Raw genomic sequence first — 144,179 nt, forward strand, 5'->3', positions numbered from 1 at the left:
GGTCTGTCGAGGGCGTCCTGAACCTGGTCGCCGTTTAAATGACACCTCCTCACAGTAAAATCAGAACGGCCTAGTTGACGAGCTACTTACTCGCCGAGCTGACCACCCAGCTTCCATCATCCCGATGATTCTTCCCCTATCGAACTCTGACAACTGCTCATATGGTCTTCGACGGCGGCGTAACGGCATGTCTACCTCAACATTTCCTTTGCAAACGATTAAATACACTCCAGCAAGCTCTGCTTACCTGTTTTATACTCCAAGGAGAACGAAGTTCAACGCCCTCTAGTGGCATTACGCAATGCGCAATCACGCTGCATTTCTAATCATTTGCATATCTGCTCGACATGTACCTTCAGGCCAACTTTCGTTTTGATCCCACAATTATTTCTTGGTGCGCAAATTTTTATGGCAATGAGTGTATATCTTCTTTCAACAATTCTAGAAATATTTTTTATTCATTGTCAATTTACATAAATTTCAAAATAATTTTTTTCCACCAGGTCTGAAATTATTTTCTTTCAAAGATTCTAAAATTATTTCGCCCCCTCTCATATCCGAAGCCTGGGACACAAAAAAATTACCATCATTTTTTTTCATTCTACAAATTCACTATAGAAGGGTCCGTGAAAAGTGTAGCTTCGGCGGCTCGCTAAAGATTCCTGCCAAAGGGCCCCAGATCGAGGATATGGGGACCATGGGTCTATATGCGGGTACGTATATCCATGCCAAGATTTCACAGAAAATCCAAATTCAACCTTAAAGAATGATTCTCCGCATAGGGCACACTTGTAACACAAAGCTGAGTCATTTGATGATTGAGTGTCAACTCTAGATCCGGTCTTACGAGGCTGTTTTCTCATCTCAGGTCAGTAACATGATATATGGCCAACATCCGGAGAAGGATTTTTCTTTAAATATCTCTCGGAATGATACTAAACGCACCACTTCGATTGACAAGACTTATGGGAATGGAATCCATCGACTCTTGACACTGTCTCAGATGCTATTGTAGTTAGAGATATAAATGACCGTCCCACTTTCGATGAATCGTATTTCTAATATAAAAATGCCCCGAAATAGCCTTTTTGTATAGGCGCCAGGGTCTAGATCATCTTCCACTAACTTCTGATGAACATTTTTTCTTTCTTTGTGGCATAAATCTCTATATTTTGACTCAATGAATACTGGTCTTTCATCACTGGTGGGAAATGGCTGATAGAAAATAACGATATTCATAGCAACTTTTGCCACTTTTTCACTTTTGATGATCAAATTCGTGGATAAAAGTGAAAGTGTTAGAATGTTCCAATAAAATACTAGACATATCAAGTATAGTTTATAAATCTACTTTAGTTTTATTGAAAATTCTGAGAAATATTTGAGCTTTTCGATTTCTACTCTATTATATGCAGTCCAGTGTCCAGTCCACTTGAAACAATTTTGAACTTTGAACTGGAAAATCAACCGTTTAATGTAACGTGAAAATAAAAAAAAAATTACCCACATTCTGAAGGGTGTCTAGGCCCTATGTATACAGATAATTAGAAAATTTTAGATGTACATTTAGTACTTAAAAAATAAAATAAAAATGGTGTTCCAAGTTAGGCGCGATTACCCTAAATGGGACAGTGTGGATTTTGTGTATGTTGTTTCATGTTCAAGTGTCTTACTTTAAACTTGGCACCGTATAAATTTTTTCAGAAAAACGTCCTAAGGCATTACCAGACTATATATACAAATAGTTCAGAAATCATTTTATTCATCAAAAATCACGTCATGATACAGAAAATAAAAGTGCTTCACAGAAATTACATAACTCAGTTAATATTGCACAACACTACAATTATATTCGAAAGACACAAAGCGTAGTATGAAACAGAACAATAAACAGTGCAATGAAATGAATATGTACGATACAAGCGACATGATTTTGAACGGCAACGGGAATCGAGGAACTTCATTGTCTGGCAAAAAACTGCTCAAAGCAATCGCTGTGTCATGACAAGATACAGAGAGATGACATTGTTTATTGATAGCAACAAAAATCAAAAAACTTCATGGTCTGTCAGAAGCGGCGCACAAAGACATCGTAAGATAACTTTAAAATATCTCATACCAGAGGATCGTAAAATAGCTCTGAGTCCGATGAGGGGTTGTTATCAGCTTGTCAAAGAACTGAAACATTCATACTTTGGCACCGTTTCGACTGAATGTCTTTGTTTGTAATGACGTATCTAATAAGGCGCTTAATTCTTTCGATTCTGGAGTGTCTTCTCAGTAACTGTAGCTTCCAGGTGGTGTAATTCTGTGGCGTAGTAGAGCCAAAATGAAAGTCCTTGGTATACTCGCATGCTGTGGCATAGTGAAAGACGGTTCCCTCCCCTCCATATTTACACATGCTTGAAAACCTACACTTGTGAAAACGATGAGGGTAGGAGGGGGCCACGCTCTGAAAAAAAAAAAATAGCCTCTCTTGACCAGCCGTAACTAGAGCCTTTAACTTGTGGAAGTACTTCATAAATCTTACGACCTGTTTTCCTGTCATTTGACCACCGTCAAATTGGCCAGTTCGCGAATTCATTGTCAATTTACATAAATTGCAAAATAATTTTTTTCCACCAGGTCTGAAATTATTTTCTTTCAAAGATTCTAAAATTATTTCTCCCCCCTCTCATATCCGAAGCCTGGGACACACAAAAAATTACCATCATTTTCTTTTCATTCCATAAATGCATTGCCATTTCTGTAACAGATCATTTCACAATTTCTTTATCGCCTAAGACTTCGGAGAAGGGTAGAGAAATCTATTTCTGGTCCTTCTACCGCTGTTTTAGTCGGTCGTTTCTGTGGTTCCTATCTCCCCGTTAAAAAATCTTGCCACAGAGAGCAACAGCCCTACAACTGTACAATTTTCAGTCACAAAACGTTACTCATAGTTTGAAACACAGATGTTTAATGGCAGCGCTATAACAAACATTACACAGAAACAAATTTCACGTTAGGTTCGTACACATACACACACAGCTTTCAGCTTAGCCCAGGCCTTCCTAAACCACCTGCTTAAATGTCTTCATTAAGGCAGAGCGGTGGGCCATGATCTGGTTAGGAGGAGGAGGTAAGAGGGCAGAAGGTGCCCTTTTTAGACCAAAATTCTGTGTCCAGTTCACACTGTTTTAATAATAGGAGTGTAATAGTCGTTATGACCCAGGTACGTGTATAGCGCTTCTTTTCTTTCCTATAGTGAAGGCATGTGTAAGGTAAAAAAAAAGTCCCTTTTTTCAGTTCATGGAACTGATCACATTCACAGTTCCTCTACCGGAAGACTTTAACAAGAGAGTCTATGGAAAATACCATAAATTATAAAAAGCAATCGCGCAATTCGTGATACTAATTAGGCAGTTCCACATTCTAACTCCTCACAATTTCTGAGTGAAAGAAACAGATTTTAGCTCAAAGGGAAAAAAATCCTGTTTTATAACAATTGAAAAACAAATAACATCTTATCACGACTTAAAATTTGTTTGAAACCTGTCATATAGGAAAGAAAAACGAAGTTTTAGCCGTTTCTGTACGTTCCGTTTGCTCAAAGGAATCATATGGTCATCGCACTTACAACCGGGATATTTTTTCGGATATAGTGAACAATCGGTTATTGTTATTCAACAAACCGGTTATTGAGAAACTTCTTTTATTAAACCAAACAACGAGAGTTACAAACGGGAAGTAGAGTTCGCCAAATAATATACAGAAAATGATTCGCGCGTTTCAACGAACAGATAAAAATTTATTGGTATTTTCCGAGAAGTGACAAACATGATATTACGGATAATTACATTGTCACTATTACTAACACCATTCGTAAATTATAGAAAACGAGTAAAATCTCGCAACGGGAAACACATAAAATAAACACGCAGAATTGTTTTTCACATCGCCGGATATATTACAACAGCGACAAAGTTAACGCTAAAACATGTCGCGCTTCTCGTCCCGGGAGGAATAAACACGCCAATGTAGAAATTCACGATTCTTCCAAAAAACTTCCACACACAAGATGACAGCCATGTTAATATTTCATTCCCTCTTCGGTTTAATTCCTCGAAAAACAACAGGCGACCATATTCCTATATACACCCCAACCGTTTCTCCTCCGAAACTAAAGTAAAGCAGACATGCAGACAGCAATATCCACAATTCATCAGGGTAAACCTATTTTATAGTTGTCACGGGTATATAAACACCCTGTTGTATACATGTCTCTACTGGAATTGAATACGTCCAACATTATGTTTCCGTAAAGATTAATTTTTTTCATACCGGGACGTAAACCATACTAGACGTTTAGTGTCTCGTGATACTGGACGACACTGACCTTAACTATCGCTTTCCATAATAAAAATGTCTTCTACTAGAAATTTATACAGCATTTCTTAGAAGAATATCCTACAGATTTTATAGAAAATATACAGTGAAAATATTTTCTAACTTGATCCATGGTATAAAAAATATATACACTTAAATTCTCTTTTACAGTTACTGCGGTTCATGTTTTCGACGTTTAATATCATATAACGGGCTTAAATTCTGGCAAATACGGTATATGTTGTAGAAAGAACAAAAAAGAGCAGTGTTTTGATCATCTGCGCTGTCATATTCGTTGGGAAAATGCTTTTGGCGGAAATTAGCGCGTTATTTCTAGGAACATAAAATTCACGAAAAATGCTCTGCGATACGGCTATTTTTTTTCCTCCCAGAAGTTGCACACGTCACATCAATTATGCTAATCTCTTCGAGGAAAAATACTCGGCATTCAATGCATTAATTTCGGCGGAAAAATAAATAAGCTCTTTCCCAAGAATATTTTCCAAGAATGCGCTACTATATTTACATGGAGTGTGACGCACGTGAAATACGTCAAACGATTACGTTATTTATGGATACATTTGCTTGCTTTTAATGAGCATATAAAAAACAATATTTTTAATAGCGGATAAGAATTACATGTTAATTACATGTTGTTTCAGGGACAACGTGTGTTACATCAAGGGTGCTCTATCTTTAGGACAATGCGGGCCACTTCATTGGTTTGAAAACACGTCGCGGGCCACTTTACGTGAGCTGGAGTTGCGCCGTGCTGAGCTTAAGTGGAACTGTGCTGCGGTGTTCTGCAAATATGCTACGGGTCGCATAAGTGATCTGCAACTTTGCCGCAGGCCAATTAAATGCTCTGCAAATATACTGCGGTCCACTCAAGTAATCTAAGAATGCACTGCTGGTGATCTGGGTAGATCAAATTTTGTGGAACTGTGCAGCAGTGATTTTCGAATATGCTGTGGGTCATTTAAGTGATCTATAACTGTGCCACGGGGATTTTAAAATATGCTGTGGGTCACTTAAGTGATCTGGAACTATGCCTTGAACCACCTGTGCCGCGAGCCACTTAAGTGCTGTGTAAATATACCGCGGGTCACTCAAGTGATCTAAGAATGCACCGTGGATCACGTAAATGATGTGGAAATGTATAGTGGGCCACTTGCTCTAGGAATGTGCCGCGGTGATCTGCAATTATGCTGCGGATCACTTGAGTGATGTGGATATGTGCTAGGTGCAAGTTGAGTGATTTGTAATCGGGCCGGGTCACTTAAACAATCTGGAGACATGCCATGGGCAAGGCCACTCAAGTGGTATGGAAATACACCATGGGTCACGTAAGTGAACTGCAAATGTGACGCTCAGCTCAGTTAAAAAAAAAAATTAGGTTTGAGGTAGCTGGGTCACATCAGATTACTTGGAGGGCCACATTTGGACCACGGATCATTGGTAGAGCATTAATGTAGAAAAGGGCCAATGGGACCTCGAGTCGAACAGGGACAATAATAATTGAATACTTTTATTTATTGTGAAATTATTTCTTTTATCAATTATCAACCTTCATTTGTTTGAAAATAATTTTTCCCCATAATTTTGAAAATGTTTTTGATTAATTACTGATTAAATTAATTAATTAATTTTATCTGAAATCATTCTATAAATGATTATTTATTTATTTCAGTAGCTCTGAAATTATTTTTCTTCTCACTATGTCTTGAAATAATTATGCAATTATTCTGTTATTGATTGTGAAATAATTTCTATCAAAAATTACGAAATTATTTTTTTTATTGAGTTATAAGTTATTTTTTTTTCATTAATATTTCTGAATTTTCACCAATTCCGAAATTATTTCTATCATTAATTCTGGAAAATTTCGTTTTTCAATGTTTCAACCACTTACACAAAATGATCGGTGGGCCACAACAAAAAGCTCCGTGGGCTATATGTGGCCCAGGAACATGCGTTGAAGATACCTGGTGTACGAAGGGTTTACGGAAACTTTGCCCTGGACATTTCGCCCCTGATATTTCACCCCGGATATTATGCCTGCACTCTGATTATATGACCTTATGAGTGATTAAGTGAGTGACCGTAGCGGTGATCAAATGAGTTGTACATTTCGACTGCACTAACCGTATGAGTTACCAAGTAAGCGACTGTTTAGTGACCAAATGCATGACCGTATGAGTTACCAAGTAAGCGACTGTTTAGTGACCAAATGCATGACCGTATGAGCGACCAAGTGCGTAACCGTAGGAGTGATGAAGTTAGTGACTAAGCGATTTGAACATTCATCCCGGAATATTTAAAACCCAACATTTCTCTCCTTGTATTATAAATATTATGTGAGCATTGCCACTCACTTGGTCATTCACATATTGATTCACTCAACCATACAGTCACTCCCACTCACATACTCATACTATCACTCCCACTCACATACTCATACTATCACTCCCACTCACATACTCATACTATCACTCCCACTCACACTATCACTCCCACTCACATACTCATACTATCACTCACTCAATCAATCGCACAATTCACATGTTCACTCATACAGTCACTCCTACGGTCACTCACGTAATCACTTGGCCAGTCCCACAGCCAATCACTCATACGGTCAGGGCAGGCGAAGTGTCAGGTGCGAAATTTCCGTTCACGAAAATTCCGTCCCTTGGGCGAAATATCGGAGGCGAAATTTCCGGATCCCGTACAAAGCGCATATACGGTTAAGTGGTACTGGTATTTGGAGATTTGTCCAGCCCCGCTGCAGACATCGACGCAGTAACATTTAATTAGAGCTAATAATTTCACCAAGGATCATATTCAAAATGTAGTCATAATATTCGAACTTTATTCCTGAATGATTCTGAAATGCACTCAATACAGATCACATTCTTGAATGGTATTGGGAATCTCCGCGTGCCTTCACGGAAGAAGAGTAAATGTGAATGACGGAGAAAGTACCCCCCCCCCTCCCTCCCAGTTGTATACCGTGTGTGTATGAGGATAGGGTACATGTGCATATTCACTGTGCGAGATGCGGTTCCTTTCTCGGATCCGAAGTGAAGATCTCGAAGGGGAAATTTATCCTAATCGCAAAAGATGAGAAATGATTCCACCTTCGGACAAGTAGCGTATAAATCAAATACTTGTATTAAGGGGAGTTTTAGCAATAGATCATGTGTAATGACAGTTTTCATTTGTAAAATGGATTACTTTCTTGACAGTTCCGGTTATCCATACTCCATCCATTTTTTTTTCTTTTTCTCTGAGAGAAGGATTTTTTTTCCCCCTTTCATTTTCTCAATATCAATTTTTTTCCCCCATTTTATTTTCTTGAAACTTCAAAGAGAAAGAGAGAGAAACGAGGTCGTGATTTTCTGGGGTCATTTCATACATTTTCATTTACTTTTTTAATGATATTAATGGTATTTTGAAATATATTTATGATAAGTCTCTTCTTGGGATAAATCTCCTCGTAAAGGTTTATTAATTGCATGTTATGTGTGTGTTCGATGCTGTCATTTTAATGATGATTATTGTAATTACAGAGTAAAACTGCGGTGGGAAATTTTATTTGAAATTTTTGTCTTTAACCCTCAGAATGCTCCCATTACCCACAGATGATGAGCTTAGTAGCCTGCTCAATTATCCTGTGATGATCTGGTTTTTTTTTCTTTTTGACATGAAGTTCTTAAAATGACGTATAGATGGCGTATGCTCATATTCAAATTTCTTTTTTAATAAATCATTTCCCTATTTTGGGGCCGTTCAAGTATTACGTAAGCAAATTTTTTGCCATTTTTGAACCCTCCCCCTCCTTGTCAACAAAAGTCAGCAAAACGCTGACCCCTCACCCCCCCCCCCGTCAGCAAAATTTCGTCATCAGCTCTGCCCCTCTGAATCCTAACTCATATTTTCATAAAGGGTGGTTGATGACGTAAGCATTATCCAAACCCCCCTCCCCCCTTTGTTATCAAAAGTCAGCAAATCGGAACCCCCCCCCCCCATCGATGATTACGTAATACTTGAACGGCCCCTTTCTAACAGATTTGCTTGTAGTGTACTGCATGGATATGCGTTGCTGAGTAGCCGTAGAGTGACTGCATACCATCACGCAAAATTTTGTTGGTAATTTTGGGTTCGAACACAGAGTCTCTGCTTGTGTCACACTTTTTTTCAATTGTGTTATACAGTGGAACCTGTAAGTAACGTCAAGAGACTGAAATAATATTATATTTGAGACAGATTTCCGTTTTATGAAGGTGCACATAAAGGGTATATTTTTTGATTTCGTCGAAGACAAGTTTCGTCTCACACTGTCTCATCGTCTTAGATAGGTTTCATTGTATTTGCAACGTATGAGTATGAGTGCCATCTATCTTCCACAACGTTTCCCTAACACCAGCGCTTAGCATCGTCACACGAGGTGTCGCAACTTGATGCTAAATTCTGTGGTGTTTGGTCAGATCATACCTCCAAAAAATGCATTTTTGATCTAAAAGCAAGTCTTGCTAATTATAACGAATTAGATGTGAGATAAATGCACAAATATGTGCGTACAGCTAAACAATATGCTGATGTATGATATTTTCATTTGTACTTGTGTGTATGCTTTATTTTTGATTTTTTAATGACAATGAAAATGCTTATATCTCAAAACTGTGATTTTGGAGTTATCATGTTCTGACCAAACAACACAGAATTCGAAGATTTGTTTTTCTTCTTGAATCTCCCCTCCGAGGTCTTTCCGAGGCCATCAACGAAATCAGTGAAACAACAATTCGGATTACTCGCCGGTTCTTGTCCGAGTACCTCAAGATGCCTCTCACAGGACATTAATAAAAAGTTTGTGTCAATACAATCAATTACAAGAATCAGCTTTCAACAGTCTGGGGAAGAATAAGCACATGTGTTATTATTGGTGTGTTACCTGTTGAGACGTCATGAAATTCCAGCTAAAAAATCAAATATTTAAATTAGCCACGACACCTCCGTATGATGCCACCCGCACTGTTGGGGAAACGTTGCGTGAAATGAGCTCACACCAAAGACGGAATTTAGCCCCGAATACTTCTGATACACAAATGCAATTTTTTTAAAATAAATTCTTATTCCTTAGTAATTGAAGATTATGGAACAAAATATGATCACTCTTTCACTATTGAGAAACGAAATTAGTTCATAGTTCTTGTTTAAAACTCGTTGAGCATTTCTTCACGCTATAATCTGTTAATCTGTTTTGTGAGCTATAGTGGCTCAATTATTATTATTATCAGGCTGGATAGCTATGTTTAAAGTCTTTAACGCCTGTTCAACTGCTTTTATATTTTAGTTGGGTTCTAAATCTGGGTTCGTCGAACACGAGGTTGTTAAGAACCTAACTATATAGCTTACAACGACTCTAAAGATTCAAAATTTGAACTTCTCATCATGCAAAGTGTGATTATGAGCAAAATGAGCAAATGATCACACCTGAGGTCCCATTTTTCCGAGTGGCGTGGTAGTAAGATGCTCGTACCACCATGAAGGTTACTGTTCCGGGTTCGTAGGCCAGGGAGTATATAGATAAGATATTTTCCCTAATGAACTCTTGAGGTGACCGCCAATAGACAACGCCTTCATTTCCAACTCATCTCACTAATGGCAGTAAATTGCAATATGGCCTTATATTGGTGTTTGGTGAAGTATCACCTGAGGTCAAAGATGGTGGATGCATCTGCTCTTTTGTATAGGCACCTTGCATTAGTTTTTTTTATCAAGATTGGTCAAGGTGTATCACAAAATACTGTTTGGATAACAAAATTCTTTCGAACCTATAAAGCCACTTTAAGAACGGCTAATATCCATGTACATTACTTGCATGCGAAAATGAGTCGCATCCAAAACATCAACGGATAAAATTAAATTAACATTAAATTAATAAAACATTAATTTAGCGATTAAGTCCGGGACTACACTATGTAATTTTGATAAAAGATCTGCTATCAAACTCTTATAGTGTAATCTCGGTCTTTGTGGTTCTGAAAATGAATGGAAATTACTAAAAAAAACAAACTTGTCTATTGGAAAATTTTTTTTGAAGAGAAAAGAAAAAAGAATTTTTTGCGTATATCTGAGAGCACACATTTCAGAGCGACCTTTTCGGTTAATTTTATACCATAATAATAATATCATTGGCTAAAAAAACATTAATTCTAAGATTATTTATAACGCCCAGAAAAGAGCTATTAGTTTTTATACCCTTCAAGAAGCGTCTTTTGTGTGAGATTAACAAAATCTATTGTAGCGTTGATCCTTTTTGCATTTTTAATGGCTCTACGTGATATAAGTTATACCCTCTACTGTGTCAAACTACGATTAATATAATTAAATGGAAGGTGTGGCGAAGGATTAAGACTATCTCAATTATGCAATGAGAAAATACCCCCCCCCCTCTGTTCCAAGTGATCTTTGAAGATCGGCAACGTTATAATTGGATATGTGATGGATAGATAAATTATAGCAGAATAATCCCCCTATTAATCAATTATGTAGAAAATTAGTATCACTGAGGGGGGGGGGGATAATTGCTAACAAGGGCCCATTGGAAGTTCAACAGATGCTAAAACCTCTGTAATGAAGACGATTTTCTCTTCTCGTTTTAATAGAGACGCACAAAAAAAAGTAGAGGAACGAAATTTCGTAATAAATAATCACCAAGTTCACCAAGTTACTCGATAACTACGCATTTTCCTCAGTTAATTTCCAGATAATGCGAACAGTAATTCGGTTATTACGATTATTGTGTGCTTTAGCTCATTACATTATCTTTAATAAGGATTCGGCCGTTAGATTGCACGGATTCGATTCAAGAAGCAATTAAATACCCATCAGAAAAGCAGTATCGCTAATCATGAATGATAGGATTTTCAATGCGGCGTTTCCAAGGAGGTAACGTCGATTACGATTTTCATTTTTATCCTCTCACAACCGACCGATCGACGCTGGAAATGTAAGTTTAATAAAGAATGATATCGATAAACACATTAATAACGTATTAAATTAATTAATAATATATTAAAGCATAATTAATATCGACTTAAAACACTTGCAAAAGGAACGCTTTCTGTGATGAACCGTATCAGTTCGGTAGAAGCTGAGCGATAGATTAGGCGTTAAATTTTTAATTTGATATTTATTTTATTAATCAGCGTGGTATAGTTCATTAAAAATCCGGATTCACTATATTCCTTTGACGTAATTTATTTACCTACATTTGTACTTGTTGATAACATTTTTCAGGTGCTTTTTTGCTGAAAATTTCAATAATGTGGGAGACGTTTCGTAAATGCTCTTGTAATATAAGCCGATCCTCAAAAATTACATACATTTTAATAAAATTTTTTTTAGATATAAAAGTAGAATGAAAAATAAACAAAATTATTTTGCTCGTCTCATTTTGTTTTCACCAGACACTTAACGAGACGGCAATAGCTAATGTTTCTATCGTGTCAATGGCTACCGTGTGGGCAAGAAGGTATGGCTGGTATGGCTTTGCGTTTAAACACAAGTTATGTTTAAAATTTTAGTTCTATACTTCTTTCCTATAGAAACTTCAGGTACAACATTTCTTCTCTTCCATCCAACGTTGGTTATTTCCTGGTCAAATTTGTTGAAAAAAAACAAACAAACTTTAGAGTGAGGGATGCGTCTAATGAAAACTTTTACCAAATGAATTGCCTTAGGAAGAGAAGTGAGAAAATATTTTACTGTTTACCAGCGCCGAATATAGCAAATGTTAACATCGGGGGCAATCTCCAATGCAATCAAGTAGTATCTAAGGAACTAAAACTTAGCATTAGTTTTAAAAATATTTAATTTTCCTTTCTACCTAGTATAATGCAGAATAATTATGCATTTCATCTATATGAATTTGTTACTACCTCAATTATTGTTACTTTTATATATATATATATATATATATATATATATATATATTTGTGTATACGTTATGTACTATATACTATATGTATACTTTTTGTATATATTAAAAATCATATTTGTGTCCTTATTTAGACATTTTCAGTCAAATATATGTTTTACATTAAAAAAAAAATAAATACGTATCGTATTTTTTTTCCTGTAACATTTGTATTATTTTGTCTTTGTAATTGTATCCTGGTTTGAGGTAAACATTACATGTTTTTAAGTGCAAGACCCAATGTTGTAACTTGGAACATTTTAGTCCTTTCTAAATCCATATTTAACGGTTATAGTAAAACAAAAAGTTAATTTAAATATCACACGATGTTTCATACAGTATACAGATACCAAAAATGAATTTAGCGAAATTTTACGGTAAAACTGACCAGGAAAGAAAAGTATGAGAAATAATGTTCCAAGGTATAACGGAGTATCCCTTGTACTTAGAGAATGAACATACCTTTTTTTTCATGACACGTGTAACATGCATGCTACGTGCATTCACCAACACGGATATAAAATGAAATACATAAACTCATTCATCCACCAAATATTCAATTAACGGAACAGTCATTGTAACGCAACCATTTATAAGAATAAATGCCATCATCTCTTCCCCCCCCCCTTTTGTTGAACGTTATATTTCGAATAAGACCACCTCGTTTATGATCCCAAAGTAATGATTTTTCAATTTCCAGTTAAGGATGATTCGACTTGTGAACCGATACTTGGAACACGGGAGAGTGACCGTACTTAGAAATAAATAAATTAATCGGAAAAGAAATAAACAACAGAATATTTCTGAAAACCTTTATAACTTCAATAAAATAGAAGAAAAATATATCCTGACTTCAAGCGATATTAAATTTTCGAGGTTATTATTTCCTCGAAGAAATCTTCTAAAAGCCAACAGCAAGTATCACCATTTCTCCAACTACGTAACACATTCCTCGTATCTTAATAAATACTTAATTCGAGAGAGAGAAGGTGTGTAAATGTTTCGGCGATTTCGGAATTCCTGTTGTAAATAGGCGTTGCTCTTAAATATCCTCTCTTTCCTTCTCATAACCATCTCCAGTGTATCTAGAATAGATATGGAATTTCATGCAAATTGCGAAAAACATCAATACTCCGCGTTTAATATCATCTAGGCGGAAACTAATTTTAAATGCAAAAATTTCTGCTGCTTTCGGGGGAAAAATTTTTAGCTTCGAATTTCTAATGGAGTTGTAGCTTTAGCTTCTCTATCTTTCTAAGAATTTAGATTAAAATGGCGCAGTTTTTTTTTTTAATATGTATATCTAAATTGAAACGAAAATACCGAACGTTTTCTTTAAAAGTTTCATCAAGGGGGGGAAAAAAAGTAGAATATGTTATCTCAGTGAATAAATGAGGTTTTTTTTTTTCATTCTTTTCGTTATGGATTCAAGTCGTTTAAATATCTTATGCATATATTAATAGATTCAGCCCATATGAAAGAGAAAGATAATTTTTTTATGTTTTTTCTTGCATTTTTTTCAAGTCTGTTTCGTAATTTAAATTGAATTTGTGTACTTTAAAGGGAAATTTGTACCAAGTGAAAAGCAATGTGAGATCACGTAGACTAATTAAAAAAAAAAAAATTCAAATTATTGGATTACAATGAATACTGTTTACAATTATTGCAAGTGTCAATTCAGTCATTATTATGCATAAGGATAATGGATAATTCCCGTGTCTTTATAGAAATATTTACTATACAGAGTGAGATTCAGAATGCATGATGAAAATTTTGAAGAGTCATAGAACACACCTGAAAAAAGCAATTTTCATCATTAAGTGCATGATCGTAACAAAGCGGTGAAGCACTAAACCACACATGCACCTCGTCCATATACTTCTAATCAATTGTTACATATTGGAAAGTGCGTGTTGTGAACCTAATGTAAAGTTTGTTTCTGTGTAATGCTTGTTATGTTCAGTGCTGCCATCTAATTTTTCCAAACTATGAGTGAAGTCGAAGTTTTTCCAACTATGATTCAAGATTTTGTCGTTGTAGGCCTGTTGCTTTCCGAGTAGAGACTTTTAATGTTTCAATGGAGCGATTAGCTCACATTCGCGCTTCGAAGTTGAACAGTGAACCACTACTACTAAACCCCGTCCATATTCCTTTGCGGAACTTGTAACGAATTGGTACATGTAGTGAAACCTGACGTGAAGTTTGTTTCTTTGTAATGTGCTGCTGTAGTGCTGCCATAAGCTTTTATAACTATAAGTGAAATGTAATGATTAAATAATTTATCGTTATAGGCCTGTTGGCGAGACTTTTTAATGGGAAGATCGGATAGAATTTGTGCCTCGAAGTTGGGAACCACAGGAAACCAACTACAGCCGACCACCACTGTGGCGTTCGAACCTGGATCCTCGCCATGCGAGTCCGTCACTATGACCACTCGATCAACACAGTAAAACCACAGTGAACCACTGGAAGACGCAGTTGTTGAACGTAAATAGCTCTGATTTTGGTACTTATTGCCATTTCTCTCGTGAATAACAGAAGGGATGGAAATCTGGATATGTATTTCATTTATAGTGTCTCTGACGAGAATGCTCTGGAAGCTCAAAGACTGTGCCGGGAGTGTTTTCCGACAAGACATGTGCCAGATCAAAAGACCTTTGATCGATTCTCCCGATGTCTGCCCTCACACTCGTTGCTGAAAATGGGGCTCGTTTCTCAGAGGCGAAATCGGTGAAATCGCCAAAAAGATTTCCAATCTGGCACGCGTCTTGTCAGAAATCACTCCCGCTACAGTCTTTAGGGCTTTCGGAGCATTCGCGTCCACAGCACCACTAGAAATGTGCTAACGCTATACGTGTCCGCTTTTCCAGATTCACGAAACGAGATCAATACTGCAATCCACCATAGAAATGACAAGCACCAAAATCAGTGTTTTAGGCGATTGATGACAGCGCCGTCTAGCGGTTACTCGCTTCCGTTATGACTGACAAAAATTACTTGTTTATACGTGTTCTATCACTCCTTGACTACTTTACGATCAAGGACGTAATATTGCGTGCAAACGCAGTGTTATAATTTTAAACAAGTTCTCTCTGTTTTCTTTTCTCTCTTCCAATGATCGTGAAGCTTTGTTGTGACTAGATATTTTTCCCTCATCGTTTTTTCTATGCCCTAATAGTGATTTTATCCCACATGTGATGTATCTTTCTATTATGTACATATAAGAGTGAAAGAGAGCAGTTAGAGTGAAGGTGAGAGAGAAATCTACTCATCTATTATGTTTCACTCTCTCTAAATTTTTCATTTTCCTTTTCTCTTCTTACTTTTTTTTCCTTCTCCTTCTTTTCCTTTTCCTAACGTAAAGTAGTGTTAGGACAAGGTAACCATATTTATCGCCTATTCGTCAAATAGAGATCATCTGAATTTATTACCAATCGCTTGTAAGCGAAGGTTTTACAGTTTTGCGCATGAGTATTGAATCACTCTGTATAGCTGTGATTCTCAACTTTTTCTATCTCACTTTGCCCACTTTGGACCATTAATTACTACTCGTGGCACTCCGTCTCATCCGTGGCCCCTCACCCTCATCCAGGATTGAGATCATTTCTAATTATTGAATTTAGTCGGAACTAAATTTATAACAAACAAAATAGGCATTATAAATAACATGAAGTTTCGGACCTGGGCCAGGCACGGTTCCAGAGGAGGGAGGGACATCATTCTTTTCCCAAGTGAGGGATTATATGGGGGAAAAATAATATATATATTTTTAAAGACAATCCATTGAACCTACCTAATGAATCGTATCTCCCAACAAGTCGCCATATGGCCATGCCCACCCTGGGCGGTTCAGTGAGTTTCGTTCTTGTGAGAGTTCTATGCATGGTCCTCTCACCATCATGGGATCCCAGGGAAAAGTGAGGTTCTGGGGGCCTCATAGTCAGCTGGAAGTTTGTATACTCAACTTATATTCAAATTTATTCATTTTCACACATGCAGGGAAATTTAAAATTAATCATGGGAAACATTTACTCTCTCCAGGGGCTATGATGCCTTTACTGATGATGGAAAAGATGCATAATAAGTATAGAATAAAGTAAAGAAGAACGAAATGAACACAGAAGCATTAAAAAGACACACTCACACAACACAAACAAGACAAAATTCATGAATGCCAAATAAAAAACTATTATAAAAGAAAGAAGAAACACACACACACACGCACAACACAAAACACCAAAGAGGAAAAGTTGTTACTCGTAATGCACGACGAGAATTTGTATAAAATAAACAAGACATTGAACAAAAAAGTGCATGGAAAAAAAATGAAACTCGCACATATACATACATAAACAGTTTTTGAATTGAAAAAGATATTATACATAATTAAAATGACAAAGGTATAGTGGATAAATATTCTTTTGCTCCTCCTAAAGGTTAAAATAAGAGTCTACATAGTCTATTGATATGAATAATTTGAATATTAATTTTTTAAATGCCACATATATGGGTATATTCTGTATTTCTAATGGTAATGCATTATACAGGGTGCACAGCAAATAGGGGGTATGGCATTTTACTGGTGAATCGTTGATTCTAGTGGTATACTCTGCCAGTTAGAAAAAGTTTTCAGATAACGTGTAGTGCTCAGATATGTCATTCATATTTCAAGGAGTTGTATAGTTGTTAAAATAAAAAAATAAAAAACTTTTTATAAAGTTTCCGTGTACTCCAAAATCCAATTAGAAAGGTTCCACTGAGAAACTTCCACGCATCTAAGTGCAATATTGACTGAGATATTCTCTCTATATCTCTCTCTCGAATACGAAAAACGGAGAAAATTTGGGGGAAAAAAAACATTGGATACACATAGGTAAATTGGTTTTTCCGCATATAGAGAGCTGTTTTTTTTCCCAACTTTTCTCCATTTTTCGAATTCGAATAGCTCGGTGAATATTGCACTTAGAAACGTGGACGTTTTTCGCTGGCATCAAGAGAGACAGGGCAACCACTTTATAACTGGGTTTTTGGACACACTCGGACTCTATGAAAAGTTAATTTCTTTATTTTAATAACTATGCAACTCCTTGAAACATACACTCATGTCCGTAAATTAAGGATAATTCAGAATCACACGGAAATCGAAATCTAAAGTAAAAATTTCACCTGTAGAATTATCACACACATCTGCAAGAATGATATGCAAATTTCAAGAAGCCACCAGATGATGCCGATAGTACGTCACAATGACGAGATTGTAAGAAGGGGGTATATAAGGAATGGTGGCAAAGAAGTAAAATTGTTCACAAGAGTTCTGTAAGGCGCTCAGTGCCATAAGCGAATAGTTATGACACAGAGGACGCATGTGGATGATTTTTTACGTGGTAGAATTATCGGCCGCGCCTGGAATGTGGGCGTACTCAGATGGAAGTATCCGAGGAACTTGGAATTGCTCAAAGTGTCATCTCTAGGCTTTGGCAACGATTCCAAGATAACGGAAATGTCAGTAGACGTTACAGTACAGGTCGCCCCCGAGTTACAACGCCGAATGAAGACCGGTATTTGGCAGTAACTGCCAAAAGAAGCAGACGGAACACAGCATCCGACCTGTCTCGTCAGCTATCTGCAGCCACGGGTACCACTGCCTTGAAGGCAAACCGTGTACAGACGTTTGGGAGATATTGGTCTATATGCTCGCAGGCCTGTCAGATGTGTTCCGCTCATGGCAACTCACTGTCGGCAGCGATTAGCCTGGAGTAGAGAACATGCAATGTAGACATCGTTACAGTGGGCTTATGTGATGTTTTCCGACGGGTCCAGGTTTAGCTTGCAGTCTGATTCACGTCGGACTTTCATATGGAGAAGCCAGGTACCCGTTACCACCAAGACAACATCATCTTCCCCAAGATCAGATCGATAATTTGATACTCAGCATGCCTAGACGTTGTACGGACTGCATTTCATCACATGGGAGACATAAAATGTATTAACCATCATACCAACCATGTAATAGAAAGTTTTTGTAAAGGAGATATTTTTTACAATTGCTCCAGGGATCAAAAATCGTAGTTTTTATGAATGGTATTATACATACACCATCGTTTTTGTTCTTTATCTTTTGTTTAATAAATGGGCTTTATGAATAAGTAACGTTTGTTTTGTTTCTGAACCTTTATTTGCCGGAGCTGGCATTATCCTTAATTTATGGACATGAGTGTAAATGGCATATTTGAGTACTACACGTTATCTTAAAACTTTTTCCAACGGGCATTATACCACTAGGATCTACGGTTTGCCAGTAAAATGCCATAACAACCTGTTTAAAATGCGCCCTTTATACTTTCGGCGCTAGATAATAAAAACGTTAACAAAAAATCTCTTTTCTGAAAGTAGAAATACGGAAACTTATATGAGATTGATTACCAACCAGTCGGGATGATTTGGGGATGACATCAAAGTGCCTGGATATATTTAAAAGTCTCAAGGATGCCAAAATAAAATTTGATATTTTCTGGTGTAAATATTAGGTCTAGTTTCCTCAACATATACAGACTCCGGTCATATCACCCCATAGGGGAATTACTACAATTTAGAAAATGTCATAGTTGTTGTCTCTAGAGAAAGTCGTATTTCTTTCAACTCGGGTCTATCGCTAATGGGCAAAATACTATAGTTTTATTCCCTTTCAAAGGAAAGTGAGTTGCGCCGGAAGTGTATGTGTACAGAGTTGGGTGTGAAGTTAGAGCTGCCATCTATATTTCAAATTGTGAGCGAAGTCTATGATTGAATGATTGTACTATTGCGAGAGTTTTTAAAGGAGAGGTCGGCTCGAATCCGTTCTTTGATGTTGGAAATCACAGAATACCAACTTCAGCCGACCAATACAGTATTTTGAGCCAGGGGAACAACCAGACCACATCGCCCATTGCCCTTATGAACTTGGGTATAACCCTGGAACACTTTTTATTCGTTAAATGCGATAGTTCCGGAATGGAGCAGTGATAATATGCTCGTCTTCAACCATGAACGGTGCACATCATGGTGCACGGGTTCGAATCAGTTCAAGAACATCAGAAACAAGTTCTTTACCTACCCACATGGCAATTATATGACCGGATCACCAAATCCGAGGAGAAAGGGCGGAAACTGTTTTTCTTGGCCGAAAAATTAGTGAAAAAGATTTTTTCCTCTCTACGAGGTTCACGAAATCTGAGATGAAAGAGATAAAAAAATTTCATTGATCAAGGTCCAACAATCAGGTTCTTGATCCTGATGAAATAAAATCTTGATAGTTAGAATACATTTCAGTTGAACGATATTTGACTGCTATAAGAATAATTTTAGTAGTCATTAGATCCGATATTTTGTTTTTCGAATTCTTTGCAAACCTCTAAAATTATTATTCAGAAAGTATAAAATGAGAACTAAATAGACCAAATGATTCGGCAAAAATTTCGTACCCAGAAAGTCATTAACCATTTGGCTGACTTGCCCTTGTCAGACACGTGCATTGTAACGGAGTTGGCGAACGGTAAAGTATTCCTGTTGGAGTAGAAAGCAGATCCTGTTGTTAATTTTGTGTCACGGCGGAGAAAGTTTAAGAACCTCCCTGGTCAATGTTCGTCGTACAATGTTCCATTGAAATAGAGCTCGTTATCAAAATGATTTTCGCTTTAATCTCAGAAAATTACATATGGTTAAAAATCATTGATGTTTATACAGAGAAATCCCTCATGGTTTGAAATCAGAACTACATCAAACATCCTTACCCTAACCAGAACATGGCCTGTCGCTCTGTCTTAAGGAAGAGATATGAGCAGGTGGTCAAAGAACTGGACCGTGCTGGAAAAAAAAAAACTGGATCAAACCCGGATAGCGCAGACAGAGAATTTTTTATCCCACTCATAAACCAAAGAAAACCATTTTCCATTAAGCAGTTTCCTTAACTCTCTCGCCCCCAGAAACTACAATAATTTAAAACGTGATAAATTTAAATTCTAGGAAAAATCCATAACCAACTAACTATGTAAATAACCAATAACAAGAAATTTCTGTAATTTAAATGCAAAATAATTCGATTCGGAAACAATTTTATAACTATGATGAAATTGGTATTGTCTTGTGATTAGATTGATTGAGGAAACGATGTTTTAAAGCTATGCTATTCACTCTGCTCTATACGTGTTTGCCACCAACATAGATATTCTATGCAGTTTAGGCAGATCACACTGATTGATCCCTTAGGCACAACAGAAGTATATGTACTGTGTTGTAATTACCGTTTATTGTGTGTGTTAATAAATTTCATTTCCAGTTTATAAAAAATGGATGTAAGTATCGAAGAGTCAGAGAATAATGAAAAAATTCATTGAGCTTTATTCAAACAACAAATTTCATTGTGTAATTTCTCTTCTTTTTTTTTAAAAAACGAAAAGGATAAAATGTCAGGCACTAGAACATCATAACCTCATGTCTTGCTGTTGATTGGATAAGTTCATCTGGGAACACTGTATACAATTGACGACACCCCCTCCGGTCAAACAGTTCTCTGTTAGGAGTGGTTGCATCTCTATCGCGTTCAGTTCCTTGTTTGAGTCCTGAGGAGCATTGTGGAGCAGCACCACGCCGGGTTTTGATGGAAGCGGTATCGAATCCGAGTACTGCTGTAGGTGGTGACACAGCGGTGGAGCCTTTTCTTGCTGCTGCTGTTGCTGCTGCTGGAGCTGTAGCTTCGCCGGAGATGGAGGCGGTGCCCGAAGCAGCATCTGTTTCATTTGTGATGTGGTACTTGATATGATTTGTGCGTCACCCTGCGCCTGTAATTGACGCAAAAGTTAGAGATCATGAATAGAAATAAAAAATTCCATGCTCACACGCACACACAGGCATACTATCATGTCGCGTTTTGAAATTTCGTAGCTTTTTTTTTAAATTTTCAAGATGGAAAATTGTAAATAACATTTTGCAAGCATGCGATTCTGTGCCTTTGTGACTTTTTACAACAGAGGGTCTTCAACCTTTCAGACACGGTGGGCCAAATTTAAACTTCAAACGGAGCCCGCGGGGCTACCAACTCATGTAATTTAGTGGAATTTTGATGGAAGGAGTCGATCGTGGCCCGAGTTATTAACAGGGACAAAAATAATTGAAGACATTTGTTTTTTCTGAAACTATTTCCTTTATTAATCACCGATTTTCATTAGTTCTGAAAATAATTTTAACACTAATTCTGAACATTTTTATAGATTGATCACTGATTAAATTAATCTTAATTAATATAAATCTAAAATCACTTTAAATGATTCTGTAATTATTTATTTTGTAATTCTGAAATTAGTTTCCTTCCCAATATATATTGCTTGTTTCAAATATTATGCAATTATTTTTTATTGATTGTGTGAAATAATTTCTATCACAAAATACGAATTATTTTACATTTTTCTAATGCAAAAAATATTTTATTAAATTAAAATTTCAAATAAAATACCTTTGTTAATATAATCATTTTATTTAAATTGTAATGCTATTTGAAGAACACAAAATTCATTTTTAAGAAACTCATTGGGGCGAGGTAGCCCAGGTCGATAAGATACTCGCCTAAAGTACCAAAGGATGGTCAGAGGTGTCGCAAGTTCGACACCCCGTTCGTCCTTGGCAGAAAACTTTCCTGACGCAGGGGTACAACCGAAACAGAGACATGACCGCAGAATTGACCGCAGAACAGAGAAAAAATTGCTGCCGCAGGGAGTCCCCCATCGAGGGGTTAGCGCACCAACCTCTCGATGTTGGCAAAACAGGCCTTCCGTCGGCAATAAATTGTAGGTCCCGGTCTAAAAAAAAATTAGCCCTCGCGTGCAGAAAATGAGATGATCAACAAACACATTGCGACCCCCCCCTCCAAGCCATATATATGATAAACCCTTGGCCCGCGGACCAAATGTGGTCCTCGAGGTTATCTGATGTGGCCTGCCCCCCAAACCTAATTTTGTGATAATGAACAAAGCGGCACATTTACAGATCGCTTAAATGACCCATGGCACAATTCAAGAGCACTTAAGCGATCCGGGCACATTTCTAGATCACTAAAATGACTCTGGAGGGGGGGGGGGAGAATGTTAGTTCAGGTGCCCACAAACTATCGAAAGGCTTTTCCCGTTTTCGGCGCACCGAGTAAGATGCCATTAAGATTATTTTATCTTTTCATATAGGGTGGTTGATGACGTTAACATCGTCCAAACACCCTCCCCACTTGTCATCGAAAGTCAGCAAGTCGGAAACACCCTCCCCCCGGATGCTGACATAATACTTGAATGACCCCAAAATATCTTACAGCAAAGCTTTCTGGCAGTCTGCGTTTTTTTAGACGCAGCCACCAAAACTTGCAACCAAATCTGAGATCTGTTCAACTGAAAATTTACTTTTTTCCCAAGCACAATACAGGCAACGGTGCATTTCCACCGCTTTCTGTGTTTTCCACTCAGGCTAACCATTTTCCAAACAGGTTAACAAACACGAATGGGGCACCCTATATAAACTAACGTGATTGAATCCTGCATGGCGCAAAACGAGTTACTCATACCAATGGAATCAACTATGGATACTTTGATATGTATACATAATTAAATACAATCTCACCGGTATTTTTCTCTCGTCCTCGTCGTCTTTGTCATCGTCTTTGTATTTGTCCCACTGATGATATATTCCAGCAAAGATGAGGATATTCAGCAGCAACAAAGCGCATCCGACAACTATAGTGACGCTCAACGCCGTCGAAAACGTGCTGTTACTTTGGCGTTTCGAATGCCCGTGCGAAACTGTAGCCGTTGCATTCGCTGTCCTCATTCGCGAACCGTTGGCTGTGCTGCTACTATGGACACCGCTCGGTTGAAACTGTGACACGATTTGAGTCTTTGTAGGGTTTCCACTTTCTGTCGAACGTAGTCCGTGGTCAGACAGCTGCTCAATGACGTCGGTCGATGGCGCTGTCGACTGGTACCTCCTGTGAGGGGTATCGTACCTCAGGACACTGTGACGGGCCTCAACGAGTCGCGTGTCTTGTTTTTTTCCACCAGACAGTCCAGAAGATCGGAATTGAGGAAACAAATGGATCCAGAAAGACAGTCTATGAGCGTGATAATGATCGCGAACTTTTGGTTTCATACCTGTGATTGAAGAAACAACAGAAAAAAATGTGTTATTCACCTTGAAACATAAGTAAAACGTAAATTATAGTAGGTGGACAAAGCAGGAGAGAACACAAAGCAACGCAATGCACCGTCTGTGCAAAAAGTTTTTGGGCCATATTTTTGACTTTACTACCAGACGTTTCGCTTCCTATCTGACATAGATATCAGAGCGTTCTCGAAAATTACACATAGCTGTGGATCCAGTCACAAATTTTTCTTTAACGCAAACGGACGAAAAAAAATTGTGCTGTAATCACAGTCACAACGAACTGATAGATAGATAGAACCGCTCACAGCCCCGGACTGATGCGAAGCACCTTACTTCCGTTACTTTAAAATAGGCAGAGTTGCGATGCAAATCAAACCCTAATCATTGAAAAAAAAAATCAATAGTATATGACATGATATCACCTTTGTCTTGAGCACAATTTGCACCCATGTCTTGTCTCTTTTATACTTGGAGAGATTCAAACTGATATCATCTTCTTGTCTTGGCACAATCTTCGTGTTCCTGAGTCAATAGTCAGCATTGAATACGGGCGTTGACTGTTTGTTTGTTGATCCTCTAATAATCTCACCGAAACGAAGCTGGAGGGGGGGGGGGCAGCATCTTATTTATTTTTTCTTTCAAACCGAACGCATCTGCGGTCTACCGCCATGGACAATTCACTACCTCCTCCTCCTACTAATAACCAGATCATGTCCCACCGCTCTGTCTCAATGAAGAGATATAAACAGGTGGTCGAAGAAGACCTGTGTCATGTCGGGAGCTGCGTGTGTATGTGTTGTGAACATAGTGTGAATTTTGTGTCCGTGGAATGATTGTGATAGTGCTGCCATCTATATTTCGAACCACGAATGAAGTGCAATGATTGAATACTCGTATCGTCGGAGGCCTGCGAAATAAGCGCAATACCCTATGCTAGTAATAATAGTATGGCAAAACTGAAAAATACCTTCACTCAGCTGAGCTACAAACCATGCATGCATCATATAATGCACATTTATGAAATTCTACATGTGCAATAATTAATAGATCAAGTTAATACCTATACAGGGTGACTCAAAAAGACTCACCCGATTTCAAAATAATGTATTTTTAAAAATTAAAAACACAGAATGATAAGTCATACGTGAATATAAAGCAGAAATATCAACATTTTATGAATAACATTAGTGACAGTAGTTTTTTGTTTATGAAATTTATTTGGTAAATAAGTGAAATGGAGTCTACTTAGCAGTTCTGCGTTCTTTCGTTGTCAATTGTCAGGCAGTGGTTACTGTTCCGAGTGCTTGTGATATAGAGATATAAATTGTAAGATAATTTGCGTGATAATTTGGATTTGGTAATACTACGCCAGTTGGCGCACAAGAGGGTGTCGTTTGACGACATAGGATGAGACCTTCAAGAAGAAGAAAAAACGCCGAGAGAGAGTGACAGAGTGAAGAGCGACGGAAGAAGACCCTCCTGGCGGTGGTGAGTTATTATTAATAATATCCCTTCTCTCTCCCCAACTTGCCACCTCGCGTTAATCAAATAAATATGGAAATTTTAAAGTTTGAATTGAAGAATGGAGGTGGAATAAACAGGATTAATAGAGCCTGGAGTTAAGAGTATTTATTTGAATTGTAATGTCTAAATTTAATTGATACACCGGCCTTAGTATCACTTGTGAGCTTACTATTTGGCATGCATTTAGGAAACAAATGTCTAGTGACGAGATAAAATGAGTAAAATACTGATTTCTCACATGCAAGCTATGTGAAGTAGTTATGTGGAGTAGTTTGAAATTTCATAACAAAACAGTTCTGTCGACTAAATATTGAAAAATAATTTGATTTCATTAGCCATTGATTACATCCCTCGGGGTCGCCTCACTGTGTATAATCTGTATTATACACGGGCAGACCAAGGTACATCAAGAGAGGGGCACCTCTCTTGAACCAGGCGTCGCTGGTTATCGATTCGAGGCAGCCGTGTCTAGCCAGTTAGTACAGACAGGATTTGCAGCGTCCGGTTTATTATTTTCCCTACTCCTCCAGGAACTGGCAGGAGGGATGCATCAATCTGATTGTCATCGATACGAAAATTAAAACAGCGGCGAACAGGCGTTCCGAAAGCAATTTTCGGGACAGCACGTTCATTAGAAAAAAATAGGGAATAATCACGGAAACCCGGGACATATGGTAATATAAAGTAGGGAGGTCACCGATAAAATTCTTTTGAAAACAAAAGTGGGGGGTGGGGGTGGGGGCCTCGTGCTTCTAAAAGTCTGGGAACCAAGAGGACGTGTTACTCTAGAAATTATTCACGTGCACAGTAGGGTCCAAAGTGAGTAGTCAGAATTTCTGGATCCGGTGTATGCAGTAGTTTCTTACAGAAACAGTTAAGGAACCTTTTTTATACAGACGGTGCATACAGGGAATAATGTCAAAAATTTTGAAAATGTATCCATACTTGATACAACAAACGGAATTCCTTGAACAGCATTATTCCTAATTCTCATTCACGAACCTGAAATTAGAGATCTTTGAAGTACCCACGTTAATTAAGATAGAAAACACTCCTTCGCCATCTTAATTAGTACTGTAAATAAACGATGGCGACAAAAGGAACTTAATAGCATCCTTATGTCAATTAAAATTGGTTCTTAATCAAAAAAGATTGCGAAAGCTTTCTCTTGTTCAATATAAATCTCTCTCTTTCTCTCTCTCTCGGGTAATAACGATGGTTTATTCCATTGCAAAAATTAAAAGAATACAGGGATTGCCGGAGCAAATATATAACTTTCTTTTCTAATATGGAGGTCTTATAATCATGCAATTAATTAAATCGCAAGAGTAAATAAAGATCACCACTCATTAAATAGATGGAATTGAAGCGCATTAAAAACATAAAAGATATTTTTCAACAAGAACCGTGAAAGAATACAGTTTCAAAACGTTGTGAATTCAAAATTTTGCAGTGTCTTTGAAATCCCCTTTCGATACAATCACATGACTTTTCGACACATTTCGATGTTGTTCGTGTTTCGTGCAGAATGAAAATGACTGAGAAGTTCAAGCTCCCTGTGAAATAGGGTCCATTTTTTTCTGCTTCCTGACTGCAAGGAATGCGATATTGACAGGGAGAAATCGCCATATGTGTGCCCGCGTGCTCCTAGTAAAGCGCGCTAGACTTTAAGGGGAAAAAAGTCTTCGCACCTGTCTAATCAGTGAAGTCCTTTTTTTTAACGTTATGGCAACCTTGTCAGGGATGGGGCTACCATCTCTATATCTAAACTCTCGTGGTTATTTTCAGAATTCTCTCTTACTATCAAGAATTTCTGCTGCTGCTTCACCAAACATCAACTCTAGCCATATTGCTTTATACTGCAGCTAATGAGATGGGTTGGGAATGAAGTTGCCATCTATCGGTTATCGCCTCCAGTCCATTAGGGAAAATATTCTATTTATATTTTTCCCCGGGTTCGAACCTGGGACTGTGATGACAACCTACACGGTGGTAGATAAACATCTTACCACCACGCCCTAGGATTTTCTACTGATTGTTATGAATATTATTTTTCGTGAAAACTAATACAGTAAAACCTCGATACCTCAAAAATATCACTGAGCATGTCGACTTAAGCGGGTGTAAAGCTAGTGAGGTTTCATTTGATCTCTCCCTCCCAATTTTTAAACATCATTTATGCCATGTACATGTACTTATACATAGTTGAACAACTCCATTCCTCATCAATAAATTAATAGAAAAAAATTATCGCAATTTCCTACGAAAAGTTTCCAAATAATCCCGAATTATGGTAAAAAAAAGCATAAACATATTGAAATATCTGTTATTTGCGAATGAGCAGTGCAATTGACGAAAGTTAGGAAAACTTTCATTTTCTCAACTTAGAAACTCAGCTTATTATAAACCGTCTCTCGCTCAAAACATTTCCGATATCATCCGCGCTTATATATCTGTGCCTTCCGTAGTCCACAGGTCGAGTTTCCAGCTGTGCTCCAAAAAATCAAAAGTAATCCCTATACCCCAAAGGCATGAGGGAGTATTTTCGACAAACAAACGACAAAAAACAATGAAACGAAGAATTGTTGAAATATGCGAGAGAAATGTCGTGAAAATTTAATAACTGGCCAATCTGGGAAGTTTCGAAAAAATAGTTGGATAGCAGCACATCACGAAGCGTAGTGGACTTAAATGGGATTTAGGTTCCTTGTGTCGAGATAAAGAGGTTTTTCCCTCATTGAATTTAGTGTTATGATATGAGAATAATGATTGTCGAGTTATCCTAGTAGTCGAGTTATCGAAGATTCTACTGTATTAGAGTCAAGATAAATCGCCAATCGTGCCAATCAACAATCACGCCAAACATGTTGATTGGCAACAATCAACACCAGATTCAGATTAAACAATCTGATTACAGACTTCTTTTTCTCCTTAAGATGCAGTGCGCTAGAGTCCGTGTGTTTGAATCGCCTGATTCAGTGTTTGAGGTTCGTAAATGGGTGGGTGTGTTTTTGAGAAACGGCTGTTCGTCATCATGCGATTGACATGATGATTCGCAAGTTTTCCTGTGTGTGGATCTTTTTATTTCATCGGCACTTGATTTTTACTAGCCATACACAGCCGATACCTGTATAAACGACCGGTTATAACGACAGTGACAACTTGGCGTGACCATGGATGAGGACGCACGATTACTGGCGACCCAATGCCGACACTGATATGTGAAAGCTGTGCGACATGACCACACGGATGACTGTGATTAGCCAATTCACTATAATTCGTAATTTCGTACACAAACGTTATCGACGATACACGATTAATGGATAATTACTAGATTCTTATATGATGGACGGCTTATACACCATTATTTTTTTTATCATGTTTATACTTTTGATCGTCTGGTGGCGTATTCATTCAAAACCAATTGGCCGGATGTTGTAATATGATTTCAGACTGACGATTGCTGATGTTTTTGTGATGATTATATCATCGTAATCATCGTATTATATCGATTTATTTTTTGCCGTTTTCGTATGAGGCGGCTATCTGTGTTCTTTTGTCATTTTAGCAAAATTTCTGGATCCACCCATTTTTCGGGAACGCTTCGATATCTCTCCGAGATGTGAAGTGCGATGGCTCTTCGATATTCAAACCGGTCCCCTTTTCGGACTAATGTTCAGTGTATCACGTGAAATAAACTGGTTAATTATTTTTTCAACCGAGCTGACTAACTCATTGAAGTCTTTCCTCGGACCCCCGGTTGAGAACTATCGCAACAGAGGCAATTTAATACTATTTTACCTTCGACGATGTGTCTGTGTCGGAATAGATTATTTCGGAACCTTACTGAGCATTTAAATGCAAGTTCTGTTCAAATGCCACCATCCATCTAATAAAGAAGAAACTGGTAATGAATGAATATTCTTATGAGTGTAATTTAAAGGTTGTTAGGCGTGGTACTCGCTGTCTTGACATCAGCGCGCATACGCGCCTCGAAGTTTGAAACCACAGAAAAACAACTTCAGCCGATTACCACTGCGCTGCTGTGGGGATGGAACTCCGAACCTCACGATGCGAGTGAATCAAAATGCTCACATTGACCATCTCTGACCTTGTATGACCTTCATTACAAAAAGAGAGGGTTCATTCTTCAGCAGGAAGCAATAGGGAAAAAAGAAAATAAGCATCCTCCACACAGGGTTGCTGCTAGATTTATTTTCGTGATTAAGGTCATACAAGGTCAGAGGCCATCTTTCCGTGGTCACACTATAGTTAACTTTATATTTCATAAACCCCGCATCACTATTCCAGGTCTCAAGGTTGCCTCATATTCATTAACTTATTAAGCGGCATTGACGAGATATCTCGCATACTTAAAGGCCCCTTATTTTAGCATTGACAAGCTGGTATTTTTTAATGTTAATTTCCCAATGAAACTTTTGTTTATGCTCCCTTACTTTGCACCTGTTAAAAATCAGAAGAAAGACTGCTTCATTAAAAAGATATACGGAATTTTATAGGGGATTTGAAGATTTCTTCTATGCCGCTTAAAGGGTTAGGTGTATCCCTCGTACATTTAACAGCGAAATTGCTTTACCTATGATAAGATATTTTTGATGTATCGTCTCGTACTGTGGCCATGTTATCTTCTCATACCTTCCTCTCGTCCCATCATTGGTCAATTCTGTCCCAGTTACGGGTGAATTCGGATCCCTGGAACATAATAACTTTAATTCACATTGATCGACATATTTAGTTTCTTAAAAAAGTGAGAAATAGTTATAAAATTCTGCGAAAAGCACAAGTAACATGAATAAAAGAAATATTAATAGTATAGAATGTGCTATGAAAAGGTTTTTAAATATTACACATATATAAACTGAAACGCATTCACAAAGGGGGAAAAAAAAGATCCATAACATGTTAGAAAATGTTCAAATATTTTCATCATGCAACATCAAAACATGATCAACAATGTTCAACAAAAGTAGATATGCCATCAATCATTCTTTTATTCAGAATCTAATCGCTCATACGAGCGCACTTGGCAAAAAGAAATTCTGTCTCTCACCCATTTTTTGCGAAGTTGACCCAATTCATCATGACCGCCTCGGATAACGTAGCTTCGGCTCTACTGTAATTGTGCCAGAAATGCGACAAGTTGCCGACTAGTGGAGCACCGAACACGTAGTGTAAATCTTCACCGTGAATGCAACCCTGGCGTTGAGGAAACTCACTGTTCTCTGTTTGATAGCCAAACACATAGAAATATGTCTTGTGAAGTCCCTTGGAGTGGTAATTGGCAGCTTTTATCGCTGGTGCGACTGTGGATGCGTCACCGATTGCATCTAGGGTCCCTTCTAGAACGTTCATTGCGTGTTGTAGAGGCCTAGTCCAATCGGTATATTCATTCAATATCGTCAGAAATATTTCCTGAAGATGGCTGTTGAAAATGTTCTTCACTAATTTCGTCAATATGTCGTCCCTCCGTTTACTGTCTATACCGTAACGCTCTTCGTTTGCGGATATTTGGAAGTAGGACTCGACTTTGGTTACACCAAATATGAGTTCGAACCTGTCACCGGAACGCTCTTGGGCGAGTTTTTTCAATAATATTTCGGGTTCGTCATCGATAACGATCCCATCCACAGTAGGTCCGAACCCAGTCGTGAAAGGTGGGATATCCAACTGGACTTTTAGTATATCATTCACTGATCTCTGTCTCATACACTCTAAGAAAGCTGAGGATTCAGTTCCTGGGCATCCAAGAGTATGACCGAGTTGTTCCGCGTATAGTTGTGCTTGGCGGGAAACTGCCCATGAACTTAGAGCTGATCCGCTTTGCATGATGGCACGATGGAACAGACCTGCGAAAAACAATAACGGGATTATTAAAGCAAGTGAGATAGTAAATAGTTGATAAAGTTTTCGCGGCCATCATTTGATGAAAATTGTTTTCTCGGGTTCGAAGACCGTCGTCCGTTTGAGTTAGTTCTCAACGTTTCTCCAACACTAGTGGTAAACAATAGTGTATGTCAAACCACTCATGTAAGTAAATACAATCCGAGACTCCGGAAAACTGGACTTTTATCCAGTTTATCGATTCTCCTGATGATGCCAACCATTGTGTTGGGGAAACGTTGAGAACTAACTAAAACGGACGACGCTCTTCGAACCCGGAAAAACAATTTTCATCAAGTGAGATAGTAATTGACAATATTGAATCCCAACATAAGGTATACATCTCACCTTTTGCCATCGGTGATAACACCAAAAAGTTCACGCAAGCAGCGCCATGTCCGTGACCAAATATTGTGACGTTGTTGGAATCGCCACCGAATTCTGCTATGTTTTCCTGAACCCAGTGCAAAGCTGCGAACTGATCCATCAGGCCGTAATTACCTCTCGCCGAACCTTCGGCAGCTGGTAGAAACCCTATAGCAAAACACATTCTACTTTGTTACATTAATTAACATCGATATGAATAATATGGGGATAAAACTTACACGGGAAATAATGTCGATAGCTTAAAATCATGACCAACCTAGAGCACCGAGACGATAATTGAATGTGACCACAATAACGTTGCCGAAACTAGCGAGGACACTGCCATCGTAAGGATTTCCAGCATTCCATTCAAAAGATTCGCCGTGAATATATACCATGACAGGAACTTTAGGAGAATCTCTTCCACCTTAAAAGAATATTAGAAAATTACGTGTGGGGTAAACATTTTTACTTATTTTTTACGCAAATAAAAACATCTAATACACACACAAACACATTTCTGGAAACATACACACGAAAATACATGCACACGTAAGGGGAACTCAGAAGCCAATCAGTGTAAATAAATAAACATTAAAAACGAGGTAAAAGGATCTTTTTTATTTCGTTGCCAATACATGTGACACTATTTGCTGTTGCAATGTAAAGATAGCAACTTTAATGCTTTGGAAACTGAAAGAACTTTAACAATATGAAGGGGCACTTGCAAGACGAAAGTCATTTTCAGAAAACTGAGCTGCACTGATTGGCATCTGAGCCATTCGTATACAGTTGAATCCCATTTTAACGAATACCGTTATTGCGAAAATCTCGTTTGAACGAACGCTTTGCTAATTATCCAGATAAATTTACATACGAACAATGCAGAAACATAGAATTCCTTTATAGCTAAATGTCGTTATAACGAAGTGATTTCTCCGGTCTCTTGGAGTTCGTTATAACGAAGTGATTTCTCCGGTCTCTTGGAGTTCGCTATAACGGGATTCGACTGTAATACGAACAAACACTTTGTGACTTAAAGGGACTGTAAAGTCCTTCCAGAGGGTATAAAGGAATTAGTTATTTGAAAATAATTTTTGTGATTCGAAATGTGCTGTTAGCACTAAATACCTTATCATGACTATTTTTTTGTTGTTTTCTTCGATAAATTAAAAAAACATTACAGAATTTCACTCACAGAACGGCGCTGTATTATATAAAATTCGATACAACTCATGAAAAGCGACATAAACAGTGAACATTTAATGTTTATTACGATTTTCTTATCCTAAAACTACCAAATTACGACATGAGCATCTTTTTTATAGTTCGGGCTATATTCCAACTATGCAACTTGTGCATAGCAACTAGCTTCAAACAAGAATGCCATAACGCGAAACAACTAATTTCTGGATCCCGGAAAATAAGGTTTGTAAATGGCGTTGTTTTGTTGCACCATATATACTATTTATGTGCGTTGTGTGGAGGTTTTATGATACAGTGCCATCTGTGAATGAACATTTGAACAGTTATTTAAAATTTATGGGGGGGGGGGGGAGAACTTTACACCACGGTAAATATTTTCGTGCAAAATGCACTTTTTTATGCCAATTGATTTATTTTTCATTGTTTTTTAAAATGTGTCGTGTACGTGTTGCTTACCCTGTGTACGTAGTACGATTTTTTATTACCTACTCATTTTAAGACAATACTACGCGGTAACTATATAACATCGTAAAACGCGGGTAATTATTTAGATTTTCAGAACGAAACATTTACCTTTCCGTTTAAAACCAGCCACGAATAATTCTCTCACAGCAATTACCGTATTTCTTGACTATATATGCGTAGTTGTTGAAAAAAAAAAACAACGAAAACCATCGGGAAAAACTTCGTTCAACGCAAACGAACCTCTCGGGATAAAATTTAACATACATTTATATTTCGTTTTCTTGTAGTATTTTAAAAGCACGTATTTATTTAGAAAATACTTGCTAAATGCTTAGAACCGATTCTGAATATTTGAAATGTACAATATAATTAGTTCATATTTGAATTTCCTATCATAATGTTCATGTTTTTTTTTTTTTTGGAAATAAAAATTAACGTAGGCATCTTAAAGCCTGCAATACTACGTTTTTCTTTTTTTCAAACCGTAAGTGCAGCGTAGGATTAGGCGAAAGCTACTGCATTGAATAGAAATCATCATGCAAATAATGAAGTGAGGATGTTTGAGAAGAAACAATGCCGATATATACTGTGATAAAACTTTTTACAGATTTACCATAAGGGAAAAAATTAACGTAGAAAGTATAATTCGAACGGTTATAATGCAATTATATTGCAACAAGGGCAACGAGTATCCGAATGAAACAAAAAATTCTATGGCTGGTTGGAAAATTAATACACTCTTTCGAAAAATATCAGGGAAAAGAGGGAAAATTCAGCTGTGAAAAAATATCATTACCGAAAATAATGATTAAGAGAAAATATTACGGTCTTTTCTCGAATAAAAAATTCCAATTAGTAAAATTTGTACTTCACCCCGTAATATTTGAGGGAAAAATCATAGAGATATCGATAAATGAAAGTTTCGATATTTGCTGATTTTCACACGCGAAATTTCTGAAAAAATTTGGAACTAAAAAAAAATAATAAAAACCTTCATTCTCAAAATCGAGAATTTCAATCATTGATATCTCGATGAATTTTTATACAAATGAAACGATTAAACACTTTTCCAGAACATTAACGCGAGCCGAAAAATTTTAGTAACGTAAACTGAGAAAACTGGAACCGCTTTCAAGAGGTAAGTTCAACTTAGCACCTACGTTGGAGAAGTTGATGGAACTGTTTGAAAATATGACAGCAGGTACTTTGAACCATTCTATTTTTAAGGCTAGTATGTATTTCAACCCTATTTTCTTCAGTGTTCCTTTTCAAGATTAATTACATTTTTTAGTGAGACGTTGGTTCCACGTGTTCCCTCAAGTCCAACCTGATGCTGATTTGCGCTTTAAAATACATTCATAAAACGACGATTCATAAATGAAAGGAGTTCAAACGAAGGAAAAAAATTTAAACAATAGTCGAAATATTTTATTAGTTTGGTATAAAAAGCTAATTTGAATTTTAGTATGCAGAAAATTCACAATGTTAATTAATAACTTTGTAATGTAGAAAACTCACAACGTAAAAATACCCCTATTAATTAGAATACCATTAATATTATCGGACATTTTATGATGCAAATGAGAAGGTAAATGCTTTATTTACGAAAAATGATAGGGTATGAGACTAATGTAAATGCATTGGGTTCTTCATAGACATTTCATTCTTCTCGGATATCCCATCTGACTTTCCGGAAAAATGAAAACTCATTAAGGTTAATGAAATTTTCTTCTCGAAACATACAATTGAAACCTCATCTCTTCTGACAACAAGACTTGTTGGACTGTGAATAGACCGACGATTCTTCTAGACTGAACACACGTTTCCAACTTCCAAATGGGGATATCGAAAAAAAAAAACTCCCGTAATTTCATCAAAACATGTATTCTATAGAACAACAAAACATTAGCCTTAATTAAATAACGGTAAGCCAGAGTCAGATTCATACACTCCGAGAGAAATTTCTGTTCTACAAAAATCTATTTCGCTGCGCATTATTAACTTCAAAAGATGATGAAATGCGGTTGTGACGCCGTGTCCATATCCTTAACGAGATTCGCATAAATCTGATGCAATAACAATTTTTTTTTGCCTATACATCCGTGTTTGAAAGTTCCAAGTGGAATGATAAAATGTAATTCGAAATATGTTGATCTTTATGCTTTCATTTCACGGTGGTTTTTTTTTATATTATTATTGTGGCTGAAACTGCGTTAAAAGGCTTAAAAATGTCATCTCGTGGTAAGTTATCACTGTATCTTGCATGATTCCTCTTCCGCTCACACAGAGTGAAAGCTTTTCCCTGGAGGTAGAACAGCTGAATGCCAACGTACCGTATTTCTGTAGGTGTTTGTTTCCAGTCATGATTCTAGAACTTTCCGAGTAAAGAGGAAAGGGAGAGAGAAAACTAACACTGCATGAATGAAACATTATTATGCGTTTTTCGCTTGGCGAATCACAAAGGTACGATGCCGGAAATGTCGCATCCATGATTGTTTGTCGACCGAAAACGCTATTATATTACATTGTACCATTGTATGCATAGTTATGCAATGCTACTATGTTTGCTTTTCCCTCTTGGAGATCGGGGGAAATCGTTCTCTGGAGCTCCGGGATGAAAGATGAATAAATGATAATTAACTAATTACACTAGACGTAAACTAACTAGTTCAAATCCACAAAACATCTGGGGTTTTCAAAATTCATCGCGAAACGGGAATGTATGTGTATGTGTTGCTTTGTGAATAATATCTAATTTACATACGCCATGTACGTTTTCAACGGGTTGCGTTAACTTTTCCCTCCCGACTGTTCGATAAAGAGAAAGATATTAAGTTATACACGATGAAAAGAGCAGAATATGTTATGAAATGCTTATACATTTTAATTAGGTTTTGAAATTTCATATTTTCATACGATGTTCTTGAGAAATCACATCCGCATAAAACTCATTTGAATTTTATGAAGTTTTTCTTTGAAGTTTTCAAAAAGATGAAAATTTGTCGAACTGAACTCATTTCTACGGAACATCATATCTTCATAGAAAGTTATAGCTATTAATTTGTGAATCTAATTAATCAACTGTACAAGGTGGAGACAAAAATATTTGGGTTAAGTGAAATAAAAGTAACGAAAGCTCCCGTGGATAAAATATACACAATAGGTACCATATTGTACCTGTGCGAAACGCTACCATTGTTTCAAGAACAACTGACAGCACATTTTATGTCAGCTTCCTCAGAGCGAGAGGTTTGGACTGTAAATGTAGGGCGGATGTTCAAATATCTGTCATGAACTTCAGAGAGGAGATCGGTTGTTTGCTGCGACACATCTGGGTGGGGGAAGTTCGACATGCACCGATTCGTTAGCAGTTCCTCATGGAATGTTTACGAGGTGCATGTGCGGTTCAACAGACTTCAACATGATACTTACATGACATAAATTCGAGCATTCAAAATATGGAAGCCAGATGGCTGCACCAGCAAGAACATGAATGCAACTCTGACCTCTGACAACATGAATATTAGCACAACGCATTCTCTCTCACACACATCACGATATCACGTTCCAGCATTTACTAATTCATTAGAAATTTCGCAAAGGAATGTGGATGAGATGCGTGTACGGTTAAGCCATAAATCTTATCCGTCCCGACTGAAATCATAAGGAGTTACTGAACCTGCCATTGCGACCGCAGTCCCGGTCTTCACTCAAACAAAAATTGAAGTCCAGTGTCGTCTGGCACTGTAAATTAAGATACAATATTCTAAATGTGCGAGATTGTAAATTATGATTATATAAACACGCATCTTCGCGTGTTAAAAATAAGTAAATGTAAACATTAGGCTCTTTCTAAAACCAATACTCTGAATAGATAGATATTGCCTTTCCAAAAATTTCTGATATAAATTGCTTGATTTTTTTTTTTTTGCGTGTAAATAGCTCTATCATATTCGGTTTACACATATCTGTTGTAAAGGCAGCTTGTCTTTGTATGTTCCAGTATGGATATTGATAAAGGTAATATTCAGGTTTTGCATTTCGTGTCTGAGAGAACACGCAATAATTATCTCTCTTATGGTATCATCCTTGATAATGAGGTATGGCACCATATGATCTGTCAACATTTGGTTTATAAAGAAATCCCCTTTCGTTGTTTTAACTGATACAAAGGGGTAAATACTCATGTTTTTCTCCATTTGTTTGATTCCTGCCATCGCCCTTGCCCCCCAGAGCTTCATCACATCAAAAATTTTGTTGTTATTTGTGATGTTGCGTCATCTCTAGTAGCTAATTTGGCTCATGCATTCACTTCCTCGTTTTCGTATATTACAACCTGAGTCTTCACCCAGTGGAATTGTGCTCTATTTGACACAACCATCAGCAAAATATTTGTTTTTTGTTCATTCATTATTGCTAATGATTCTAATGTCATCAATGATGATATTGAATCACTGTATATATGTATATATCAAATATCTTTATATCTTGACTCTTATTCAATAGTATTTCAATTGCTGTCATTTCTGCGATATACAAAGTTGCGTCATCATTTAATTTTATTATTTCTCTGTAAAGTATTTCATTGTTCTTGTAAATGATGTGTATGCATATTCTACTTTATTATTTATTTTTGATCCGTCTGTGTATGTTATATATTGATACTGATGAAGATCGTCTGTGCCCCAAGTTATGGTTTTAATTTCCCAAGAGGTTTATGTATTTCCCAAGGGGTTATGCCAGAGATTTTGTACCTTATATAAACTATTGTATTATGTTCTGATACAATGGTATTGCTTTTATTATATAATTGATAAGTGAATTACCTCATTTCTGATTTCAAACCAAGTGAGAAGCACCCCGTCAGAACTTGTAGTGCTTCGTCTGACACTGAGTCATAATAACGTGCTATCATTAAAAGTGGTAAGTATCTGTATTAATTTAGATCTGACGTGCAACCAGTCCCAGAACCCCACTTCCGAAGCATGCAGTATGAATGTCTCAATAGTTTTGAGGTATATTTCTTTTACGACTTCGAGCTTTAAGCCCCTGCTTTAATGATTCTGCGCAATTTATGTGTGAGAAGTCGAATACTTTTTCATACATTTCACTGAAATGTTGTTTAAAGCTAAATCTGTGATATATAGTGTAATTCTCACATAATTGATGACATGTTTGTATTTAATTTCTATGTTTCCCATGTGTAAAGTAAATGGGCTAGAATATCTGTCATCTTGCTTACAAATCTGATAATTCCACTTATTCTCGTTAAACGGTTAAATAGTACTTGGTATAGTCTTCGTTACCATTTAGTTTGAAAACACCTTGTATAACCAGAACCAAATTGTTCTACACGCATTTAGTTTACCGACACATATTTTATCATGTAGGTCTACATGGCAATAACATCGTATTACCATTTATATGATATCTATCATTCCTTCATATAAGGTCTCCAAAATTGGTTATTAGAACTTATATGGGAATCCGATGAACACTTTCCCTTCTCTTGCTTCTCTTTTATATGGTCCCAGAGCTTGAACTTGCTTAATGTTTACCGTCAAAGACAGAGAGAGAGAGACTCACAGACTTGCTTGCTTGCCTCGAACACAAAAGGAAGACGTCTCTGGTAAACAAAGGCCACCAAAACTATCATTGGAGGGTCTTCCTTTACCAACTACTACTACATACAACATTAATAACTCGCCACCGTCCGCCGTTTTCTCCTGTCCCTTCCTCGCACTACCGAACCATCTCCGGGATGATCTCAATGACGTCTGTAACTGCCTTTGTGACAGCAACATACATCAGTTTTCTAGAGGGAGGAAAACTTTGGCAATTATTCCGACAGACCTATTCATATGAGATATCCTTGTGCGAGTTCTATTTTCCGGGGGTTTCTAGCAGTGCTTATAGCACATCGACGTTGACGTTCGTAAAGAGAGAGAGAGGAGATGTGAAGGAGCCTTAATATTTCATTTAGAGGGGCAATGAGGAGAAACGAATGAGGAATGAGGAATGTGTGTGTGTGTGCATACATAAACATTTATCCATCTCGTTGAAGAGAGGAGAATGTCGATGATTGTATTGATTGGATTGCACGAGCAAACAAAGGGACAAGGGAGGAAAAAAAATTGATGCAGAGATAGAGAGCGGTGACGTCGAAATGTCGTCATGCCTTATGCATTATACTCATCGAATCTTTATCGTCTGAACAAAAAGTTCAGGGAATCAAATACATTTGAATACCGTTACAAGGAACTATAAGGGACTGAAGAAATCACTTCATTATAACGAAATTTCATTGTAAAGGAATTTCCGATTTTACGAATTTTAACATTCGTTAAAAAATTTCGTTGTAGAGGAATTTCACTCTGGAAAAAAAAAATTACTTATTTACGTTCTAGATTGGTGTTTCCCAGTGAGGGAGATATCACACCCTGGGGACGATGGGATGGATCAGGGGGAATGCATGGAAGCTATAGGTATTATATATTATCCTTTGGGCTGGCTTTATTTGGAGGAGAGGCGATGGGAGAAAAAAATGTCTGAAGAAATGGGGTGATGGATCAAAGATGGTTGAGAAACCGTTCTTGATAATAAAGAATGAAGTTAAACGTCAAAAATTACTCAAATCAACCCAAATCAATTAGGCATCGGATTTATTTTAATAAGTCAGGAGAGACACGGCAGCAACTTTCTAATTGGAAGTTAAAGGGCAGAGGGGCCGTTTAAAAATATTTAAATGTTGTAACTTTTTTATTAATTTTTTTTTTAATTTGAATGACATTTAAGATGATGGGTGACATCACTTGAAGCATTTTTTCTAATTGAAAAAATGTCTCTATAACCAACAGTTAAGAGTATATTAGAGTTATAATTTTAATCTGAAACCACTTTGAATGATTCTTTGATTATTTATTTCAGTAATTCTGGAATTATTTTCCTTCTCAATATATCTTGTAATTATTTCTTTCAATAATTATGCAATTACTCATTTTTGATTGCGAAATAACATATCAGAAGTTAAGAAAATATTTCTCTCATTGATTTACAAGTTAATTTTTTCATTAATTCTAAAGTTATTTCTTCCAAAAATTCTATATTTATTTCTCTTAGTAATTCTGTATTTTCAAAAATTCTGGAATTATTTCTTTCATTAATACTATGAAGAATTTTTTTCAAATGTTTTGAACTATGTTCTGAACTATATATTCACAACTAAAAAGATTCATACATTATAACAAAATATACCGGAATGCTGAAAGATATTCACAATTAAATTTGAATTGACAAAAAATGTAATGAAAATTTCTTACAAAAAAGTAATTTAAATTAATTTAGGAAATAATTTCAAAACCAATTAAAATTGGGGTCTAATGAAAAAAACTGTCCAGAACTGATGAGAAAATTCAGAATCGATGAATCAAAAATGAGAAAAATAATCCCAGCACAAATGGGGATTCAGAATAAATGAAAGAAATAATTCCAGAACTGATGAAAATTCAGAACAAACAGAATAAATGCATCCATAATTGATGAATATTCTGTGCAATAGATATATACAATACTATTTGTATTTGTATATAAAAATTCAGAATTCCAGCTTTGACGAAAATTCAGAATAAACATAATGAATTAAGAAAATACTTCTAGAACTGATGAAAACTGTGTATAAATGATAGAAATAATTATCAATATTGTGAAAATTCTCAATGAATGAAGAAAAAAATATTTCCAGACCTGATGAAAATTCAGAATAAACCGAATAAATTAAAGAAATACACTCACAATTGATGACAACTCAGAATTCAAGAAAATTCAGAATTTACGAAAGAAATTATGATTACCGTGAGTGCGGGGCCCAAAAAAACCAGGATCATCTCGGTTGCTCAAACAAGAGCGCGGCTCTGCGAGCATGAAATCACTTGAGCCCATGCCTCAGTTAAAACTTTATCCGATGGATCTTCGAACATTATTAATGATTTTTTGATAAGACTATCATACATTAAAAATCGACGGATAATCAACAGATTGCAATAGGTAAAAAAAAAAAAAAAGGTACCAAACCGAATTAAAAAAAAAAATACAATAAATTACATTAACACCTGAATGAAAAAAAAAAATGAAAATAAAAGAAAAACAACCGAACAACAGAAATCTCGATACCTTAAACACAAGAAGACGAGAAAACACGAAAAAAATCGATCTTTTTACTACTGAGAATTTTCCGTGACAAAAAGACATTTTCTCGTATCTCGGAAGCGAATTAGAGAATCCTTTTTTCTTCTTCTTTTCCCAGGGAATTTAACTCTTGATTCTCGAGCTTATGTCGTAACTGGAGAAACCACTTCTTTCGAGAGTAGCAAAAAGAAAATTTAAAGCTTCTTTTTTTTACTAGAAAAATATTTCCTAGATGAACGTTGGGGGTAGGCAAACTGTGAGCTTAAAGTCAATACCAAGAAAATGGAGAAGAGGGAATAAGGTTCTTTTTGATAAATAGGGGATAGGGTCACTTTTTTTTTTCTATTTAAAGGATACTTTTTCATAAATTTTTTCTATTCATTGTCCTGGAGAAATGTATATAAAGATCCCTTATCAATTTCTTTTTTCGCTTCCATTTTTCTTATACGAGTACGAGAGGAATGTTTTTTCCTCTTTAAAAGTGCTCCAGGCTTGGTTTTTGATTCCCTATACCTAGAAAAATGGGAATCACATATTTTTCCTGGACTAGATGGATCAGTGGTTATAAGATGATTCGTTGTTCTTGAGGTTATTCTCTGGAGAAATACGTATCACGTATCACACACACACACACACACGTTTGTGAGTGCGTGTGGAAGTTTGATCTGATAGGGAATACAGTGATAGAATTTAATACTTGTTTGGCTATAAAAGCTGTATTAGGAAATCGAATTCTTACTTGAGGAGATAGGATTGATAAGTTAGAACATACTTAAACGGACATCAACGGTTCCAGCATATAATATCTGATTATGTGGGAATTTCAGTCGCCATTGATATAGTTTGTAAGATGACTTATATGGTTTGCAATGTTTTCATCACAAAATACGATATCAAATTGTTCCTTTAGTGCCATCTGTGTAATCACCCTTTTGAAGCAGAGAACATTTCAGTTTCCAAAATCTTTGATGATTTCTTGTGCTTCTTATATAATGATGGTACCTGTGCTGTGTTGATTAACGCATTTTTAAAAATTGAAAAACTCGTGAAACACAATTGAAATTGAAAATATAAAAACACATGAAATTTTGCAGTTTAAATAGGTCGGTTGAAAACTACTTAAATGATTGTAGAAATATCGAGGTGCCTTGTTCGACAATTATTTAGTCTGCAGAATCGATGAATAGGATCCACACAAATTAAAAATATTTATTCTTATGTATTCTATATAGGTTTTGATTGAAAACCTATTGTTAAACTCATAGTTATATGCTTATGTTTTTTCACACTGCGGTGCATATATGCGACTTCTATTCGGAGAAATACAGTACATATGTCACCAAACTTCTTTCCACGTTAGAATACTAGGTATCCGGTTGGCATAAAAATCGGATAAAAATGGATGACAGAATTAAACGAATCAACCCATAAGATAGCCAGAATGCGCTTGGTTTTCATGTAGAAAAAAAGTCTGAGAATCGGTATTCAGACTTTCATACAACTTTTCACGAAGTGAAAATATGTATGTCATCCGTAAACAACGACATTAGTGGATCGTTTAAAACAGGACATTTCGCAAAAGATACTAAGCAGTAAAAACTGGAAAATTTTTGAAACCACCACTTTAGAGAAAATCTGTGCATTCAGAGGTAAGTCTAAATCAATGTTGACTGTTTTCATTGAAAAATTGGCCAGCTTCCAAAGGTTAACAAGGAAGTCAGCTCAAAGTTGCAAAACTACATATAACCTATTTTAGCCAGTGACTGTTCAAAACATGTTCACTATTCCCCGAAATCACTCGCTTTCTCTTCTTCTAGGAGGAAATTACTTTGATTTCCATTATATTCAAAAACATCAAATAATTTGGACTTTCATTCAATACGTAATCAGTATTTTAATGAGCAAAAAAATATAAAGACGAAAAATCCTATGATTTAATTTGAATGATATGCGTATCCGTCCAATTTGATTCATCACTGCATATTTTAATACGTAAAACATTTCACGCCAGGTAGCTGTATGCATAGATGTTGGTTTATGAATGATTTATGGTACCAATCTCATTATAATCGCGTATGCTTCGTGCAAAGAATCTCAATAACGTGTAAACATTCAATTATCGCGAAATAACTACAGCCGGTTCTAATCTCCTGGCCATCATCTTACAAAAGCTATTCTACGATTAGTGCGTGAATATTGCCATAATTATCACACAGATAGGCTCCGCCACATTTTCTCTTCACGGATGAAATGCCACAGACGTTTTAAACTAGATTCATCCTTAATGATGTGGCTCTAAATAGTTGAAATTACCCTAGATACGCACAGAAAAGGAACGAGCTCTTAAAACATTGAAGGATATATTCATATTTAAGATTAAGTTTCCTTCTCGTGTGTTCTTCGCTACTCATGTTTGCGGTCACGGGTACAATTTCGATCGTGGAACTTGTCAATACTTTTCTGCAAACTTCGGTTTGACTTGGAGATTTCGGTGTTCGTAGCTGGTTTAGTGGTATTAGGATTCAATATGGACTTCAAGTATAAATATTGAGATGTGTCAAGTATACAACATTGAGTATAATTTTAAATCATGGTATTACTAATAACGAAATGTTATTCACGGTGGACAAGAGACTGAAAGCTTTCGTGATATTCCAAGTAACTGGATGAAATATTTCAAAGATGAGAATATCTTATATCGGTGATCCATGATTAGAATTACAGTTCCGAGGAATTTTCTTTCCTATACATTCCTACACCATTTCTTTTGTAGCATACACTATTACATAATAGTTATGATATTTAAGTCATGTAATTCGATCAGAAAATTGATTTCAAACTCATTTGATATACAGGATGTCTTCTTTTAGACAAATGCTAATAGAAACACAAGGCCACAACCGGCAAAATGCCCAACGAGGTGGCTGAGAAAAAGATGTCCGTAACATGTATGGATGTCATATATTACTAAAATACAGCAATATTATATATATATATATATATATACGGGGTGATTATAAAAAAACTATCCCGACATATGGGCCCCTAACTATCATACCATTCACAGAAACTGAATGAAATTTTGGCATAAGGTATTTTGAGGTATGCGCTCAAGAATGATATGGAAATCAACAGTGTCACTCTAACAGTTACGGTTACAGTGAGAAAATTTCGAAAATATCAAATGGCAACACCAAGTTTTTTGTATTGGAATGCGATCTCCATACTGAAAAACACTAAATAGCGTTGGAATGGCACCTGTAGCACGAAAATCCCCGGAGCTAGGCAAGGAAAAAGTAAAAAGGACTTTGCCGTGCACCAGAGCATTAATGTTCGTTTCTTCGGCTGAGATCCCAGCCTGATTAGTCCTCCACAAGGTCATGTGGAAAATTTGTGAAACACAATAAAATGCTTTATTTTATGCTGCTTCTCTGTCCTTATTGGTTGTCCTTACTTTTAGCCTATCTACCGCCGGTGATTTTCGTGCTACAGGTGCCATTCCAACGCTATTTAGTGTTTTTCAGTATGGAGATCGCATTCCAATACAAAAAATTTGGTGTTGCCATTTGATATTTTTGAAATTTTCTCACTGTAACCGTAACTGTTAGAGTGACACTGTTGTTCTCCATATCATTCTTGAGCGCATACATCAAAATACCTTATGCCAAAATTTCATTCAGTTTCTGTGAATGGTATGATAGTTAGGGGCCCATATGTCGGGATAGTTTTTTTATAATCGCCCTGTATATAATATGTATATATATAAAATATTATACAATATGCTCATAAAATGTATTTATGGTTGTTTTATTCTGAGCAAGTGTGGTGTGTGTGCAGATACTGGTGTCCCCTTGTAAAAACTGTTGATTGACGGCGAATTAATAAATCATGGTCCATCCTATCCATACCGTTGAAAATTTTGAATACTCCGATTATATCTCTCCGACACCTGCGTTCATTCTTAATCTAAAACCTACAATTCCAATCAAGTATAATATGGGGCCGTATAAAGAAATTATATTAATTATTCAATAAAACATCAAAATTCCACCGTATGAAATAGCATTGGGCATTTTGGGGTTTCTTTTGAGCTGGAGAGAATTAATTACATTAGCAAAAATTATTTGTCCCCGAATAATTTTTGTATGACGTTCATTTCTCGTTAGAAATGTTTCTTACATCTTAATAAGTGGTCAGTTTTGATAAAAAAGACTTTGGTAAAAATACCTCTGTCAATTTTGATCGTGAGAGAATGGATTTGCACGAAAATGTTTCTATTGGATATGGTTTATTAAATCGAAGGATCTTATGAAATTTTAAATAATAAAATTTGCATTTCAGAAAAAAATCACCAAAGAAAAATACGAAAACCCCTGTTTTTGTTGGTGATTTTGTCTGAGTATTATTGGGCAAAGTTATACCTACTCTTCAAAAATTTGCATTTGCAACGTTTTTCGAGTTGGATTAATTATTAATTTGGAGTTTCCCTTAAGACTGATGGTTTAGGAATTAGGCATTGAATAACGGTGGACATTGTAAGTGAATGACTACCTTCGTTGAGATGAACGCGCGCGCGCAATCTACATGAAGGATACAAAGTATATGATATCTAGGGTTCGGATTTTCATGACATTTCACATTTTTTTATGTTTCGGGCATTTTCAAGCTATCGGCCTATTAAAAAATTTAAGTATTTACTATTATATAATTTACTATAGTTATCGGCCTAATTTAAGCATTATTGAGCGATTGGTCATATTTTGGGAATTTTCAAGGGATAGGTAATTATTCGGGTCATAGAATAATAAATATCATCGAAAAATTTAATATGTAAGAATTTTATTTCAGACATAACTTATATGCACTTAAACAATATATTCTTGTCTTTTCTTTCTTTTTTTGAAAAAAAATATTACATCCCACTATTTATTTTGTTCTCGGAGGAATCTCTTGCCACGTTTTTGAAGACACTCTGAATGACACGCCAAGCACGTGTAAAAAATCTTATTCATTCGGACTCTCGAACTCTTTGCGTTCAATGCATTTTCATCATGCCTAAACACAGGGATTTTTGTCAGGAAGGGCACGCGGACCTGGGTTCGAATTCCACCGGTGGCGTAATGGTGATTGGCTGAAGTTGGTTTTCCGTCGTTTTCCTGTTTAGCCGCAAATGTGAGTCGATCTTACTATTAAAAAGTATTGCAACAGACCATAAATCCAGAGCCGCAACACAAAACCTAAAATTGATGCTGTCGCCCAGGGCAAGTACCCATTTTGGCATCCCCAATTCGTAATTTCAGAAGAATGACAAGCAAACTTGACACTTTCTGACCTAGTGCTAGGGGCATCAGACGCCCCTTGCTTCTCCTAGGTGCAGCCTCACCTACAACTTTACAAATATTCAACCACTGCACTTACTCACAATTCGAAATACACACGGCAGCAGTAGATATGCAGGCAGACGATTTGGTGTATTAAGTATCTGTTAGGTACAAACATACACTCACATTTTCAACACAACTCCTTTACCTCCGAAAGGGATACTTGTAAATATTGTAAAAATAAATAAAAATCCTTCAATGACTGTAAACTAGAGTTGTGTTCAGTTTAAAAGAAAAAGGACCGACGGTACTCCTCCACTGTATCCTATTTTTTTTAATATGGTAAATGTTCCAGCACAGAACTGGTTTTTTATGAGCAGCAACATTGCAATTCCGCTTGAGAAACTATTAACAAGATTGCAGAAACTAGGCGTCTGCTGTATATGACAAGACTTTTTCAAATATTGCTCCATCAGGTAATTTTTTCCGAATTTTCAAAAAGCTTTGCGAAGTGGTTTCTTCAAATATTTCAAATATTAGTGTGATTCGTACTAAGAAAATTGTTAGTGGGCATAAGGGTGATTTTCATTTGAATTTGGTCAGAGAATTTTAATTAAAAATTTGAATTCATGAATTGATTTTGTTAATTTTGAACTTTATTAGATGACAAGTAATAACTGAAAAGAGCTGGAATAATGGGACAGTTATAAAGTCATATTTTAAAATTTTAAGATCACATTTCTATGTTTTTTAGGTCATAAATGCTTGTATATTTTCAAGATTTTTAGGTCACAAAAATCAGAGCCCTAATAATAAACAATAATAGATCTAATTTCGAACGTTTAGTGAAACCATAAGAAACCGAGATATTAATCTTTGTGATTGGGAAATTACTCATCATTTTCCACCAGGTGATTGTAAAAGCGGTACAAGAAATTCAAATAGAAAAACATCACGTTATTTTAGTCAAAGAATGTTCAAAAATCGTGTTTTACAAGCTAATGTTAATTTTTTTTACTTCTGGGAGAAATATACAAGATAATTATTATTAAAAATATCTCATGCAAGAATCTTTTTTATCAAGATGCTCCCGACAAGACGGTAGTTTTCTGTGACCAAGAAATGAAAAATACTTTTACATGACTCGCGTCGACAATGTGTGTGTAGATGTTAAAAATATTAATTTTTTTTATTACAACATTCGATTCTTAAAATGGTAATTTTTGGGTACAGAGAAATACATTAATTTCACGCAATATCATCTAATTGCAATATCAGCAATTGCACGTGAATATCATCTAACCATATTGGTGTGCGTGTTCATAAAATTTTACCAAGTGGGTGTGTGTGATCCTTTATAAACTAGAACTTCCAATATATATATATATATAGAAAATGAAAAAAAATATTCTCAGAACAAAAAGGAAATGTGTGAAAGTATTTCACAAAATCTATACACAGCAAGAGAACTATAAAACCTTGAACACATTTACAATCAGTGGAATTCCACGAAATCTAAATATTAATTAATTAATTTTTTGAGAAAATAAGTAATGTTCACAAAGTAAAGTTTCTAATATTAAGACATTTGCCAGTGAAATAATCAGTAATATACTTCTAATCTGCTTCAAGTAAAACACAATATACGCAAAATATCGAATACAAATTTATAACATTTTAAACTTAAAACAAGAAAATGATGCATAAAAAAGGATGCGAATATCCACAAAAATATTATAAATGTTCCAAAAATATTTCATCATTACGTTCATAAGTAATTTATACTGAACAGAAGATATTTCTACGCATTTTCCGGAACTATAATCCAAAATAAACTCATACGTTGTTGTTTAACTTTTACGTTTTTCGCATATTCAGATGTTCGAGATACATGGGTAAGTAATAGCATCCAGTAAACAAATATCCATTACATTTTTTTTTTATTTTGAATATTACAATGATGTTAGCTTTTCCTTTTGTTTCGTTCAACTTTTGATGGAAAGGCTTAGCGTTGTTTAAAGAACGAAGACTCACTCACTGGATACAGCTTGTGGAACGGGGTTTACTTCGGTAAACACAAGATGATCGATAGGAGGTCGTGTGTGATGGTAAGAGAAATCTTTTTTTTCTCTTGCATTTATTATTTTTTCTTTCATACATTTCACAATGAAATGCGAAATGCTACTCCTTAATCGATGCGACTTTTGGAATGGGTTCAAGTTTCTGAAATTTCTCTTGAGCGAAACTTTTGAAACTTCTATTTTACTTAAGAAAAAAAATGTATATATATATATATATATATATATATGGAAAAAAGTTGACTTAGGGTTTTCTGATTTTTTTTGTTTGTCGGATATATATTTTTTATATATTTCTTGCTTTCGTCTACATTAGCGAATGCCTGGCTTATGTTTGGATATGAAGACCGGAAACTTCTTTGCCAGAGATTTTTCTTCTCTCTTCTAAGTTTAGAATAAAGAAATGGGTTTAACCTTCAAGTATTCTTAAAAGATCTTCTTTAAGTAAATATTTTTCTTAAATATAAATGCGTTTGGATTCGTTTCCTACTTGGAGTTTGGAGTTCTTTTTTCGCGATGATATACTATTTTTATGGCATTTTTTGATGACATAAGTGTCACTGACACGCACACTATAAAGCACTTTTTATATGCAAGTTTTTGTTTTCCGTAACTGTATTTCCATACTGGGGGGAAAAACGTATACAGTATTATATTTTTTTTTACGCGAAATGTGGGAAAATGTTCTTATTCGGGATGGAAAAGTGGTACGTGTGATACATAAAGTACTGGGCTTCAAGCTATGATATAGTAAGACATAGTAAGAAATCGATTGAAATAGTAATACAGTGGGACCAGCTTATAACAAACACGGATACTATGAATTTTCACACAGAAGTTTCACAGAAAGAAATTTCCCCATGTCACGTGAATTTCGTATTAGTTATTTATGTCATTTTGATTGCTTCGAATTAAGCAAAGTATGCCTTTGAAATTTAATTTTCGAATGGTTTTTCAAATAAGAATTTTCTTGGATTTCTTTGTAATCTTATCTAAATCTTCGTATTAGTGCAAATTGGTTACTGTTATTTCAACTTTCTCATTTTAACGCAAATTTGTGTGTGTGTGTGTGTTAAACGTCTACAATTATATTTAAGAATAAAAACGATTGAGTGTGACTAATATTTTCGTTGATATATTTTAATGACGTAAGACTTCAGGATCTTTTTTAAAATGATTGTTATAATCTATTTTTTTTCAATATAATACTCTATTTTCCATTTTTTTTCGATTATTATTCTCGCGAAACTGTTATTGAAAAATGCGTACCGTACATTTAAATAATGTTTAATGTGCTTATATATGTGTCATTGTCATAAACAGTTTTCTACGTATTGATTAATTTAGTGTGTTTGTGCGAATACAGTCCAGATTGATTCAAAGATTCATTTTGAATTATCGTTGACACTTTCCTAAGAATTTAGAATTCTATGTGATGTCTACTAATTAATTATGATAGGTTAATAATTAATCTTTGTTGCGTACACAGGGTGCACAGGAAAGCCTGTCTTCATTCTGTAATAACTCGCGAACCGGTGATCCCAGAAACATACTTTCGATTAGAAAAAAATTATCCACATAATGTGTAGACCGGAGATACGTCATTCATATTGCAAAGGATTGTACAGTTATTGGAATAAAGAAAAAGTAACCTTTTATTTGGTCACCTTGTCCTGAAAATCTCAATTAAAAAGTTGTTGCCTTGTCTCGTCTGAGTCCAAAAAAATATTTTCATGTGCAATATTCGTTGATATATTTGAATTCAAAAATCGCTGGAAGTGAGGGGAAGGAACAGCATATATGAAGCATAGAATGAGTTTTTGCGTTAGGTTATGCGGATCCTTTCCTGATTTTCAATGATTTTGAATTAAAATATCTCAGCGACCATTCATCTTGGAAACATGGATTTTCTTGGGGCCCAGAGAGACAGGGCAACAAATTTCGAATTTGGTTTTTGAGGAGAGGGTGCCAGTACAAGAAGTTGTTCCCGAGTGGCATGGGGGTAAGATGCTCGTCTACCATCGTGAAGGTTGTTGTCAGGGTCCCGGGTTCGAACCCAAGGGAGGATATAGATAAGATGTTTTCCCTAGCGAACTCGAGGCGACCACCGATAGACAGCGCCTTCACTTCCAACCCATCTCACTAATGGCAGTAAATTGCAATATAGCGATATGGCCGGAGTTGGTGTTTGGTGAAGTAGTACAAGAAGTTAATTTTTTTATATTTTCATAACTGTGTGTGTGTGTGCAAACCTTGCAATGCCAATGATGTATCTGAGGTGTACACACTATTTGGATATATCTTTTAATTGAGTATGCTTCTTGGATCAATAGTTCACGAGTTACTTCAGGATGAAGAGAATTTCCTATGTACCCTATATATTCGTATACGTATAGGCCACATTCGAAATAAGTCCCAAATCTAAACTGATACCTCGTGCTCATTCAAAGCATCCGTAATACGCTGAGCACAAATATGTGCAATATATATGTACTCGCATATCGGATTTTAGTGTGTAATGTTCTGAGCGTGACAGAAAATCATCAATACCGCGGTAGTGATTGCTCTGCCACGTTCATCATCCTCCTCAGAGTGTGATGAATGCTATGCGAATCAATATTGCGGCTGTCGCAATATATATGTGTGTATATATATATATCTGTGTGTAGGAATGGACGGACCACATAATAAATGTCAGAGTTGCTCGAGGATATACATCACCTCCAGAGTGTCCGACCATCATTTACCCTCGTGTCCGAACTCTCGAAGTTTGGGAATTTCGGACAGCCCAATATAGTCCACGGAGACGAGACTGAAGCAATCTGTTGTCCTCTGGAGACTGATTTGAGTGCTCGTAATACCCGATAATTCGTAAGCACTGAGACAAAAATTATTGCAACACACACAATCAAATTGGATGCATATAATATATTTGATAGAAAAAATAGAGAAAGCATCTCTTTTCGTCTGAATAATTTAACCTTTTCACACCTGAGCTAAAACTGACATTTACAAAAAATATTCTTTTTGATTAATTTGTGTTTATTGTATGTCAAAATGTCCTTAAATTTTTTTCTCTCAAATCATTGAGTGATTAATTAATTATAGAGGGTTAGTGCATGATCTGATTTCCCGTGCTTTCCTATGGAAAAAAATTTCCTTCCTTTAAAGGAACTTTCAAAAATTTTCTACTCTCACTTTGGTCACTCAATTTTTTCCTCAAATACTATGGATAGCTTTATACAATTTAATATAAGTCTTTAGGATTTTAATTGTTGGTTCTTTTTTTTTCTCGAATTTTAACTTTAACAATTCAAACAACATCCAACTTTTTCAAAAAGTTTATTTGAATGCGTGGGTTCCCCATTAACTTACAAAAAACTTAGTTTTTAGAAAAGAGCATTTTAGTGGAAAACATTACCATATATATAATGCTTGCCAGCAGTTTATATTAAACTATTTAAAAAAATTTCGAGTAAGGGGGTAGAACAAAAATTGAACCTAGTTACACTCAGAAAATTTCATAGTATTTGAAAATTGAAAAAATCGAAAATGTGCTTTTTGGAAAATTTGCTTGCGTCAACCCCCGTTAATTGCTTTGGGTCGATATCTTTACTTGGACTATCTGAGTTAAGATAGTGTATAGTAGTTGATCTTAAATCTTTAGTTGATCAACTTTCGATCTTAACTTGAAAAAAGAATAATTAAGAACCATTTAAGACCGTTAAGATGGGGTACAGATACAGTCGGCCCCGCTCAGTTGGATAACGGATAAGCTGATACTCCGTTTTAATGGATAAAATCCTCCGGCACCAAAATTTTCCCCTTACAATGTTAAAGTTCCCCGCTTAATCGATCTTCAAACGTCAACTGTTAATACATATCAACTACTATACGCATAATGTTTTCATTGAATTAAACATTTGGAATTAATGGAAAATATGTTACTAAGTTAAGATAAAAAAATTGAAAGTAGTTACTGGTCAAAATATTCAAGATGTCTTCAATACGCACATTCAATAATTTTACTTCCCTTCTTCGTTGAGAGGGAGCTAATTTTCCATATGAAAAGTAAAAATCTTAGGTGTTGTAATCATTGTAAGTAATCCTTTATATCTTGACGGTACTTTAAAGTAAGAGGTTAGATAATTCGTTTTGAACTAACTAATTGGTTCAAAAACATTGTTTTTATTTTTTCTGTCTATAATTAGAATTTGAAAGACCTACTAAATAATTTACATTATAACTAATTATTATTATTCTTGTATTTATACTTTTTTTTTACATTTATTATAACTTTCTTCTTTTTCTACTTATCACAATGTCGGATATATAGGGTTAATTATAATTTTCATTTCACTTTTGATGCATGATTCATTCGAGAAGATATATTAATATTAATCATTCATGAGTTTTCGGTATAAAAACTACTAACGTTGTAAAATAGCAATTGAATTGTTCCCGCATAATCAGATACCCCGTTTGATCGGGTATTGTGTGCTGGAATTGCTGACATCCGATTAAGCGAGGCCGACTATATCTCTACTTCTGGATCGAAGGGGTTACATGTGAATCAGAAAACACTAATAAAATTTGTTAAAAAGTTATTTTTTACGTTTATTTTGTACTTAATTACTCATTAAAGAATAATCATTAAGAGAATTACGAAACTTCGATTTTGGAAATTTGTGATAATTCATACATAAAAAAATTATATTTACATGATGATGGTATGTGTATTCGTGAACTGAAAGAGAATAAAACTCATATTAGTCGAATTCAGTCAAGTTATTGTTAATGAATATCGATAAATACATGAGGATATGAATTACATGGCATAAAGAATGTTGTTATGCATATACTTGATTTATTACCTCAACTATAACTTGTTAAAACGCTTCTCGTTATTACACCTAATCACAAATAAAGGCGATGATATCACGAAGAATACACGCTAATGCATGAGAAAATAAATAATAATGATAACAAATACTAATTTTCTGTCATATCATTTCGTGAGTCTAATCATGCTCTTTTAATTAGACACTCAATTTGTAAAACAACCTTGTTATAACGGGCGGAACAACGAGAATCACTCCCGTTATGCGTTTAACGCGAGGACCATAATATAATAAAAATTCAAAAAATTGTTTTCGCTTTCACAAATAATTATAAATTTCTCACCTTATTCAACAGTTTTAGGTATTGAAGGAATGTGACAGATAATGAGGAGCACATATTTTCAAAACAAAACATTATGGCCGAGATTTTTTTAAATCTCGTCTCAGAATAATTTAATAACCTTTTAGAGTGGAAAAACACATAAGAATATTTTTGATGGAGGAGAAAACATTTTTACAAAAACACAGAAGGATTTGAAAAAATATATATATATTTTATTTCATTTGTTTTTCCATCACATTTTTGTGGACAGTATTTTGTTAATGCAATTCCTATTTTTTCTATTAAAATATTTTATTTTTAAACTCAATTTTTTTTTCATTTCGTTTTCTTCGCTTCGTCTTAAACTAATGAAATCAGAAATGTAGATTTTTTTTCCCATCCTTCTCCGTAAAAATAAATACACTTGTGAAACAAGTAATTCATTATCTTATTTAATCAAAGTAAATTTATTTACCTTTTTTTTCGTTGAAATAATATATTTCTATTTCATATTATTCTTAGTTTGTATTTTTTTTTAATATTTATGAAAGAAAGGCTGATATTTTAAGTTTAATATAAATAAAATGTTTCTAGTCGAATTACTGAATTAATGTTCAGAAAGATTTATATTTACTTCACTAATTTGATAGATTTCAATGCGGGACTATGAGAATAGCACTCGTAATGCGATTTCCGTATCTCGGCATTAAAAGACTTTTTAATGCATATGAGTTATTGATATTTGATTATGCATTTCCGAATGAGATATCCCCTGATGTGTATAATTGGATTATACAATGAGTAGGATTGTAATATAAAGTTGAAAATTTAAAATTTTAATGTGTTTATTAAATTAATTTATTACATTTAATTTTGAAGTGAACATTGAATAAATTTAGCTTATAGTTTCTTTAATGTGCGTTGATAATTACTGAATTGCATTTATCCTGCTGAATATGAATATTTATTTCATTGGTTATTTATTTCTTTTTTTGACGATATCGTCACGTTTTTATGATGGATTATATTTAGATTAGTAGAATTAGTAGAATAACTTTAGTAAAATAATTATGTGGTTGAATCTGAATTCAGTCCAGTATCCGTTGAGCTGGATGTGATTAAATATATATTTCATTAAATTTATTTCATTATTTCATTTTTTAATAACCGAGAAGCTACGACATCTTGATTTTTTTCCAAATTATGACTGTCACCTTTTATCAGCCACCTCGTTGGGCATTTTGCCTGTTGTGGCGTTGTATTTGTATTTGTATTTGTGAGTGGTTTATGTGAGCCTTTAACGAATTAAAAACGTTCACAAACTTTTACTAGCTTTATATATATAGTGAAGCATTCAATCAAATATTTGATGAACAATTCATTATTTGTACATTACTCAATCTATTATGAGAGTTGCATATTTTTCATTCCTGCTTGAACTTTATGACTTTTCATTGATTTATGTTCGCATTAGCTGAACCTATATTTCATGTTTGATATTTATATATTTTACAGTTCGTCAACCTTTAAAAGGATTCGACCACATACGGGGAAAAGAATCAAACGGTGGATTAATATGGCCAAGAGATAGCACAAAATTAAGAGTAAACTCAATGCTGGGTGCATAGGAAAGTCCTTTTATCCTGGAATAACTCACGAAACGTTCCCACAGAAGCATACTTCCGATTGGAAGAAGTACTCAAATAACGTGTGGATCTCAAATGCGTCATTCGTATTTCATGAGGTTGTATAGTTATTGAAATGAAAAATAAAATACTGCCCTGTCTCTCTTGAAAAACATTCCATGTTTATAAGTGCAATATTCCCTTATATATTTCGATCCGAAAATCACTGAAAATAAAAGAAAGATCCCATAAATAAACGGACAAACTGATTTTACGCTTCATATGTTGTTCTTCTTTCTGCATGTAAGAAAGCCAACGTTACGAGACTGGGGATAGTTTCTATGTTTTTCGCGCTTTTCCCTCTAATTTTCATTTAATTCTTATGGCACAACATTATATTTTATGTGCAATCGATTCCCGTTTTAACGAACACTTTATAGCGAAAAAAAGTCGTTTTAACGAAAACGTTTCTAATCTCCCAGATACATAGGAACGATGTGAAAATCTGGAATTCTTTCATTTCGTTAATACGAATTGATTTCTTTGATCTCTTTGAGTTCGTTATAACGGGACTCGACAATTTCATAATGTCCTCCTCATGCCAGAAGCATAAAAGTGTGAATTTCCAAATGTGAGAAATGGCGTCTGAATGTCTCTACCCATGTTACTCTGTGAGTGACATTTCCTTAATATGCTTCGTAACATGCATTTCAATAGGAGTTAAACATTCGCGTTTCTGACAAAACTTGGATAGCAAAATAAAGGATCCAACCAGCTGATAAACCCAAAAAAAGTGAAAATTTGCACATTCATGCTTCTGGCATGAGGTTATTACATTGTTTTCCCTGCAACAACCCTCTATATTCTTCCCTATCTCCTTTGATTTTTTCTTCTCTTTCCAGCATTTCTAAGTAATTTTTTTTTATATTGATAGCGAAATGGTATTATTATTGAATTTGTTTCATTGCAACAATCAGTATGGGGCATTGGTGTCTACTTAGTGGATTTTCATTTTCATTTTTAAACTTTATATTAATAATTAGATATTTATATTAATAATAAATTGAACTTTGAGAAAAAATTTCATAGATTTAAAGGATAATTTTTTTCCATCGCAAATATTTGATAAAATTTGTGAAAATCTTCTCAATTGAAATCGGGTGTTTTACGTATAAATAGAAATAAATTGGATTCGCTTTCGAAAAAGAAAAGTGTGGTGTGCGTTTCACGTACGGAAAAAAACTAATAAACTATTGAATGAAGAGAACATGTTAATAAGTTTCCACACACATATTTATCGAACTCAACAACTTCATTTGGGAATTATGCATAATTGCCGGTACAAGTGATGAATGTTCATTAAACTTACAGAGATTAATGGCGATTATGCATAACTACGGTTTATCACATTTACTGTAATATTGCTTTATACTCAATTAGAGAAGTACCATAGATGTGTAAAAGATGAAACATAGAAAAGTGTAGGCCTATGGAATTTATGATAGTTCCTGACATACAAATTTTATTTAGGCCCAAAATTTTTGCTAGAAATTTTATAGTTGCAGAGTCGCGCAGTAATCTACGAGCTGAAGCTGGTTTTTCTGGTTCCCAACTTCGAGGCGTGTATGCGAGCCGATATCCCCGTTAAAACCCTCGCACAAAGAGCAACAGGATATAAATATTCGATCATTACTACTCACTAACTTCACTTCCGAAATATAGATGGCAGCACTGAAACATCAGACACAACACTAGATATGCAGCGAGACTTAGGTATACACACTTACATTTCCGACACAACTCACACGATAATTTTAAATTGCCACAGACCTGAGTTGTGCTCAGTTTGAAAGAAAGAAAGTAATTCACGAGCAAAATTTTCTTGAATGGAAATAATTTTGACTAAGGTAATCTCTAGAGAAACATACGGGGATAACTAAACCTAGTTAGTTACAGTTCGGTGCTACCATTACCCAAACATGCAGCTCAGGGGAACAGATATTCTCTGGATATTATGCCGAAGTGAATTCGGAAAGAAAAGTAATCTGGTCTCCACCAGGACACGAATCCAGACCCTCTACACCAGGCAAGCATGCTTCCATCTACACCACTGGAGACACGAACCTGCGGTCCTTATTTCACGCACTGTGGCGTGTGGCGTTGAAGTAGAGGCATTAGTAGCCTCTCTCACCTTCAGTAAATGGGCCCCAGATGATAGAGAGAGGTAAACGGCGTTTTTCTCAGCCCAATAATATGGTGCAGAGAACTGATTATGTTGGTTACTGGACACGGCGCGTTCTCTGTTAACCTCCGAAGGTTCAGGTCCATCCCCAATGATCGTTGCAGCTGCGGTGAACTAGGCACAAAACTCCACTACGCCACATCATATCGTCACACCAAAGAGTTCCATCTAAGAGCTCCCTCGGAAGCCATGGAAGCAACATGGATGGCCAATGCCCTAAAAAGACCGGAGTCGACAAGACAACTGATCAAGCTTGCCAGATTTCTACAAGAAAACCCGGACAAGGCTAAGATGATCGGACCGGACTTGGATGAGGAGAGGTCCACCACCACCATCGCTGTGGAGCCAAGACGCTCGGCCAGGCTGGCAGGAAGACATCAGCGATACGCCGAAGACAGACTCGTCAGACTAGGTCTGACTATAAACTTGTTCCCTGACCAAGCTGAACCCAAGCAAGTCGTGTGCTGAAGGCCTTCGGTGAACGTTCATTGTACAGTCGTCTTCTCTCCCCTTCTTTTATTTATCTGTCATCATGTTTGTATATATTGTAATTAATCTACTATTTTCCTTTGTCTGTTCGTTTTTTTTTCTTTTGTAAGCTATTTTTTTAATGTATGTATTCTATGTACATGGAAAATAAAGTTCCCCGACACCACCCAGCCCCTTAACTGGGACAAGGGCTGATATTGACGAATGGTGACAGAGCCTGGGCGGTGTACGGTTTAAAAGTAAAAAAGTAAAAAGCCCAATAATATATCAAGGAAACATATTTTCTGGATATTACGCCGAGGAAAGAAAAGTCATCGGGTAGGAGGTTAGATGACTTTCCTTTCAGAGTTCTCCCTCTGCATAATATAAAGAAAATATCTGTTTCTTTAATATAAATATTATGCTGGGTAAAAAAGAAGCCCTATATACCGAGCTCAGGGCTCTCCGGATTCGTCAGTAACACACCAACCCCACTGATAAACTTGAAGTTAAAATGAAATACCCACAGCAATACTCAGCCTTAAAGCCGTAATAAATCACGCGTATATATATTTTTAAATCCTAAAAGAGGGGAAAAAAATCAACAAAATAAAAAACTAAGTAAAAATTAAATGGAGAAGATCGAATGTTTCTGCGATGGTATATAGAGATATCACATATAAGAGTTCAATTCCTTTCTCAGAAATCTCTGCGACCGTAAAATATTTTCGTACACTTGTTTCGTGACGTCCATCGCTGAGAGGAGAGAAATAGAGGAAATACTCGATCTGAAATGAAAGTTGTTTTTCTTTCTATGACTTCCTAATATAAAAACAGAAGAAAGCAATATTATTCCAACACACGAAAAAAAAAGATAAGGATAAAGCTGTAAAAAACAAAATATCATAGATATTGAAAATAGACTTCACGGGAATCTGGAGGAAAAATCTCTGCTATTTCTATCTATAAATATTTTTTTCCCCCAATCGGACGAGGACTATATGTACTCGAAAAACACAGGAACATAAATCTTTTGCTCTTGTCATTTGACTTGATATACTACGTGATAAGATAAAAATGATTTTTTAAACGCGGAGCCCAACAAAGTATGTTCAATATTTGAATTTTTATCTGACATACGCTTCATATTCGTCGCGAACGCAAACTAACAAAAAAAAAAAGTAATATCTGGCTGTTATCCAGTTCTTTTTTCTTTATCCCTGATCTCGCGTGTCCACTTTTAGATTTATTCTAAGCATATACATCTGTTTCATATGTTTACTTACGTAAATACTATAGGACTAAAAAAATTTCATATAAAATATTGATAAAAATTTCTCAGTATCTTGAGAAGAGCGAGAGGCACAAAGCAAACAGATATGAATGTTTGCTTCGGGGAAAAAAAAACTCTACTAGAATTTAGAACTCAATTGAGGAAAAACAAAGTGAATTTCCAGTACAAATGTTTGTGTACTTTTTTTTGAATAAGTCAAAGTTTTGTTTTTGATTGTACCGAACATAATATTATATATTGTTATACGCAAAAAACAAACATTGTTAAATCATCTTGTATGAAATATTTCGTTTGTTAAATATGTAATAAATTTTATATTTCAGTGTTCTTCAACATTTGTACAGCTGTAAACCGGTTTAAAAATTTCACAAACTGACAGAGAAATTATTTGTAGATCGGCAGAAAATAAATAGTAAAGATAAATATTTTGCGGGCCGATGGAACAAAAACCAAAATAAATAGGATATATAATTTGCAGACTGGCAAAAAATTAAAAGAATAGAAGAAATAATTTGCTGACCGGAAAAAATAAACAGGAGAGAATTCAAGGACTTAATTTGAGTACCAGCAAAAAATAAATAAACCAGCAACCAAAAACAACAGAAAAATACAGCTGGCACCCCCCTCCCTCAATTCGCGGGTTTACATTCCGGACTGGTTGTGAATACGGGAAATCCGCAAATAACCGAAACCATAGGTTTTTGTATATCTCGTTTATTGAACATCATAAGGACAGAGTGACGCAGAATGTAGAAGGGAATGTAAAAGGGTGCAACGATTTTGTTGGTGACATGTTTTGAAAGAACATTGCGATTTTTGATTGCCGTTTCTCCTCTTTATATCACCAAGTATGTAGGAGTTTGTTGACAAAGCTTCCTCTACCAATTTTTGTACATGTGTAAAGCGTACCATAGAGGGATCTATGTCATGAAAATAATCTGATGCTGATTTGAACTTACGAATCCCTTCCGCTATGTTACTCATGGTGAACTTGTCCTCTACTTCTTTATCTTGATCTTCTTCATCTGGTACCGCTTCAGTTTCAGGAGCAGTCAGCTGCATTAATCCGTCCTCAGTCAATGCCTCTGAATTGCTATAAATTAATTAGCTGTTCGACTTCTACATCCATATCATTGAACCATACTCTACCCACCTGTTTTGCTAACGTGACAATGTATTTTATAATCTCTTCAGTTGACTCTGTACAAATGTTTGTGTCCAAAGGTTAATCCAACCCGAGCTGACTGTTTCCCTCGTAAGAGCTGCCATGGCTCTAGTGATGACAGTAATGGCATTTGCGAGTCATCCTAAACATGCACAACTCAAATTTTGTAAGCAAAACACATGAATGACGATTTGTGTGTGTTGCCAAAATTTGTTTTCCAATAAAGGAAAAAAAACCCCCCGCAAATACGGGGGGGGGGCGACTGTAAATAAATAAAACTAAAATAATAGAAGAAATAATTTGTGGAACTCGGCAAAAAATGAATGAGAGAAATAGTTTGGTATTATTATCACTGTATTATTATTACACTACTAAAAGAAATTAGGGGGTATGCATTTATTGAGTAACCATATCAAATTTATTTGCTTATATTTATTAAAATTTAGCTAATGATCACCAGTTTTGATTAAATTCTTTGTGGATACCTAACAACACTTTTGTCAATATTTTATCATATAAAATGTTTAAAAATAACAAATAAATAAAAACTACATTTCCCCTAATTTTTTCGAGCAGTGCATTATACGCTACCATCAGATACGGTGATAACTTCAAAATTGGTAGCTAGTTTATGTTTAAAAATTAGGTATAATAATTGGGGAAATAATTTTTTATAATGTTTTTCTATGCCAAGAGATTTGTAAGTTTTTCCTATAATTTCTAATTTTCTATTTCCAATAGATACATAAAATAAAGTAAAAATTTACTGAAATTATTCATAGTTGAATTTCAAAATGTATTTATATAACAGAATTTGTGGTCACATAACTTTTTTTTTTAAAAAGAACTTGAGTATACCATCGTAAATTTGGTCAACATTGATCGTTTTTATAGGATTCACTGCGAGAATGAAAGAAATAAAATAACAATAGATTCACAAAAACAAAAAAAAGAAATCATTAAATAACCAGTTTCATTGTACATTTCGTAATATATTTCACTTTAAATTTTTTGCAAGAATGGTAAATAATTAACAATTTATGAGAATACTTTAAGAGAAAAACATTTACCTAAATGTGTGTGTGCATAAAAATTTATGAGAAAATAAAATTATCCACACATAAATACAATTTTATCGACATATTCATGATAAACCTTGAACATCGAATATAAAATCACTGGAAACAGATTTTGAAGTGATTTTTCCTCAAATTCAGACGGGAAGAAGATTCTTCTTTTAAAACACTCTACAATATATATATTCTAAAAATATACTCTGTATATACATACGCTAACACGACATTAGTTACGATTATTACCAAGGAAGGTATTCGCTAACGAAAATTCTAAACAAACATTTTTATTCGGTGTTCGACGGTTTGAAATCACAAACTTATCTACTCTATCAACATTATCAAACATCACTTACACCAAAAAAAGAATAACACGCAACATTTATATGTGAACATAAAGTAAACATTTGATTAGATTATCGGTAAACATGAACAGTAATTTTGTATCCAAATATTTAACTACACAAACATGTTTCAAAAATGTTTCTACTGATAGTGAAGATATATGATTCACGGCATGAAAAAACATTTTCATTGTAAATGTATTATTCATTGTAAATATATTATTCATTGAAAAAAGCTTTTTTTATAACTACGATATTGTAGAGAAGAAAAATAATGTCTTTACATGATCACCGAATATTAATATCCAAATAGAAAAAAAAATTCAACCAAAAAATTCGATAATACATCAAACATTAACAAAGATCGGGAAAGAAAAATAATGAGAACGGAAATTTCAAAATATTTTCATTTGCCGTTGTAAATATTTTCTCGATATTCGGTAGAGTTATTATCATTATTATTATTTTTTTCTTTTATTATTAATTAATTTTTGCTCCCTCGAACCACATCATCAAACAATGAGATGATTGATCTCATAAGATAATATTACAAAAATTATTGCTTTTTTTTCTTCTATTTTCAATGTAAAGCAAGATGATTTATTTGAAGTCAAATTTTTCGAGTTAATATATTTTTCCTCTTTTGTATGTCTGGAAATATATATGTGTATGTAATTTTCTAATTTTCTTCTTTTTTTCCCCCCCGACGTCTTTCAAAGATTACTTTAATTTATGAAATATCTAGAGTTAGTTCATTATTGAGTACATATATTGTGAAGAGAAGGGAAGAAAAATAATGAAAAATACTAAAAAAAGAAGTCCCCATGACATCACTTGTCAAACCTAGTAATTAAAATATTTGACCTGTCACGATCCTGTAAAATATTCTATTCGTAGAAAAAAAGTATATTTTCAGATAAAAAACTTTCATTAGCAAATTTTTTGGAATATTTTTTTTTTTCAATATGTTCAGTATTGAGTTGATTTCATTGAACAAAAAAAAAATATATATATAATGTACCGAATGTTAATTTTTTTTCGGTTAATCATCATTAGAGAATGATTATTTATTAATAAGGCGATAATTAGTGTAATTCTTCTTCCCTGTTTTGTGACGTTTAGTGAGGATTAACTTTTTTTTTTTTTGTGAAGAATCGGGGATTTGATTGTGTACTGGGTTTAAGTGTATTTTGGAATTCTTGATGCGCACTTTCTGTTGCGTTTCCTGCGAAGACAAGAAATTTTTGTGTTATGTAAACATGTGTAGTTTAGGTTTTTCTTATTTGTGCATAAGTGAGTGAAGTGTTCATGACATCGCTTTAATCTTAATATAGTCGAATCCTGTTTTAACGAATACAGTTATAGCGAAAATCTCGTTTTAACGAACAGTTTTCTAATCCTCCAAATAAGTTTACATATGAACAATGCAAAAACCTGGAATTCCCTTATAACGAAGTGATTTCTTCGGTCTCGTGGAGTTGAAACGGGATTCGACTGTACTGTCAGATCGTGATGAGTCGAATGTGCAGCGGCCGACTGTATAAACCTCGAGTTATCGTTAGTTCGACTTATCGGAAATTCCGATTTCTGAGTGGGGAAAATATTTTTTTTTTCAAAATAATACCGCGATTTACGAATACGCATTAGTAAAGCATGTCAAACTACTGGACATGAAGTAATTATAAAAGATAAATTATTCTTCTTTAGTCGTACATAATTAATGAATGAGAATATTCAGAAATTAAGCAGACGTACATACTGTATTGTGGAAACCGATGCATACCTGAAACGAATTATAAATAAAAAGTTTATACAAGATTTTCTGTGTATACAATTTCTGTCAAAAAGAAAATGCAGTGATTCCTGATTGTCTATTTCTTCTTTCCCTTTCTTTTCTGAGAAATTCATTCACTTTTTGCAAGCAGACAAATGAATCCGTTTAATTAATCTGCTAAATCCTATTCCTAAATGCTAAATCCTATTCCTAAATGCTAAATCCTATTCCTAAATGCTAAATTCTATTCCTAAATGCTAAATCCTATTCCTAAATACTAAATCCTATTGGTAAATGTTAAATCCTATCCCTAATTCTGTGCTAAATTCTATTACTAAATGCTAAATCCTATTGCTATAAATGCAAAATTCTATTGCTATAAATGCAAAATTCTATTGCTATAAATGCAAAATTCTATTGCTATAAATGCAAAATTCTATTGCTATAAATGCAAAATTCTATTGCTATAAATGCAAAATTCTATTGCTATAAATGCAAAATTCTATTGCTAATGCTAAATCCTATTGCTATAAATGCTGAATCCTATTTCTAATTCTATGATAAATTTTGCTAATTCTATTGCTAAATGCTATTTTTTAAACTTCTGACATTTCTGAATATTTCGACTTAAAGGAAGAAAACTTCGATTTATTAAAAGGGAAAATTATAAACTAAAATACGGAAAAGTTCTAGAGCCGAGTGAAGACTTCGACTTCGAGATATTCGAGTTATCGGAGTTCGACTTTTCGCGAATTGACTGTAGTTTCAAAAAGGAATGTGTATACCATAATAATTTGAAATAATTTGACAACCGGAATTTCTAGTGTGCAAATTTTTATCTCAGCGTTTGATCATCCGCGTTTAGATTTCAATTATACTAAATATATCACCGTCTAATTGAGCTTGGAAAGTCATAAAAAAGACCCTATAATTTTTTCCAAAAACTGAATTATAATTACTTGTCAGTACGTTGTAAAAATTTCATTATAGCTGTAAACAGAGCTATGATTCTTGAATTGAAAGTTTTTAAAAAGTGTAAAAAAAAAAACCCGACAGTGTTCAATATTCAAACTTGATTAACATTGACAGTGGCACTGAATACCGACGTTAGACCAAGATCACGTTTTCATTTGGAAACTAGTATATCGCGTCAGTAATTTGATCCTTTAACGGCCCCATGACGGAGCTTTATTATGCCATTTTAAAATTTTATACAAAACACATAATCTTATAAATCATCACGTAATCGCATATAATTAAGTAAAAATATGAAATATCGAAATAAGAAATGATAATAATAACTTGAGTATCATATGCAATCAGATATAAACAAATCACATAATCATCATTCTAACAAATAATCGGAATTTGTAATCACATCGTAATCTTCTGTTCATGATATTATAGCTAATTATTGCGTGAATAAACAATGAATTATTGATTGGATAAACATTTCAGTTATCCAAAGGTAATTTTTCTTAAAGTTTTTGGTAGATGAGTTATTCTGCAGTACCAAATTATAGCGAAAGTCCTGCCAGATTAAAAAATTTTGGAAACTGCTTTATCTGCATTACAACGTCTATTTGATCATTTCTTCCGTGAACGAATAGAACTTCAGCCGTGAAATTGATTTTGATAATTTTCTTTGTTATGCATGGAATTCCTCGTAAATAAAGTGGTTTAGCCGACCAACCAACAATTAAGATTCTCTTTCACTATCACTGCTCACCTCCATGGCTGTATGGATTTTAACATTTTCCTCTAATTGGAATAAGTTTTTTAGTACGATTTGTTCAGCCGTTCCGAAATGACTTTATACTGTAGTTATAGTAAAATAAGCTCTGACAGAAATAAGCTTATTACTGTCAAATAAGCTGGACCGTAGTCATTAAAATCATCATATATCTCATGTGCATAGTGAGAAAGCCTAAAAATAAGGAGAATAAATAAAAAATGTGACTTTTTGTGTCCTGTCTTTATTAGAGATATCTTTGACGAGTGTTTACGAGGAGCGTGTAGAAGGACTAGAATAATTTTCTGTTCAATTTTGAGAAAAATAGGAGAAAAATGTTTTATTGGAAATTTTTTTTGACGCGATACAGCGGAAACTTTCCGATTTCCACCTCGCTATAACCCAATATTTTTTCCATTTTTTAATATTAAGTCTTTGACAATTATTCCTTATAGTGTGATTCTCAAAATGAGCCGTACCCGTTATATGTAACTTATACTGTACTTAAAACGCGGCGTACGGTTTTTAGTCATTATTTTGAGTAGTTCAGAAAATATCAATTATTCATAATCATTTACTTAAGAACCAAAAATATTTGATATAATGCGTCATAAATCATTCTAATGTATTCCCGCAGTAATTTTGTTTGCACGCCATTGCAAATTGCAACTGAAGCACTTTGCAACTGAAAACATGACTTTATTTTTTGACTTACGTTTCATTAATTTCTGGATACTCATGCACTTTTATACAAAGGATTTTAATTCAACGAATAAAGGGGATCACTCCAAAGATGTAGACACTTTCAGCCACTTCGCAGCTGTGAATGAATAGTATTGCGAATACGTATTATACTCGCGGATATCAACTTCATCAACATAAATGTAGTAGAATTGCGTATCCTTCTATGAGAGCTTCAACGTGACACATATTGAACAATGCTAGATATTCACATATTCACATTACATATTCACATATGTAATATCTCGAGAACTAAACAGACTTCAGCTTCATCACCCAAATCTATTGGCGCTACATTTCGAAGCTCAAATACATTCATCTTCCAATGGATATTATAAGAACAGTGCAAAACTCTACCATCTAATGTTCTTTTTCTGTTCAGGCCTGGTAGAAATCAGTTTCCACATGCCCGTCTCCTGCAACTTTTGGGTCAACCACATACTATAAATTTTGATTTGGTCACTAAGTGCATGGAAAACATTTTCCCGTTACCCATTCTGCAAATACCGTAGCGACAGCAAGAATGGTAGTAAAAAAAAAAATCAATCTATGCGAATTTCTTATATTTATGCTCGCCATTGTACCGCAAAAATTCGATTGTTAAAGAAAGAAATTTTTAGAACCACACCGAAGCGACCATCAATGTAAAACTGATTTTTTATCTTTCCAAATGCTTTTTTATCGACCTTTTTTACCCGTTTCTGGTCTTCGCCTTAAAAAAAAAAATACAGAAACGTAAGGGGAAAAAATATTGGGAAAAAAAGGAAAGTATAAGACGAGAAAAGTCTAAGGGTGAAAAAAAAAAGGAACACAAAATCAAATCTATGTAACCTTGTTTGTGCCGTGGCCTATTCCCAAATTTTGTGATGGTTTGTTCCTTTGGGAGGTGGTCCTACTGTCACGTCCTTCCGTTTTCTAAAGTTTGGAGAGAAAATCTTGTTTCTTACTTTTTTTTCTTCTCTGAACTGAGAAACGGTGAAGAGTCAGACCTAAGGGAAATGAGTTTTTTTTATCTTGGCTATTTTTTTTATATTCAGAAAGTGAATGATATTACTCAGAGTAGACATTGATCTTTGAAACAAACATGGCGGCCCTACTCGATTTCACCTGAAAAGAAAGAGGGGAAAAACCCCCCTCTCTTTTACCACGATCCTTACCGATCTCTGGAAGAATACAAATAAGAATTTATGTTTCGGCGAAAGCATATTTCGATTTCATGAACGTTTTCTGGAACAGGAAACTTTATTTTTTAGGTTAAAAATTGATCCGCTTAACTTATAACAATACACTTGAAAACTGTCGGAAATATTTATAAAGTTTTAATAACTAAGTGGAATTATTTCTAGTGATACAAAATCTATTCATTTAGTCAGTGAAAAAATTAATATCGATAATATACTCACAACTCATAGAGATTCACTTAATATTATTCCGTCTTTCAAATGCTTCGACTCGAGGACACCAGTTTGGATTAGTGAGGGATAATTCTAGGTTGTTGTAGGGCAGGGAATTTGTTTTGGTATGGTTGTAAATGCATGGAAGATTATCTTCTGATGTCGTGAATTGTCCCACGATAGACATTTTCAAGCGAAAATATGATAAGATGGACGGGAGTAATCGAGAAGCTATCCATATTTAAAGAGTGACAACCATATTTCTATGGGCAGATATTTTAATTGTTTAGTTACTTTTTCTGGCTTCTCATTTTCGGGTAGCTGTATTCAAGACTACGACAACCATACTTTCAAGGGCTTTTATAATATTTTATAATACTATTTATTTTTATATTTTTTTATTTTCACTTTTTTCTAGCCACTTTGAATAGGCAATTCGCCTGCTGTGGTTTATAATTTTATATTTGTATATTTACATGAATGGAAACAACAATAAAAAAATTTTTGTTATATCTTGGGATTTACGTAAAGCTCTTCTGACAGCGTAGACCGTAAAATACTTCTGGACGAAATTTATTAAGCTGGTATTAAAAAACAAATTATGGGTCTAAAAGTTATATAACAAATAGAAAACAGGAAATTAAAATTAAAAAGAAAACTGGATTTTTTGAGGAAATTGTAAGCTGTGTTCCACAGGGATCGGAACTTGGAACTATTTCTTCTTTATGTAAATGACATACAGCATTTACAAATGAATGGAAATATTATAAGTTATGTAGATGACACTGTGCTTTTTATTTTTGATAATGGCCATCTCTAAACCTCAAATATGAAGCCGAAAATGTAGGACTATAATTTTATAATGTTTAAAACACAAATAATTGACTCTTAACCTGAATAAAAATAAATTCACGCATTTTCAATAATACAATAACAGAAACACAGAACTGATAACTCTGCAATATCCTTCGTGATATTGCCACATAATCATTGTAACTGCACCGAAATAACAAATAAATCTCGGAATCCTTTTATCAACAAATACCTCAAATGCAAGTTTCAAACTGTGACAATAAGTATTAAACTGAAATGGATCAACAACAGGATTTATTACTTGAAAAATATCATAATTCCCCTGAATTTCTTCGTACGATTTATTTTACATGGATTTTACCAATCATAAAATATCGGTATAAGCCATTATGATTCAAATATAAATCTAACAAGAAGTACTTTGAAAAAGGTAGTGAATAATATATCTGAAAGAAAACGAAAGAATCGGAAGACTGTGGTTACAGATTTCACATTAATGAACTTTATATTTATAAATTTTTATTTTTTATTCAGAAAAATCCCCAGCAGTTCTAAATTAAATGTCAACGGAGACAAACAAGGCGACATGGATTCGGATGAGACATACTTAAACAAAACAAAACCGTAATTCAAAAACATTTTATACAAATAGCACCTAAGGAATATAATAGATTGAACGAAATAAAATCAGAAAAATCTTACATAAATAAACAAATAAACTACTTATAAACAGAATCAACGCAATCGAATGAAGTTTGTAATTACTTAATTTTTTGTTATTACACATTTTCATTTTTTTTCTGCTCTTTGCGAATGTAATGAGGATTGAATGTTATCAATGATTTGCTTCGTCAACCCCAATACCCAGAGTGATTACAGTTAAAGTTCCCGTACTCTCATTAGTTTTCCTTAAAAACTGATTATTCGTCGAATACAGCCAAATTTTTACGATGCCTTAATGCGACCATGGGAGAGAGATTCATAATGGGAAAAAAAGAGAAAATTTTTCAATTTTCGACAACCAGGTGAAAAAGTGGAGCTTTTTTTGTATTGCATTTTACATTTTCTCATGGTTCATATAGCTTATATACCAAGTTTCAGTGGAATACGTTTTCTAGAACGGGTGCTCCATTGTCTCATTGAGATATCATAATAATCAGGCTGTATTCGGAAAAGCAGTTTTTGGGAAAAACTACTCAGAGTACGGGAACTTTAATCACCCTGTGTATAAATGTGAATATGCCCTGGACGAATTGTATAATCCCTTGGGCTGTGTTACTAATTGGTAATATGTACTTGTACTTTCTGTTTGTATTTTATGTGTGCATTTTGTTTTGTTCGTATTGAATATGTTGCATTTTGTTTTGTTCGTATTGAATATGTTGCATTTTATGTGGATATAAATAAATTTCAATTCAATATGTATATATTGCTAGTGAATAATAGATATTCTCTCATAGGTACCGGGTATTAAGCTCCAATTACAATCTGGCTTTACTATTACTTGTATTCTTTCCCCCAATGTTAGAGGCTATAGAAATACTTCTTATAGGCCAGACAATTTATAGTAGAAAGAACCATCAAATGGCCGTGGGATTAGAAGTGAAATGAACAATAAATACCATATAATCCAATTCCAGCTAACCAAGTATTGGTTAATCCAGGTTAATTGGTGGTTCCCCCCCCCATATATGTCTGTGTTTGATTCTTTTCGTTCTTAATTAATTTGGTGGTATTAAGAATGTTTTTTGTGAACATTCAGTTTTTTTTTCATTCGTCTTTTCCATTTTCCCCTTCACAGATATTTTATTTTTTCTCATTCATTACCGAAAAAAAGTTTGTTACTCAAACATTATATTTTTTTCTGAATAAACTTACCGTCATTGCTGAAAATGGTTTTTATTTTTTTAAAATAAAAAACAAAAATATTTAGATAGATAGATAATTTTATTTATTCAACATTTTGGACTGGACTAACTAACTACTTGGAGCTACTTAACATTTTAGGACTGAACTAGCTTGTGAGCCTCAAAATATAATAATTTTTATGTATATGTGTTATTACAGTAAATGTTATAAATTGGTTCTTGTGCATACTTAACAATCTTCTTTGTAAGTTCTAGTAATTTTTTGCTTTTATACCGGCGAATATGCATAGTACCCAAGCGTCGTTGGTAAATTTAATAACTACCTAAACGTTTGAACTACCCGAAAAGTTTGTTGAATGACCTTTATACAGATCAGATTTTGACGTGTTACGAAATGTCCACACATTGAACATACAAAAAGAACCAAAAACCCTCCAGAAAATAACTTTTAATATTTTTTATTTTCATGTATCACTGATTATGTTACGCGTAAAAGTATTGAAGAAAAATAATTATCTTAAGCAATCTGGTCATTCATTCATGCTAACCCTGTAGTTGAACTTAACCACTTAATTTCTTTTCATAAGGTGTAAGGGGGTTATATATGGTCATGCTATAAGCTTCTCAGCAATGCTGAGGCCTGTATTATAAGTTTTGAAAAACAGATAATGTTTAAAAGATACTTTGAAAAGTTTTCAAATGAAAAAGAAATTATGATACACGGTACATGCCGATGGAAAATATGAAAAAATAGGTTTTTCGAATAGCCTAAAATAGTCTATTGGGAAAATTGATAATATTCCCAACAGATGAAGTCCTGAACGTACGTACCTCAACAAATAAACAGCTATTTTCATGAGAGCTTATTTATTTAAAAAGTTTATTCAACTAAGCAAACTTGTAATTGAAAATTAAATGCAAAAAAAAAATGCACTTCGTCCAGAAAATAAGTTCCGTAAGCTTTTAACTAAATTAAAATAGTGAATCCAAAATTGAAAAGTTTTCAAGTTAATTAAGTGACACACTTTGGACAGATAAATCCATTTTCTTTCTTCTTAGTGGATAGAAACTGAGGGAGGAGGGCGTTGCCCAAGAGACCGTGCTCTAGGTCACGTGAAATTTCTCACGAAGAAATTTTATAACCACGCATGCGCAGTAAATTTAGAATACCTGGATCTAAAACTAACCTGCCAAATATTAATGAAATATATGAGATAGAATTTTATATAGATTGGTGAACTGTGGCGTGAAACTACGCATAACACAAACAAAATAAGATTAGGTCATGTGTCCAAAGCAAATAGCTACACAGCATAAGTGCTCCAAATTTTGAATTCCTATCGAAATGGAAAAGGTATAGGAAATTGACCGTATTACCAACATGGACATATTTACCATCACACAGACACATTATTAAATATTAATTTCAAATAAATTAAATAAATTCCCGAGTGAAGAAAATTTATGAATCTATGCTTTGCTTGTTTCAAGCAGATTTTGAAGAATTACACTATGCCGCCACATTATGCTCCTCTGAATACTTGATTCATGTACAGGATGTTCTGTTAATGGGCCGATAAACTCAGAGGGTTTTTAGTAGACATCAAGAGGAACAAAAATTGCAATGGAACATGGTGTCACAAACCACGTTGAGAGGGTGCAAATTGCGAAAAACGCATGCAGATTTCGTCAGGTGCGGACAACACCTCATCGGATATTGCCGTTGATACATCCGCTGTGTTAACCGCCCATTGCCATCTGTTTGAGCGTAAATCAGATGCATATCAGCGTATTCCTCGTTCGTGTAGTCAGCCATCACGATACTCATTGAAACAGACAATTAACTGCGACACGCGTTTACTACCGCAATAGCGCTAATTTACGTCGCCCGCAGTGCGTGATCTCACCCCAGCGCATGCGTTTCACGACGCTGCTTACGTCATATATGGTGAGCAAACCCACAAACGCATTCAGCCATCAACTACTACTTAACCAAACACCAACTCTGGCCATATATATTGCAATTTACTGCCATTAGTGAGATGGGCTCGAAGCGAAGGCGCTGTCTATCGGTGGTCGCCCCGAGTTCGTTAGGGAAAATATCTTATCAATATCCTCCCTTGGGTTCGAACCCGGGACCCTGACAACAACCTTCACGATGGTAGACGAGCATCTTACCACCATGCCACTCGGACACTCAGCCATCAACTGACATTTCGTCTTCTCTGGACTCGGAGCTTGCATGCGTTTTTCGCGATTTGCGCCCTCTCAGCGTGGTTTGCGATACCATTCTCCATTGCAAGTTTTGTTCCTCTTGATGCCTACTAAAAACCCCTCTGAGAGGTTGTCGGTCTATTAACAGAACACCCTGTATTGTGCACTAAGCTCAAAACTTCAAGACGAAATTCAGCAGGGGGAAAAGGTTATAAGTTACTGAGAAACTGAGAAATGTGGATTCAAAAACTGATGTTCTCCGTCAGACGGATTGTCAATCTCCGTGAATAAGATTAAGATTTTCAACATATTTCAACGTTTTGATATGCGGAACGTAACGTTCACTGTCTTTGGATTCAAATTGAATTTTATGTCACGTTACACGATACAAACTCAGCATTCCAGCAGCGAAAGATATAACGTTGGCTTTGCTAGCCCGATTCCATGATGTAATTTAATGTGATAAATTCCTGCTCACGGAATGAATCGAACAACGCATTTTCGTGTATTTTAATGCCTTTGATGAGAGAGAGAGAGAGATACAGCAGCAACGTTGTTTGTTGGCTGATCAATTTAACTTTGCTTCCCAACAAAATAAAGCCTGTCAACTCTCGTTCGCCACAGTGAAATTACGGATAATAGACAGGCCATCGCAGGATTTCTAGTTCACAGAATAATTCCGTTTTATCGTGGACATGTCAACTTCTTGCTCTCGCTAGTTAATGAAATCTGTTGTTTAATACCGGCTTTGATCGATTAAAAGCTGTCATGAACGCATTCAAACCTTTTCTGAGCTTTGTGAAATCGGTTATCGAAGGGGGGGGGGGAATAGCTTATTTGAATAAGCTTTACAATGACACAACGTGTCTGAGTATTTTTGTGAAGCGATTGTTATTCATGAGAATTGAATTGATTGATGACGGCCGTCTTTTCCACGAGCCTCTCTCAACATTAACCATAGAAACGTGATTAAGAAAAAAAAAGGACTGCCGTGAATTCTGAAAAAAACCGTGATTGTCTTTGGGTGTTCAAGTATTCTATTCTCAAATTAATGAGGCGTTTATGATCACTTTTTTAAGAGAATTTTTCTCAAATTCTACGCAGCGAAATTTCTACGTTTATACTAGTGCTGAGAGCGCGCTCTCTCTATCGTCACATACAGTCGAATCCCGTTTCAACTAATATCGTTATAGCGAAAGTGTCGTTTTCAGAATACTTTTCTAATCCCCGCCGAGATAAGTTTACATAGGAACAATTACAAATATTGCAAAAACCTGAAATTCCTTTGTAATGAAACTTCGTTATAACGAAGTGATTTCTCCGGTCTCTTGGAGTTTGTTATAACGGGATTCGACTGTACTCGAAAAATATTGCAGAAATCACTACTTCGACGATATTGAACACTGTCAGATTTTACTTCAGATTCTAACCGGATACGTGAAAAATTATTCAAACAAAGTAAATAAATAAATAACAACAAAAAAATCACAAAATTTTACTTTATTGACAAGTCTCGAGGTCTATCGGAAAATATTTCACAAGTGTCGCGATTTCTTGCAATGCAACATTTCTTTTAATAGTTTTTCTCAGTGTGAAGTGGGCAGTGTTATGGTGCTCTTATGGTGGTGGAGCGTTTCTTCTAAAAATAACAGTACAGGTAATCATATACAACTATTTTCATGTCTCTTATCCATCGACCATTTTCATTAAAACAGTCGAATCCTGTTATAACGAACTCCGAGAGACCAAAGAAATTAATTCGATACAACGATGTTTCGTTACAAAGGAATTCCAGGTTTTCGCAATGTTCCTATGCAAACTTATCGGGGGGGGGGGGATTAGAAAATTGTTTGTTAAAATGAGATTTTCGCTGTAACGGCATTCGACTGTACTATTCGACTGTACTACTAAACCACACATGTACCTCGTCCATATCCCTCGGTGGAAGCAATTTGTAGCGAATTTGTACACGTTGGAATGTGCGTATATGTGTTGCGAACCTAATGCGAAGTTTGTTTCTGTGTAATGCTTGTTTTGTGTATTGCTGCCATCTGCCAGACCTTTTTCACTGAGGTTTTTTCAGTAAATCTCAGCGAGATTCAGTGCGATGCATCTGTTGGATGCTGTTGTTTGATTATTTCCGTCGCAGTGGAGGCTTTGTGTGTATATTGAATATTCTGTAAAAGGAAAGGGGAAACAAAACTGCCCAGCACTGTGGACGGAGGCTTTGTTTCTTCGATTCCCGTCACAGTGGAGGCACTGTATATATATTTTGTATACATTGTGTATTAAATCATTCTCAAATATCTCCTACCCCAACATGCCAACTTCTTCTTTCTTGCCGACAATCCTTTTCCACTCTTCTTTCGAAATCCCAGGCTGCGGTCTCCGGCCCTTATGTGCCACTGAGCGCACGTGCAATTTTTCTCCCTAGTCATTGGGTTCAGTCACCCATTTTTGTCAAATGGCTTGTATGTTGCATTGAGTTGATGGCTGTCTTCATGGGGAGAACGACGCTAGTGATTCGATACTTGCGAGCACGGGGCAAGGGGATCCATCACTATAAATCTTTGCTAACTTTTCCTATGCAATTCTGCCTCTTTTGAGGTAACAGATGTAAGGTGCTTTGCATCAGTCCGGGGTTGTGAGCGGTTCTATCTATCTATCTATTAGATGATGTTTCGCAAGAACAAGACGCTTACGGGGATACAGCGGTTTTTTCCCCCGAGAAATTAAGATGCAATTATATAGAGTCGAATTCCGTTTTAACGAATACCGTTATAGCGAAAATCCCGTTTTAACGAACACTTATTTAATCCTCCAGATAAGTTCACATAGGAACAACGGAAAAACCTAGAATTCCTTTACAACGAAATTTCATTATAACGAAGTGATTTCTCCGGTCTCTTTGAGTTCGTTATAACGGGATTCGACTGTATTTTAAATAGTATCATTCCACCATTATTACCCTCTATATTGCACCACCACCATGTGAGAATGTATTCTGTTAAAACAGTTCCTTTTTCACAAACGAACGTAAATTTGTAGTGTTAGCACATTTTTAATTGAAACAATAAATCAATGTGATTAATTAAAGTGAATTTAGTTACAGCGACCCATTGAGGGGGAAATTACGGTTTGCCTTTATTTTACTGTTTTGTAAACAGATAAAATATTGCCCCCTGAATTCGTATTGCTGTTACGTTTCGAATTTTCAATTTTGATTTTCACCATTTCGTACAATTTTGTAAATTTCTGAACACGTAAAATTTCAGCAGCTCCCGAAATATGACACCGACAGGGAATCTCAACTCTTTTTTTTAAAAAAAAGTTTTGCACTTATAATGGCCGTATTTTTACAGTAATCACATTAAAAGATGTAATTTCTAAAATACTGAAGAAAATAGAGAAAAGAAATCGGTATAATGGGTTTTTTTTTGCCCACGTATATTCAAATATATACGAGGTCACAGAGGGTAAAATAATTTATAATCGAGCATTCAAAGGAGATTTCCCAGCGATAGTTTGATGCGGATTTTTTAAGGAATCGTTGATTCCGTTCCAGAAAATTCTCAATTATGACAGTTACTAAATAGTTGAGGAAGAAATAACGAAAAATCTTTTTTTTTAAATATATACAAATAGAAATACAGAGTTAACGAGAAATACGTTCTCCACTTCAGAGAGCTCTGGGGGTTCGTTCTACTTTGTACAACAGATAATTCAAATGATGCGCTCTTTTATCATTTTTTAAATTAAAAAAATAAGTACAAACATCTGTTGTTTGGTGGTGTTATAGCGCACATTTGAATACTGAATATGCTTACAAGTATAAATGTTTAATATGTAGCCCTAAAACTGCTCAATATGTCCCCTCTTTATTTTGAGCAATGTGTTCTAATCGCACAGGAGAGCCTTCGGCACCATATTCTGGATATTTCGCCAGACTCACTACGTTCAGCTATGAGATACGTGGTTATGAGATTAGAGAACATTGCTCAAAATGAAGGCGATCATATTGAGCAGTTTTAGTGCTACATAGTAAACATTTATATGTGTAAGCGTATTCAATATTCACATGTGTGCTTTAGGGGCTCCCTCTCGATGGATTTTTTGTACTTTTTTTGTTTAATAAATGAGGAATGCATCATTTGAATTATCTGCATTACAAATTTTATCTCATTTGGAACAGTAGAACGCACTTCACAGTTCTCTGAAGGGAGAGGAACTCATTTCTCACTGATCCCGTACATCTACACTCAAGATATCTACTGATCAGTTTGAATAATACCCAATCTATAATGTTTCGCATTATTGCGTTAACTCCATCCTCTGATCAAGAGGGCTTTCAGTAATGTAAGAACCAATTCTCCAATTACACACACATATACACTCACAATTATCCCGATACATAATTCCCATCATATGAGTACTCACAAAGAATCATAGACACGTTACTCTGGAGAGACATATTCGTATAATATTAAAGAAAGAAAGAAAGAAGACAAGAAATTAGTCATCTTAACTTCTCGGAGAGAGCATCGTTTTCATGCATAATTGAGTCGACCGCTCGTCGTGTCCATTGGCGATAAGAACTGACATAGGATATACAGGCACGTTAAAATATATTATTCATAAACCCAGCACCAACATTACTGCAGATTTGTGCAGGAGGGGAAAGAAACGATATTATTACCTGGAGTTGATTCCTAAGAGGGAACGTATCCCATAATTGGATCTCATCGTTAATTCCTTTTCATGATTACACTTTGTTCAAAACTTTGCGCCCATCACTCCCTACCTTGTTACATACACATACACCTTTTCTCTGTTAATTCAAAAGGCGGTAAAACTCCAAAACCACAGGCCTTGGTATGAAAATTGCTGCTCTGTCATTTTTAAATAATTCCATTAATATGCTAATAGCTGGAGTGCTTTCAATCTCGAGACTGAATTACGATGATTAGATTACGAAGAAAACTGGTGTAATCAGTTCTTTTATATTTTATTTTTTGATGGAAGAAAATAAGGTACACTGTGAACAATTTCAGTTATTATACGTGGAAGATTTTAAGTGTCTCTCTTTAAACATATTCATCATTATAATTTAGTTCTTTCATTTATGCATTTTAAAGAGCAGTTTTTCTTGTTTAATTTCGCGGTTCCAGGTGTTGCTTGAGAAGTTTCAAGAAAATGGTGAGAGAAAAATATTTTTTCAAAAGATATATCTATTCATCTTTGGTCATTATAGCTAATATCGCGTGGTAGAAGAGAAAAAAAAATCGCGCAAAGATCCGACATTTCTTAATGTTTTATGATGATGACGGGGGAGGGGTAGGGAGAAACATTGCGTGAGATCGAACACAGCACAGACTGTTATTTTGCAAGTGAAACACCTGTGCCACATGAATTATAGGTTGGTTGTGGACGGACACCCATGACGCGGAAAATGTCAGCATCATTTTTACTCGAAAAATTCTATAAATAAAAGTATTAGTTTTTTCAGTTTCCAATATTTGTTCTATTGGGAATAATATGGACAATTGAAACGGAAATATCAATTTAGATGTACATACAGATAGGTTTTATTCCCTTCGAGATACGCGTCCTGGAAACGCAGTTGCATAACCAACACAGAAAATATGTATATATATTCGGATACATAAAAAATATTTCTTTTCCTCCTCGTTCAATATTTTTCTCTACTATGACTGGGCGTGGCTTTTATGTAAAACTATAAATTTCAAATATATACGAGCAAGAAATGGTTTAACGTAGATCATAGCAGGGACAATTTAAGCTGTTTTTTGTTTCCCTGTTGGTCCTTTTCCCTTCAACTCGTTTTCATACATAATTTACTTTCCACGCGATCCAAATATAGCGATTTCCACGGGGTCCAAAAAAGAAAAGTTGAAGAGAAAACAAAAGAACCAACAGAGAAGATTCTACGGAAGAGAAGCAGATGTGTTTTCCCAAACGTTTAAATATCCTAACGGCTCCCCATGGATCATCCGCTTTCGCATATAAAGATGCCTGCATTTTAAAACAGGACATCTTTGGAAACAAAAAAGAATTGTAAAGAGGCGGGGGGGGGGGGGTTGGTTGGTTGCACCACTAAATCTCGAACATATCAAGAACCAGCGAGTGCAGCTTGGGAAAGGCTGAGTAGGAGGCAGCAAACAGCCATAGACGTTATAAGGGGAACGAGGATAGAAGATAGTGAAGATGTCATATTCCCGTCCTTTTAGCCATCAATTCCCTTATGGTCTGCTCTCTCTCTCTCTCTCTCTTCTTCTTCCATCATCTTTTATCTGAATCGTAGAAGCTTTCTGTCTTCCATATTTTTATTATTATTCTCTGTTTTTTTGCCTGAACTGAGGCTTTGGTGCAATCCAAAAATGTTTTCGCTTCTCCTTTCTGTACGGGAACGAGAATTCCAAGGAGCGTTTCCTACTTCACGTTATCATTGTATATCCATCTCTTCTGGAACGGGCTTACTTCTAGTATTTGGAGAGATACATAAACTTGAAAGGGTGTATTGAGTACAATACCGTACCATGCACACTAATGCTATTGCCATACGTAGAGTGTTTCGTTTCTGAAACAACTCAGACACTAATAAAAATACAAAAGCCACAACAGGAAAATTCCGAGATGGCTGAAAAAACAAAGATGCCTACAATAAAAAAGAATGCCAAATGTAACTAAAATACAGCAACCCAATATAAGAGCATTTATCAATAAAGAAATAATAATTAGTGTTACACAGAGTATTGAGGAAAGTTAGATTTTACTCACGAACCGTTGATTTTATAGGAGTGTACTTCAAATTAGAAAAATATTATAAATAACGTCATTCTGGTTGCAAGGGGTTGTATAGTTTTAAAATAGGAATATTAACTTTTAAACGGACACCCTGCACTCAAAAACCCAATTAGAAACCTTCCTTTTCCTATGTCAATAAAAAAATTCCATTCCCCTTTCTAAGTTCAATATTCACTAAGATATTTGAATTCAAAAACGATACAAAAGTTGCAAAAAAACAGCGAAAACTAAGAGAAAATGTATTTTACCCTCATTTATTCCTCCCAACTTTTCTTCGTTATTTTAATTAAAAAATGTATATGTGAATATTGCACTTTGAAACAGATTTTTTTATTTGCTGGCACCAAAATAGACAGGGAAGCAACTTTATAATTGGGTTTTCGAGGGCAGTGTCCGTTTGAAAAAAGTTAGTTTTTGTATTTCAATAACTATACAACCCCTTGAAATATAAATGGCGTATCTGTGAGGCTTCCACGTTATTTGGAAATTTTTTCTAATTGAAAATATACCACTAGGATCAACGGTTCATTAGTAAAATGCGTCTTAGCGACTTTCTTTTTTATTACCCTGTATTGTACACTGCTTTTCAAAATAGTCAAATATGTTAATTTAGTGAATTAAATCGCATAATGAAATATGGAATAGAAGAATCAGTTAACTTTAAATTAGGATAACATTTACTGCTAATAAATTATTTTCAATTTGTACATATACCAACTTTTTTAAAATAATATGTAGAAGTTGCTGTGTAATAAGTTTCTGTTAAATAACGGATGAACGTATTTGTAATGATTTTTCTATCACGTACATGATTCCATTGTTCTTTATGAGATTTAATTCAATATTTGACCATTTTGAAGTACAATATTTGATATCTGAAATATCGAATAGGACTCTACAAACGCAATTGGCACAAAAATTCAAATTTTGCCAGTAGATGACACTGTAATTACACTTCATACCAAAATTATAATTTATAATACTCTAATACTGTAACTATATACTTTATACCGATATTGTACGTTGTTCCAAAATTGAAAGCGTGGGTGCAAAATCACTTAAAAAACAACAGTTATTATTACACTGTTCATTGACTCACTTGAAAATGCTCTCAGAAATCATCATTATCATGAACATCACCATCGCCGGACACCTACGACTGGCTGATGCAACACGAAAAGCGCTGCCACCAAGCGACCTAACGTTGAAGCAATTTGATACAGAAAAAAGACAGCTCCGGGAGTTGCCCTGCACCATACGAGACACCAGCACAGCTTGTTTTCCTTTGTAAATCTATAGCTATTGCTTGGAGCTGTATGGTACTTGCACAAATTGATAGAAGATGTTTTCTTTTATAGGAATAAATGAAAAAGTGAAAACCGGAGAAAAGTGGAGCTGTCTGGCTGCACCCACATCTTCAGTTATGCTCTATAATAGCGTAATTATACTTTATAAGTTCATTAACGAACTGGTGATTCTTTCAGGTTTCCATCCAACATTTTATCATGGGCTTGCTATAAAACACGAACTGTTCGATTTTTTTTATTTTTTTATTTTGATAATCAAATTACAATGGTTTTGTTGTCTCAAGTGTCGAATCCCGTGCTGAAAATGACGAATAGAACTTCCTCTCTACCGCACTCTGAGACTGGTCAGTTAAATTAGGACCAATGGGGCTTGCCAATTTTCCGACATTCAGGAGACTTCGGTAATCAGGATCGGGAATTTGTTGTTTTTTTTTCATATTGCCCAACGTGAACGTATATTTTTACTGAAATAAGTTTCCATTTTTACAGAAATCGAACCAACATATAAAAAAAGAACTAAACCTTTTCATAGATTTGCTCACAATTTATATTCATTTGAAAATTTCTTAAATAACAATTTCGTTCTTAAAAATGATTATTTGGGTAAGAATACGATATCTTCAAGGAAAATATTAGATTCGCAGCTTACTCGGTGTACGAATAATATTTTATGATAAAAGTTGTTTTTTGATAATAAGCATATATGCCGATACCGATGCTGGATTTCTTTCCGAAATACATAAAGTTCATAAAAAACAAAATATAACACCGAGGATATTTTGAATGTTTCGGAAATTTGAAAGCCGAGGAATATTTTCGCAATACATGCTATATTAATGATTTACGACATGACCCGTAACGTTTGCATGTTGACGGCCTTCGTGATCAAAAGAACATATTGAATGCTAGCGTAAAAAGATATTAGCGTGTAGAAATTCCATGCATATTTCTTCGCATTGGAATTCAGCGGCATTTTGAAAAATATCATGTACATGTACATTGTGCATATTGAGGTTCCATGTACTTTAAAAAAAATTTTCAGATTATATCGTATTTTTACATCCAGAAACAAGCTTAGATAGTTTACAGACCAAAATACACTGCTGGCCACCGTAAATGCAACACCCTGAAGGAAGCATGCAAATAATATGAAATTTACAACATGCATTAGCGGAGGTGAGATATGCAAATGATTAGAATTTCAGCGCAGACGCACATCACGCGCGCCTGTGGCGCCACTTCAAAGCGCTATTTAAGGCTTGGAGATTTGGACGATTTGAAGTACGGCAATTGTGTTTTTCTTGTGGTTTTTTCAAAAAAACGATCAATTATGCCTCGTAGAAAACAGCGATCATCTTTTGATCAAGTATCCGAGTTCGACAGAGGAAGGATAGTGGCCTACCGAGATTGTGGATTATCTTTCAGGGAAATCGGTAGTCGTGTTGGACGAAACCAAACAACTGTAATGCGGATATGTGATCGTTGGATGCAGGAGGGTACGACGGACCGACGTGTTCGATCGCATCCACCTCAGTGCACCACTTCACGTGATGACAGGCGTATTGTGCGTATGGCAGTGACGGATCGCTCAGCCACATCACGAACCATAGCACAGCACATTCAGTCTGTACCGCATCATCCAGTGTCTGCGCGTACCATTCGACGCCGTTTACAGCAGAGTGGTCTGTCCGCAAGACGTCCATTGCTTCGTCTACCCTTGACGCAGAACCACAGACGTCTCCGCCGCCAATGGTGCGATGAAAGAAGAATGTGGACGGCACAATGGAATGAAATTGTCTTTACTGACGAGTCACGCTTCTGTCTGCAACACCACGATGGTCGGATTCGAGTCTGGAGACACCGTGGAGAGAGGATGCTGAACAGCTGCGTTATGCACCGCCACACTGGTCCTGCACCGGGTATTATGGTATGGGGCGGTATTGGATATCACTCTCGCACTCCTCTAGTACGCATTGCCGGTACTTTAAAAAGCTAGCGCTACATCTCCGAGGTGTTGAAGCCAGTTGTCCTTCCTTACCTTCAGGGCTTGCCCACAGCCATATTTCAACAGGATAATGCGCGACCACACGTGGCACGCATTGTCCAAAGGTTCTTCGTCAATCGCCAGATTGAATTGCTTCCCTGGCCAGCTCGCTCTCCGGATCTTTCGCCGATAGAAAACATGTGGTCCATGGTTGCTCAACGATTGACCCAGATTACATCCCCAGCTGCCACACCAGATCAACTTTGGCAACGCGTGGAAGCTGCTTGGTCTGCTGTACCCCAAGAACACATCCAAAGTCTCTTTGAATCAATGCCGAGGTGTGTGGCAGCGGTGATCTCCAACAATGGCGGCTACTCTGGCTACTGATTTTGGCAGGAACCACACTTCACAGAAGTCTATAAATTTAATCATTTGATGCTTGGTCAACATGTTATCTACAAAATAAATATTGTTGCGATATCTCTTGTCTTTCTTGGTGTTGCAATTTGGGTGGCCAGCAGTGTATTAGTATAAAACCTACTCGTACCAGGGATGATTTTTTTACTTATTAGGGAATATAATTGGATGGAACATTATATTACATGCAGGTTCAAAAAATGGGTTTGGATTAATATACAGGACGCATAGCTAGCACCTGACAACGCAAATTACTGGCGAACCGTTAATTCTAGAGGAACACTTCCAAAAGGTATCGAAATAACATTTAGTACTCAGATATGTCATTTATGTTGCAAGGGATTGTATAGTTGTTAAATAAATAAAAAATTTCTCGTCATCCTGCCCTAAAACCCCAGTTACACAAATACAAATACAAAGCTACAATAGGCAAAATGCCCAAATAGGTGGCTGAAAAAAAAAATGTCCATAACAAATATGGGTATCATACATTTTTAAACTACAGCAACTCAATTAAAAATGCAATAATTAAAACTGAAAACTATATGAACATGGTAAAATATGATACAATGCTTATAAAAGATATTTATGGTTGTCCTATTTAAATTTGGATACATTATCTTGATTTACCCCTAATGTATTTATCGTATTTATTTTATTCCTTTCAGAATACTCACTTTTTATATGGACACCCTGTGCTCGAAGAAAACCCAATTAGGAAACTGTCGCCCCCATCTCTTCTGAGGCCAATTAAAAAAAAAATCCTCGTTTGGAAATGCAATATTCAAGGAGATATTTAATTTTGAAAATTGGGTGTGGAAAAGAACAGCATGAATGAGGGAAAAATCGTGTTTTTTCGTTTAATCATTTTACGTGTTACAATGTTAATATGTACGTGTGTATATATAAGATATATGTATATGTACACATTATATTAATTACACTAATAAGATAGAATGTAAGCGCGGACATAACTTGCTGTTAAACGGCTCATTATATTACTCTATATTTGAAAAAGTGAAAGAGGTGTTAAGTAAAATATATATATATATATATATATATATATATATATATCAATTCCACATAACCCTAGCCATCAATTAACTCATTTTTGCAAAATTTATGACGTTACCATTTGACTAACGATTATTATATTATTATTTTACTAACGATTTAGATTATTTTTTGTAGACCTACTGAAAGGACGCCCTAGTCCCTCGGGGTCACACTGTGTATGTTCCAAATCTATGCATTTACATATGGTTTCTGTTTTTGCCGTTTTGTACAAGTTTATACCATTGTCATGTTTTTGTTGTTGCTTGTAATTGTTGAAATAAAAAAAACCATTAGAGATTAATGCTGTTTTTTCCCAACATTTCTCCGATTTTAAATAATTCAGCGAATATTCCATTTAAAAACGTAACGTGGGATCTTTCTTGTTGGCCTCAAGAGAGGCAGGGCAACAACATTATAATTCAGTTCTTGAGCACATGGTGTCCATAAACAAAGTTAATCTCTTCATTTTAGTTACTATACAACCCCTTGCAATATGGATGACGTATGTGAGGTCCACACGTTATTTGGATACTTTTTCCAATCGGAAGTATGCTTCTATACGGTTTGCGGTACCAGCTGTTAGCTATGCACCTTATATTATACTGTGCATGGATGTTGGTATACATATGAGGTATATACAATCAAACTTTTTTTGGTTATAAAGATATCGAGAATTTCACTGCTTTTTGCCATGGCAACCAAGATTGACGTTTTTAAGAACTTTTGATTGATTACGAGAAATGTAATCAGATGCAATGAAATTCAATTATGCAAAGTTTTTATTTGATTATAGGCCTATATATGATAAGAAGTGACCGTATTTTTGCGAGAAAAACTAAGGAAAGTGGGATCACATAAACACGGTCCTTCACCATTTGCCGATGAAATTTCGAGTCATTGCATATAAATATTCTTAGGCGTAAAATAAAATAATACAGAGCAAGTCTGCAGTGAATTGAAATGTATTTTACAGAGAAAGAAAATTCAGAACACGTTACAAATATGCGAGCTGAATAATTAAATATATAGTCATATTCACATCATAGTACAATTTATAAATTATGCAAATTATACCCATCCTCGATTGTAAATTAAAGTAAGATGGGGGATTGTGAATTAAAATAAGTATCATTGAAAAATAAGACATTTTCATGAAAAAGTCGAGCAAAAGTACGGTAATGTTCCATAAACGGGTAATACGTACTAATTGGCAAGTCGGAGTGAAAAATAAGTATTACGAATTTTTCTTGTTATGTTTCCGAAATATGCTGAGCTCTAGTTTTAGGAATTTCTTGGGAAAATGCCATAAAAGAAACTGAAGCAAAAGCGTCGAAAAAATGTTGTTATATTCGAGGGATTGTTGCGTTTTCATTGGCATTATAAGCAAGGCTTTTTAACATTATTTTTAACATTATAATTCATGAAAAGCTTTCGTTATGGCCGAGGTATTATTACAAATAGTCATAACCGAATTCGACTGTATACGTTTTTTAGTATATATTTTCATTTTATTGACCATTTGTTCATGTGTTACTAATTATATTTTTTCATTTTTTTTCAAATATGTTATTTTTTCAATTATCACCTATTCTATAGCGTTTATTTTATTCGAATTTTCATTCTCTTATTGATTTTATTCTTGTTATATAGTTTTATTTTAATACCGTTTTCATTTTTCTGCACTTATAACTGGATATACTTCTGTAGTTAGGATGATAAATAAATAATTCGTATTAAAAAATATGATTACAAATTAGTGTTTTGATATTAATACATTTTTAAATATTTGAAACAAAAGAACCGTTGTCACAGAATATATTGAATTGTTAAAACTCACTTATCATTTTTGAAAGTGAATTTGTCATGATAAAAGTAATTTAAAGCCAATCAGTTCAACTTGAAACGAACAAAAAAACTTACATTTTCGTATAGTAAATGGAACGAGTTTGTATATTTCATGCAATGAATTTTAGATTGAACAGCACAAATGGTCAACTTTTATTTTTAAAAATTCGGAATAATTTCATTTGTATTTATACAACATAGTATCTTACACACGCAGTTCATATCAACTTTCAACCTTAAAATGTGTAGCTTTTGCATATGTACAAAGAATTCTTTAAACGTTCATTAGTTCAGCCAGTTTGAAGATAGAAATTCAGAATCGCCTTTGCACATAAGGTGAAGTCATTTTCTTTTCAGTTTATATTTGAATTTGCTAGTAGATTTTCCGATTAACGGCAACTCTTTTGTTTGCTGCAGAGCATGTACATTTGTGATTTCTGTTATTTGTTTTTACCTTGGAGTTTGCAATCTGAATTTTTTTCTTACTATAGTTTAAATCGCAAAGAAGATAGTTATATATTTAGGGAAAGAATATTGACTATAATACATTTATTTTATGTGTGATTTTGGAGTCTTTGCACGTTTTCAACAAAGCCCCCCAATGACAATTGGCAGACAATTCGAAATGGATTTTTTTAAATGATTTTTTCGGCTTTCAATACGTGTCATTAACTATAAAAACAATTACGAGAGCTCGCAAAAAGAAATTCAGCTAAACATGTGAGATATTAGTCGTAGTTAGTATCGTTTGTGGATAGGATAGTATCAGCGTTCACCTCATATCCTCGACCAAGCCGAGGCTAAGAAATTTAGCGGTACTTCTATAATGATTGATATTTTAGTGAATTTTTGGTGTGAAAAAAGCGGGGCATACGCAACATGAGTGTATGTCATAGTGACCATCAGAACTCAGAATTCTTTCTTGGTTTAAAACTTTAAATATTACACGATTTTCTATTGGTTTTCGTATTATTGCGACGTGTCTCTCACGAGTTTTTGAATTTAATCACAGAAGTAAAGTTAAACACTCCTATTGCAATGGATTACGATAATAATAAAACAAATTGAATTCAGAATTTTCAAACACAGCATCACAGGCGTACGCAAGAAGGTGCTCAAGGAGGCCCGTGTTTCCCCCCCCCCTCCCAAGCTGACCAAAAATGAGAAAAAAATTAATATTCCGATGAAAAGCAATTGAAATATCGAAAGAAAATTCCCTTTATATGCTATATTAACTAATTTTGTTAATTTAAATGCACCGGAATCTCGATTTATCTACAAAGATCTATCGAAAAAATGCATATATGTCAATTAAAATTCACTAATTTCAACAAATTTAAGTATCATAATCTATAATTTTATGATACTAGTTATATTAATTGTTTGGTATTAGCATATTATCCAGTATTAGTTCTCTTAAAAAGAATACTATTGATACAAAAAAAAAAATTGTAAAAAAATATCTCATAATTTCACCTTAAACACTTAGTTGAATATGAAGCATGGTCTAAACCCAAAGGTTTTCTCTTACTGTTGAACAAATAATAATACTTTAATAAAGTCTTGTTTGCATTTACCCATTTATATGCCAAAACTCACTTTTTCAAAAAAAACCAAAACATTAATATGATGGCATGAATGAAATATGAAAGAAAAACTATTTGTGTGTGGGATTTTTTTTATTAAATTAAAATTATTTATTATATTAAGTACTATTACTATTTATTAAAATTTTTTTAATATTTTTATTGAGTTTGTAGCATTTATAGCAGTCAGTTCAAAACATGTAGAACAATCACAACTAAAAGTTACACTGCTCAAAAACAAGCATTCCCAAAAAAGGATCGTAGGTAAATAATGAAATGAGAATGGTAAATAATGGTAAATAAAGAAATGAGATTGTGAAAAAATTCATGAAATTGCGAACGAATTTGATTCTTAACTAAACTTCTTCAACTCACCGTACTGTGGAGTGTACAGGTTCAAATACAAGCAATCCTCGCTTTGGTTCCTCAGATGCACCAGCAGCCTTCTCAGATGCTGTAACCTCCCGTAAGGCATTCGCGTGAGAGCCTCGCTCTCGTTCGAAACGTCCGGTAGATTCTGCGGGCAAACCGGGCTGAAATCTAGCACTGGCCGGACCCCTTGCCAATGGGCCGGGGTCACGGGTGGCATAAACCTCAGGGCGGAAGTCGGGGGACTAGCGTATGGTACACCGAGATACACTTCGACAGGTCTCATGTTCCGGTTGGACAGCGTCGACACGAAACCGCGCAGAGCCCCGTACTTTGTTGTCACCACACGGGTCAAAGGCCGACCCTGGGCGTCCGTCTTTATGGAGTGATCCGTGTGGAATACACGCTCGCAGTACGACACACATAATATGAACAGCACCAACACAGCATAAGTTAGCATCATCTCAATAAGTAGTTACAGTTACGCAATCGGTCCGTCAAATATGCTCAATTATGATGAGAAACGTTCCTGCTTTTCTCCAATCAATTCGGTTTTACCCTGACACGGTGAAGTGATGCGAATGTTACGAGTATCCTTCATAAATCGAGACGCACGCTGCACCATCTTCACAAGTGAAACTCTATTTATTTCTAAAATTCACCTCATCTTCTACGACTTCGAAATTCATAAAAATAATTCGACAAGTTTATCATCGGTCAATACTTATCGGATAGTTTCTAATTATTTCCGATACTTTTATCATCAACAAATGCTGTGAATTCTGTGCAAATGTTAAAGAATCCTGTGGTTCGCTAGCTAGACTCTACAAATATAAACCATCATATTTTGAATACCACACAAATATGTAAATATTGATTTTTATGCTGACGTCGAAAACATCCTTCTCCGAAATTCAAAAGAGCACTTTTAAAAAATCACTAAAACACAATGTTTGCTTAATCCTTAAAATATTAGTCCATTTCTAAGATATTCATCTTTCGAAATTCCACTTCAACTTGAGGCCTGAAATAAGGCAGAGAGTACACACATATATCCACGTATATCCTGCGAAAATTCCATCAAGATGCCGACAGTTATAAGTTCAAGCTCCATTCCAGAGCAAACAAAAATTAATCAGGCGTTTACACTGGTAATTTGCGAAAACACGAAAATTTGTCTTTAAATGTCAGTAAATTCACTCCCGAAGAGTTTTTAAAAACACATCTCTTTGAGCTTGAAACTATTTCGAATTACTTCGGTTTGTGTTTCTAATTAGATGGAATAACATTTCGAATATTTACCAATTTCTCATCGGTTTGTACATTGGGGGGAAGCTATTTTCAGTTCACGTGCGACTCTTTTCTGTCTTCTCTCTCTCTCTCTCTCGAGGAAAATAAAGAAGCAACTTTTCCGGTGGAAAATTCTCTCCGGAATGAAATCGGGTGATTCCGGAGAACATGCGGAGAAAGAGACAGAGAAAACGGTGGTAGGAAAAGATGGTAGGAATTCGGAACTGCAATTAGCGCATGCGCAAACGCATGTTTCACCTCCTTTACAGACCTCACCCTCTCTGGTGGCTGGTCGGTCGGTCGGTCGTTGGACCGATCCCTGTCTTGAGAGCAAGAACTGCTGGTAGCGAACGATTCTACACTAGCCAAAACCCAAGGAAGGGCTCTATCTCGTTTTAGAGCCAGGCCAGAGGCTTTCTCTCTCTCTCTCTCTCTCTCCGGGAGAAAGGAAAATCCCTTTGATAAATTTCAACAACTCCTGTCCGCTTTCTCGCTTAAGCAAGCCGAGCGCGAAATTTTACAGTGGTGTAACAGCCTTTCCAGAAGCTGCCGGTGAAAAGGTTGTCGGCCATAATAAATCTTAGCTGCTTTATAATTTTAGCTTATCCCGTGCCATGTTATGGTTCACGCTTGAATCGGGGTGGCTTAGTATCATCATTTCACTGTGGATTTGAATTCGTATTACACAATAATGTGCTATGTTACCACCCATAACGTGTGTGTAACCATTCCTAGTAGGAGTTTTTGTGGGAATAGGGATTTCTATACCTGATAGAAAGATGAAAATCCCTGGAATCAATGAAAAAACTTGCGTTAATTCATTTTTAGCATTCTTAATTTAAAATATTGAGTTGGAATTACCTAATAATTCCATTCAATTATATAGACGAGGTTTGATAAATTTTTATAACAAGGACTTTTCCGGTCCAATAAAATACAGGGTGAACGAGAGGTCCTGGACACATTTTAAAAATTAATAAAAAATCAACTACTACACATAAAAAGGAGCAATTTGCGGTATAATACTTATCATGGCCTAGAGTTTTAAATTAAAAAAAATTAAGTTCTAATTTCACTCATAGGTAGCACTGTGAAACGAAATAAACTCCACATGACACATGAAAAGCAACACAGTGTACGATTTGCGTTACTCAAAACGATCACATTCCAATATGAGCGACCTTTTTAGCTCGGGTTACATCTAAACGGGTGAAAGGTCGCTTATGTTGGAAGTAAAGAAGTATTATGTAATAAACATTAATTTTTATGTTTGTGTTTGGAGTGCATTTCATGTGTGACGCTGTGTTTGTTTTACAGTGCCATCTGTGAGTGATATTTGAACTTTTCTTAGATTTACTAAATAAAACTCTAGGCCATGGCATGCGCACAGTGTGGTCATAAAATAATTTTGCCGCGTTATACGAGCTCCAAGTAGCCGCAAAAATCAACGAATGCCAATGAAATTCGAGATAAACGGGTTTCAGGGTATGCGCTCGGGGATATACATACATATATATATATATATATATATATATATATATTTACGTCCACAACGAAAAAAAAATTTCAATGGCTAGACCCACTTTTATGTATAGCAAAATTATCAGAATATCAAAAAAATAAAACAAAAACATAAATATCGTTGGAATGGTACCTGTAGCGCCATAAATTGCGAAGTCCCTGACCGAGCGGCTAACGCAGTGTTTCCAAAAGTTGGCAATATCGCCCCCTGGTGGGAGATCGAATGGTCCGGGGGGGGGGGGATAGAAGCTACTGGTTTAATATAGGATCCTAAGGGTTCGTTTAAGTAGGGGGCGATAAGAGAAAAACATTCTAAAGAAGGGGGGCGATGGAGCAAAAAGTTTGAAAAAGTATGGTCTAGTGTATCAACTCCTTAATGAGATCTTTGTAACGTCCTGAGCCCGCATTTATGGTGCTAAAAATATTATTTTTACGCCATTTATGTTTTTCTTTGGATATGCTGAGCTGATCATTTTGCAATGCATAAAAGTGGGTCTTTCCCGTATGAATTTCCGAACTTTTTTCGTTGTGACCGTAACCACTAAAGCTGGGGTTTCGTTTTTTTATTTTTCACACCCTCGAGCGTATACTTTCAAACACCTACATCTCGAATTCAACTCAAATTCGTTGATTTCTGTGGGCTCTAGGGGCTCGTATATCGACAAAGTTACTTTATGTCGACCCTGTATTTTAGTGGAAACTATGCTAACAACCATTTTATGTGAATTGGTTGATTTGCTATAAATTTTTAAAATGTATCGAGGACTTCTCATCCATCCCGTATTTGGTATTTTAGAAAAATATCGGCTTTAAATTCGTTTTAGTACGCATAGCACTGAAAAAATAAAATATAGTAGTACTTTGTAAATAATTTATTATTCAAGTACACGCTTACAAAAACTCTCAAGCGTAACTGTGTCGCTGTATTAGTAAAATTGTATATCAGTAAAACCTTAAATCTCGATCGACTTTACTTTTACCCTCTGCGAGTTTCCTAAGAAACTCTCCAGTCAATTCAATAACGTTGCTGAATTGCGCGGTACATTTGTGAAAATATATCACATCAGATTTGATTTTTAATCTCTGTTACACGCTCATAAAGTCCGGTTTAATATTAATTTTTTGCATCGATATGAGCTGCATTTCAGACTGACTTGATTCACTTGAACTTCGATCATTGAATACTTACCGGATTTATTAATTATACCAATTTATTAATCACTAATTTTTGGCTGAAGTTACGTTTGCGCAATGCTTGTTAAAAAAAAGTTAAATTAATTTTCGTACACATTTTTGTATGAAATAAACATTTAATGAAATTAAAAGCACTAATGAGTGCCAAGGGATTTTTTTTTAAACTTTTTTTTTCTACTTTTTATCTTGATTTTCGATCTGGAACTTTTTTCCAAGACTGAACAGAAATAAATTTCTATACTAAATATCTTTAATTAATTAATTTTATATAATTTTTTTGTAGCAATATGCCAATTTTCTCTGCTCGTCTATACGTCAGTTATAAAACATATTTTTTACTGATCAATTTTAAAAACATTTACTTCTATTTCAACCTCTCAGAAAAAAAGTGCAGATGAAAGACGCAGATAAATATAGGATTTGAAAAGAAATGTGTCGATATTTCTCAATGTATAATCCGTGGATTAAGAAAATACGGGTAAACATCGATTAACAGTACCTCAAACCGTTATCAAATAAACAAATAAATTAGATTTATTTTAAACCTTATGGGTATTCATTTGTAAGTAGTTACTCTTTCTCACACATTTCGGATTTCTACCACAGTATTTATTTTTTTTGCGTGAAATGAATTATATAAATTATATTTTACGAAAAATCAGAAGGGTCTTAGTGAGGATTCTGCAGCTTTTTCCCTCTGTTAGAATATTTTTAAAAAAATATTTTTAAAAAAATATTTTAAAAATTAATTTACAGAAATAATGATATTCTGATCTATATATTAAACAATAAAAAATAAAAAATAACAAAAATTTATAGATGGTGTATAAATTTGAGTAGGGAAATATAGTCCTGTTATCAACGAAAAAGTGACAAAAACAACTGTTTTCATTTGTTAGGATTTCATTATTGATAAATGAAATTTGAATATGTGAATAATACGTTACAATTTTTTTTGTTAAAATAGGAAAATTCTTATCTGCGAATTATACTCATAAAATTACGGCATCTATTAAAAAAAAGCAAAGAAAAAAATTTAATATTTACATGTAATTCACAGATAGCTCTTGAATCTATGTTTTCTTACTTTGAATGATTCAAATAGGTACAAACTACACAGTGTTTTCTATAAATATGAACGGGGTTTTCCTTTTGTTACCTAAGCTGACAAGTATCGAAAAAAATGAAAAAGAAAATTTCCATAATTCATTTGTAAGAAATATAAATTGTTTTATAATCTTCTTCGGAAAGAAAGACCTAATCTCTCGAAGGATTCACAAGATTAGATCTTGTTGACATGTTTTCAAAAGAAATATCACTTTTCCATATCTCACATAAAAGAAGGACCACGTATCGATGGATCAGCAGCAATGTGTAGCATAAAGAGGAGAGAAGAGAGAGAGCTGGATACATATTATTCTCTTATATGCGTTGAAACTCTCTTATTAAATCGGAGATTTATCGCATCAAGAGAGAAGATTAAGCTCTCATGGCAACAGGATTATCGTACGATAGAAGATTTCACTCAAGCTTAAGAAATATACTTCGAAATCTCATTCGATCCCATTTCAATTGCTCTCGGTTCGGATTAATAGTTTGTTAGAAGATACTCTGGACGATTGCTTCCCATAGTAGCCCTTTTTTTCTTTTTAAAACAAATTTATAGAATTTATGTATAAATTTTTATTATTTCAAAATTCATTTTCAGAATTGTTTATAAATCAAATTCAATTACCCGTGACATTTCGAGCTACTTTTGAATGGCATTTCCCATGAGGTAACGTGATAGATCACCTGCAAATTCCCAAAATAATACTACTATTTTTTACTGATAAAATTGTAGAATTTATTGATTTTTGTGATTTTTTTTTTAAATTATAGCAATCCCTAGATGGTCCAACTCGAAAATGATTAATGTTCTCTCTTTATGATAGTGACCAGAAATAGGGAGAAAGAGAAGCTCACAGAATGTACTGTGCCCAACGGATAAAATAAAGATAAAACACCCTATAAGGAACAAAAATATAAGTTAATCTCAAGAATAAATCGAAAATATTACGTACGTAAAAATTTTCGGTGACTAAAATTAAGAATATGGTAGGTAGGGTAGGTATGTCTTCTCATAAATTCATCCAGAATAACCTTGTTTGGCTACCTACGTTAGCACGAAATGATGGTCATCTTATGGCTTTTTTTAGTTTCCGAATTACGAAATATTACACTTGATGACTTGAAGCTCTAGATGACCCTTTCCATACGTTGAGTTGATTTCTTATTGAATTCACAGCGTAAACATTTTTTATATATAAATAAGGTTTATCTCTAGATTCTCGAGCTAGAGTACCATACGCATTTCTCTCTTGGGGGTTTTACCGGGTCTAAAAGTGGTCGTAATTAACTGGTTCCCACCACATTTCACTTGAAGGATTTATTTATTCATATATCTGTGGTTTTGTTTTCTTACTCAACTCTCTGTGGTATCCTTTAAATACCCGTCATTGCATCCTTTAGAATTTGATTTTCACTCATGGCTGCCCTAGAGTATCCAAGAACTACGAGGAGAACCATATGGTTTCAGTTGGATAACAACTGAATCATACTTCCTGTACTTACAGCTATGATCACGCAATAATCTTAGCGGTATATTCCTCAGAGACATTTTAACGATTCATGCAAACAAAATGTTGGATACATGAACACCTAACGGTTTAAAGACGGTTTTTCTAACGGTTTTTAGAAAAAAAACTGCCATACTAAAAGGATCAGAATCGAAAGCTCTCCATTACGAAGAGCTCTATGATGCTAATAGCAATTTATTTCTCTTAACCATTTCACGATCAAAGGACGTAATATTGCGTCCAAACACCAGTGGAATGCAAACAAGTTTTCTCTGTGTTTCTCCTGATTATATTTTCCTTATGGTCTTTTGTATACCCTGATAGTGATTTTTTTCCCTCACATATGATGTATCTTTCTTATAAGAGTAAAAGAGAACAGGTAAGGTGAGGGTTAAAATAAATCTAACTTTTTTTTTTGCACCTACATTGTTATATTAAACTGTATGAAACTGTATTAAACTGTAAAATTTTGATAAAATTCCTTTTACAAAACTTGAAAAATCTAACCAATAAGGTTATTGGTTACATTCTAGAAAATACATCCGGTGACCTTATTGGCTGCATTTTTCAAGTTTTATAAAATGACTTTTACCAAACTTTCATAGTATAATACCGGAATTACTATTATATATACATGCTTCTTTTCTTCGCTTTTTCTAATGTGTGGTTCGGTTAGAACAAGGTTACTGTATTTACTGTTGATTCGGCAGAGAGCATCCGAATTTCTTGCCGATTCGCTTGTAAGAGAAGGGGGTACTATTCCAAGAAGAATGGGAATAAAAGCCCAATGGCCAACAAGCATATCTTCCGCATTTTCTCAATTGCAATTATCAGAAATAGATTGGAATATGTTTTATGAAATTATCAGAATACGTGTCTGTTCGGACTTGTACATGTTTTTTAAATGCACTACTATTTTATTACAGTGTGCATCAAAACGTTGTTGAACAACTGATGATTATGCGAAATTGTTGCTTGCAAGAACGGGATCAGATTAATTCCAAAAGTCAAAATAAATGGCGCTAACTTGCAATTTATGAAGGAAATTATGCCAATGAGACTGCACGCACAGAATGAACAACAAAAAGTGCATCAGTCACATTTATTGCCACCCTGGTTTGCATAACTGTGCTTCGAATGTTGCATATCAGCTCCGTGTATCGGTAACTTTTAGAACTAATTTTTCTTAGTAAAAAAATACGATCTCCCGCGCTCTCTCATCACATTTGCGCAAACAATTTTTTTTTGTCATTATTTTTTCTTTACGTTTTTCCTTTTAAGTTTTACGAACTGTTGACCCACCCTGTATTTATATGATATAGCAAACCATGCTGCACCCAATCCTCTCATCTGAATCGGAATTGTGAAATTGAATTTTTATAATAGGTGTAAATTCTTTGTTGTGGTCTGCTCGGCTATAGAAAATTGATCTTTATCTTACTAGCTTGAAAATCGTCGTGGCGCAATGAACTTATCACAGTACAGCGATCAATAAAATAAGAAAAATAATCATTCAGCACCAAACTTTATATGAAGGTATATAAAAATGGGTTCGTTCTAGAATGTCCAACGGCACATTCCGTAATCATTAATCATACCCAGTAGTCGTGTCAAGAGCATTTACGATGAAATTATAACAGAAATAGAAAATAAAAGAATTAACTTCTTTGAGAAACGACTGTTACTTGAAAGCACTTTCCTCACCGTAATTTATCATTTGGTCAAGTCTTTGAGATTTCGGTGTGAGTGTGGATCACACACTTACACACAAACATTTCGTGCCACGGTGCCATCAGGCATCCGGAAATTTCAGCTTGTAAATTATATCTATGTAGTAGCGCTTACTTCTAAATTTCTCTTACTCGGGAACATGCTTCCGTGTTTTGATATAATTGTTTCCTGAAAACGTCCTGGATCCAAGTGTTAGGCAAAATTTAGTGTACGTAAGAAACTCATATCTAGGAATAGCTACGTAATTTTCGTATTTACAATATGGACACGATGAATGCGAAATTTGATGAATAAATGGGAAAATTTGATTTTTTATGACTTTTTCGCGTAATATTGCTATTTTACACTTTTTGAAGTGAAAATAGTTGGCAATTTAGTTGTCTAGAACTTTAATGCTACATGCCTCCACAAGGGTTTTGTTGACAGGTTAGATTAGCCCAGGGGCCTGGAACAATTACCATCACTTTTTTTGTTGTTTTCATGCTATAAGTTTAGTGTAGAAGGGCTCCCCGACACCACAGTAGTGGTCGGATGAAGTTGGTTTTCTGTCGTTCCCGACTTGAGGCGCAAATACGAGCAGATTTTCCCGGTAAAAAGTCTCGTCAGAGAGCAACAGGCCTGCAACGGTACAATTATTCAATCATTACACTTCACTCATAGTTAGAAAAAATCTAATTTTGGATGGCATCAGTACACATAACAAGCATTATACGATAACGAGCTTCACGGTTAGGTTCACAACACATACACGCACTTTGCAACAATACCAATTCGTTAGAAGTTCCGCAAAGGAATATGGACGAGGTGGATTTGGGGTTTAGTAGTAGTAGTATAAAAGGGTCCGTGAAAGACCTGGATTAAGGGGTCCACCAAAGATCCCAGTCTGGACGTCCTACCAGGATATATGGAAGAAATTTTAATACTTTTTGTTTTAATTTTTTTACAATTGATCCTCACGTATTCCCAAGGAATCAGCATGATCTGTCCAGGGAGTTTGTTAGTGTTAGTAAACATCCATGCCCGAACCGGGATTCGAACCCAGACCTGCATAGTGAGAAGCTAGTTCCCTAACCACTCGACTGCCGGGCGGTTCGTCCTCATAATTAAACTATGAAAATTGTATAAAAAATTGCCGTTAGTTTTATTCGTTTTTGCGAGTGAAATGACTGCAAAATGTGACGCAAAAAAGAAAAAAAATATGCAAATAAAAGCAATATTCTTAAATTCAAAACTTTAAATATTATTTTATTTTTGCGAATAAATGCGAAATTTCTAATTAAAATAAAACATTTTTCTTCTAAATCCACGAGTATCTCTACTCATAACCATGATTTTCATGATTTTCCAACCTGGATACATCTGCATTGTATGGTAAACATGAAACATGATCTTGCAATACAATTATGTCTTTATATATTCCTAATATAATATAATAATATTATAATAATATAATAATAAATATAATTTATTTCACAAATTCAGTTTTATCAGAAGACGCGAATCCTGTAATTAACATTTATTTATCATTCGATGTGAACGAGATGAAAGAGAATCTCGAATTTTCTTCTTATGAAAATATTCCAGTAATATAATTTTATTTGATAACTTATTTACTTGGAATAAATATTCTCAGATATCTTCGAAAAGATTCTTTATTCTAAATTTAGTATTTAAATGAGAACTGAATTATGCGATTGCGATTATTTGAGAAAAGAAATGGAAATATAAAATTTAAAATTTTATAAACATTCAAACGCATTAAATTTGGACACATTTAGGGAGTAGTAGATCTTATATCTGACAGCTTCCAATTGTTATAGTATCAGAACAATTTCTTGGAATCACTGATTTCGTAGAAACAATAGAAAATTTATCATATGAAATTTAACACGTTATTCATCATATTGAATTGAACACTTGGAATACATGCAAGATAATATTAATCTCGGTATATTTTTTCAAATAATTGAATAAATGCTGAAATTGATTATAAACTGTTCAGATTTTGGTAGTGAAGTGAAATCAGTATTATCGGTATCTTGTTTTTTTTTTTTTTAATTTTTGTTGAATGATGCCGAAAATATGCTTGAGGGGAAAAAGATATCTTCAAAAACAGTTTCCAATAGTTTTTGTTATAAATACATTTAATAATTTATTTGAATTTTTTAACAGTTAAATACATAAAAATACAAATTAATTATTACATTATTAAATGCATCGAAATACATTTTAAATAAGTTTTTACCTACATTTCAAACGTTTTTTAAGCAATTTATTTAATATATTTCTAATAGTTTTCATAATTTTTTTCAACATTTTTAACCGTTTCTTTCATTTTATTTCAAAATTTCTAACATTTTTATCAATTTAGTAAATGCCAATAATTTATTTAACGCCTTAACGATCGGGGACGAGATATCTCGGCCTACGTAAATGGAAGAAATACGTCAAGCTCTCTCTTCTCCTTCCTTTAGGATTCTACGTGCTAAACCCTGTGAAAAATATTTTATTATATTTTTTTCCAACTGTATTTTTTTTCTTCGTTAGCAGAGTTCTCCCTAAGGTCTAACAACTATAAAAGAGAAAGTGTAGTTAGGATTGGGAAGAAAGAACAGAAACCTGCTCTCCGCTAATTGTTTTGTCTTTTATTTTGCATGTGTAAACAAAAATATCACTTTTAGACATTTATCTATACTTCTCCAACTGCACGTTTTGCAAATTTGTTGCTAATAGTTTGTGCGTGAGGGCGTTAATAATTGTTCGAGAACTTTTTAATTTTCATTATTTTATTTAAAAATTTGAAATACATTTTCAACCATTTTTCAGCAGTTTCATAAAATTTTACTTAATGAATTTTTCACAATTTTATACATCAAATTTTAAATTAGATTTTGAGAATTTTTTAGGTCTCTCAACAATAGCAAATTATTTGCTACTTAAAAATTTATTTAAGAAATTTTAAATAAATATACAGAACTTATTTTGTAATATTTTTTTAAAACATTTTCTGACAATTTATGAAACAATTTATAAAAAAACAACAGAATTCAAGATTTCAGTCCTTTATATTTAAGGATAAATATTTTATTATGTTAATGACGCAATATCGCTGTTATTCCAACTCTGCTGTATTTGTATTGAAAACGGAAAAAAAAAATTATAACAATAGCAAAAAAATCATTAACATCGCTGTTTATATGAAAAAGCGGTATTAGTATCTTTTTATAGTAAAAAAAGATAGTACATCTACTAAAATTTGTAACTCATTTAAACTCATCGATTGATTGATTGAATTTTAATAGCATATTTTCATATGCTAATTTTTCACAGCAAACGTAGTGTTGATAATTCTACAGGGTGCATAGCAAACAGGGTGTATGACATTTTACTGGCGAACCGTTGATCCTAGAAGTGTACCTTCCATTGGAAAAAGTTTCCAAATAACGCATAGTACTCAGATATGTTATTTATGTTTCATGGGGTTGTACAGTTATTAAAATAAAAATAAAAACTTTTCATCCCATGCACCCCAAAACGAAATTAGAAATCAGTTTGATTGACACACCGGAGCGCGGGAAGTACCCAAAACTGATTCTTAACTACTTGAACAAAGGTATCAATCTCCTCAGCTGAAATTCAAAAACCAGACTCGCATATCTAATCACTGCGTATATGACCTTAAGGCAGTACTACAATTTACATTTTTTAGGGCTGGTCCGATTAATCGGGTCAGTTAATCGATCAATTGTTAAAATAATCACAGTTAAAAATTTTTGTTGTGAGTTAATCGACTCGATCAATTGGATTAAAATTCAATTAAAGTTTGCAGAAAAAGTTTGTAATTTAGATTGATTCATTTGAAGAAACTAATTTTTGATGTCTTAAATTATGTTCCTATACACACACATAATACTTTCCCCACACAACAACACTTACTCATACACTTTTTCACCTCACACTAAACTCAAATTTCCCTTAGCCGAAATTCCAAATTTCCAATTTGAGATCACAGCTCGTACGGAGACGTACCCTATACGGAGCGAACAAGGGCCATTTATAAGACACCCTTTACCTCCTACAAAGTCCCATTTCCGTCAGTAAGTCAGACATAAAATTATAGATGAGTGACCATATTTACAAATATTTGAATGAATGTATCAATCAAACTTTTCGGCATTGGGGAATACATGTCTATTTAATGGAAATCGGTGATACAGAAAATTTTAATTTCAAATTGAGTTTGATGGGTGTTTCGGAAGACAAGGCCAAAGTTTATTGTCTCCATCGTGAAAACAATTTCCGTGTATTACGTATATATTTTTGTCACATCCATATTTTTTCAGCCGCTCCGTTGGGCAGTTTACCTTCGTGGCCTTTGCATTTGTATTCTGGAAGTATCAGTTCCTCTATCAACAAGTACTATCCGACTAGAGGTTTTAGAAAAACAAGCAACATTGAACATTGAAACAAACAAGTATGAAAATTGGAAGTAGTTTCGAAGTCAGTGATTAACCTAAAATGAAACTGATTTAAATTTGAATGACAAGATCAAAGTGAAGAAAAAACTCCACGATTCAGCAAATAACGTTCAGCATCTTGAATGGCTTTATGCGGGCAGCCTTGAATTCTTCATTTATCCTTATGCTGTATTTGTTTAAAACTAATTAATTAATAGGTGCATGAAATGAATAAAATATACACATTTTTATAGCTTCAGTTCATATTATATAGTTATGAAAAATATTTGATTAAAATTCAATTAATCGATCAAAAATGTTTTATTAACCAGTTAAAAATTTTATACATAGTCGATTTCCAGCCCTAAGTTTTTTTCAACAAAAATTTTACAAAGATTACAACAAAGATTTTTTTGCACAAAAATCGATTCTCAAGAAATATTGTATTGATAAAACACGTAGTGAGAGAACAAAACTGATTCACACGACCATTTAATGAATCAAATGTGAGTAACCTCCTCTCATATACATACGTTCGAAATCCGTGACTAACGAGCACCGACTTGGTTTCCTCTCTCTGTCCAGTGCGATAAATCAATTGTGACCTTCCCTCCATGTTGGATAACAACATTTCTTCTTGACTACTCCTTGATATCATTACACTGTAGGGGAAGGAGGTAATGCTATTTTAACATTCATTACCAGATGTCCTAAGGGAACGATAACTACATGTATAAGAAATTTAAGGTAAGGTAGAAGAGAAGAATAACAAAAAAAATATAGAGGAAGAGCAAATCTCCAAGGAGATTTTGGGAAGCTGAATTACTGGCTTCCCTTGTTCAAGTTACGAAAGAGAATTAATGCAATATATATATCCTCGAGGCAGTTTGATTTCTTATAACTGTGTATAGTGGACTGATTGGGAACCGACGTGTTGAGAATATGGACGCCCCAGTATGTCTGGATTTTGTATTTAATTTATGGAAACGGTGCGAAAAAAGTTTTTCCATTTCGTGTGATTTTTTGGACAAACTTCCAAGAGATTTACGGGAAATATAATAAAACTATTTTTCAATATTAATTGAGCACAGTAAAACTCAGTTATAACGACATCGGCAATTAAACAAAATTTTACCGTTATAACCAAGCATGAAAAATGTATAATATGTGCAATCAACCACATGTACTATACACGAAAATGTTACTTCATTATGATAACTAGATTATATTTTAGTAAGAAAAAACAGATGATTGTACGATCACATAAATAAGGGACTCCATAATTGTCAATGAAATTACCAATTTTTGAGTATAAATAACCCTTGGCCGGAAGTGAAGTTAAACATCAATCGTACATGTTAGTGTTTATATTTCTATAGTTTATTATATAGTCATACATACAGTTCATAAATTATGCAATTTATCTCCATCCTTGATTTCAGTAAAGATGGTGAGTTAATTTTTAAAAAACGGGATATTCCAACAAAAAAAATCTGGCAAAATTACAGGAATGTTCCATAAACGGGGGGTCATACCAATAAGCAATTAGGAATGTAAACATGTAATAAATCATTTTTCTAATCATTAATTAACAATAGAACTACAGAAAAACATTTCCCCTGTGCTTCAGCTGTAGTTCTACGACCCTCCTTGTTTCATGTAAAACGGATATTATATATGTAGAAGAAAAGAAAACTATTAATATAATTAATATTTTGATGGACTAAAGAAATATTAATTTCTTATGATGTTACCAATTGCTGTGAAAATGTATCAGGTTTGAAAATATCAATAAATTTATAATAAAATTTATTACATTTGCTCGGATTACCTGATTCCGGACGTTATACTGGATTAAAAAGTCTTCATTGTATATTGGAAGAATAAATGAAAAAGTGAATAGAAAAAAAGTGAAACTTACCATACGACTGTTATAATAGAAGTATTGCAATTACGCATGGTCATTATAGCGAGCGTAGACTGTGTAGATTCTCTATTTTACACAGAAGTGATTATCCACGTATCGTAAACCCATTAAAACATTAAAAAATCATTAAATATTTTCAATGCTTAAAAGATTATTCAATTAATTCTTAATTTAATTTGATTTTATTTAGCAGATTTAATATTGGTTTAATTTCAAGATCGAGATCAACTTTCTGTACATAAACAATTGGAATTTCCGTCATGTCATTGTATACACATTGTGTTTTTTTTCTTTTCCTTAATGATGACTTAGCATAAGGAAAAAACAACATTTAGGCTAAGAAATAAAAATTTTAATGTGTAATTCGGAGACAGAGTCCTAGAAAAAAAAAAATTATTCTAATGATGAATAAAAATTTTGAAAAAGTAGTTAAAAAAAAAATAAATAAAAACTGAAAAGTAATCAAAGTTTTGATTTTTCCCCCCTCTCTTTCAACAAACAATACGAAATTTGCCCCGAGAGGAAAGAAAATGTGAGGAATATACATGCAAAAAAAAAAAAGAAAAATAAATAAAAAATAAGAGGAAAGAATGTAATCTTAAAATACTGCCTCGAGGAAATCTTTGAGTTTTTTTTTTTTGAAACTCGGATTTTAATTAATTTTTAATGACAGTTTTTCTTTAGAATCCTAGTCTAGGGGAAAAAAAGTATTTGAAACAGAATCAAGAAAAACTTAAAAAAAATAAATTATTCTTTTCCTTGATTTGTGATGAGTTTGCGGATGTTTTTTTTTTTTTTTTTAAACATTCTTAGGTTTAGTTTTGCTTAAAATTGACTGCATGAATAACCGCGACTGTTAAACAACTTCTGGTGATTCTTGCTTATCTTAGCTTTTCACTTTGTCAAACTATAAAATTAAATACATTTCCTGTAAAAAAAAAATATATATATATATATATATATTTTTTTTGGTCTTTTGATCTGATTTGCAATTTTTTTTTTTAAATTCTTCTCTTTCTTAGAATTAACGGAAATTCCAATTAACTGATGTTGAAAGTAGGAAGTCATTTGTTCTGCTATGTATAACAAATGTGAGTTTATTTTTTAAAATTTTATAAAAATTAGTTGATAAATTTTAAATCTCTTTCCATCTCCGAGTAAGGTTTTCGTATTATTGTTTAGTAGCGTATCGTTATTCATACGAATGAAAAAGAGCATGCAAAGAATAAGTAAGTTAACTCTTGAATATACAATCAATCTAAAAAAAAGAACTGAAATGTGACGAAAGTACTGAAATATTAAATTGATATCTAATGTATTTTAAAAGAATTGATATAATTAAAGATTACGATCTCTAGAAAGCCACTATGAAGAGAATACATATGTAGTGTCAAGCAGGGGGTGCACAACCTTTTCAGTTCGCGGGCCTGAAACTTTTTATATAAAGAGTGACCATATGATTCGTATATTGCAAGATGCTGCCGTAATTTTTGGCCGTCCACACTTTCTTTTTATAAAATGACTTGTTTTTTACATTCTTCGAGACTCGATAATAATTTTGAAATCAAGATATAAAATTATTATCATGACTTTTAAATTATATTTTGATAATTATACCTCTAATTATCATAATTAATTACAGTCATAAAAATATATTCTATACCAGAAATGTTCATTTTTTTGATTGAATTGCATTTTGATTTACAGTACCCATCATTCTCTGCGATCGGGGATTTATCTGCAATTTTAGCGATTAGTTGGTAACTTCACCTGCCTATGACAATTTTTCGGCTTTAAATGGCAATTTTACTTGCCTTCGACTATTTTTCGGCTGTAAACCGCAACTGTACTTGCCTTGAAAACATCTTTTTTTGGCGATATCCCGTACTTTTTTTGAAGAAATATGATCCGAATTGGTATTTTCCGTGTTGGGTGTCTTGATACTTTTCTACTAGAAAAACGTTCGCAGCCGGATGGAACCCCTTGGAAGGCCACATTCGGCCCTCGGGCAGGAGGTTTAGCAACCCTGCCGTGAAGGATACAGAGTATAATTTGATATTCTGTAAAGGAAAGCTGTGTTTTATATTAACCCTTAAATGCATAGCTTTACGTATGTGCAGAAGGTTCTTTAAACACTCATTTCTGTAGCCACTTTAAAGATAGAAATTCAGAACCGCTTTTGCCCAAATAAGGTGAGGTTATATTCTTTTCATTTCATATTTTGAATTTACTGGGTAGATGGGCCAGTTAAAGACAATAAATTTTTGTTTTTTACAGAGCATGCGTGGCTGTGAAATATCACTATCAGTTATTATCCAAAACTTTTAACAAAAAACTTATTTAAAGTTTTTCCCTTCGTTTTTGAATCACAAAGAAAATAGTTATACATTTGGAAAAGAATATTACTTCAATACAGTTGTTTTATGCGCTATTTTTGAGGCTTTGCGAGTCTCCAACATGGTCGTTAAGCAGTACAATTCGAAATAGATTTCTCTAATCGTAACGAGAAACAACTGTCAGTGCTACTAACATATTAAAATAAAATGTACCAAATCATCCTGTTTAATTAAAATAATTAGCGATTGAAAAGACAGCTCCGGTATTTCTGGAGAGTAAGGAAATTCTGGTAGTTCGAGTGTTAAATGGTTTTTCCGGCTTTCTATACGTGTCAGTAACTGTGAACTTAAGTAACTAACTCAGCCCGGGGGAAAAAATTAAGCATTTAAATGTTAAGAACTGTGTGGTTTGTATAGTCAAAACTGAAATATATTTAAATAGGTTTATATCAAGTAACTTTTGAAATTTTAATAAGAACACTCGTGAATATTTGATATATATTGTTGTTATTATAGTATAGTTTGCGAATACTTGAAAAAAAATCTATAGGTTTAATTTTCCATAAAACTCAATGCGTGAACAACTGCGACTCCTAAACAAACTCTGATGATTCGATTCTTTCTTATCGTAGTTTTTCACTTTGTCAAACTATAAAATTGAATACACATTCCCTACAAAAAATAACAATTTTTCAGTTCTTTTGATCTTATTTGTTATTGTATTCTTATCTTCCTTACATTAACGGGAATTCAAATTTACTGATGAAGAAATATTAGGAAATTATCGGTCTTACTATATACAACAAAAGTGTTTTATTAAAATTGGAATTTAGTTAAATTCTATATCGTTTTTTATGTCTGTGAATGGTTTCTCATTAACGTATGGTTCACGTTATTTATATGAGTGAAAAGGAGCATGAAACTGATTAATAAGCTGTTTTAAATATACGTGCAATTTTTTTGTAAAGAATTATTAAATTAAATATTACGATCTAGAAATTCTCCATAAAGAAATATCTTAATATCACACTGTGAAGGAAACGGTATTTATGATTCACAACTGTGGGGTTTCGTATTATACTACCACAGGTGAATTTTTCTTCACTGCTCGTTCATTATACGTCAAATTTAAAATCTATCCCACAGAACTTTTATACTTCAAATCACTTTTCATGAAACATCGCGCATTAAAAGGATATACTTGCAGGCCTATATCACCATATTCAAATTATAGATGCACACCTATTTAAAATTAGTTTGCAGCAAAGAAATTCTAAGTTCTTTAGTAAAAATACGCTAGATGTTTATACTAAAATATACTGGATGTTTCGTGGAGAGAATTTTAAAAATGAAAATTCTATATAATAGTAGATTTCGGATTCAATGTGTGTAATGAATGGAAGATCAGTGAAAGGAAACTCAGTCGTGATAGCATATTATTATTTAATTCCATACTTATCATTTTACAGGGAATATTTTTCAATGATAAAAAATCAGAAATATAAAAATCAAAATTTTTGTATTATACCAAATACACCACGATTTATCATAAGATACGATACAACACGATTTATCGTTTCTTAGACCACGATTCATCATAATTATTTCGTTGATTGTATACGCTTGTAGTCGGACTTATTATACTGTTATACAAAAATTTATATACATATATATACACACACATATACTCATTTAATAAAATACCTCTCTGATACATTCATCTCTCGGGAACGCTTCTATTCGGAACGCTTCTTCAACATTCCTATCTCCTTTAGGTGGGAAGCGAGGCGTGTCCGGTCCTTTAATGTTCAATGTACTAAATAAAAAATGTTTCAGTTGATAAATATTTCAGTTTTCTTTATATTTTCCCCTAAAATAAATGCACCCTCACTATTCATTTTGGGGGAAAAGTTTCGAAATACCGAGTCACTTTTGGTACCACCAAGGCGAAAATAATTATAAAAATGATATAATAATATTGACACTAAACAGACGGGTCTGAGGACTGTAGCTAGAAATACGGCAGGGGTCTTTGTGACCCCATAGCTTTTTCCGGAAATTTTTTGAACACTAAAATATTTCAAAGCATGGTACAATATTTTTTGAGACAGGATAGAGTTACACAACACAAAAGAATTAATGATGAAACAATCTATTGATCTGTTTTTATTGTTTTGTTTTAAAGATTCTCTGCAAATGCCATTTTAACGTGCGTCATTGTGGAGGAAACTCGAGAGTGGGGAATTTGTATTTTCTATATTCCTGATATGATAGGATTTTTCTATAGGTTTTGAATAGGATCAACGAGTGTAATCTTGATGTATTTTTTTTCGCAGTTGGAAGCACATGACGATGATCTTTCCGAAGGGTTTCGATCCAGCTGATCGATTTCGATTTGAAAATATTTACATAACTTCAGTGACGTGAAATCAGTATTCGTAAGCAATTAGTTTCTCGTGAAATATTTTGGAATCCTTGACGTCCAATTGACGTGGAAGGGTCTCGCGATATTTCATACATTTCTGTATGCAGTAGCTTCTTCGTAACCAATAGACGGGGTATTATTGAGATCTCTGATACTTATGGAAATCAGTTGACGTTTGGGTGTGTATCTAGTTGCTTTTGTGGCTTCAGTGTGGTCTGCGGTTATTGTTTCCAGTAGCGTATTGTTTTGCATCAGCCGAGGCAACGTTGGATGTATGATTTCATTTACGCATCCATCATCAATGCTGTTGCTTTCACAAATGCTTTTGTCTAGGGTAGTTTTCATTCTCTTCCGAATTCTCATCATCACCACCAACGCCTCTAGATTCTTCTCACGCAATCTTTGCCAACTTCTGAAAAACTTTCTCTGCGGCGAATCTGCGTCGTTTTGCTATTTCTATACCAATTATAATTACGTAAACATTTCTACTTCGCAGAAAAAATAATTTATCACCCAAAATGACAAATAAACTTGACAACATAATAATGAAAGAAAAGTTTCACGAATTAGGCTACACCGTATTATTAAATGCACGGATCATTAAAAAAAACAAAATCAATTGAGACAATTTTGGTAGTATTGCAGTAGTGAATATGTTCTAAAATATATGGGAGGGTATCTCCGTTTTATAAGAAAGATAATATAATAAGAGGTTTGGTGTATACAATAAGAACAACATAATTCAGGAAATTCGTTTACTCTTACTTGAGATATTAGAGCGAAAAATCGCGCAGGTATTTTTATTCTTCATTGCTTTCAAAACGTATCCCGGACGATTTAAAGTGATCTCTAAGTGTCCCACGAGCCACTGAAGTGATCTGAAACTGTGTCGTGGCAACTTAAGTGATCTGCAACAGCGTTCCAGGTCACGTAAGTCACCCGGAAGTGGATCGCGAGTCATTTAATTGATCTGGAAATGTACTGCAGGGCACTTGATTCCGCGGTCCACTCAAGTGATCTTAAAATGTTCCGCGGACCGCCTAAGTTATGCGGAACTGCATCGAGGGTCCCTTGAGAGATCTGGAACAACATCGAGGGTCACTTGCGTGATCTGAAACAGCAATTCAGGTCATTTAAGCGATCTGGGAATATGTCGCTTAGTTCATTTCATTGGTTTAAGGTAACGGACCACATCAGATGACCCCAAGAGCCACATTTGGCCCACGGGCTTTGGGTTAAGAATGTATGATTTAGTATAATAATCACAAGTACGATCCATAGGTGGTTTTGTCTTTCTCTGAAATGTACATGTATCTGTATGAATAAATACATTTAAAAAAAATAGAAAAATACAAATTTTTGTACATAATTGACATTTTTTGATTGAAGGCCGTATAATATTTTTAATTTTGTATTCTCCATAGTCATTGCTTTACGCAGATGTCAAATATAGGCAGCTCAATATCCTCTTTTTTGCTGATATTATTATGATACGTTAAGTTTTGAGCCAATCATGAGGAATTCATATTCCTTTTGAACACTACAACTGAAAACGCATTATATGCAGACTTCGTTATTTTTTTAAAATACTATTAGTAGCTTGATTTGAAATGGTAATTGTATCTTGATACGGGGATCGAGTACTACATAGAGAATGTGAAGCTATTATGATAGTTGGAAAACTCGGAAAAACGCTTAACACCCAGTGTAACGAATATCGATATACAGAAGACACAGTGTGAATGGAGACACACATGGAAGTAGCGCTGCCATCTGCAGGTAAGACGAGTTACTAGAAAGGCTATTGAGTTTATGAAATGATAGATGGCTCATAATAGTATTAAAAAAAAATCAAATACGAAAAAACAAAATCCAATAATAACACCTCGATTAAAATCGGATGAAAATAATGGAATAAAAAATACTCGTAGCGAAAAATAAAATAGAAAATGAATCGACGAGTGTTACGAGACCATCAATCATTCACAGATACAATCAATTGAAACTCATTACACCAGATTCATTTTCCTATCATCTTCATTCGAAAAATGGGGGGTCGAATATACCACGTATCGATCAGGAATTTGTGTTTTCTACAATCAATAAGGACCGCCGTCTCCTAGGAAGATGCAACGCGCACAATCTACTTCAAAAAAAAGCGGTATCAAATTTCAATCTGGAGTATCATAATCTTTATCACATTTCGCAAGTAGTTCATTACTCTGGGGCCCGCGCGTGGTGTGGCACCCGCTTTTTGGTTATTCCATAAATCAATATCGATTCTATCCTCTCTCTCTCTCTTTCGCTCCTTTTTTGGAGGGGGGGGGGAGGAAAAACCGATGAAGAGAGAGATTGGATCCGATATCTGTGTATCGCATTATTGCTTGTTTAAAAGATTATCTTTTGAGAAATGAGAGATTATGGAATGCCAAGGTTGAAAGCGAAGGAATGAGCAGATGTGCCTTGGTAATGCCTTGGTAAGGGAGTTTGCTCCTGCTGCGGGTCGTTTAAAATTGGTTTTGAAAAGATTTATGTTCGACACACATTCTTTGGGGTCGTTTTCTTCGGTTTTATTCCTCTCCCTCCCCCCACTTTCCTGAATATCTTTACATTTTAATGCTTAATGAGTTTGCACGATCTTGGAATTATCGAATTTCAGGGTCCTGCCACAGGGTAACCACCACTATGAATTGTTTACTTCCATAAATTACTATATTCCGGTAAACTTGATAAAAATATTGATGTCTTTTCTCTCGCGAAACATTCCCGAATTTAGACGTTGATGTTTGAAATAAGAGATGGAGTGTTGTGGGGAAGCAAAATATGTGTTGATATATATCAGGGTGGGAAAATAATTCGATATAAAGTGCGCCGGGGAGTTACGCACGTGAAATTGTTTCACATAAAATTTTGTAAATAGTTATCATTGACGGTTTCCAGTGAGGATATCCATGATTTATTAGATGAAAGTAATTATGGTATTTAAAACTACAGGAATATATATACAGGGTGATTACAAATTCATGGGGAAAACCTTAAGAGGTGAGAGAAGACTCCTAAACAAGCATTTTTGCCATAGAGTATGTGCGGTTGAGTCGCCGTTTTCCGTATTCCTTTTTTCCTCGAAAATATTTATAACAAAAATAATAATAGAATACAAAATTTTCTTTATCAGTAGTGTCCAGTCAGTGCGCAATGCCCTTTTTGCCCTACAGTATATGGCTCTCTACAATGTGTCGTAATCCACTGTCTCATTGAGGTGGCCATATTCGAAGCTCTGTAGTCTGCCATAGTGGGTTGTAGGTAGCTCTTTGATGAAGTCCAGTATAAGGGCCATACCCAGGTCTTTCCTGATGTCAGCTCCACGTATAAATTTAGGTGCCCTTACAAAAGACCTTAGGATCTCGTTTTGCTGAGGTTTTAGAATGTTGCTATAACTTGCGAGGCTGCATATATATATATATATATATATATATAGTACATATATTTCTTTTCATATTTTTTATAAAAATTACTTTATGTTACGGTATTTTTAGAAGTACAGGATGTCACATAAATTTGTAAGTACTTAAAAATTTATGAAAATTGAAGAAATCAATGTGTTTGAACCCGGGTTTTCTGACAAAAGCATTCTCAAGATGGGAAATTTTTTTTAAAAATAGAAAAAGATTAGTTTAAATTTTTGTCAACAGAGAACGCAGCACGAAAACAAATCACAATATGCAGGTCGTAGTCCTATAAAATGCAGTACGTACGATTAAGCAGCTCATTTCTCATTTCCGAATAGCTCATTTCTGGATTTTCCTCCGTTACTGGTGCTTAAATGAAGTTTCAGTTGTGATGTTGGTATCAGTTAAAGCTTTAAAATTTTGTAATTTGTTTTCATGCAGAGCCCAAATGTTTGCATCAAAAAATAATACCATATATCGTTAAAATAACTTTTCCATATAAACCGCATTCAAATATACAAATTCTTTCAATTTTTATGAATTTTTAAACAGTTAACGAATTTATAGGACGTCCTGTATGTGACATTCATTTTTAGGGGCATTTTTTTAGCCTCTTCATTTGGCATTTGGCTTGTCGTGGCTCTTGCATTTGCAATTGGTGGATGAAAGGTCCATATCACATTTTAAAAAGTAATAAAAAATCAATTAATTGACTTGAAAAAGTGCTGTTCGCATGAAAATAATTATCAGGGAGATAATAATTATCATAGAGGTTTTTTTTTATGAAATGTTCAAAACTTTCCACTCACAGATAGTGCTGTAGGATAAGCAGACTACAATATACAGTACATAAATAGTGTAGATTGTGCAAACAAGATCAACGACATTTGCAAAACCAAAAATAAATAAATAAATTAAGATCTTGAAATGAGATGTTTACAATTTGGCATGCTTGTTTGCAGCTAGCTGCTAAGCGTAATACGTAGAATGCAATATGAAAATGATGCCTGTAGCCGAATTTACACAGAGTGTTCATATTGAAATGGGGTAGTTTTATGAGAAGCAAATCGCAATAAGCATCAGTTATACCTTGGTACACTGTCTGTGTCCCATTTTGCGATTAAGTTTTTCGTGGTTCAGTGTCATCTGTGAGTGAAATATTGAATCATCTAAAAAATTTCTACGCGACGATATTCTATTGCGAACTGCAATTATTTGGTTAATTTTTCGTATTAACTTTTTCCATGCGTTATAGATTTTTCTCCGTTTCTGTAAAACTGAATAATCATTGTGTATATATTTTTATTTATCACTGTATTTTTAAACAGCACCGAAATCATTCCTAATAATTCTCTCCATTCTGGTACTGACGGAATAGATACACTGCATATGTAAATACTTCATCACAACGCATATTATATTCCCTATTTACCTCAAGTTAAAATAATATTCGTCATTATTTATATCTTCATTATCATATTCATACAGCATTAATCGCCTCACTATTAACCCGTTGCATCTCCATCATCTTTCTCATTATATTGTGATTTTATTATAATTTATCCATATTACCACATATTAAAGCATCAAACATCATCAATATATGATATCCATTAGTTCCTGTGGAGGTGGCTGTTAATTCTCGGGATAAAGATGTACTTTTTTCCAGCCACATTTGTTTTCGCAAATTCTAAAATTTCTCCATCATAAAGATGGTGTGAGATGATTCGTGAATTGTCATCATCCCTATACTTTCATACCAACCATGGCTTCAATACACTACTGCATTTGATTGGCAGAGCGATGATGAAAGGGGCATGAGCTGTTAAAGTTTCATCTACGGCACCTCGATATACGAGTGAATGCTCAAGGTTCAAAGAAAGGGAAACATTCAAGAACGCATGTATAAAAAAAATTACACACAAAAAAAAGGAGCATAATACATAGGACAATTTAAGATTGGAGGCCGTTTTATGACGCTTTTCCACTGCTGTCAGAGCGTATTAGTTTTCAAATCACAGTACCTTAAGGAAGAGTACAGCGTGGAAAATTGGCTAGTGCACAAATTCAACCCTGTTGCGTAGAGTGGAGTGTGCGAGAGTTGAACGTGGCACTAATGATAGAAAAACGAGTGATAAACGAGTTGTGCGGTAATTTACAACTCTAATTTTTATATATACAAGGTGCATAGCAAACAGGGCGTATGGCATTTTACTGGAGAACCGTTGATCCTAGAGATATATTTCCAGTTGAAAAAGTTTCCAAATAACGTGTAGTACCCAGATATATCATTCGTGTTTCCAGGGGTTATATATTTTTTGAAATAAATAAACATCTTTTTATAATGTTACTGTGTGTCCTGAAACTCAATTAGAAAGTTGCGGCACTGTCTTTCCTGAAGCTAACAAAAAAAAAAAAAAAATGCAATGATTCTAAGCGTAATATCCGGTGAGATATTTGAATTCGTAAAACGGAGGAAAGGTAGGGAAAAAACAGATCTAAAAAAATGCCAGAAAATGGTTTTATCTACATATACAGTAGTTTTTTCCTCATATTTCCTCCGTTTTTTTGAATTCGAATATCTCAGTTAATATCGCACTTAGAAGCATGGATTTTTTTGGCATTAAGAGATACACGGCGACACTTTATAATTGGGGTTTTGAGCACACGAGGACTGTATGGAAATTTATTTTTTTTTGTTTTAATAACTTACAATCTCCTGAAAAGTTAATGCTATAGCTGAGTACTACACGTTATTTTTGGACACTTTTTCCTAGTTGGAAATGTACCTCTAGGATCAACGGTTCGCCAATAAAATGTCATACATTCTGTATATACTGTATATTGCCGGATCATGAAATAAACTCTCATATTTACAATAGATTTTGGTTTTAGTAACCGTTGTGCAAGTTACACTAATCGTATAGTTGAAAGTTGTGTATGCGCCAGTTTAGTGTCCGACAACCTACATCACTGCGACAACAAGTCAGACAGTTGGGCATTGTCTCTAAGATTAAGCAGAAGTTTTCTAAAGTCTATGGAGTAAATTCTCTTTATTCGCTTGCATAACAAGTCATGATTTTATTCCAAACGGGGGGGGGGGGAGTTTTCTCCCCACAAGGGATACTCGAACATAGACCTAAATATTATTGTTATACTATTTATATCCATAATCCTAAGACGACCTTTTATATATATGCAAGAAATTATTAGAGATTCTTTTTGGACTCCCGCAAGTCAAATGGCTTGTACGTTACATCGATTTGATGGCTGTCTTCATGGGGAGAACGACGCGAGTGATTCGATACTTGTGAGCACGGGCAAGGGGAGCCATCGCTATAAATCTTTGCTAACTTTTTCGACGCAGCTCTGCCTCTTTTGAGGTAACGGAAATGAGGATCTTTGCATCAGTCCGGGGTTGCGAGCGGTTTTATCTATCTATCTATACTACCGAGACTATTGATAATTATGCGTAATAATCAGTGATTATGACTAATCAGAGATCCATGAAATTTACCTGTATAAATGTATAATAATTCGAAATATCAATCTCGAAAATGAGCAAAAAATTATAATGTAGTTAGTATTCAAATTTCCATGCGATGATGTGCATCAAACTGTGTCAGGAAAAGCTAATGTAAATCTCTTGATTCTGATGCCAAGAGTAAAATGGACAACATTATTAAGTAAACAGAAAAGGACAAAACCTGGAAATAAATCGGCTCGTATCATTCTCTGGTGTTTACGATCGTGGACAAGTTTTCGTTTGGAATAGAAATTCAATTAGATATCGTAGGGATATTTACCCCGGGAAAAAAAAAGCAGTAGTAGTATGAAGGGAAAATTGAAAATAGAATAGTAAATTGGATTGTCCTTACTCTATCGCTAGATATCTCTCATCCTCTCTTCTTCAATCTTACGATCAGTAAAGCTTGGGTTTCACTTTCCCGTCAGTAGAAATGCAATTTCCTTTCTCTCTTGAAATGGCTATGCATAAAATATTTTGTCTCTCTTACGTCTTGTCTGTTTTTTTTTGTATTGAAATTCACTTTCCAAGAGACAGATGGAATTAATGCATAAACTGATGTGCAAACGTTTCTCTGTGTTATTTAATTCATGATTCGTGGTAGATAGGAAAAAAGGAGATTGAGAATTCGTCTCTTTTTTTCGGAACATAGTTTGCGAGCCATTTCTAGAAATCCACATCTCTTTGACGTTGATGGGTTGTCGAGTCGTTTCTTTGACGTCTTTCCGATGTAATAGATGTCTCGCGAGCGGCTTATGGTCGTTAAAAAAAAGCAACTCGCCTGTTTATTCTGCGTGATTCGCCACCGAATTCCGTAGATGTCAGATTTCGTCTTTCCTTTCACGAAAATAAATTTTTGCAGCATGGAGCTATACATCATGGATCATTAAAATCGTATGTTGTTTGCGAATACGAATTCGTCATGCCCTACTGTACAGAACTAACACCGTGCCGCGATTTGAACAGGAATGGTAACACTTATCTAATGCTCCGATAAACAGTAGGAATATATACATATCAAGCAAATTTTTACTCTTGAATAAACACGGAATCGCATCAAAAATGAGTTTTTGACACTAAAATATTCAATAAAAATAAATTCTTTGAAAAATAAATATTTCAAAGATTTCCGATAATCGTTCGGGGATCGGCGTGATATACTCAACCAGAATGCTGTCTGTTTTTGAACCGTCAGATTCATTTTATTGAAATTTGTCCAGAACAAAAATAAATATATTACATTTATATAAGATTCGTGTAAAAGATCTGAATCCTTAAAAAAACTAAAATTTTGCAAAATTTTCTTAAGATCTTTCTTTACATATTTCATTAATCCTCAAAGGAGTAAAATACCATTCAACCGTGACATTGAATCTTCAAGTTTCCCCAAAAGAAACATGGGAATATTGAAAAAAATGTTTTTGAAGTATGTTATTTTAAGAAAGCAAAAGAATAAGAAAATATCTCTTAGGGATTCACAAAATTCACTGGAGCATCATTTATTCCAAATTGAAAGAAAAGGAATCGTGGGTAAAAAATGGTTCACTTTTGTCTCGCATTTTTCATTCATATTCATCAAAATGCGTCACAGTATTAAAAAAAAAATTATTATATAAAATTTCAATATTTTAATAATTTTTTTCTTATTAAATAAAGGATTCATTTTATTACAACATTTGTCAATATGAATACAAATGTCATGTACATAATAAATGAATTATAACAATAAAAAGTAAATTACAACAATAAAAAAGTAAATTATAACAATAAAAAGGAAATAAATAATGTATGAGGAATCTAGTCTATATGTAATCACATATAATACTCTACAGCCGCCACCTGGAGTCCATTAGCTGAAGCTAAGACAGGCTGTTTTGTCTCTACTCAGCAAGTCACGCTAATATGCATGTTTTAAGGGAGAAAGGGTAGTTTCTCTGTTGTATAATGGCCAGCGCACTTTCCCGGGGGAGAGGACGATTCTTTTTCTCAAAAAGAATCTTTTCATGTAACAGTGCAATAACATGAATATTCACTTCATTTCAAAATTTTACATCTTTACTGTTAGAAATATGATAAAACCCGTTATTTACGGACACCGGTGGGCCCAAAAAAAAAATCGTCTGTGAAAAAAGGGGCGACCGTATGTGATGGGTGATCAATAACAGGGAATTCACTCTATATGAATACCATCAACGTTCAGAGCTTAGGGACTATATATAGAGACGTTGTATATATCTTAATTAATTATTAATTAAATATTACTGGTGTTTTCCGCATAGCAATGATGAAAAACCTGGACATGATAAACTGAAATAATTTGACTGAACTTTTAAATGAGCCAAACGCATTCTTCTCAGATTTACCTTGAATTTGAGAAATAAGCGATTTTTACGCGTCGAACTCTTGATCTCTCGATGATTTAAAATGTTATTCTTGTTATATCGTTTCACGTCAGATGAATATCAAAACCGATTTGCGGAAAATCCGCCTGCAGTGTTTCACCGCCACGCAATTTAACGACAGGAAAATTCATCGACAAACTAGTCACTGACGGAAAAATCAATGCTGGGATAATTCAGCTACAAATATTTCACCGATAACAGTTTGTCTCCCGGTGAGTGAGTGACCCAGTGATTTGGCAAGTTAGTGAATGTGGGAACGAGTGTGACCGAATGTGTTGGTGAATGAGCTTGAGAATAAACTAGTGAACGAGTGAGTAATCGTATTAATGATCGAGTGGGTGAGTGACCATGAGTGAGTGACCATGTGAGTGTGTGAGTGAGTGACCATGTGAGTGTGTGAGTGAGTGACCATGTGAGTGTGTGAGTGAGTGACCATGTGAGTGTGTGAGTGAGTGACCATGTGAGTGTGTGAGTGAGTGACCATGTGAGTGTGTGAGTGAGTGACCATGTGAGTGCGTGAGTGAGTGACCATGTGAGTGTGTGAGTGAGCGATTGAGTGAGTGTCTGTATGAGTGACTCACTAACATGCTCACCTACTCACTCACTTGCTCATTCACCTACTCACCCACCAACTCTCACACGCGCTCATTTGCTCATCTACTCATCCACCATCTCCTTCATTCACTCACTCACTCGGTAATTTATCCATTCACTTGCTCAGTCACAAAATCCTTCGCTTACTCATTCGCTCATTAATTCACCTGAAGAACTTGCAATCAATCACTCACCTGCTTATCGACTCACTCACTATGTCATTTTGTCGGTGAATTGTCACGCCAGTGAATAATTGTTGACGATAAATTTTCCGCACACGATCAAAACCGAGTCAAGTCCACGATTTCACAAACATAATAACTAACGAATTCTCACTATCACCAAATAATATCACGCATTTTTGAAAAGGCCTTTCTCGTTTATAAATGCAATTTCTTTCAATAAATACATTGGAAAAATCTGTTAAAAACAAGTTTTCCAAACTCGTTATCGTCAAAAATTTGTAAACTATATATATACGTATTATTCATAAATTCAAAAGATATTACTATACGCTCTAAAAGGAGGAATTTCGAAAAGCCATGTAAGAGAGAAAATGTCCCCTTCCCGAAAATGGACAACATTAGCCTCAGAAAATAAGCAAATTTTTTGAATAATGCATTTCTGCTGTTGTCAGAGACTTATTTAATGAGATTTCGAAACAAAATATGAAAAAAAAAAAAAATCTGATCTGAATACTGATGAATGAGGAAAATGCACTTTTCCTCTCATTTTTCTTATTCCCTATCTTATCTCGTACAAATTTCCAGTTGGTGATTAACATTAAGCAAGTTTCATGAATGAGAAATAAGTATATTACAGCGCAAGGAACTCCAATGTGCACGTGAAAATGAAAGAATAAAAAAAAAAGAGTTACTTAACTGTATCCCTTGCGGGTGCACTTTATCCTAAAAACATGTTTTTTTGATCATTCTTCATGGCGAATTATAATTTAAATAACGTAACATAATGATAATATTCTACGGGAAAGATATAATAAGAAATAACACGAAAACCTTGGTTGCGACCAAAAAATATGTATGAATATTTTTATTTGATGCATTATTAAATAAGTAGAAAAACTCACGATAATCAAGTTAACAGCATGAGTGTCACCACAAAATTTCCATTTTGATTACGAATATCTTATTGTGACATCTCCAAGATTATTTTCAATAGCCTTGTAAAAATGTCTAAATTTCGTGGAATCTCAGCTTTTCAGAGAAAAAGATTGAGGTAGATCATGATACTCGTGAGAATGTTATTACTATCACTGTAGTGCAGGGGTTTTCAAAGTGTGGCCCGTGGGCAGCATGTGATCCTCAAAGCTACTTGCAGTGACCCTTCGACGAAAAGACTTGGGTAATCAAAAACTTTTTTTCTGGATATGCTGAAAGAAGCCTTAATGGAAATAAGCCAGAATTGGCGAACGAAATCATTTGAAAAACATTTCATCGTCAAAAAAGTAAAGGGGAAAATAATTCCAGAATTATTGAAAGAAATATTTTCAGAATTGAAGGGATGACAGGGTATTTTGCAATTCTTGAAAATATTTAATAAATGTCAAATATTTCGGAAATACCTTCAAGAACTGATGGAAATATTTGATAAGAATTACAAGATTAATAAAAATTCATATTTGATGAAAAAATTATTTCTGAATTAAATTCTGAATTGAAGTTCATAAGCAGTGAAAAAATAATATTTCAATTAATGAAAATTCATTTTTAGTGAAAAAAATAAATGTTAGAATTGATGAAAAAAAATGCAGAATTGCTTAATAAAGTTTCAGAATTGATGAAAATTCATATTTGATGGAAAAAGTTCCAGAATAAAAGTTCAGAACTGGTGAAAAAAGTTTCAGAATTGATGAAAAAGTTCAATAATTGATGAAAAAGTTCAATAATTGATGAAAAAGTTCAATAATTGATGAAAAAGTTCAATAATTGATGAAAAAGTTCAATAATTGATGAAAAAGTTCAATAATTGATGAAAAAGTTTCAGAATTGATGAAAATTCGTATCTGATGAAAATTTTTTTAGAATTAACGAAAATTCACATTTGATGAAAAAATATCAGAATTGATGTAAATAAATGATAAGCAAATAATTTCGTTATTGATTGAAATTCTTATTCAATGAAAATTTATATTCGAGGAAAAAATGATCTTAGAATAAATACATTTTTCCAAAAATTTAGGGTGCCTTCCACTGTTAGCATTGGGCCTCGTTGAGGCCACACGTGGAAACGCCCCTCTGTGAATCTACAACAGTTGTAGATACAGCACTATGTAGAGTTGGCCTTCATGGCCTTCAGTGGGCTTCATGGAAATATATTTTGGGCCGCAATGCCTCTGAAAGGTGTAAGATTTCCTACATCCTAGAGCAGAGTTCTTCAACTTTTTTTCCACTCGCGAGCACTGCATGTACTCACCATCAAAAGAAGACCACCCTTACTTACAAGTTTGACATACGAATGCACGCAATCAGGATGTTTCCATCCTTGAATGCAATTTGTACACTGTGCTTAATTGGAACGTTGATGACGTGCTTGCGACCACGAAATCGAACAAGAGAATCGATCACTCCGGGTACTTCATGAAGCACCGTGGTGCTCGCGAGCAGCGGGTTGAAGACGACTGGCCTAGAGTATTGTACTTGGATGAATATCTGACCTCATAAAGCTTCAAAAATTACATTATCATGCACGTAATTCCATTACAATGACTTTTAAATTGAGAACAAAAACATGATAAAAATTCATGAAGATAAAATAAGCTCATGAATTCAGTTTCTTTTCAATGTGTTCAGCAACATCCCATCCCATCTCCTACCACATATTTTTCTCTTGAAATATCCAAGCATTTATGTCGTCATTTTCTTTCTAACCACGTGATAATCACGATGCCGTTGATGTACCCGTCACTTTATTTAAATGCACTTGAACGCCTGACTGTACGGAAGAACGTGACACTTCCGTAACTGCCTTTAGGCATCATTACGTTTATGGAGTCATCATAAATTTTTTTTTCGCTTCACATTTATATTGTTATCGGGGAAACATCTTGCGAAGATGGTCATTTCTATATATACGCCATCTTCCTATCTCTCTAAGATTTTTTTTTTTCTTCTTTTTTTCAAGCCTGAGGCAGCGTTTGTTATTCAAAGAGTTGTCCGTGAAGATACGGATTAAAACCAAATTTCAAGGATAAATGTTCTCTCTAGTGAGTTGAAATATTTTTTACTTTTGATATTTATATTTTAATTTTTCATTTTCCCTGTTTTTTATAAAAAAAAAAATCCCTATATCTTATACACTTCCCATCCTTATTCATGAAACCTTGCTCTCGACTGAGAAGAAAGTGTAAGAAGAGAGAGAGAGAGAGAGAAGCATATTATTTCATTCATCAGTATTCAGAGAGCACAGGAATTTTTTATTTTTCTTCGTTTTCAAAAACTCATTAAATAAGCTGAAGTCTCTGACAGCAGCAAAAATGCATTATTCAAAAACATTCCCTATTTTTTTGTTGTTGTTGTTGTTGTTGCTTCCCCTGTAATGCTGTTCATTTTTGAAGAAGAGGGGAGTGTATTATTATTATTTTTTTCGTTGAATATATTCCTGGAGGCGGTTTTCAGCTCCCGTGATTATACAGAGCCTATTCTCGTAGAATGTTAGTTCTCACGTATTTATTAAGAAGAAGAAATATTTTTGCATGAAAAACATTCCTCTTACATTACTGGTATTTTCCAACCAGTTATATCTATGTATATTTACTGCTTTTAAAATGATAAATATTGACGTGGTTTCGGAGTTTTAAGAGATTATTGAGAGGAATTAGCAACGAAATGTATGAGGCATTAGAAGAGGGGGTGGGGAGTGAGGCTTGGGGGGGGGGAGGATTCAAATTTTATTCGAGCTCGGTTTATACACAACATCAGAAGAGGATCATTCTAAAACATACGTGTTCGACCCATGGACCGCGGTCGTAATGTGGGCGCGTAATCGCGGGCCTAATGTGGCCCGCGACTTCAAACCTAGTTTTGTAAAAAGGAACTGAGCGGTTCCAGATCACTCAAGGGACCCGCGCCAAATTTATGAATCTTGGTGCCCTTGGTGCAGTTTCACATAACTTACGCAGCACATTCCCAGCTCATTTAAAACGGCCCGCACACACAGCACAACTACAGATCACTCAAGTGACGCGCTGCATATCACTTTGCAGATCACTCGAGTGACATGCGACACACTTCCAGAGTACTAAAGTGGCACACTTACAGATCACTTAAGTGTCCTGAGGTGCTGCTATCCGGGATCACTTAAGTGGCTCGCGACACGTTTTCAAACCAATGAAATGGTCTGCATTCTCCTAAAGGTTGAGCATCTTTGCTCGAACAATTAAAAAACTGCAATTTGTATAATGCTAATTTTGAATGCAATTTAAATGAGGAGATTTATGATCAATAAATGACTCATCGGTACGAAACGACAAAAAATCTGCCATTTTAAGCAACAATTGGTGTTTCCGTCAATAACACGGTCTAACACTTTATAGAACTAATGTGTCGGACAATCTGTATAATTATTCTGAATTGACTATGGTAGAATTGTATTTTTTTCTGCTGGCTTATCTTCTTATAGTATGGCTGAAAACAACCCGGGCATATAGCCTTGGGGCAATCTACGACCCTGAAGAGGGGTTTGAAGCAGTATAAAAAAGATGCTATATATACAGTCGGCCCCCCGTATTTGCGGTTTCCATATTCGCGGTTTCCGTATTTACGGTTTTCTTTCCTTTATTGGAATTTTTCTTTAAAATACTCAGCAATCGACGTTCACGTGTTTTGTTTACAAAATTTGAGTTATGCTTGCTTAGGATGGCTCATTCTTCTAGTGCTACTGATAATGCTTTGAAAAGGTAAATAAAAGTGAAAACTTGACAGGAAAAATTTGATATATTGACTGCTTAGCGAAGTCAATACCTTCTGTGGTCCGCCATTACGGAATCAACGAATGTTCGGTGAGCTATATCAAGAAAATGGAATCTGAAATTCGTTAAGTCGTAGCTGTAGCCGCACCTGTGGCAGTCAAAACTTTGCAGCGCCTATGGGATCCATGTGTTTCACGTACAGAAATGCTGTTTTTTGTGGGTACAAGACTGACACAAGGAGGTATTTCAATTGATTGCAATATTATAACAGAAAATGCGAAAAATTTTACTATTCCATAAGGAAAGGGCTGGTGAAACGTCTATTTCATTAGAATCTTATGCAAGTAAAGGCTGTTTCATAGGTTTAAGAAACGATTCGGATTGCGCAATGTAAAAAGCACTGGCGATCAAGCCTCTGCCGACCAGGAGGCAGCTAGAAAATTTCGAAAGACTTTGTAGAAAATTATTGACAAGAAATGTTATGCACCTCACCAGGTGTTTAACGCTGACGAAACTACACTATTTTCGTGTGAAAATAGTGTAGAATTCGAAGTAAATGCGGCAAAAAAGTTGAGCAAGAGGAAGAAAACGAGCTCCTGGTTTTAAGGTTGGAAATCAGCAATAGATAATTTTCATAACATAAATCCCTCTATTTTACGTTCTTCACATGTAGAAAAATTAGTAGAGGAAGCCTTGCCAACATACTCCGACATACTTAATGATATGAAGAAGACACGGCAAACAGAAAAATGACAACAACAACAACATTCTTTCAGAAAACATCGCCAACAATCACTGCATCCTCTTTTACATTCCCTTCTACCTCTGCGTCCCCCTGCTCTTTCTCATGATATTCAATAAAGGAGATATACAATAAAAAACCTATGGTTTCTGTTATTCGCGGTCACTCCCGGAACGTAATCCCCGTGAATACGTGGGGGGGGGGGGGGTCAACTGTATATATATATACAGCCGACCCCCCAGTCTGTGGTTTCCAACTTCAAGGCGCGAATGGGAGCCGATATCCTCTTTAAAATGTCTCACCACAGAGAGCAACAGACCTACAAACAAGACAAATGTAATTTAATCATAACACGTCACTCACTTCACTTCTGAAATATAGATGGCGGCACTGAAAAATCACACACATGCGCATTCAGACTGTTATGTACACACACACACACACACACACAGTTACACTTCCGGCACACAATTCTCTAGGTAGTAAATCATCCATAGATGGTGATAGAACTGAGTTGTGCTCAGTTTGAAAGAAAGTCAATTTTTCATACTTCACAAAATGGAAAACAGATGGCAGCACGAACACACGAAAAAGCACAAATTGACAACATAAATACGTGAGGGCCACACGTACACTCATAGCACATATTCCGGCATGGCCCAGTTCGTTAGAAATTCCGTAGAGGAATGTGTACGAGGTGCATGTACGGTTAAGCAGTAGTAGCAATTTTTCAAACTATGAGTGAAGCGTAATGATTAATTGTTTCGTTGTAGGCCTGTTTCTCTCTGTGCTGAGACTTTTCGACGAGGAGATCGGCTCACATCCGAGCCTCGAAGTTCGTAACCACAGAAAACTATCTCCAGCCAACCACCACTGTGGTGCCGGTGGGATCCGCACCGCTGAAAGACCACTGGGGGCGTGTCGATGAGATACTCGCCTAAAGTACCAAAGGATGTTTAGAGGTGTCGCGAGTTCGATACCCGGTTCGTCCTTGTCAGAAACTTTCCTGACACAGAGGTACAACAGAAATGGCGACATGACCACAAAAAAGAAAAAAAAAAGAGATTGCTACCGCAGGGAGTCCCACATCGTGGGGCTAGCGCACTGACCTCGCAGTGAGTATAAATAAGGCTGCCGTTCGGAATCGGCAATAAATTGTAGGTGCCTTTCTAATATGCCCTCGTGTGTTGAAAATGACCGTGGTGGGCCAAAAATGATGATGAAATGATCAAAATGAAGGACCGCTGTCTAATGAATGAGCTTGAGAATAAACTATGAATGAGTGAGTGACCATATGAGTTAGTGAATGAGTGAGCGATTGACTTGTCTGTGTCTCTAAATATTCCGAAGTGGACATGACAGTAATTCTGATGATGATTGGCGACAAAATTCAGCTCACGACTTCTCTCTGAAGACAGCACTACTACTACTTCACCAAACACCAACTCTGGCCATATCGCTATATTGCAATTTACTGCCATTGGCGGTTTCATGTCGCCACGTGCATCCGCATCAACAAAAATGTTCGCCAGCCGAATTCGTTTATTGAAAAAGAAAAATCACGCATAGAAAATCGTTGTTTATCCGGAAAATTCGTAAGCCGAGGTATTCGTTAGTCGAAGTATCACTGTAAGTCATGATTTATTGCTATTCGTTTTTATTTTCGTGAAAATGTTTCTGTATAAATCGAATAAAAATTGATTCATAATAACTAATATGATATTTGGATGCGTCTCAATGTGTGGGTAACACAATAACTTCACTGATGATGCTGTGGTTCCACTTTGGCAGCAATGATTTGATTAGTGGGCGAAGAGATAGAGGTTTTGGTTCAATGATATCAGATGTCTGGATCAAAACTGGAACTTACAGGAGAAACAAAAAAAAAAGGAGAACCTTGACCGAATCAGGTTAATTTCGTTTCCAGCGATAGCAAAAAAAAAAAGGAAGTTTTAATTAGAAACAATATCAGGGATTGAAAGAGAAAATCCAATAAGATGATTGGACCCAATCAAAAGCATCGTTGAGTGGCTCAACCAATCACTCACCGAACGTAAATCCGCTAGGACAAAAAAAAATTCGGGGGGAGGGGAGGGGGGGAGAAGGAAATTACCCGTGCAAAAAGAAAGGACTAGCTCTGCCGGGTTCAGTCCATTTAATTCACTTAATTGCTTCTTCTCCTTCGCATTCTTATCTGCTTTGTCTGGCGGTAAAAAGGTAGAAACTAAATGGACATATGTGTTCGACAATGACTTGACTAGATCATGTCATTGATTTTTTTTGGTTTTCATTCCTTTTTTGGCTTTTAAATCTAGGATTTTTAAAGACTCTCGTTTTATATTTGACGCGGGTTTTCATTTGTATTAACAGGATATCGGAAATCGGATTTTTGCTATTCATATACAAAATCGAATTCATTTAACCTTCTGTGGTTCGGTGTATATTTGGATATACCAGTACGTTCAAGATGTTCAAGAGCTTATTCCGTTCGAAGAATGAATACAGATAAAACCTGTTCATCTGGTGTTTGGTGTTTCCTCCGAAGTAATTACCCTGTGGAGTTATGCATTTTTGTCGTCGTTCATACAAAGGTGCAAATGTGGATTGCAAGAATTTTTTTTTTTGCCACATCCCCTAGTGCTTTCGTTGTTCGTCCTTGAATTTCTTTGGAACCTGAGACTCGTTTGGGGCCATTCAAGTATTACGTAAGCAGATTTTCAGCCATTTTTGACCAAGTCAGCAAAACGCTCACCCCACCCCCCCTGTCAGCACAATTTCGTCAGCAGCTTAGAATACTTCATATCTTCAGAAAGGGGTGGTTGATGACGTAAGCAACCTTCAACCCTCCCCCCTCCGTGCATTTGAATTTCTATTTCGAAAAGCCGCCCTCCACGAAATTTGTTTTTCGTAATATGCAAATTATAAAAAAGTGTCATTCATGCAATAGTAGTGAATGGAAATAATCCGGCGGATCCCTTACAGCGCATTCAAGAACCCCCAGGGATACGCGGACCGCAGGTTTCGGTAACACTGCCCTATACCATATTATGCTGCAACATAGTTCCATATGCATGTGATTTATCGTGTTCTAATTTTTTTGTTTTATTCTTTCGCAGGTTCAACGAGGAAAGGCTGGCACGAACAAATGATAGATGGATATGTTCACTGTTCGTATTAACTGAAATCGACTAAATGTATTTCGTTCACGCTTCCTGTTCATAACATATGTATGTTAAATTACTTACAAAAAAATGGGGGAAAATCTATCTCTGTGGGGGAAACTTGCTTTTAAATAATTATAATAAAAGACTACGGCGTAAAAATTTAATGGAACCGGAACGGAAAACATTACGGTTAATTAATAGCGCGCTGAATAGTTCAAAGCGCGATTATTAATTAGTAGGGAACATAAAGCAATATTTTGCTCCGGATGGGAACAATATAAAAGAGGTGAATAGAGATGGGGGGAAAACCATCATCACCAGCATCATCATCATCATTACAGTGCGCGGGAAATGAAACAGAGGAACCTATAAATTATGTTCAAAGTTTCTAGCGTTTGGCTCTGACTTGAAATAGCCGAATGAATAGTTGTTCGGGGGAGGGTATGACGGTGTATACACAGGCAGTAGGAAATGTGAGTTGCGGAATGGCGTATGGGAGGAGAGTGAGATGGTCAAAAACCAGCCCCGATAATTTCTTTGTCGCTATCTAGTTCAACGAATCATATTTACATGCCCATTGTCCCGGCGTTTGCTAAGAGGGCGGCGAGAGACGGAGACAGGGCAATGAGCAGGTATTACGCCATAAATTAATGAATGCGAGGCCCGTGACGTGCGGTTTATTCAGTCGCGAATTAAATGGCAGCTTTTTGAATAAATGCCAGTAAGTTTGTGTCGATGGTATAATACGTGGAGAAAGCTCTACAGAATCTACGAGTTCATCCGATACAATTTGCCCGTGATTTATCGTAGCTGATTCTGGTATATATTGTCCGAAAGCAACTTCTGCCTGCCCCCCCTTCCCCTTCCTCCACGCTCCCCGTGTTATTGTTACTTTACGGGTGTCCAAGTTGTCCATTAATTAGTAACGTGATGATTTCTATGATGGATTTTCCTCGAAGTTTTGTGCACAACTAGAGCCTGAAATCACGGGGTATGGCGGTGTATTTAAACAGCAGCGAGATAACAGATCGCGATATATATTCATTGAATCTTACTCTAATTTCGATAGAGCTCGCATTTGAAATTATTTAGCTTGTTTCTTTTTTTCTTAGTATCCTTAGTTACCGATTTTATTGTGACACTGGTAATAATTACATATCACAAAGGGTTTTTTTTTTGCATTTGCGGAAATACTGATTTTTATATAGAAATATGTAATTATCTTAACTCATAGTTCCCCAAACTTTATGTTCCATTCTTCATCAGAATTTTTTTCCCTCTCATCACCTCCAAATTTAAGTGAACCTATAGGATCCTGTGTTAAACTTTGGGAAACACTTTCTTAACTCATGATAGAAAATGTATTGCAGTGCTTATAAAACGACCGCTGTATGGGCATCGTGCTGGAGTCTCGTGCTGAGGATCCAGGTTTGAACCCCGTTGATTACACAGTGCTGGTCGACTGAAGTTGGTTTTCTGCGGATCTCCAGATTCGAGGTGCGAATGTGAGCTGGTCTCTCATTTAAAGAAGTCGCTCTTCAGAGAGAAGGAGGACTTACAACACGATAGTGACGTAACATGAAAATTCAAGAATTTCAATTTTTATTTCAGGAAATGGCAGACAGATGGCAGCACGAACGCGATACAAGCTGAACTAGACCAGTGGTTCTCAACCTTTTCAAGCCCGCGGCCCAGTTTCATTCATTTTTATGAGTCGAAGGCCCGGTCAAACACACGACCAACGGAAAATGAATGAGGAAAAATGAAACGGCTAATTATTCGCGGCCCGGTATGAATGATATCAGGGCCCGGTACCGGGCCGCGGCCAGACGGTTGAGAAACACTGAACTAGACAACATAAATACGTTTGGGACACACATACACTCATAACACATATTCCGGCTGTGCCGATTCGTTAGAAATTGCGTAGAGTAATTTGTACGAGGTGCATGTACGGTTAAGTGAGTAATTGTGCCTATAAGACGTAAATGCATAAAAGGTGCATATTAAACACCGAAAAAAAAGTCTCGCCACATAGAGCAACAGGCCTACAAACGGTACAAATATTCAACCAAAACACTTCACTCACTTCGCTTCTGAAATATAGATGGCAACACTAAAAATTAGACAAAACATACACCCCTCAGACAATTATGTATACACTTACACATTACGCGCAACTCACTAGGTAGTAAATTGCCCATTGCGACAGACCTAAGTTGTTCTCGGTTCGAAAGAAAGACAGAAAGAAAGGAAGTTTATATATAAAATATATGTAAATATCCAACTGTAAGTTAAGTGAGTAATAAAGCAGAAATCGATCAAAATACTCTTAGAATACATGAGGAATCTGTAATATGGATATATTTTAAGTAATGTATTAATTTTTTCTTTAATCTCGTAGAATATTATGCGATTAACGGACTGATTTGCTGCTGTATATTTCGGAAGACGTGATATTTATAGAACTTTTATTTTTATGTTGAAATATGAAATGATTGTTAGACTGATACGCTATGATATGTTTTATCTTATTCGTGCATTGAAATGCAATTAATTAAAAAACTCATAGTAATAATGTGACAAAAAATGAAGAATTTGGAGAATGCATATCTGCAGTGTGTGATATGTGTAGTGAATATGAGCTTGTGAGAAATTCTCTTTTTAAGTTGCCAGTCTCTTCAAGTACCTGCTCAGGAACTCTTAATTGGTAAGTCTGACACAAATATTTTTATATAGATACAGTATATGTCCTATTCATATAAATGTTTTAATTCAATGCAAGAATGTGAAATAACTATTATAAACCCCACGGCACCAAACTACTGCTCGCGAGATGTTAATAGTGCTCGCTGGATTAGGATGTAAAGATGAATTTTTCCCCCCGGGAAAATAAATGCTCCGTCCCGTTCCCCCCCCCCCCCCGTATGGCGAATCTAATTTACAAGGCTGGGGGTAAGTATCTCTTATTACGACACCGGTTTTTAGTAACTACCATCATCAATTCTATAGCTGTCGTGAAGAAAAACTTCGAAAATTACTTGCACTAGCTAAAAATGATAATAATCTGTGTTTTTCTCCAACTGAAAGAAAAAGGACAAATCGCAACTCGACTTGGATGTGAAAAATAGGGATGTTTTGGAAACGTATGTGACATGTGCGCAGTGGAATGTGATGCTTTATACAAGGTGCATAGGTGAGTCTCCTTGACGCAAATTACTAACGAAGTATTGGTGCTAGAGGCATACTTACAATTAGAAAAAAAACCCCATTCAAATAATTCGCAGACCTTAGATACGCCATTCACAATGCAAGGGATTGTGCGGTTATTAAAATATAAAAATTTACTTTATATACGCACAACCACTTGGTATATTTTCTTCTCAAAAGCCCAATAAGAAATACATTTCCCGTTCTCTCCTGAGGTCACCCAAAAAATACTGTATAATGTTTCTAAGTGTAATATTCGCTGACATATTTGATTTCCAAAATCACTCAGAATGAGGGGAAAGAATTTAAGAATGTGAGCACGTCGGTTAGTTAATGTGGATCTTTCCAGCAAATCATGACTCATTTCAGCGACGCAGACGAACGTATTGCAGCGCAATCACACTTTCTGGCTTTCCATAGCCCGTACGGATGATTGACTGTCTATTTCATCAATGAAAAAATGTTAAAAGAAAACGTATTTCTTTCGGAATAACATATAAAATGACAATTAAATTCCATGTAATGTATCACATTTCCCTTCTGAATCAAGCAAAACTGGGAATAAAAGTATACATACACAAACACATTATATGTTATCTTATTATGTTTATTTGAACCTTTTCCTGCACTTAATTCAGATTGAGCAAGAACTGACGGTAGCCCGAGGAGAAAGGAATACATAATATCCACACACATTCAAATAAATAAATAAATAAGATCAAATACGAAAAAAAAATAAGATGCCAATTAGTTTCCTGAGGCATAAAAGAAAAAAAAAAACATGAACAAATACATTTAACAGGGGAATATATTTATCAGTGACGGAGAAAAAATTAAATGTATTCATCGGATATACGTGTGGAAATTAGATTTCGTTGGTATATTTTCTTATTCTTTGAAATCAAATTTGAAGAAAATTTCCAGATACTCAATGAAAGCGAAAATAAAGTAGGAAAAAAATGGCTACGGAGAATAAACAGTGACAGCGAATTTCATTTGCTCAATGATTTCTTTATGAATTTCGCTCAGGAACCATTTCCAGAGCACTCTATTAATACTCCCATGTTTTATTTCATTTACTCCCCTGAAGCTGATGGAAATTCAAAAAATTACTCGTTTTATACATTTTGAAATAAGTAAATACTACAATTTCTTGATGGAATTTGGAGGAAAAAGTTACGTTAAATATTTAATGTCTAATATTTTATTAAGATTCTAATTTCATGCTCAAACTAGAAGCAATTCATTTTAAATGCTTAGCATTCATTATTATTATTATTAATTTATAGTTTTTCATCTAAATTCGCTGAGTTTAGTAAAAAGATGGGAGGAGGAAAAAAACTTAATTTTGAAGATTTCAACCCTTCAAGAGGCATTGACGAGATATCTCGTCTTCATGGAAGAATCTTATTTTAGCACCGACAAGCCTACATATTTTGTGAAGTTGATTTTTCATTGGAAAACTTTTCCCTCTACCCACTTAGTTTGCACCTGCTGGAAATCGGGAGAAAACCTGCTTCATCAAAAAAAGATATGGAATTTGAAAGGGGGATTTTTAGTGATTTCTAATTGCCGCTTAAAGAGTTAATTTTTTTTCTCTTACATGAGAATTGCGTGGGAACTAGACAAATTCGATGATTTCTATGTTACAATATGGCGTATATCGAGATGGGGTTCTTAATTTTGTAAATACAGGTGTAGTTTTTTGTAACTACATACTGTATTTTTGCACGAGATTTTAACGAGATTGGAAACCTGTAGCTTTGGAGTTTTTTTGGAGAGATTTTGGAGATAATAAAGAGTGAAAATTGGAAATATTGTGTAAAACAACTTTTATAAAGTTATTCAATAATTTTGGGGAGAATGAGATTTCACGAGAAGGTGCGGATTGGACTTTAAGAATCTACTCCTGGTCGATTCCTTCAAGTCCTCATAATGAAGCAATTGAAGGGTCTTCTAGTTAACAAGTAAAGACTTTTCAACAGCCCGAAACAGTAACTATTTTACTGTTTATGGTGGGAGCAGCCTACGAGACTTTCAGTGATAGACCCCAGTTTTTTAGTATTTCTTCCGTTTTGTTTTGGAATATACTCTTTGGCAGAGAAATAAGAGGTAAAAACAAATTAGAGGAGAAATTCAGTTTTTTTGCTTAGTTTAAACTATACCCATCTTCAAGAGATATCGAAGCGTTCCCAAAAGGGTGAATGCATCCGCAAATGTATTAATTTATGTGAAAATAACAAACAACGATAAGGAATCTTTAATTAAAAATTGTAATCATAATATTTTCCACAGTTAATCACTCCGAAATCGTACCATTGTATTTGTGTAGATAAACACACAATGATCTTGTCTCTTGTACATAATAAAATCTGGAATTGAATTTCCCTAATCTATAAAATATATCAATCCCATTGATTTCCAGTATAAGCAATCACGGGAGTATTACACAAAAACAAAACTTTTATCGAAAACTGCGTGGCAGTCGAAAGATTAACATACTGTAGATCCCGAAAGAAATCTTTTTTGAAACTAACTCGGGAAGCGGTAGGGAAAAATTCCGGAAGCGAATTGCATAATATAGATTCTATCCAAATTGAATCAGACGTTCTCTTTTCGTGTAAAAATTATTGCAAAAATTTTAAGCTACCTATCACACGTACTAGTGAGCTATTTATTTGCTATTCCTGCAGTGGAAATCAGAACAGTCATGAAAATAAACTAAATGTTTTCTCGAAATAAAAATGGCGAAAAGAAAAACTTTATTTTATTTTGTATAAAACAGTAAAACTTTCTCTGGACTTTAAAAAACGAAACATAAAAAAAAAAACATCAGGTATTGTGAGAATAAAAAGAATAAGAATAAGAATACCTATCACTTTCACAAATGGTAGCGTTTGTCTTTTTGTGTTTTCTCATGAGAATGGACTAGAGAAGGGCGTGGGAAGTTCCGATGGGGGCTCCCGTTTCTTTCCTGGTGGCTACCCCGGACAATCTCGTAAAATATTCAGCATCTTAGATGTTCCGTTGGGATGGTAGATGCCTGGATGATGTTTCTCTCAAGGAAAGAATGCAAGTAAAAATAGGTTAGACGATAAAGCAGGAAAAATAAGGGAAGCGAATAACATGTTTGCTTTCAGCATTTGTTACCGTTCCGCTTCTTTCTTATTTAAGAGTACCCCGTATATCAAACACATCAAAACATAACTTATTTACTCGCGATGAATGATCTACATCTTCTATACAAAACAGCGCTACGAAAATATGAAAGCAATTCTTTCTCGTGTATATTTTATCACGATCTCTTGCCTCACTACAGCGTTTTCATGTGTATATATAATCGCAAGCAATTCATACCTTTTCATTACTGTTTCAATCTTGTACAGTGGAATCCTGTTGTAGCTAACTCCAAGTGACTGAAGAAATCACTTCATTATAAAGAAATTTCGTTATAAAGGAATTTCCTATTTTACGAATTTTTAACATTTGTTAAAAGAATTTCGTTGTAGCGGAATTCGATTCTAAGGAAAAAGTTGCTTATTTACGGTCTAGATCAGGGGTTGCCAACTTCTTTCTGTTCGCGGACCAACATAATCGTCAGCTATAGCGTTGCGGGCCGCATCAATGGTGCAACTTCGGTGTTATTAATTGAATTAATTATATAATTAGTTATAAAATTAATTTCGTCACTAGAGATAAGAAGTTTGTAAGCAGTTTGCTAATCAAGAAATGCGCTGTTGGAACAGTTAGTTCAAATAATGATCACAAATTTGATTTTCTTACGGTACTTTTACATTGTCAGCTGTTGGCCACCCCTGTTCTAGACAATAAAAAGAACGAAGTTAAACTTACAAAATAACTCAAAGCAGCTCAAATCAATTAAGAATTGAATTTTTTGGATAAGTTTCACTTACTTACTTAATACGTTTCAGGCAAATGATCCGTAATTTTCCTTTTTTTTGTACAACTATTGTGGAAGCCGAAGAAGCAATAAATTCTTCTGAATCATACGCGTGCTCAAAAGCGTGTAATACTTGAAACAAAAACTTGAGAGATTCTCATCCAAATGCACATGCATATTTCGAAGTCTTTTTTCATATGAGTGGACTGGTAACTACTACTTCATCAAACACCAACTCTGGCCATATCGCTATATTGCAATTTACTGCCATTAGTGATATGGATTGGAAGTGAAGGCACTGTCTATCGGTGGTCGCCTCGAGTTCGTTAGGAGAAATATCTTATCGATATCCTCCCTTGGGTTCGAACCCGGGACCCTGACAACAACCTTCACGATGGTAGACGAGCATCTTACCACCATGCCACTCGGGCACGCGGGCTGGTAACTGGCACATCCCGGTTGAGGGTCTTAAAAGCATGTATGTTTCTGGAAAAATGTCTTGAACGAATGTCCTGTAAAGACAGCTACATCTGCATCTTGAAAATTTGGAAGTCTAGTCTCTTTATCTTGGGATCCCATAACTGCAGTTCTTGTTGAGATTTTTCAAAAAGGTTGAAAGAGTGGATAAAGATATGCCGCATCTTCTCTGAGTGTTAAAAAGATGACAATTGGTAATTTTTTTTATCGTATGAGTAATACGATGATATAAGGAAATTGATCATTTTTTGTCGCATCACGTTCATTTTCTTCACACCAGGATTAATTAGAGACCAGGTCCTACAATTTATTGCCAATTCCGAACCGCGTCCTTTTTTATATTCACCGAGAAGTTGTGCACTATCCTCTCGATGTGGGACTCCCTGTGGTAGCAAATTTTTTCTGTGGTCATGTCGCCGTTTGTGTTGTACCCGTGTCAGAAAAGTTTCTGACAAGGACGAACCCAGGGTATCGAACTCGCGACAGCTCCAAACCTTATTTTGGTACTTTAGGTGAGTATAAGGAAATCGACCCGCGCTATTGCACCCATGAAGAACTTCTTCCTGATGTTCCTTGATGCCCGGATTCGAACCCGTGGATATTGACGGTAACCTTCATAGTGAAAGATGAGCATCTCACCACTGCACCACTCGAGCGCGTAAGGAAATGAAAATGAACGAAAATGACTTATGGAATGCAAAGATCTCAATAAAATGTTAGGGAGCTTAAATGACATTTATTTCTTCTTAGTGCGACCGATGTTGAACAGATGACACTACAACCAAGACTACACTAATATTTGAAAACACACAGTTTTCTTCAACCTCATGTCTGAGTAAATTTTTATCCAATAAATACAGCCGCTACATGATTGAGAAGCGCTGTGTTGTTGCAGAGTGAAAGAACGATGCTTTTGGACTGTGTTATTCAACCTGTGGTTCGCGGATCTTCGGGGGTTCGTGAGTACATTTCAAGGGATCCTGGGATCATTTTCATTTGCTACCATTACATATGATACATTTACTGCTGAGAAGTTGCAATTTATTCTCTAATATATACAATGTGTTTTCCTTACATCGAGGTTTTCGCTATAATGGTATTCGTTAATTTAATACGGGATTCGACTGTATTTATAATACACATACGCTACGTACCAATTAAATTATACTAACATCTCTAAGTATTTTAGGCTCGTAATCATTTCTACCACCTTGATCATACTCAATGTTCAAGCAGAGAGATACGAGCTTGTAAAAACTTTAAAAACTAATTTTCGTCATTTTTTTCCATTATCTCCTTCAAGTTTTTTTTTTCCAATGTTATCTTTATTTTAAAAATTGGGAAGATATAAAATATTAATATATTTTTATAAAGTGGAGAGTAAACGGGAGTTTAAGATGGTGTGTGTATTAAAAAAAAAAGGTTTGAAGAAGAAAATAAGGGAAGAAAGTTATATATTCCACGAATTACTATCAACATTTTGATTGACTGGGTAATACCAAGGCTGTTGATGGCCGAGGAAGAGCTATGAAGATTACCTTACAAGCCATTTAGAACAAGATTGATTATGGATGTTATGCATGTATGTTGATTTAAGACTCCACTTACAGGTATAATTAAGGCTCTACGATAATATCTTGTTCCTTGGTTATGGAGAATTTCTCTGGAAAAAAAAATAAAAAATAAAGTGAAAGGCTTAATGCGCGCATCCGACGGTAACAAGAGCTAATATCTCCCGTCTTTTGTTCGAAAGCCTCAAATATTATACGGAAAAGGAGGTCCATCTTTCTTTTATTTTTGTAATTTATATCGCACTATCTTTATCGTAATTTACGTAGAATAATTTTTTTTTCCCTTGTTAAAGTCAGTGCGTGATGAGAGTATTATGTTAAGTATTTGATGCATCTTGGTGTAATATGTTGTTTTTCAACATCCCCTGTTGGAGTTATCGATCTTATAAATGATTATAAATGATATTAAAGGATCAAAGAGTGTTACGTTTTTGATCCCGTAATATCACAGACTTGAACAACGTTATAATAACTTTGCAGACCTTGAAATAATAATAATCAGGTATTGAAAAGGAATTTTATACTATCAATAACCTATCTGTTAAGAAGAAAGCAATAGAAACAACATTTTTTGTTTCAGAATACAGTGGAACTTCGGTTAACGAGCAATGAGGATAACGAGTAAAAATGTTGAACACATTTTGACTCGGTTAACGAGTGATGATTCGCATTAAGAGCAGAAATGCGCTTTGTTTATTTATTTTCACGTTATCACAACTGAGCTGATGGTATTCCGCTTTCGTCCACACGTACTGTGAAATTGTGAGTAATATCCTCTTCTACAAGTCTCCGGTCAGCGTGTCTCACTCGAAAAATTAACGTACACGTGCGAGCGTGACTGTTTACGATACGAAAGTAGATGTAGCACTGCAACCACGAGTGTGTGCACTTGAAGGTTTTTTTTAAAATTCTGCTTGGGGAAAACTACGGACTGTGAACGTTATTGAACATGACTTTGGAGGGGGGGGGGGCTAGGTGATGAAGAGGGGCGGACATTTGTAGAAAAGACTGTGTCTTTGGTGAAGACCAAGGGACTGGAGGTCCATGAGGGTGACATTCAAGAACTAGTGATAGAACATAGCCCGGAGTTGACCGTGGATGGGTCTTTGCGTGCAACAGCAAAGAGTTCGTGGAGGGCACCTCATCTGAGGAAGAGAGACGCGAGGAAAAATTCCTCAGTTGTGTCGAATGTAGGAATCTCTGTGCAAAATTTTGTAGAAAAGCAAATATATTCCCTTGATGCTGGCATCTTCGCTGTTTCCCCGGCATGTCGGCAGAATAGGGGGAATACAATAATTGGAATTTCATGCATCGAAATATGAAGTGGCGTAATGTTTTGCATACTTTGAAGACTGCTACGGTTACATTGCAAATGAAAAAATATAGGTTATCATTTACAAATGTGAAAAAATAAATAAAGCAAGTCCCTTTCAACAATTTTATGCATATTTATTGCACAAAGTTGCATATTTTGTGCCATTATCTTGAAATCTGCAGCGGGCTGGAGAAAACCTCAAAGTGGACCACGGGCAGCAGTTCGCTTATGACTAGCCTACACCAAAGTCAATTTGGAATCCGTTATGAAATGTCAGACTTGGTGAATCTGGCCCTTATTCACAGAAAACGGGCAGTGTTGTAACAGAAACGATCAGGGGTTATCAGGTTTTAAATTATCAGATGTTATTAAACATTGCTGTCGACATTTCAAACTTTGAACCTTCACTCGTATATCGGGGTGTTGTAGATGAGATTTTAACAGCTCATACCCCGTTCATCATTTCTGTGCCAATTAAACGCAGTAGTGCATTGAAGCCATGGTTGGTATAAGAGAATAGGGATGATGGCAATTTAAGCCTAATCTCACACCATCTCTACGATGACGAAAAATTTAGAAATGTGGCTGAAGTACATCTTTACCCCGCGGAAATTGACAGCCACCTCCACAGGAACTAATGAATATCATTTATTGATAATTGATGTTAACTAATTATATGTGATAATACGATGTATGAATAAATTATAATAATCACCATACGACGAGTAAGTTGCTGGAGATGCAACATGTTTATAGTGATGTAATTAATGATATATGAATATGATAATGTAGATAAAAATAATAATGGCTAATAATATACTCAACTTGAGGTTAAAAGTCATGAACTATTTACAATGCGTTTGCAGTGCATCAATTCTGACAGTACCATAAGGGACAAATTAGCCATATTATGCAAGTACATTACAAGTTGCAATGGATGAAAGTGTTATGAAATGAATGCTTTTCTTATTTTTGGCATCAGTAACAATATTTTTCGATCCGTTTAAAATATAATCCATTTTCAAAACAAATCGACTTCATGTTTTATTTATTGCTCTCCCGAATGTTTCTATTCGATTTTATTTTTTTTTAAGAGAAGATACTTACTTTACACTGCCACCAGATGGCGACCCATTTAAGGATGATGATAAGAATATACTCTCTTACTGGAATTTTTCCATAGATACCATTGCAAATCGGTTCGATTATTTACTGTTATGGTGTGTTGGAAATTTCTATTGCGTTTCCTAGGAATTAATCAACAGAAAAAAAAAATGTATCTTTTGCTTGGGTCTAAAATTTTTGAAAAATTCATCGACTTCTGGTAGACGTGAATGACGTGGAGGTAACAACCATATAAACGACAAGTCCGAGGCGTACGGGGGAGGAGCACAGAGAACTCGTACCCCCTTCCCTCCCAAGTGTGAACCAAAAAATACGAAAACACAATAATATTTAGGTTGAAAAAATTAATATTACCAAATAAAATACCAATTATATGCTATTTTTAGCAATTTTTGTAAATTTTAATGCTTTTGAAGGGTAATAATTCAAAATTTCTCGGGAAGGAAATTTTTTGCTCCCCCCCCTCTAAATGTAGGTCCTACGTACACCCAAGCGTTATTTTTTTCGTTATTCCTTCGTTACTACTGGAAATCGATGAGGTTGTTATCCTTCTAGGTTGGCTAAAATCAATCCCATGTCAATCCGATTCCATGTTATACAAGACAAGATTATTGTGCGATTACGGACTGATTAATTGCGGCTATTAGGTGTTCCTAGATACATGCAGGGTTGTAACTGGGGGAGGCATGGGGGGGGGGGGAACTGCCCTGGGCGGCAATTTTAGGTGGGGACAAAGAACACAGTGTTGTAAAGTTAACACTTTTTAAAGTTTTAGGGTCGGCAAAATAATGTTTGCCCCGGGCGGCGAAAATCCTAGTTACGGCCCTGTAAACATGCACATATGAAATCACGTTATTTTCTCAATTTCACATAAATTAATAAATTCCGGACACACCCATCCTTCGGGAACGATTCTGAACATCTCTGAGATGTGAAGCTGGGTGTCTCCGGTCCTGCAATATTCAATGTTCGAAAAATTCTAACATCTAATGTTTAAATGGGAAGAGGTTTCGTAGACTTGATCAGTAAGGTAATCGGTTCTGTATCAGACGATTTTAAGAGGCTTTTGTGAGTTCGATGGCTCCATAATTGTTATGATCTTTCCTGACACAGAAAAGAGTCATCATTAGCGTTAGAGAGAAACCGCCAGGATGAACTAATGCCGGGAAGCTATTTATTTATGATTGACATACATATTTTTTATGGACGGCCACCTCGTTGGGCATTTTGCTTGTTGTTGTTTTTGTATGTCTTTGTATTTGCAGTTGTAAGTCAGATAGCAACATTTTCTCTTACAGTACAAAAACAATTTCTCAAAAACAAACTTCATGTTGGTACAAAACATATAACTGACTTATTCTGTCATGCACGAATACGTTAGAAATTCCTCAGAGAAATGTTTAAGAGGTGCATATACGGTATAGTAATGCAGTGGTATTACTGACTGGTTAGTGCCGGACATTAATTGAGTGACAAAAGTCTGAATTTGTCAATTTCACTTCAAAATATGTATACCAGATGACAGCATATAACACGAAACAGGGCATAGCTCTGGCAACACGAATACGTTAGGATTACGCATATACACTCACGTCACTGCACGCACCAATTCGTTAGAATTTCTACAGAGGAATGTTTACTAGGTTCTTGTACGGTTAAGAAGTAGTAGTCATCACTAGATCATATGATCTAGAATCTGCAAAGCAATTGTACATGATTCCACTTCTTACCGGCTGTCATCTTAGCTCTCATTCACAGAAAATGACAGTGTTGCAACAGAAACCATTATGTTATCAGGCTTAAAATGATCAAATATTATCAGGGTGTCGCCATCTATATTTCAAATTCTAGTGGATGAATGTGTTATTGGAGAGAATGGATGTTTTTATCTATTTATTTTGCCGTCACTGCGACAATATTTTCTAATCAAGCTAAAAATCAACTTTCAGCCGTGAAGTCCCGATCCAACATTGGGATCTAACCGCGGACATCTCTTTCTCTCACGCACACGCACGTACTCAAAGGTCTGGCTTTTCACATAAGTTAGATTCGGATAGACCTTCAAGTGGTTTCTTATGAAAGAAAATATTACAATACACATAATAGAGACGATAAAAAACTTGTCCAATTAAAATTTTATTAATCATCTCTAAAGATAATGAGAAAAATTATTTCAATTATTTTTCGTTAATGTGAGGAACACAAACATAATACGCGTACATTAATTAGCTCGTAATTTCAACGGCTTTCGACAAAAGTCCTCCTTAATTTGAATCGAGTAAATTCCACTCCAGTTAGCTTTATATTGGGTTTCTTAGTTTTTAGCACTAGTTGATGAATTTAATCACCCTCTAGGTAAATTAAAAAGCAAAAAAAAAAATGTTTTGTTTTAGGAAATATATTACTCTTTTAAGTCGCGTAAGGGTGGTTACTAATTAGTTTTTTTTTCTTAATTTAAGTCATTTTCTTGGGAAGGTGTTATTAAAAAAAATCGTGTTCTCGGAATCCACTTCATTTGCATTTCACGATAACGTCTTTCTAATAAGGTGCAACTGGTATTTCTTTTCTATCACACGTGGGTATGATCTAGAATCTGTAAAGCAATTGTACATGATTCCACCTCTTACCGGCAGTAAGTAATTTTATAGACATGAACGCACGTGCTTAAGAGGATGATGAAAATCCAATTATTTACAAACGTATAACGTGAATATTTTGAAAAAAAACCCGTAAAACAATAATATACAGGGTGCATAGCTAACAGCACGCGCCGCAAATTACCGGTGAACCGTTGATCTTAGAGGCATAATTTCAATTAAAAAACATCTGAAATTAACGTGTCGACCTTTGATACGTCACTCATATTGCATGGGTTGTATAGTTATTAAAATAAAGAAAATTAACTTTTCATATAAACACCCTGTGCTCAAAAACCCAAATAAAAAGCTGTTGCCCTGTCTCCCTTGAGGTTCTATCGACAGGATAAATAGACAGTAAACGCGTTTTACTTCTCATTTTTATCTTGTTTTTTTCCTCAACTTTTGTCGGTTTTACGAGTTCAAATATCTCAGTGAATATTGCACATGGAATCGTGAAACTTTTTTTGTTGGTGCTGAGGAGAGACCATCAGCTTTTTAATTGGGTTTTTGAGCACAGGGTGTCCGCATAAAGTTATTATTTTCTAATTTACTAACTACATAACACCGTGCAACATGAATGACTTATTTGAGGTCCACACGTTATTTGGATATTTTTTTTAAAATTTGAATTATGGCTCTAGAACCAACGGTTCACCAGTAAAATGTCGTGTATAGTGTTAGCCATGAACCCTGTATTTGCGATCTTTTTTTAAATATCAACTTGCAAATAATAGGTTTCAATATGAATACATAATAATAGTTATTAGATTGGATAACGTATAATTGAGATGCATGAAAGATTTGCGCAAGTGAAAAAATTAGCAATTACGTTCAATGAAGTTAATCATGCTCAATACGCTTTCTATGTAAAACGGAAGAAAACATGATATTCACTCGGGCTTTGGTCTTCGAATAAAAGTCAATTGTTATAACGCGTAAAAGCACTGCTCATGAATTGAGATTTGTAGTACCGGCTGTGAGAGAGAGAGAACATGTGCGCTTTTACGTGATCAGAGTTATGATGGTTTTTTCGGACTGTCAAGGTGAAGTAGACGTGCTAAACATGGAACTGGACGTTTCGCTGACATTGCTGCAGTATATATCTTCAGCGAAGATGACTGTGGCCAAGGTTCATTGGACAGGGTTTCAAGGTTCTGTGGCCAAGACCAATCCGTTTCGTTGGACAACCTTGGATGACTGTTGTCAGCTGAAAGTGCCGTCCAATTTATACGAAGATTCTTATTTTCCTATAAATTGGACGGCACTTCACGATAAACATACCACAGATTTCGTAAAACAAGCACCTATAGTTATATCTGTGATCAAGATGAAGGTGGTAACAAAAATGTCGTATATCTAGATCTAAGTTCAAGGATGTATCATCTTCACGAGAATACGACTCTGTCTCTTATCTACAGTCAAGGATGAATAAGACATTTTAATTTACAAATTTAATCAGTTTAATTTAATTAGTTTACTGTGGTTTAATTGAAATCTCCAACTTTTCAAGTTCTAACTTAAGACTAAGTATTCTGAAACAAGCAGTCCACCCCGCCTGGTTTGAAAGCAACGTTTTCAACAAAGAACTAAGTTTTATCCAGTTTAACAAGAAACAACTGCGCCCTCTCCCGAAGTAAGAGAACAAGGTTGAAGAATTTACCTGATCTTGAGAACCAAATGCATCCGCGTTATCCTCTTCAAGAGATGAGGTATCGAACCTTTTCCCAGTAGTGGATAGAGAGAATGAAGAAAAAAAGGGTAACCAGCAACCAATGCAACAAAATCGAAAAACATCTTTCAAGCCCCACCACACACCCAATCAGCAGCAGCAAAGTCATACCAAATATGTCTCACTAATAAATGGCACCAACAGAGCATGTAATCAACTGCATTTCAGCCGGCGAACGTTTATAACATGAAAATCCACGCATTTTCCCATTTTCTCTTCAAAATATGGAAGACAAATGAGAGCAACTCCTCCTCTCATTATTTCAAAAATAAGCCCACAGCTTTATGCGAATGAGCGAAGCCACGTGTCTGATGCTATTTAAGAGTAATGCGTGATCATACAGATGTCAAAATGGAGAAACTGAATGAAATAATCAGATAACATAAAATAAGCTAAAAATGTGGTAGAGCATGCGAACATGGTAGAATGCTTGCCCGGTAAGCGAGAAGGCCTGGGTTCGAGTCCCGGCGGAGATCAGACTGACTTTTCTTTCCGAGTTCACCTCGGCATAAAATCCAGAAAATATCTGTTTCCATGATGTATATTTGGCTGAGAAAACGCCGCCTACCTCTACCGTCCCACCTGGAGGCCATTTGCTGAAGTTAAAAGAGGCTACTAATGCCTCTACTTCGGTGCCTCACGCCCCAGTGCGTGAAATAAGGAAGTTAGAGTCAGGTCTTCAGTGGTGTAGATGGTAGCAAACTTGCGCCCGGTATGAAAGAGGGCCTGTGAGTCCCGGCGGAGACCAGACTTTTCTTTCCTAGTTCACCTCGACATAAAATCCAGAAAATATCTGTTTTCTTGATAGTGTGCGTGTGTTTCGTGTTTAAGAAGCACTGCCGACTGTCTTCCATGTTGTAAATCTCCTGCACTGAGGCTATGCAACGCAGACGTGGACGGAACACCTGCTTATGAAGCGACTCAACCATAGCATTATATCCAGGATAAAATAAATCTCACGGCTAGTAGACTTTACGGTATCTTTTAAAAGAAAGTCTTCATTCCCGAACAAAGAAAATATCCAGGAAATACTCCTTCTATGTATTTCACGCACCATCTTTTGCCGTTTCAATTTCTCACTCGGTATATGTACGGTACAGGATGGTACCTAGCAGTTAAAAAGATAAATTTTCTCGCATCGAGGGAAGAAATAAGGATATATTTCTTAAGGTCCGTCGAGCGGAAATCCTTTTTCCCTTTCAAATTTACCTCCTCTTTATTTGAAGAAAGTACTTGTAACATCAAATATCTTATCAACTAAGGAAAAAATAACAGTAAAAAGAGGGGGAAAAAAAGCATATATGTTTCATGGTTTAAATTGAATTTTTCATACCAAATATTCACTGTATTGATTTCCTTTATTTTATGCGATACACTGGCTCGTAAAAATGTGCTTCTTGTCTGTTCATGTTCGACTGTCTTTAAGAGTGATAAAAACACGAAAATGTGAAATATATAGGCCCTTTTTCTTCTTATTTTCACCACTTCTTTGCTTATAGATACGTATATGTACTCGTCTACTTTTTTTTTTTTTTGCTACGTTGGTGATTTGTTCGAAAGATTTTGGTCACGGAAACGTGAAATTCTAGCATAGGAAATGACGGGACTGTCACGTTTGGAAAACGATAAAATTTGCTTCTTATCGCTACGTGGGAACATATTTTTGGTTACAAGCACATAAATTATACTGATAAAAGGATTGTGCTCTTTGTACAGCTTAGCGGTTTTTGAAAAGGGAGTATTTATACGTTTGGGCTAGAAAATATGAAAAAAAAATAGAACAAAATGCTATCATGGGGTAAGCGATGTTTCATACGCTTAGGAAGTATCTAGAAATGAATTTCGAAATTAGGATATGAGTATTTCCAAATTACGTTCACTTTTTTTTTGTTTTGAGTTTTAGAGCGCATTATTGCTATTAACGTCAGGACGGTACCCTTTAAATCTTTATATATTCACTCTTCTTGTCTGAAGTCACATCTAAAAGATAGAATCTTGTACAATTTACTGTTTATGCATGGTGCCTATAATTATAGTTACT

General features: G+C 35.0%; 1 protein-coding gene across 1 annotated transcript; it reads right to left on the reverse strand.

The window, feature by feature from the left end:
• Positions 1-20,703: 20,703 nt before the first annotated feature.
• Positions 20,704-88,426, reverse strand: LOC149089919 (fatty acyl-CoA hydrolase precursor, medium chain-like). Its single transcript, XM_089231046.1, has 7 exons — positions 87,875-88,426; positions 31,593-31,742; positions 31,298-31,483; positions 30,120-30,915; positions 29,646-29,761; positions 22,985-23,511; positions 20,704-21,165 (listed from the first exon to the last, which is right to left on the reverse strand). The coding sequence occupies exons 1-7, from the start codon at positions 88,329-88,331 to the stop codon at positions 20,809-20,811; spliced, it is 2,589 nt and encodes an 862-aa protein (XP_089087172.1). The 5' UTR covers positions 88,332-88,426; the 3' UTR covers positions 20,704-20,808.
• Positions 88,427-144,179: the final 55,753 nt, after the last annotated feature.

This window comes from Pholcus phalangioides, unplaced genomic scaffold (genome assembly GCF_987345545.1).
Source record: "Pholcus phalangioides strain wild (caught in Gottingen) unplaced genomic scaffold, Ppha-v1.0 ptg000001l_1, whole genome shotgun sequence".
In the NCBI taxonomy this organism is placed as follows: domain Eukaryota; kingdom Metazoa; phylum Arthropoda; class Arachnida; order Araneae; family Pholcidae; genus Pholcus; species Pholcus phalangioides.

What these genes read in the sequence shown, in the direction of transcription:
- LOC149089919 (XM_089231046.1), bottom strand. Translation starts at nt 88,331, where the DNA reads ATGATGCTAACTTATGCTGTGTTGGTGCTGTTCATATTATGTGTGTCG. An exon ending in CCTGTACACTCCACAGTACG is followed by an intron (nt 31,743 to 87,874) that starts GTGAGTTGAAGA and finishes TATTCTTTTAAG; the next exon opens with GTGGAAGAGATTCTCCTAAA. An exon ending in TCAAAAATATCTTATCATAG is followed by an intron (nt 23,512 to 29,645) that starts GTAAAGCAATTT and finishes CTTCAATCACAG; the next exon opens with GTATGAAACCAAAAGTTCGC.